General features: G+C 41.7%; 6 protein-coding genes across 21 annotated transcripts; 4 read left to right on the plus strand and 2 right to left on the minus strand.

The window, feature by feature from the left end:
• Positions 1-30,998: 30,998 nt before the first annotated feature.
• Positions 30,999-77,012, plus strand: palm2akap2 (PALM2 and AKAP2 fusion). Of its 5 annotated transcripts, none has more exons than XM_023808300.2 (11): positions 31,004-31,214; positions 34,291-34,371; positions 35,349-35,476; positions 43,253-43,367; positions 44,102-44,123; positions 44,975-45,079; positions 45,697-46,410; positions 52,274-52,350; positions 68,102-70,151; positions 71,919-72,109; positions 72,800-77,012. In XM_023808300.2, the coding sequence occupies exons 1-11, from the start codon at positions 31,170-31,172 to the stop codon at positions 72,902-72,904; spliced, it is 3,633 nt and encodes a 1,210-aa protein (XP_023664068.2). In that variant the 5' UTR covers positions 31,004-31,169; the 3' UTR covers positions 72,905-77,012. The 5 variants fall into 5 exon arrangements, with proteins under 5 accessions (XP_023664071.1, XP_023664068.2, XP_023664069.2 ...); XM_023808301.2 differs by having other exon boundaries at positions 44,978-45,079; XM_072714250.1 differs by lacking the exons at positions 31,004-31,214; positions 34,291-34,371; positions 35,349-35,476 and adding an exon at positions 37,306-37,575 and having other exon boundaries at positions 44,978-45,079.
• A 777-nt stretch (positions 77,013-77,789) lies between these two features.
• inip (ints3 and nabp interacting protein) lies at positions 77,790-84,914 on the plus strand. 3 transcript variants are annotated; one of them, XM_023808524.2, is made up of 5 exons: positions 77,790-78,002; positions 79,855-79,904; positions 81,119-81,215; positions 82,335-82,425; positions 84,331-84,914. In XM_023808524.2, exons 2-5 carry the CDS (start codon positions 79,880-79,882, stop codon positions 84,424-84,426), a joined length of 309 nt encoding a protein of 102 aa, XP_023664292.1. In that variant the 5' UTR covers positions 77,790-78,002; positions 79,855-79,879; the 3' UTR covers positions 84,427-84,914. The 3 variants fall into 3 exon arrangements, with proteins under 3 accessions (XP_023664292.1, XP_072570352.1, XP_072570353.1); XM_072714251.1 differs by lacking the exon at positions 77,790-78,002 and adding an exon at positions 79,350-79,456; XM_072714252.1 differs by lacking the exon at positions 77,790-78,002 and adding an exon at positions 79,364-79,382.
• Positions 84,915-85,404: 490 nt separating this feature from the next.
• snx30 (sorting nexin family member 30) lies at positions 85,405-93,062 on the minus strand. Of its 2 annotated transcripts, none has more exons than XM_023808522.2 (9): positions 92,748-93,062; positions 90,874-91,062; positions 90,142-90,252; positions 89,869-90,027; positions 89,361-89,556; positions 88,691-88,890; positions 88,475-88,561; positions 87,372-87,524; positions 85,405-87,291 (listed from the first exon to the last, which is right to left on the minus strand). In XM_023808522.2, the coding sequence occupies exons 1-9, from the start codon at positions 92,886-92,888 to the stop codon at positions 87,220-87,222; spliced, it is 1,308 nt and encodes a 435-aa protein (XP_023664290.1). In that variant the 5' UTR covers positions 92,889-93,062; the 3' UTR covers positions 85,405-87,219. The 2 variants fall into 2 exon arrangements, with proteins under 2 accessions (XP_023664290.1, XP_023664289.2); XM_023808521.2 differs by lacking the exon at positions 92,748-93,062 and adding an exon at positions 92,373-92,631.
• A 1,354-nt stretch (positions 93,063-94,416) lies between these two features.
• ythdc1 (YTH N6-methyladenosine RNA binding protein C1) lies at positions 94,417-106,679 on the plus strand. Of its 6 annotated transcripts, none has more exons than XM_023808363.2 (17): positions 94,417-94,683; positions 95,539-95,640; positions 95,983-96,293; positions 96,512-96,902; positions 97,506-97,586; positions 98,296-98,349; positions 98,497-98,591; positions 98,779-98,887; positions 98,965-99,082; positions 99,336-99,420; positions 99,551-99,717; positions 101,909-101,988; positions 102,586-102,622; positions 102,709-102,748; positions 102,920-102,985; positions 103,458-103,616; positions 105,848-106,679. In XM_023808363.2, exons 1-17 carry the CDS (start codon positions 94,656-94,658, stop codon positions 106,067-106,069), a joined length of 2,145 nt encoding a protein of 714 aa, XP_023664131.1. In that variant the 5' UTR covers positions 94,417-94,655; the 3' UTR covers positions 106,070-106,679. The 6 variants fall into 6 exon arrangements, with proteins under 6 accessions (XP_023664131.1, XP_023664132.1, XP_023664133.1 ...); XM_023808364.2 differs by having other exon boundaries at positions 103,458-103,592; XM_023808365.2 differs by lacking the exon at positions 98,296-98,349.
• Positions 106,680-107,449: 770 nt separating this feature from the next.
• LOC111842253 (uncharacterized) lies at positions 107,450-115,404 on the minus strand. Of its 4 annotated transcripts, none has more exons than XM_023808671.2 (6): positions 115,034-115,138; positions 112,497-112,556; positions 111,452-112,191; positions 110,533-110,718; positions 109,607-109,810; positions 107,450-108,423 (listed from the first exon to the last, which is right to left on the minus strand). In XM_023808671.2, exons 1-6 carry the CDS (start codon positions 115,135-115,137, stop codon positions 108,116-108,118), a joined length of 1,602 nt encoding a protein of 533 aa, XP_023664439.2. In that variant the 5' UTR covers position 115,138; the 3' UTR covers positions 107,450-108,115. The 4 variants fall into 4 exon arrangements, with proteins under 4 accessions (XP_023664439.2, XP_023664438.1, XP_023664436.1 ...); XM_023808670.2 differs by lacking the exon at positions 115,034-115,138 and adding an exon at positions 113,570-113,766; XM_023808668.2 differs by having other exon boundaries at positions 111,452-112,556; positions 115,034-115,404.
• Positions 115,405-115,692: 288 nt separating this feature from the next.
• Positions 115,693-120,673, plus strand: hsdl2 (hydroxysteroid dehydrogenase like 2). Its single transcript, XM_023808667.2, has 11 exons — positions 115,693-115,897; positions 116,283-116,446; positions 116,726-116,824; positions 116,943-117,057; positions 117,583-117,686; positions 117,851-117,949; positions 118,132-118,326; positions 118,883-118,954; positions 119,530-119,664; positions 119,759-119,890; positions 120,438-120,673. Exons 1-11 carry the CDS (start codon positions 115,881-115,883, stop codon positions 120,548-120,550), a joined length of 1,245 nt encoding a protein of 414 aa, XP_023664435.2. The 5' UTR covers positions 115,693-115,880; the 3' UTR covers positions 120,551-120,673.
• Positions 120,674-121,896: the final 1,223 nt, after the last annotated feature.

Consider the following 121,896-nt stretch of genomic DNA (forward strand, 5'->3'; position numbering starts at 1 on the left):
ATGATGAGTTAAGTTAGTTATATCTCTTAACTGGCAGGGCAAGGAGCAGGGGTATGATGATTACTTGTTTTGGGTATGATGGTTATGTTTTTGATCATCCACAACTGTGACCAGTTAGGCTAAATATTAAATGTTTAGTAAATCAAACTCTCCCGCTATTATTAATGATATCACCAAATTGGTGTTTCTGTCAAATGAGAGATGGGATATGAAAGTCATCTGTTACATTTTAGGTGTCAGTGTAATACCAGAAAGGGAAATGAGGGTTACTGCAGTCAGACAGAACTGAATAGGCACCATCAGAGAGGTAAAATCTGTAGTATTAGAATAATAAATTAAAGGATTTAGAAATAAATTACTGTGCAAAAGTTAGCAAGAAAATATGGTGGAATAATATCAGATCAGCAGTATTTCCATTATTTACAACCATTTGTGATGAATTTGAGATCTACTGAAGAAATCTACTGATCACCTTGGCCTTTGTGATGGTCTCGGGCAAGAGTCTGACAACAATCCAGTGAAGAATAGAAACTTTCCCTAGACAATTTGGAAGTCAGATATTCCTGTTCCTGGTGGTATGATTGTATGATGTTAATGGTGGAGATTTGCTAGTTTTGGTTCGCTAGTAAGTCGGTACGTTTACATGCACAGCTAAGTCGAGCTGAAGTTATAGCTTTACTACAGCATTTAATCTGACTACTGTCTTTGTCCCAGTATACATGCATGGGCATGGACAAATGAAGTGACACAAGCTTTAATTGAGATCTGATCTGAAGAACAGATAAAAGATCAGGATAGCATAACATAACACACTTAGATCAGAAGCAATGAAACATAGTAGTCACAAAATATTATAAGCGGTGATAATTACTCCCAAGAATCAATGAAAGGCATAAGCAGTTGCAAAGCTATTCACACTCGGACATGCCATCCTCACCCACCTTCATACACGGACTGGGGAGCCCTTTTCACTCCTGGGAGGAGACCAACACATGAGTCCCAAGAAATGCTGGGCGATATGTGCTCCAAATCCCACTTCCATCCTGGGATCCTTCCCGACCCTGCTAAACATCATAAGTGTCCTCCGTTTCCTTAAGACACGTGTCCCGCATACCGATTGATCTTCCACTTTCCCTTGAGGACGACATATGGAAGCACTTATTTTCTTCCTCAGAATGAACCCCTTGGAAAAACAAAGCAAGCATCTTTTTAACAGAGTAAGCATCCTGTAATTCAGAAATAACAGGATAAATGTTTTTAAACAGAATAAGTTTCCCAGGACAAGAATTTTTACGACTATCGGAGCATCCTGGCCCCTTTTATAAGAAACAAGTTATTCATGAAAGATAAGTTATACAAATAATCAGTTATAAACACACACACACACACACACACTCATACACAGGGCGGCCGGTGGCATAGGCAATATAGGCAAATGCTAAGGGCGCCATCCATCCAGGGGGGGGCACAAACGGAGGAAAGTTTAACATTCCACTATTCTTACAGTTTTTCTCAACTGCTAAAACACAATTTCTGAAACCTTGCTCCATTTTCTGAAACCATTAAATGCAAAACCTCATCTTCAAGCACTATTTACAAAACCTCTGACTCCTCTTGCAAAATGAAACTTTCGCCTAAAAACAGTTTTACCTGTGTTCAAAATCAAGCACTGCTCTCAAACCAAAAACAAAGTGATCAAAATGATATACACTATCAAGCACTCAGTAAACAATACAACAGAAAACACATTGTTCAAAACATATAGTTCTCAGGGAGAAGCAAATTTTTAATCTCAATGTTTTGGCCCATACAGTTTGTTCATTGTACAGTAAACAGCATACAATGCACTGTACTACAGTATACAATACTAAAAGGGAAAAAAAATCAAAGGAGTAAACGTGATCAATTTGCTTCTTCTCGTCTTTGGGCTGGGTCAGGCCAGAGCTCTTCGTCAACATCATAAGCAATATTGTCCCTCCTCAGGCAACGGGGGAAGAAGCCTCTTGTGTGCCGTATCCAGCCCTGACATGATTCCTCACCTATATCACCACAAGCTAAATCCATGGCTTGCAGAAGATTTACTCTGGTGTAGGGTTGTCTATTATACACTTTCCATCTCCAAGAGGAGAAAAACTCCCCAATCGGATTCAGGAAAGGCGAGTATGGAGGGAGGTACAAGTTCACAAACTGCTCATTGATGTTAAACCATTCCCTTACCGGAGCAGCTCGGTGGAAACTGACATTGTCCCACACTATCACATAGGTGGGAATGGGATTCGCATTTAGCTCTTGGCCCTGATGGTCTTGAACCTGCAGCTCAAATAAAATATCTCTTAGATTGGCAATAAATCTTAGAAGGTGCTGGGTGTTATATGGCCCGAGTGTAACATGGTGATGTAGAACACCATGGTTGCTAATAGCAGCACAGATGGTGACATTGCCACCTCGTTGACCAGGGACTTCAACAATGACCCGCTGTCCAATGAGGTTTCGGCCTCTCCGTCTCCTCTTTGTTAGATTGAAGCCTGCTTCATCGACAAAGATGAAGTCATGGGGTCTGTCCAAGGATTCAAAGTCAAATATTGTCTGTGTAGAAATACAATATACTGCATTTAGAATTTTGTAAGTCATACAGAGACAGTGCTATACTGTAGAGTACAATTAAGCCTACTGTATGCACTTCTGATTCACATACATTGTATGTACTGAAGAGTAATGTCATTCACATAGTATGTGTTAGTACTGTAGAAAATCTGGATTACAGTAAATGTTTCTGAATGTACACTTACTTGCACATACTGAGCTCGCAGTTCTTTCACCCTCGGTGAGTTGCGCTCAAAGGGTACTTTGTATACTTGTTTCAATCGCATCCTGTTACGATGGAGGACACGGTCAATTGTGGAAATGCTCACACTGTTGATTCCCTGGAAGTGTGTGTTGTCTTGTATCACTCGTTCCTGGATTTCTCTGAGTCGTATTACATTATCTTGAAGGACCATGTCCACTATAATGGCCTCTTGCTCTTGAGTGAATAAAGCCGTCCTTCCACCTGCATGTGGCAGCCTCGCAATTCTACAAAAAGTAGATGTGCAGTTACAACAAATATTCATGCAGTACTATACATACAGTGATGAACTTTACAAATGTCTATTGAAACAGTTGCATAGAGTGTAGTACAGTAAATTTGCAATTACAAAAATAGAGTAGTATACTGTACCTGTTCTCTTCTCTGAATATATATATACACATATATATACACATACATACATACATACATACATACACACACATATATATATATATATATATACACACACATATATACACACACACACACACACACACACACACATATATATATATATATATATATATATATATATATATATATACACTCACCTAAAGGATTATTAGGAACACCTGTTCAATTTCTCATTAATGCAATTATCTAATCAACCAATCACATGGCAGTTGCTTCAATGCATTTAGGGGTGTGATCCTGGTCAAGACAATCTCCTGAACTCCAAACTGAATGTCAGAATGGGAAAGAAAGGTGATTTAAGCAATTTTGAGCGTGGCATGGTTGTTGGTGCCAGACGGGCCAGTCTGAGTATTTCACAATATGCTCAGTTACTGGGATTTTCACGCACAACCATTTCTAGGGTTTACAAAGAATGGTGTGCAAAGGGAAAAACATCCAGTATGCGGCAGCCCTGGGGGCGAAAATGCCTTGTTGATGCTAGAGGTCAGAGGAGAATGGGCCGACTGATTCAAGCTGATAGAAGAGCAACTTTGACTGAAATAACCACTCGTTACAACCGAGGTATGCAGCAAAGCATTTGTGAAGCCACAACACGCACAACCTTGAGGCGGATGGGCTACAACAGCAGAAGACCCCACCGGGTACCACTCATCTCCACTACAAATAGGAAAAAGAGGCTACAATTTGCACGAGCTCACCAAAATTGGACAGTTGAAGACTGGAAAAATGTTGCCTGGTCTGATGAGTCTCGATTTCTGTTGAGACATTCAAATGGTAGAGTCAGAATTTGGCGTAAACAGAATGAGAACATGGATCCATCATGCCTTGTTACCACTGTGCAGGCTGGTGGTGGTGGTGTAATGGTGTGGGGGATGTTTTCTCTAACACTTTAGGCCCCTTAGTGCCAATTGGGCATCGTTTAAATGCCACAGCCTACCTGAGCATTGTTTCTGACCATGTCCATCCCTTTATGACCACCATGTACCCATCCTCTGATGGCTACTTCCAGCAGGATAATGCACCATGTCACAAAGCTCGAATCATTTCAAATTGGTTTCTTGAACATGACAATGAGTTCACTGTACTAAAATGGCCCCCACAGTCACCAGATCTCAACCCAATAGAGCATCTTTGGGATGTGGTGGAACGGGAGCTTCGTGCCCTGGATGTGCATCCCACAAATCTCCATCAACTGCAAGATGCTATCCTATCAATATGGGCCAACATTTCTAAAGAATGCTTTCAGCACCTTGTTGAATCAATGCCACGTAGAATTAAGGCAGTTCTGAAGGCGAAAGGGGGTCAAACACCATATTAGTATGGTGTTCCTAATAATCCTTTAGGTGAGTGTATATATACACATACATATACACACACACACACTCACCTAAAGGATTATTAGGAACACCATACTAATACGGTGTTTGACCCCCTTTCACAAATGCTTTGCTGCATACCTCGGTTGTAACGAGTGGTTATTTCAGTCAAAGTTGCTCTTCTATCAGCTTTAATCAGCCGGCCCATTCTCCTCTGACCTCTAGCATCAACAAGGCATTTTCGCCCACAGGACTGCCGCATACTGGATGTTTTTCCCTTTGCACACCATTCTTTGTAAACCCTAGAAATGGTTGCGCGTGAAAATCCCAGTAACTGAGCAGATTGTGAAATACTCAGACCGGCCCGTCTGGCACCAACAACCATGCCACGCTCAAAATTGCTTAAATCACCTTTCTTTCTCATTCTGACATTCAGTTTGGAGTTCAGGAGATTGTCTTGACCAGGACCACACCCCTAAATGCATTGAAGCAACTGCCATGTGATTGGTTGATTAGATAATTGCATTAATGAGAAATTGAACAGGTGTTCCTAATAATCCTTTAGGTGAGTGTATATATATTGTTGTATAGTGTCATTTATTGTTGTTTAGCTTGTAATGTGTAATGTCTCTATGTACGAGAGAGTCTCAAGCTGCCGGAACGAATTCCTTGTGTGCCCCAGCACACTTGGCGAATAAAGGCTGATTCTGATTCTGATTCTGATTCTGATATGGGCTACACATTATGAAAAACAATGGCACTGTTGTATAAGAACTGATTTTAAAAGATTTTTGAAAACATTTAAAGGGGGTAGGGTGTCTAAATTTAGAATGTTTGGTAAGGAATTCCACTCATGTGGTGCATATGAGCAAAAAGCGGATTTGCCTAGCTCTGTCCGAGTTATTGAAGAACAAAGAAGGAGTTTTACTGATGAATGCGTACTGTAAGTATTAGTGCGAAGTGTCAGTAGATTACATATGTACTGAGGTAGTTTACCTCTGCGAAGGACTACTTTATTTGTATTTATTTATTTATTTTATTATTTATTTATTTTATATTTTTATTTACTTCCTCAAAAGAAGGAGGGGGGGGAAACAAAGGAGAAGAAGGGGGGAAGAGAGAGAGAGGGAGAGAGAGGAGAAGAGAAAAAAAAAGGGAGAAAAGAAAAAAACAAAACAGATAATCTGCTTCCATGTCTGCTGAAAAGAGAAAGACAACATACAACATCTGTACTAATCACAACAACCATCAAACGTTAAATGTTGTTGAACAGCACACACAACCAGCATTACAACACATGCCCAGAAACAACAGCCGATCAAGACAGTGTGTGTCCGTGAGCACGTGTCTGTGAGCACCTGTGTGCACACCTGTGTGTGTCAGCGCGCTGGTGTTCCTAAGGTTTCTCCATGTAACTGTCTAGTAGTGTGTGTGGGGAGCCACAGCCCCGCCCACCCAGGACATGAAGCCGACACGGAGGAGACCCGGGCCCCAGACATCCAGAGGTCCCTCAGGGCACGGGAACCCCAGGAGGACCACCGCAGGGACAATTGCAGCCCCCACCCAGAAAAGGGCAGAGGAGCGCTCCGGAGGGGGGCCATCCGGCAGCCACATCGCAGGAGCCCCAGGGGGCCGTGGCGGCGAGCACGCAGGCTCCGTCGGCGGCCGGCCACACCAGGGCAGACCGGACCCCGGGCCCAGAGGTCCAAGGGCCCCCCCACCCCCCAGCCGGGACCCGACAGAGCCGGAAGGACCAGGCCCCGGCAGGCAACCGCCGAGAGTGAGCCAGCACACACCAATCAATCAATCAATCAACGTTTATTTATATAGCACTTTACAGCAACCTAAGTTGAACCAAAGTGCTTCACAGCAATAAAATAACAATGAAATAACCTTAATAATAAAAACAAAGAAACATATTATTGCAACCAAATAAATGCACAATATACATGAAAATTATAAAAACAACATAAAATTATGAATTATTAAAAGCCATTTTAAAGAGGTAGGTTTTTAGTTGTGCTTTAAACAAACGAAGGTCCGTAAGTTTGCGTAACTCTGGTGGAATAGTGTTCCAGAGTTTAGGACCAGCGACTGCAAAGGAGCGATCACCCCATTGTTTGGATCTTGACCGAGGGACCACTAGCAGGTTTTGGTTTGCAGAACGTAAGGCTCTACCCTGGTGATATAAACTTACTGTCTCACACAAATAAGAAGGTGCCAAACCATTAATCGCATTAAAAACAAACATCAGAAGTTTAAACTGAATCCGGAACTGTACCGGAAGCCAGTGAAGTGAGCGCAGGATCGGTGTGATGTGATCATGTTTACGGTTATTGGTCAGCATACGAGCCGCAGCATTCTGCACAAGTTGCAGACGGTGTAAACGAGCTTGGGTGATTCCCACATAAAGTGCGTTGCAGTAATCGAGGCGCGAGCTAATAAATGCATGAATGGCTTTCTCCAGATCACTCTGATTCAGAAAGGGTTTAACCTTCGCAAGTAGGCGAAGATGAAAAAATCCCATCTTGACAACAGATTCAATTTGAGTCTGAAAATTTAAACTGCTGTCTAAACTCACCCCCAAATTTTTGACTGCCCGGTTCAAAATAGGAACTGGAAAATCGAGACCAGCAGTGTTAAAACTAAAAGGATTCTGGGTCCCAAACATAATACACTCTGTTTTACCCTCATTCACACAGAGACAGTTTTGAGCATCCAGAGCATCCAGCCCCGGACATCGAGAACCACCAACGCATCGGCAGCCGGGGGCCTCATCCACCAGCAGGGAGTGTGGCGGGGGGGAATAGAGCCTGAGATGTTATTTCAGGTGGAGTCTAAGACCCAACCTGACACATGCGTGTAGACAAACCAGAGGGGCAATCCGCCACCAGACCTCGGAGATGGATCCCTTTTTTCCTCTGGCATGGGGACAAGAAGACCACCCCGGACCCCACAGCAGCCGAGAAGCCCACCAGCCCAGACCCCGACCGGACGGCCAGCTCCCCCCAGCCCCCGGCTCCAGATGGTGAACAGAGAACGGGGGTGTGAAAAGACCCCATGCTTCCCTCCGCCCGCTCATATGTGGGGTTGGTGCGTGTTGTTCTAAAGTGCTTTAAAACAGGGGAAGGGCATGGTGCTAACCACCCTCTGCCAATCAGCAGCTGGTGTCAGCTCGGCCCCTCCCCTGTTATTATTTCTAAGTCCTGTCACCTATCCAGTGTTCTTACATTTCTAAGAATGCTTTGAGACGTAACTGTGACACGATTATAGTCCAAATGGACCAGTGTGAGGTTTTTTTCCAGTGGCTGGAGTGCCAATCCTGTCACTAACCTCCAAGTTGCTCCCTGTAAGTTGGAGGACCTCCTTATAGGGCTGGATGTAGATTAATATCATACCCAGGATGATGCAATTGCAGGTTAAGGGCCTTGCTCAAGGGCCCAACGGAGTAGAATCACTCTGGGCATTTGAACCAGCAACCTTCCAGTTACTGGCACAGATCCTTAGCCTCAGAGCCACCACTCCACCCACATAAAAGACCCCAGTGAAATCAAGCTGGTGGTATTTTCCAGTGTTTGGCTACATGCTTGACCTCGTTGTGTCAAATTCCTGGCTTCTTTACAGGAGGGAAAGTCAGCTGCTAAATGAGAAGTCAGTGCCTCTGAAGAGTTTTCGTTTGAGTTTTGGTGGAAGTCTGAAGCTCACCAACAAGCCCCGAACTGGCAGGCCACCATGTTCCTCGCCTCCTGCTGAGGAACCAAAGAGCTGCAGCGCAAAATCATCCCAACCAACAGCAGATGTGCAATTTGACAACGTTGCACATTGACCCCTCCAGTCTGACAGTCGAGGAAGATGCAGCACCTGTCGCAATGGAGTCTCCAGGTGGAAGTGCCACAGATGTCTTCCTGAACTTGAACGTGAACCAGAATCGCTTCCTCATATACCACCAGAAAAAAAAAAAAAAAGAAGTGCCATTCAGAAAGATGAGTTATGGAAACACTAAAAGTACATTACATAAAACAATTAAAATTTTTCAGTTTCATTTCTCAAAACACAAACTCTCTCTTCCCCCCACACAGGCTGAAGCACCATGTTCTGCAGCATGCTCTGAAAGGCGGCTCTGTTTTATCGTTTGAAAGACCTGTGTTTCAAGGTGATATTATTAATTTTGATAAAAAATTTGTTTAATATATATGTTTAACAATAAAACAAGTGCCTCTAGCCCCCCCATCAGGGCAGCCTGCCAGTCTGCTGGAATAAACAGGAAACAAAATTTAACCTAAAACAACCAAAACGAAATAAACAATGTTTTGTGGAGTCTCTGCTCAGTGATGCAAACAAACCTTGATCGCTGGCCTAGTGAAAAGCAATGGGAAGTCAATAAAAAGTCTGACAAAAAAGTGCATATAAATACCTTTTCTATCTCCATTATCAGACTGATAAAGATGACTAACGGATTGAAGAATGGTTGTGTCATGGATCTGGACGGCTCGGGCACGGGGACGTGGCATTGGGCAGAAGAAAGGGCAGACGACCCACTGGCGACTCCAGGAGCAGAAGGGGTTTGTTAAATAAAACAGAAAACACTACAAACACAATGAAACCAAAAGGACCACGAGGGTCAAAAACTAAAGGGGATAAACAAAGACTAAATAACAAAAAACTAGGCAGGTGAGCAAAATACACACACCTCACAAACTCCTCTATACAAATTAACCACAATCAATACAAACCAACAACAACACAATGAACCACTGGGGAACTGAACAGAAGCAGGAACTAAAATAGGCTAATTAACAAAGACCAGGGAAACAGGGCACAGGTGAAACTAATAAACTCAAAGGAACTAAAAACAGGGAAACTAAGAACTAACCAAGGAAACATAAACCAACACTAGGGAATTAAACAGGTAAAGACACAAGCAGGGGCACAAGGAACAAAACCAAAACCAACTACAAAATCAGACACAAGAACTAAAGAAACTCAAATGAAACACTAGGGAGCAAAATACAAAAACAGAGGAGGCGGGATTCAAACACACGACAGAAGGGTATACAGACAACCACATGCTCAACACATTGAGCCACATGACCAGACAGGCAACAGAGGAGAACAAAGACTAACATGAAGGACGGGATGACCAGCAATGCCGGCTGTCCAAACGGGGAAGGGACAGGGTAGGACCACAGCAGGGGCTGACCCTGACAGGTTGACTGTGAAAGTCCAGAAATACTGACATTCATAAGATTCCTCGCTGCAGGATTATAAAGGCTCCCAGAAGGCTACAAACTAAAATAAAATACGTTTCTACTGCATCGCCATAAACTCATGTATGTTTCGCCAGTGTTATTACTGTTTTGATTTTTAATTTCCGTTTTCATATTTTTTAATTTTCATTTGAAATCTAGTTTAGTTTTAGGTGTGGTTTTATTCGTTTTTATTTTATAGATGTAAATGTATTTGGTTGTTAAATATTTGACTTTAGGTTTAACTAATTGTATGTATAGAGATAAAAGAAAACTTGTAGGACTTTGCTGGCTACTACAAAACGTCACATTGTTGGTATGATTGCTGTTTCCATGGTTCATGTGCATTGCATGAGAGGCCCAAAGATAAGTAAATTACTACTTTAGCTAAATAGTATTTAAAAACAGTAAAGGGAGGTACAGTATTTGACATTTATTTTTATTTCAGTTTTATCTCAGTTGGTTTCAGAACCAATATTTTTAGATGTCATTTAGCCGTAGTTTTTAATTTTGTTTTTATTTAATATCAGTTAACTTTCGGTGCAAAATGCACTAAAACCACCAAAACACTTCACACTTCACCCAAAAGTGACACATGCTGCCAAACCTATAGCACACGCACTCTCTCACAAGACGACTTTGTCACACAAAGTACAATGCATGAAAACACACAAACTCAAAATGCATATATACAGTATGATGTGTTGTATCCTATATTTTCACACAATGTTTATTGCAAAATAAAAGAAAAACATATGACATTTCTTACAGTACAGTTTTTTCCAATTGCTAACACACTAAAATCTAATGTAAAGCTCAACTGCAAAAACTGATAGTCAGAGAGCAAAATCTCTCCTCACATTTGTAATACTGTAAACACATTTGGCATTAGAGTGCGCAGACTTTCCTACAGAAAACACAGGAATCTGACACCAAGACACTTTTAGCCATTTCCAAACACACCTATTCAGAAAGCCACACCCATGTACCCATTAGGCTAACACAAACGTCACCTGGTCAAGCACCTGACTGTTCATTAGTTAACTCAGCAATCAGAATGTGAGAACTATAAAACTCCACAGATTTACCAACACTAAAGAACAACGGAAGCCGGAGGGAGAGGAAGAGACGTTAGAGGTAGAGGACGTGTAAAAGGAAGAGGAAGAGATAGGGCTAGGGGTGCACAGAGAGGTGAAAGAGGACAAAGACAAAGGAGACAAGCACTCCAATGAAATTCGGGCAACATTAGTCGACCATGTTATAAATCATGGATTGACAATGAGAGGCTGGACAGAGGGTCCAACCCAACCTGAGTCGATTTACTGTTGCCCCTGTCATCCGGACATTTAGGCTTGAGAACAGGTATGTAACCAAAATACTATAACACCCACTCTGTACAGGAGGTAGATATCATAAACATGGTTCTGGCGAATAATGCCATACTGTAAGACTTAGGGAAATTCAAAGCCACATCCTGAGGAACGACAGTTTTTGGCAACATTAGGCAAGTTGCTTTGTCTACACTTGCTTGTGTTCTCCAGCAACACCAAGTACGAATGAAACGGATATACCGGGTGCCTTTTGAGAGGAACTCCGAAAGAGTCAAAGAACTGAGGCACAATTACGTGCAGGTAACTATTAGACTGCAGGACGCTACATATAATGCTGCATTTCTCCAGTACTAAACATAAACCTAAACCACTGCTTATGTAATCTTTTTTGTTTTTATACAGTGCTGTAATTGGATTCAAATGTGATCCCACATGAGTTTATTTTTAGTGATGAGGCTGGCTTCAACCTTCCCAGAACCAGAAGAAGGGAAAGAAACATAATAGGTCACAGAGCTATTGTGAATGTTCCTGGCGTAAGTGGGGGAAACATCACAATGCGTGCTGCCATCACAGGGCATGGAGTTCTACACCACCATGCCATTCTTGGTCCATACAACACAGAGTTGATCCTGACATTTCTGGACAGACTGCAAGACATTGTACAACAGGCGAACCACACAGATGATGAAGGGCAGCAGCACAGATATGTTGTAGTGTGGGACAATGTGGCTTTTCATCGTGCAGCCATGGTGCAAAATTGGTTTGCCAACAACCCACATCTTTCAGTGGTTTACCTTCCCCCTTATCCTCCCTTTCTGAACCACATAGAAGAGCTCTTTTCAGATCCACTGAGACGACGTGACGCTGCATAATCTTGCTTCGTTGTTCATTTGTTTTTTCACTTGCACGTTTCTCATTCTGTTTTCCAAAGGTTTGGAACTTGTTGAATTGCACAACTTCATGTGCTCTGTATCAGAGAGGTGGGTTTCTTGCAACAATGCAATTTGACATTTCTCAGAGATGAGAAAAAGACACAGACACTTTTCTCTTCTGAAAAAGAGAAAGAAGTTTTTGCCTTTTAATAACATGGTTAATACCTTTTACATTAAGGCTAATACATTTAAGATCACTCATAATCAAACTGCACCACTATATTGAAATAGTCTTAATAATATAGAAATCCAAGCATTAAAGGTTTTTGTGTTGTTAGAACAGCAAAGAATGGTCAAAATAAGGAACAACGAAACACCCAAAACAGAACCATAACCACCCCACCCCTTTACCAAAAACGAAGTTTGATAAACACCTCCCACCCCCACAATCAAACTCGAATACGAATGTGTGGAGAATGTGAAAAAAAGTAGCCACACCACACCGAAAGACGGAGTAAAACTCTATCTATCCCCCCTGCTCCCATCACGCTAAGTCTCGCATGACAGTAACTAAGCGGCTATAACATATAAGCTCTAGCTGGGCACAATCACTCAGCACCAAATCAGCACATAGCAGGTACAGAATCAGGAACCAAGTCTATGAATGTACCGTGAAATGTCTTTAAAGTACCTGTCTGTCCACATATTTACCTATTGTGTAAAAAGGGACGCTGCGCTCCCCATTCGTGCAAGTAGAACAATATTAGACCAACCCGCTCAAAAACGGCTGTGCATCTTGTGCACAGTGGAAGGAGTAATCCGACCCGTTGAAGTTGAAACAAGTGGTTGGCAGGGAATCGCATCACGAAACGGACTCTTCTTTGAATGAGCTGCCATCTCGCCTCTCTGACCTTGACAGACGGATCCTGTTTCCTGAGAAAAATGTCACTGCCCTCATATGTGAGATGGCCCTTCTTCTTAGCAGCTGCCAGTATTTTAGACTTTAATGCTGAGAATTACAGTGAGATAGCCACACAATTCAGCATAAAAAGGTCAAAACAGCGCGATGTTCGCGGGAGCTCAGCGAGACCGTGCCACTTAGGTCAAAGGCATCACGTGACTCGAATCCCATTCTATGAAGTTCTCTATGCACTGTTCTTGAGTTAATCTGAAGGCCACATGAAGGGTTGGAGGTCTATACTGTAGCTATTGACTCTGCAGACAGTTGGTGACTTCTGCACACTGTGCACCTCAGCATGCGTTGTTCCCGCTCTGTGATTTTACGTGGCCTACCACTTAGTGACTGAGTTGCTGCTGTTCCCAATTGCTTCCACATTGTTATAATACCATTAACAGTTGACCGTGAAATATTTAGTAGCGAGGAAATTTCACGAATGGACTTATTGCACAGGTGGCATCCTATCACGGTACCACACTTAAATTCACAGTCTGCATGCCAAGGTGCTTGCTTTTATACATCTGTAGCTATGGAATTAATTGGAACACCTGAATTCAATGGTTTGGAGGAGTGTCCAAATACTTTTGGCAATATAGTGTACAACCCCAATTCCAAAGAAGTTTGGATGTTGTGCAAATTGTAAATAAAAACAGAGTTTTTATTTACGGAGTGTAACAGCCTACAGTTGGGTAAAATCATTAACACATAGCCTAATTAATTTTTTTAAGTGTTTAATACCTCATGTAATGTTTAATATCTCATACAGATGCTCCCCAGATTATGATGGCCCGTGTTACAATATTTCGACTTTACAATGGGTAAATGTTCTTCTCTTTCAGCACATTATTGTGTGTGTGTGTGTGTGGCGGGGGGTGTATAATCCGTTCCAGATCCTTGACCAAACAGGAAATGCCAAACGAATTTGATTTTTTCCATAAGAAATAAAGGGAAATTATTCATCCGTACCCATGAAAAGAAACCCTATTTTTATTAGCATATTACAGTATATACTGATGGGGTTGTATAAAATAATTTAAACCCTGTGTTCACCCGGTCTCTTTGGATCCTGCGCTGCTTCCCCGCTCCGTGTGCCGTGTGCTCCGTGGGTTATAGGACACATACTGTACAAGTGGTGTTATGCTGATTGGCATTGCACTTTCAAGACGGTCCCTAAATTTCCGGCAGTTTTGTGTGAGCAGAAGGATATTCCCGTCTTGCTTTGTAGTTTTAGTTCATATTGCTGGAGAATGTGGAGCTAACTTAAAGTGTGAAATATTTTCCTCGTTTAACTTCACATGTGGAGCCTAATCTGAAAAGAATTGCCGTCATGATCCCGAAGATATTGCAGTTTAGATGTTAATTTGTTATTTGAGAAATGCTCTTGTAGTCTTAAGAATGTTTAGTATGTTTCATTAAAGCAATCGAGAAAAGCCGTCATCAAAATTCAACAGGTTGCCATTTGTGCTCTAATACTGCCATCTAATGGGCACTTAGGTGAACACAAGACCTTCAATGAGTGTTAAGTATTATATTATACACAAGCTACACTTTTTCTCAAAAAGTAATCAGTAGGCAACAAAAATTCCTATATATATTTCCAAGTATGTGCAATATATGTGCTATATATGTAAATGTCTTCCCATATGGAAAACAAATATATGTACATACTGTACATGTGTCCCATATAAAAATGTATGTCTGTCCATCCATTCATCCATCTATCCATCCATTTTCTATATTCACTTGTCCGATGTAGGATCTAAGAGCCTATTCCAAAGACTACAGGTGCAAGGCAGGTAACAACCTAGGATGGGGTGCCAACCCATCGCAGGGCACACTCACTCACCATTCTCTCACACCATTCTCTCACACACCATTCACTCACTCACCATCACTCACTCACCATTCTCTCACACACCATTCACTCACTCACCATCACTCACTCACCATTCACTCACTCACCATTCTCTCACACCATTCTCTCACACACCATTCACTCACTCACCATTCTCTCACACCATTCTCTCACACACCATTCACTCACTCACCATCACTCACTCACCATTCTCTCTCACACCATTCTCTCACACACCATTCACTCACTCACCATTCACTCACTCACCATTCTCTCACACCATTCTCTCACACACCATTCACTCACTCACCATCACTCACTCACCATTCTCTCACACACCATTCACTCACTCACCATCACTCACTCACCATTCACTCACACACCATTCACTCACTCACCATTCACTCACACACCATTCACTCACACACCATTCAGTCACTCACCATTCACTCACTCACCATCACTCACTCACCATTCACTCACACACCATTCACTCACACACCATTCACTCACACACCATTCACTCACTCACCATTCAGTCACTCACCATTCACTCACTCACCATCACTCACTCACCATTCACTCACACACCATTCACTCACTCACCATTCACTCACACACCATTCACTCACTCACCATTCAGTCACTCACCATTCACTCACTCACCAATCACTCACTCATCATTCACTCACACACCAATCACTCACTCATCATTCACTCACTCACCATTCAGTCACTCACCATTCACTCACTCACCATACAGTCACTCACCACACTCACTCACCAATCACTCACTCATCATTCACTCACACACCAATCACTCACTCATCATTCACTCACACACCATTCACTCACTCACCATTCACTCACACACCATTCACTCACTCACCATTCACTCACTCACCATTCACTCATAGATGCACTAAAAATATATGTAATGTAGCCAATTTTTTATATTTAAATATGTGTGCAAAATGCTGTAAATACCAAGTATATGTCAAATACATGTTTAGATATATTTGTTATGCATATGGGTGGGGGATCATTTTCTCTCTTATAATAATTATATGTATGGTTTTCCCTCAGAAATTCTCCTATAAACTCTCATTCTAATCCTGAAAGTCTTTGGATGGCTGTAAATTCCATCGATATCCGTAATATCACTTATGTACCTAATTATTCCTGTGTGATGAATCTGAAAAAAAAAATGTTCTTAGAAGCGCCATTATTAGGGATAATGTGCCCCCTGCTGGTTATACCCCTAAATTAAAATGCCAACAAAAAAGATCTTATTACTTCCCAAAGCCAGATGTTCATTACAATGGTTTGTATCCTAAACCAGTGCTTCCCAAAGCAGTCCTCAGACATCTTTTGTTTTATCCCAGTTCCCAGCACATCTGTAAGGTATTTAGAGCTCCTGATTGCTTGGGTCAGGTGTTCTGGGAACTGGGATAAAACAAAAATGTGGATCCGTCCAATGTGCCCCAAGGACTGGTTTGGAAACACTTTCCTAAACCAGCACTAAACGAGTACAACTCCTGTAGCTCCCCCCCACACACACACATACTATTGTTAATGTTTTTAATGACGTTTTGTTAACATGTTTATGTGTTTTCTACGTGTGGAAAAATTAATCCGTATTCTACTCGTTGCAATGGACAGCATTGGACACGTTGCAATGCACAGCATTTAATTATCAGATTATGTATTTTTATACATATTTATGAATAATTTCACTATGTCAGTGTACCAAAAAGTACAAATTTGTTTTCGCAAACCACCAGTGTTCCATATTAGGACTGGGCAATGCAATAGTTATTTATGGGGGCAGGTGGGACACATCCAACCCAATATTTAAGACAGTGGTGTTTGTCCTACCCAATATATTCCAAGATATTGCTTTCAAAAATATGAATAAACTTGTTGGGAGAATTTGGTTTTTATCTAGCCTACTGACATAGGGGAAAAAAACTTTTAGCGGATAATTTCAGTTGCATACAAATAAACAAATATTGAAATGGTTGTGTAGCCACATAGGTATAAGTATGAGGTCAAACAGGATAATGTAAGAGGATGGATTTGACTCACTCACTTAATGGATCTGTCTGTGTAACCCCCCCCCCCCCCCCACAATATTAAAAAAAAACTGTAAGTAGCACGCAAAGCTAACAGGTACGTATGCAAATGTATGATTATTTAAATTTTTTGCACAGGTCCCTTCAGGGGCTATGTAGATCTCAGAACAATGTGGAAAGCGTCATTGAATTCGCTGGGCAGAAAAGTATAGAAGTATGGATATTCTGGAAATCAATTGGAACTTCCCCTTTTCTAACCTTTTTGGTGAGCATACGAAAGTAAGTGGTCTGCACAAGAGTCAGGTGTGCACGCGGAAGTGTGAGCATTTTAATTTTTTGTACAAGTACCTTCAGGGCCTCTGTAGAATGTAATAATATATAGGCATATTATAATTTAGGTGGGCATCCATCAATCTCAGGAGACTATGGAGTTGCGCTCTGGCTGGAGGTTCTGGTCCTAGTTCAGTTGCAGCTTCAAAGGTGGCTGGTCAGGCTAATAGGAGGGTGACAATCTTGCCCACAATGAGCACAATATTTGGACGCTGGTCTATCAAACTGTTGTTGGGTCTTTCTCTTAAACCTCTTTGCTTCTGAATGCTGGGCAAGTGTCTCTTCAAACTCGATAAAACCTTTCAGGACTGTTTCTCTCCAAGCTTATCATACTGCTACAGCTTCCCAGGTATTCAGATCAACGCCCAGGGCATCTTTGTACCATAGATGAGGTCTGCCCATGGGATTTCCCCTTGCCAGCTTTCTATAGAGGAGATCCTTGGGAATCTGGCCATCGTCCATTCTCACTACGTGACTGAGCCAGCACATGTGTCTCCGTTTCAGCAGGGTTTAGATGCTAGGCATTCCCACTCTCTTCATGATGGCGTTCTTTGTCCTGCCACATGATCTTCAATATGCATTGGAGACATTGCATCTGGAAAGTGCTGAACTTTCGTTCTTGTCAGGCATGCAGCGTCCAGGTCTCACTGCCATTCAGGAGGGTACTCGCAAAGCAAGTTCTGTAAACCTGGATCTTGGCGTACTCTGTCGACTTGCCGCTGGAATAGTGAATTTGATGTAGACAAAGTCATGCACAACATCTAGTTTATAGTCAGATATTCTAATAATGGGTGGAATATCCATGTCCTGTATCATTACCTGGGTTTTCTTCAGAGTGATGGTGAGTCCGAAGTTTCGGCAAGCATTGCTGAAGCGACTCATAAGCTGCTGAAGGTCATCAGCTGAGTGAGTGGCAACTGCTGCATCATCAGCAAAGAAGAAGTCCCATGGGCATTTCAAGTGAACTTAGATTAAAGAGCTTTCCATTAACCCTAGTCTGGAGGTATATGGCTTCTATGGCAGATCCAAAGGCATGTATAAGCAGAGTGGCAAAGAGAGTGCTGAAAAGATCAAAAGCCTTTGTGAGATCTATGAAGGCTATGAAGAGTGGCTGCATTTGTTCTCTGTATTTCTCCTGCAGCTGTCTGAGGGAGAAGACCACGTCAATGGTAGATCTGTTGGTTCGGAATCAGCACCGTGATTCTGGGTAGACTTTCTCTGCTAGTACTTGGAGCATCTTCAGGGCAACCTGAGTGAAGAGCTTCCTGACAGTACTAAGGAGTGAGATGCTAGGATAGTTATTATATACAGTTTGACTGCTGGTGTCTCTCATATCTGGTGGCACTAGGGCTGCACGATTTGGGGAAAATATCGAATTGCGATTTTTCTGACAGAAATTGCGATTACGATTTGATTTGCGATTTAATTTTTTAATGTCAAGCTTCCGTTCAATATTCAGTGTATAGTAATTTTAAAACATATGATGCAGCATGAGATACCATCAGATTTACTGGTCTATATTCTAATGCAAGGATGAGAATTTAAAGATGTTATGTGTCAAGTTAAATAAAGTAATAATGAAAACAATTGCAGCAAAAAATTAAATAGCGATCTTGCAGGTAACGCTTATTACCCTCCTAATAACACTAGAACCGCCTTTTCCCACGCCAAAGAATTCACAAGCAAGAACTACTTGGGTGTATGCAGCCCTTTTGTTTGCGCTATTGTGTTGTTAGCTGCTGTTATTAACACTAATAACACTCAAAAAACCATAATGTTCATAACAGAGTGGCTGTTCTGTCCTGAAACCGTAAAGCTGGAAATTTTTAAACGTGATATGCATTTTATAAAACGTTGAATGAATAGAAGTCGTTTATTGGTGATTTCATGTTGGTCGAAGTTTCCGCTTTTTGACAATTGTACACGGTTATTTTCTATACAAATCAATTCAGGTGAAACAAAAAATGTACGAAGGCCTATTCGTGGTTGCAAACTCAGACTCAAATCAGCAGGGATGCCATCTTCCCCAGGTACTTTGCCAGGGACTAGAAAATCCAGGGCCTTGCTGAGTTAATCAAAGTTCAGTTCTCTCTCGAGCTCCTCTAGCACAGGCAGACACTTCATGACATTCAGAATGTCTTGAGTGACAGTATTCTTTCTTAAATACAGTTCATGTTCAACCCAGTGCGCCATCTGTTGTGTCCAATCCCAGATCTCACCTGTGGCAAATTTCAGAGGGGAGGTTTTCCTCTGTGTTAGTCCCAGAGCCTGGCTGGCTCCTGCATATATCATCCTGATGTTGCCTGCATCAGCAGCAACCTGTAAGTGAGAACAGAGTTGGAGCCAATCGTTTTTGGGGCATCGACCTAATGCTCCACTGAACATTTCTGCAAGTGGCATGGAGGATGTGCAGGTTTTGTTTACTGGAGCAGGCCTTATATGCAACAAGTGCATGTCTCTTCTGCTTGACATAACGTAATATTGCTTCAGAATGGGCCTCAAACCACTCTGCTGACTTAAGAACATACATAAGAACTATACAAACGAGAGGAGGCCATTCGGCCCATCCAGCTCGCTTGGGGAGAACTTCACTAATAGCTCAGAGTTGTTAACATCTTATCTAGCCCTGATTTAAAGGAACCCAAGGATTCAGCTTGCACTACGTTATCAGGAAGACTATTCCATACTCTGACTACACGCTGTGTAAAGAAGTGCTTCCTTAAATCCAGTTTGAAATGTTCTCCCGCTAATTTCCACCTATTGGCCACGAGTTCTTGCGTTTGAACTAATGCTAAAGTAACTATTCGGTTGAACAGCATCCAAACCTGTTAGAATCTTATAGACCTGGATCATGTCCCCCCTCAGTCTCCTTTGCTTGAGGCTGAACAGATTTAGCTCAACTAACCTTTCCTCGTATGACATTCCTCTAAGACCAGGAATCATTCTTGTGGCCCTACGCTGCACCTTTTCTAAGGCCGCAATGTCCTTTTTAAGATATGGTGACCAAACCTGCACACAATATTCTAGGTGAGGTCTCACCAAGGAATTGTATAATCTTAGCATTACCTCCCTTGGCTTAAACTCCACACACCTGGAGATGTAACCCAACATCCTATTGGCCTTTTTTATTGCTTCCCCGCACTGGTGACTTGTTGGTCTTCTTGCCAAAGGTGGACATGGCAGCATTGTAGACAACATCCCTGAAGTCCCTGATGACATCCCACCTTCTGCTGGCTTTTGCATTGGACAGACTGGGGAGATCTTCTCCCAGGACCCACAAAATCCTCCACTTTTCCCTGTTTGTGGGTCATGCTGGCATCGATGCAGGGCCTGCCCTTATATTTTATGTGGAACGTTGTCTTTGTTTGCAGTTTCATCTTACTGCGCACCAGGGAGTGATCAGCGTCACAGTCAGCACTCTGATAGCTGTGTGTCAGCATAACATTGGGCAAAAAAAGTCAAGTTCGTGCCAGTACTTGGATGGAGGATGTCTCCAGGAGACACGATGCTGGAACTTTGTGTTGAAGAATGTGTTGGTGACACAGAGACCATGATGGCAGCAGAGTTCCAGTCGGTGTTGCCCGTTCTCATTGATTCCAAAATGACGCAAGCAAGAAGGCCAAGAGTTGTAATCAGCATCGACTCTGGCATTAAAGTCATCTAGGATGAACAGAGGTTCGTTTTCAGGGATTCCTCTGATGGCAGAGCTGATGTCATCATAGAACTTGTCCTTCGTCTCTGATGAGGAAGTCAGGGTTGGTGCATAAGGGAAGGGAAGAAAGCGGGGAGGGAAGAAAGCGAGGCATCCGCTGCTGACTCTGTTGACAAAGGATAGTAAGATTCACCAACTCACATCGGTGCACCGGCATAAGAATTCAGGATGTAACTGCCCTGATCACTGGATAGAATTTGGGATGAATTGTTTGTAACATCTTTGCATTGATAAAATCTGATTTATTAATATATAACTAGTAGCAGAGGTCTTGTGCCTTTATTATTTAGAAATGTGACCAATTATTTTATATTTGGATTGATTAAACTCAGGTTCTGTGCGGCTCAATCTGCCCCTGAGTGTTAGATGACTTCTCCAGCCGGCCCCAGACGGTGAGAACTGGGATCAGATGCTCATCCGCCAGATACTCAAAATTGGTGTGCTATAATGCTGCTGCCTTAGCCCCCTGCTCTATAGCGGATTCACTGTACCGCGCAACTAAGAGACAACAGCATAATAAAATTAGCTGACGATTCCACACTCATTGGCCTTATCAGCGGCGACGACAAGAGGGCTTGCAGGAGTGAAGTATAGGACCTGACTGTATGGGGCAACAAGAACAACCTCACCCTGAATGTCGACAAGAGCATGGAGATCGTCATCAATTACAGGAGAAACAAGGCCACCCTTTCCCCACTACTCCCTTGTTAACATCCCTTGTCAAGATGGTCAACAGCGCAAGATTCCTGGGTGTCCAGCTCTTGGACTCCCTCACGTCGACTCTGAACACCACCAGCATCCTCAAGAAAGTACAGCAAAGGTTATACTTCCTAAGGAGGGGAAAGAGCTTTAGAGTAGGAGTCAGGATCATCATGAATTTCAACCGCTGCACAATTGAGAGCATCCTAACAGGCTGCATCACGGTGTGGTTTGGTATCTTGACCAGACTGCAAAGAATTACCAGGACTACACTGAAGGTCATTTGGAACCAAGCTCGAGGAACGCCATGGAATTTACTCCACACTGCCAGAAGAGGGCAGTGTGTATCCTGCATCAAACACTCACAGCCTCTTTGAATTACTGCCTTCAGGGAGATGCTATAAGATGAGACTTTTCAAAGCTGGACCTCGATTCCGAATCCAGGCCATGTTTTCAGTTGTCCCACGTAGTTAGTTTAATAATTACTGATTCTGATTGGCCAGAGGCTTTACATCTGGTTCACAGGTAAAAGAAGGCTGGAAAATCAGCAGTTCTTGGACCTTGAGGACCGTGATTTGAAGAGCCCTGCTATAGGAGCATCTGTACCTGCACCACTTACACACACACACACACACACACACACAGTGTGCACATTGTGCATGTCAAACATAATTGGTTAAATATCGGTTGCCTCACTGTAGGTCTACTGTTTGTATGTTGTATATTGTTGTATATTGTATTGTGCATTGTTTGATGGTATGTGGTTTCATGTTCACACGAATGTTGGGCTTGCTCTCATGAACTTTATGTTGTATTGCACCGTCTACTGTAACGGATGACCTCTCTGGCACAAGAATTTCATTGTAATCACAAATGCGCATGACAATAAAAACTTGAAACTTGACTCCCCCTCCTTAAACTGTCTCTCAGGTGCGCTCTGTGATCTCCAGTTCTCCACTGCTGTCAGTGGCCAGTTCTTTTCAAGTTTCTTGGTCAAGTCTCACACAGTCGTGTCCGGTAATGTATTGCATTCTATCACATCGAGTCGCATTGTATTGAATCAAATTGTGTCAAATCGCCATACATCACAATAGGGGTATCTGCCTTTAATGTATGGGATTGGTGGCAATGCATCGAGATGTGTGTCACATTGGCTTCAGTGATGCCAATACACATCCCTACCATTGATTCAATGGAAGAAGACACTTTTGTACACAGAGCGTATGTTTCCAGTTATTGCATATTATTCTTTTCTCCTTTGTTTTTTTTATTTTTTTATAATTCTGTATTCCATGATTTAATAATGAGCATACCCATATGTCATATGCTGTATTATATAGTATTTTATAGTATATCAACCCGGTCTCACGAATTTTCGTGCAGCCATCACGACATAAAATCTATTTAAACGTGCTGTGATCACGTTTTTGGCTTTTTTTACGTGCTGGGGCAACGTTTCCCCTCCCTATGTGTTTTAATGGGCAGTGCCTAACACCGCCACTATGAGCGCTAACTGGTGACTAAGGGACGGGAAAGTCATGCATCCCCAGAATCCTATTGTGTTTTTCATGATCTGATAACGCTTTTGCATGAATGAGTGAGTGTATGGAGGGAAATCCCAGACATTTTTCAAAAGGAATTGCAAATTGCATTCGCAATTCCTTTTGAAAAATGTCCGGGATTTCCCTTGTAAGACATGGGAAATGCAATTGCAAATGGACTTTGCCTTTTCATTTGAAATGTGGAAGTCAGTGTTCGTTCGCGAAAGCGAAAAAGCAAACGGTAATGCAAAATTTGCAATTCATGCAACAGAAGTAAAATCCAAGCGCTGTTTTACAAGGTCGTGTCACACGTTATCGAAAGCGTTATCAGATCATGAAAAACACAATAGGATTCGTGAGACCGGGTTGAGTATATTGTATTGAAACACTTCTGTATTCTGCATTAAAGATAAAGAATTTTGGAAAGGTTTTGAATAGGTTTGGCACACATTGTGAAAAAAATTTTGTTAGCCATAAGTAGTAATGTATTTAGAAAAACAGAAATATTGCTAGCCACATTTTAGCCATTTTGAACAGGCATAGTACACAGAGCTGCCAAGATGCATCATTTACCTTCTTTGTGAAAACGTGTTAGATTCCATCAAATTATGTCAAATTCCTGTAAGAAAGACATGTGGGAACCACATAATTAAAATTTGACTTAATCGTTTAGTTTAGTAGTTTTTTAAATATTCACAAGACACCAAAACACGAAGGTGCAAAACCAGAAAAGAACACAAGGACAAGAAGACTAAGATGAAAAACTTAACAAAACACAGGGGACAGAAAACCAAATCGATATAAATAAACAGATGAGGTTGGTTTTCAGTCAAACCCATAACAGGAGAGTAACACACAGTCAAACCACCAACCTATGCTATAGTCTGGGGAACGGGGAGCAGGACAGGATGGCCAGCAACACCTGCTGCCCAAACAGGGAGGAGACACAAAGGTCTGGCTGGACCGGCGCGGACCCTGGCAGCGTGTGGCGCTTCCACCCGAGGCTCCGGAGAAGGAAGAGGATTTCCCTGGCCTGACATCAGTCCCACACTTAGACTTGAAACAGATATTTAGTAAATCCCGAGCTTTGTCCCGTCTGCCACAAAGTCATACAGTGACTGTGCTATATACCTGCTACTAGGAACAACTCCTCCACAGAGGCACCTCCACTCTATCTCATCCCCAGAGAAGAAGACTATGGAGGAGTACGTAATTGGGGCCCTTTCATCAAGACTTATTTTATTATCTTCTTCTCCTGTGGGGGCAGGGTTCTTCTTTGTTGAGAAGAAGGATAGATCCCTCTGGCCATGCACTGATTACAGGGGTCTGAACAAAATCACGGTAAAAAACCATTACCCCCCTGGTCCTTTTATCCACCATCCTAGACCTGTTTCAGAGAGTCAGAGTCTGTACCAAACTGGATCTCTGCAACATTTGCCATCTAGTTTGGATCAGAGAGGAGATAGGTGGAAGTCTGCCTTCAACACGCCCACTGGTCACTAAGAATACTTGCTAATGCCCTTTGGGTTAACTTGTGCTTTGGCTGTATTCCAGAGTCCAATCAATGATATCCCCCAGGACATACTAGATAAGTTTGTTTTTGTTTATCTAGATGACATGTTGATTTTTTTTTTGTTGGAGTGAGGAGGAACACATGCTTCACATCTAGAAGGTTCTTCAGCATCTCCTATCAAATAAACTCTATGTCAAACCAGAAAAATATTAGTTCCATAAGCTAACAGTCTCTTTCCTGTGCTTTAAAATTACAGAAGGGTCTGTCCAGATGGATTCAGAGAAGGTGTTGGCTGCTGCTGAATGGCCACAGCCACAGACATGGAAGGAGCTACAACAGTTTATCTGGTTCACCAACTTCTACAAGTGTTTATTCAAGGATACAGCTCATTAGCAACCCCTCTTACTGCTCTCACCTCCACTAAGGTCCATTTCCAATGGACAGAAGCAGGTCATAAAGCCTTTCTCCTCCTCCGTGAGTGTTTCACTTTGACCCCCACCCTCTAGATACCTGTCATCTCTAAGCAATTTGTGGTAGAGGTAGATATATCAGGGACTGGCACAGGGGCCGTCCTAATCCCAATGTTTCTCGGCCGACGGCAAATTATACCCCTGTGCTAATTTCTCCCATAAGTTCACTCCTGTGGAAAGAAATTATGACACAGGAAATCAGGAACTATTAGCGGTGCAGCTAGCTTTGGAAGAGTGGAGGCATTGACTTGAGGGCACCTAGGAGCCCGTTTTGATCCTAACTGACTACAAGAATCTGAAGTATCTTCGTTACATGTGTCGGCTCAATGCTGATCAAGCAAGATGGTCCTTGTTTATTTACACAAATTCATTGTCAACCCTCCTACAGACTTGGCTGCAAGATCCTGAAGCCCGATGCCCTGTCACATCAGTTCAGGGACGAGAAAGGTCCAGAGGATTCCAGACCTATATTGCTGACCAGTTGTTTTGTGGGAGTGGTCTCTTGGGGGATAGAGGAGGCTGTTTGGGCAGTCCAGCATTTTGTGCAGGTCCCAGATGGTTGCCCACCTAATACAGTAGATTATTCGCTCCTGTTTTTTTTCCTGATTCGTTCCTGACTCTCCAGTGGGGGCACTCACCCCTTTAGCCTGTCTCCCGGGATTACAATACACTTGAGCTCTGGTGGCCCTCAAAGCTCCGTGACATTTGCAGCTTTGTGGCTGATTATGCTATCTGTGCCCAGAACAACACCCTATCTCAAGCACCGGCAGGTCTCCTACAACCCCTGCCCATTCTGAGTCGCCCTTGATCTCATATGGCATTGGATTTCGTAACAGGTCTTCCCCCCTCTCGTGGGTTCTTGTGGGTCCTCTGCATTGCAGACCTATTTTCTAAAGCTGCCCATTCTGTCCCTACTTCCAAATTGCCCTCTGCTAAAGAGACTGCACAGCTGTTACTCAAGCATGTGTTCGACATGGACTGCCTGTTGATATTGTCTCCAATAGGGGACCACAGTTTATCTCCCAATTCTGGCAGGAGATCTGCAAGGTAATCAATACCGCGGCCAGCCTCTCGTCAGGGTTCCATCCCCAGTCCAGTGGACAGACTGAGAAGGTAAAGCAGGATCTGGAGAGAATGCTGCAGTTGCTGGCCTCCCAATCACCATCTATATTCAAGATTCTTTATTTGTCACCTACACAGTTACAACTGCATAACATGTTGTGAAATGTACCCTGATTTTGTCTTGAGACTATGCAATAAAGTTTAACAAACTGAATTAAAGATAAATATAAAAGGGCTATGTAAGGCAGTGACTTGGAATATCTACCGTCTTTGGGCTAAATACGCCCTCTACTTGCTACCAGTGTCATCCACAGGACTTCCAGTGTTGTTCGTGGTACCAGACGCCATTGTTCCTGTCCCTGGAGGAGGCGGTGGCCGTCCCGTCTGTCCAATGTTTCCTATATTGTTGCTTCCGGACCTAGAGGTTGCCCTGAGAGGCCTTGTTACACTCACGGGCTAGAATGGAGAAGTATGTAAATCAGTGTCGCTACCGGGCACCTCCTCTATGGGTGGGCCAGAAGGTCTGGCTGAACACAAGAGACCTCCCCTTACGCATTCAGTCACGTAAGTTGGCTCCTCGCTTTGTAGGGCCACTCTCTAAATCTAAAATTGTCTGTCTTTCTGCAATACGCCTTAAGTTCCCGGCCACCATGCACTGGATTCAACCTGTATTTCATGTTTCCCTTCTAAAACCTCATGCGGATAGTCTGCTGGCCTCTCCTGCTCTGCCTCCCTTGCCACCTAGACTCATCAACGAGGTCCATCATTTGTTGGATGTTCGTTGCAGGGGCCAGGGGATGCAATACCTGGTGGACTGGGAGGGGTACAATCCCGAAGAATGTTCGTGGGTACCGGTTAGGCACATCTTGGACCCCTCTCTCATCTTGGCTTTTCGCCGCGATCAGCCCGGGAATCTGGATCGCCTGCAGTCTTCGGGAGCAGGGATACTATCTGGATTCAGTCCCAGGGATCCCTGTGTGACATCACAGGTAATCCCCATCACAATGGCCACACCTCTGAGGGAATCCCGGTCTGTCTAAGCCTTCTGATTACAGAGTCCCATCCTCATCCTGTCTGTGGTTTCCCTTGCCGGTGTTACTTGTTTAAGGACTATGCCTCCTCCCAGCTGAAATCTGTCTTTTCATGTTGTTTTATCTATTTCTGTCCGTCTGATACTCCGGCCAGACGCAAGATGTTCCAGGTTTATCTGAATTCGAGTGCTTCCTGTTTCTCTATTCTGTCTGCCAGTCTTCTGACCCGTCCAGCCCTACTTACCTGACTACGAACATCACCCAACCTCCGCCTGCTTACCAATCACTGGTTCCGTCTTGCTCTCCTGCTGACCAATGCTTGTTGGCTGACCTTCGTTCACCCCTCGACTACAGCTTGGATTATGATTCGGATCCTGTTTTGGGTTTTTCTGGCTTGGAATTGGGCTGTTGACTATGAGTCTGGTTTATCCCTGAATAGAACCTGCCCACCTTACCCGAATCTGCCCTTCGTGTACAGTTATTTTTTGTGAAGTAAATTAAGGGGGGGTAGGTGTTACTGAACTTAAAAAAAATCAGTGGAACTACACACTAGTTTTACTCACCTTTAATATGATTCTTTCATAAAAATTAGAAATGCACAGATACCATTTTCTTCAGGCCGAGTATGAGTACAGTTGCTTGCTTTTTGGCACTCAATGATGCCACTATTTTATTTGTACTATTCACAAATTTAAAAACACTGATGAAGGAACTATATAAAGCGATATACTGTGATGGTAATAACGCAAATGCATATTTCTTTTCTGTGCATTTTAGCTGTTATGACAAAAAATTACTGCACATTTTAACCTTCATTCCACAAAAGAAGTACACATTTGTTGTATAATATTAGTCACTGGTGTCACAGATATGATGCAACATCAGTGACATTCTGATTAAAATGGAAGATTTTTTTTAATGACTGTCTGATGGTGGGTATGGTGACCACCTATTTGTAGACACAGTGGAACACGTATGCAGCAGGACTTGATGTACTGTGTGTAGTGACATGTTACTCCCATGACCATCAGTAAGATTATCTGCCATTTGTGCCACAGTAGCCCTTCTGTTGGTTTGTACCTCACAGGATTGTTCACATCTCATATCGATGAGCTTTGGCTGCCCAGCATCCTGTCTGCGGTTTGTGGTTATTCCCTCCTCAGACCTCTCTCAGAAGGTACTCACCATTGCTGACTGAGAGTACAAGGTACTCACCATGGCTGACTGAGAGTACAAGGTACTCACCATGGCTGACTGAGAGTACAAAGTACTCACCATGGCTGACTGAGAGTACAAAGTACTCACCATGGCTGACTGAGAGTACAAGGTACTCACCATGGCTGACTGAGAGTACAAGGTACTCACCATGGCTGACTGAGAGTACAAAGTACTCACCATGGCTGACTGAGAGTACAAAGTACTCACCATGGCTGACTGAGAGTACAAGGTACTCACCATGGCTGACTGAGAGTACAAGGTACTCACCATGGCTGACTGAGAGTACCCCACAAGCCGTGCTGCTTCTGAACTGCTCCAACCCAGTCGTCTGGCCATAATGATTTGACTACTATCAAAATCACTGAGATCGGTGCCCCTGCCCATTTCTTCAGCATTCAGCAGGACAACTATGAGTATCGAGTACTAATATAGTCTAACATAGAGTACTAATAGTCTAATATTCCCCAGACCATGATATGTGCAGTTTCCTCTTGAACCACTAATCTACAAAATAGATAAATATTTCAAACTCACACCGTGAAACACACAAATTATGTCAGTGAAGAATGAAGATGGATCAGCTCTAGGGGGTGTTATGTGATTCAGTGAGCTAAACCTCTGTGTCTCTGATTGGGGGGCCACTGGTTCGAGCCCCGACAAAATACTCAAATGCCTATGGGCCTTTTGAACTAGACCCTTATGCGCTGCACTGTGACCCCCCCCCCCCCCCCCCCTCAGGGATTAATAAAGTATAACTATTCTATAGTGACAATGTGTGTTGATGCCTCAGCTGTAGGTAGTAAATAGGGCAGTTACTTTTACTGGAACAATACATTAGATTCAAGATGTTTTATTTCTATGCACAAGTACGTTAGGATGCTTACTCATTCATCCATACCCAGCAAAGCTTACAGCATACAAATAATTAATAATAAATAAGTAATAGATATGCAGTAAGCCAGTGAGAACATGTAATACATTTGAGGTTACAAGTCACATCTAGCGCAGGTACAAGAAATATTGCAGTAATTCAGACGTACAATGAGGACAGTTTGAAGAAAAGGACTCTTCGTGAATCTAGCAGTCAGCATTCTGCGTGGGGAAAAAACAGGTCCCATGAGAAATGTACGTCAGACAAGTTTCCAAAGATGCTGGGTCCATTCATGCATAACAAAGTGTTCCCAGGACAGTGCTCTACATATAGCAGGGTAGAATAGAATACTGTGTGAGATAGCAGGTAATTTCATCTGTGTTAAGCAATGGAATAACAAAAGCAATACTTTGTACGTCTTTCAGGTAAACAGAAAAGTTAACTTATTTTGTGTCCCACAAAAAGGCAGGGCTGAAGCCTATGAACTAAAGCACATTTGTTCCCAAACTAAGTTCAATTCGAAACATGGTGACTGTAGATTATTTTTAGTTTGATGTATCATATTTTTTGTTTACTTTCTGGCACTAAAGCAGTGCTATTAACTTGAGCGAGGAATTCTTAGGCATTCTCTTGAGATTTTCAGTGCAAAGCAGCATAGCTCTTCTGTCTGCTAGTGCAGCCTTTTCACCATGTAAGGAGTTTTTGTTTCGCTGCACAGAAGGGGTTTGGACACAAGGCCATGCACTGAAACGCATAAACTCCATTCCACTTTGCTGCTATTTCCCCGCACCAGAATCGGTTTCCTCAGTGCTTGGTTAGACATGCCTGGGGATACAAATTCCACGTCATGTTTTCCAAGGCAACCCCATTCAGTAAATAACTTGATGTTCCCTAGTAATTAAGCAATACTGTTAATAGGTGGTAATTCTATCCATTGATCCATCTGTCCATTTTCCCAGTGTTAAGTGTATAATAAATGTAATGCAGGGTTTGCTGCAAGCCTAGAGCTAATTTTAAATTAATCTGTATAATTCTCCTCCAGTTATTGCAGCCTTTATTACCGATATTCAAAAGGAAAAAAATTGTAGTATTCTAGTGCATGATAGATACAGAAGTTACATTGTGTTTTAACTGAATGTTTAACTGAAAGTTGCTGTTGTTAATATTATGGACATTTTTGTCATCAGGTGAAAATGTAGCACTTAACATGCGTGTCAAATTTAAATGTAATCATCTAGATGAATATTGTAACATATTGTTTCTCTGGCAGAGGAGCTGAAATAGTGGCCTTGCTTTAGCATTACAGTGGACAAGCAAAAGCTTTTTCGAGTGTTTTTCCTTATTCCCGTGTAGCTGCACATGTACTGGGTTCTTGTTGGTTTTCCAGGAGGAATTTCTACTTGACTTATCTGTCAGAGCCTAAAGGTGAAGAATGTCAGCATCACAGTCTACCCCTAGACACAGGCACTGTTCTCTGTACATACATGGCCAGCGACTGGACGAGGGAGGGAGGGAGAGAAGGAGAGAGAAGGAGGGAGAGAGAGAAAGAGAGCGAGAGAGAGAGAGGAATTCAAGCTGCAATATCGCGGGCGGTGCTGCTGGCAGACAGCCAGCGAATGAAAAATCCTTTTCCCAACACAGAGTGCCTCAGTGATTGGATTACCGCACATGACCAGCGTTCAGCTGTGTGACTCACTGCACTCTTTGCTTGCTCTATCACCTTCCTCTGTCCAAACACAGCAAGCCTGCAGCTCGTGCCTGAGTCCTATTTCACTGAGAGAAACCGTTCTGCTCTTTTGTTTTCAGGATGTCTGAGACTGATTTACAGAAGGAGAGGCTCCAAGCCCTTGCAGTAAGTTGTGGCTTTCCTGGCTTTTCCATTAGGCTTTTTGGCTCTCTAGGAGTAGCTCCGGTCAGTGGTTCTTGAGCATGACTCTGATGGATGTAATGGTTGATGTAGACAACACGGCACTCTATGTTCAGTAGGGGCTTTATGGCTGAAAGACAGTTTTGTGTAAAAATATTAACATGTTCCTTGTGGCAAAAACTATTTTCATATATTCTAAGAATTTACATGGAACAAACAGTTACGAACTAGGGAATGTGGCAATAAAATGAACTTTGGCACCAGTTAATCATGCATTATGCACAGTAGCGCGGGGTAGCAAATCAAGAACTATTTTGGCAACATTAGCCATAGAAAATAACTATAGAAAATGTACATATTTCAATTATACTACATATACATAAACTAGACAAGTAAATGTCTGTTCATGAAAAATAAAGATGTTTATTAAGGAAATGGTTTTTTTTTTTAGATGTTTTGCAAATTCATTCTGTAGTTTATTTTATATATTCCAGCCCCTAGGGCTGGCGTTGGGTGAATTCTGGGCAGCATGATAACTTTGATCATGAAATCCCTAAATGAATAGGTTGTGTACTAATGGGAATCTTGTTCTAGCTAAGAATAAGCAATTATTGATGGATGGAAAGCAGGATAGTCATCTACTATGTTTCTGTGTTTTTTCCACAGACCAGAGGTCATTAAAGGTCTAAGTTATGTTGACTTATAGTGAGCTTGAAACTTGAAGCTATTTTATGGAATGTAAAATCGAATAAATCACCTACTTTTCCTTCACTTTTAATAAAGTGTGCCTCCAGGAGTTGAATAGTTTCTCTGACTTTTGAGTTTTAATTATTTATCTTTCATCTATTTTATTTTTTTGTTTTAAATCATTGAAAGTGTAGTTTCGGAATTCAGATATCGGCAAAACTGTCTCAGTTTCCAGGGTTTATTAGTATTACAACTATACTGTAAACAGAAGCAAAAAAAGTATCATTCCGATAACTACATTTATGAGATGCCACCATTATATAACAAATATGCCACATAAACTATGAATTTAACGTTCCCAAATTAAATACGGTAAATGTACTTTCAAGTTTTAAGAGCCAGTTATTTTTAAATTAAATGCTTTGTTATTGTCATGGTAACGTCATAACATCATAAAAGCGCCACATTTAATATGTTAAATGTGTGAAGCACATGCAGAATGCACTTCTAAAATTGTTTAATCTGTCTAGGCCAATATTTATAACGTTACATCACAGGCATTTTATCACGCATGCTACTATGCTAATATGAGTGTGCTAGAATTTCTTGTTTGTTCCACTGCAAATTCATGCCGGCCTGCATTTACATTTCTCAGTTGAGTAAGCACTTCCAAGAACTGTCCACTTTAAAATTCTGACAACTGCACTGTTATTTTAATATGGCAATCTTTGCCAGTGAAACAACTGAAAAGCTCCATGGGTTGCTACTTGCAGAGGGCTGAGTGGCGGGCACCCATGCTCAGCTCTTAGATGCCTGCTTGAAGTAGTCTGAGATATTTACACAGATGTTTTCAATTCCTCAGTCCTCTTCTTCCATGCGGCTCCTCCCCTTCTCCTCTCAAGCCCCATATGTCTCGATCTAGGGAGGGAACTTTACTTGCAGCTAATTTTAGCATCAGCTGTCTTGGCTATCTCTACCCGTTTGGGGCGGTGGGGTTTTAGGAGAACGTCTGGTGGGTGAGAGGAAGCTTGCATTTAAACTTATTTTAATATATTAAACACACGCAGAACTCACATCCTTACAATGCACTGTGTTTGTGATGCTAATACAACCGGCTAATGAACAATAGCACCTCTCCCCTTTTGGCTCTTCCCTCTGCAGTTCTCCTATCGAAATTCTGTACAGTTTTTGTCAGTCTTGCTGCGGCGAACTTTAGGTGGCTTCTCATGATGAAAGAAGCAGGAAACACCTCATTTTAATAAAAAGAGATCTGAACTGAAGGTACCATAACTGTATTTTTAAATGTTCCATTGATTTTTTTTTCCCCTCCCAAAATTACAGGTTTCTATGTAGCCATGTTAGAGGAACTGGCAAGCGAAGCTGAGGCTTCCAAGTCCAACAGCATCTAATTCTTAAAGCAGATTTCACCTCCTTTCTAAATATGTACTAAACATGCAATACCTGTATGATGGTTCTGGATGTTTACTGGTGTTGTTTGATCTGGGAACTCTCCTTTACATGTTTCATCACCTTCTTCAACATCTGAACTTGAGTTTTTTGAATTCCTATTTTTTATTTTAACTCTAAGTCAGTTATTTCCCCCAAATTCCCCACGGAAGCAGCCTTTGTCTTGCAGACTGTCTTCAAATATATATGTTTCTTTGTTGGAGTTACTTCTGCCGCCACCAAAGTCCTGTTACCTAAAAGCGTGTCGGTTTTGTCTATGTGCTGATATTGAGAATCAGAGCGAATGAGTCAATATTCCACCAGATTATTTCAGGCCATTATGAAATTCTACTGCTGTAATGTGTCTGCAAGCTCTCTCTATTCTCAACATCAGCATAACAAAGATATTCTTCATACTTTTCAGAGATCCACATACATTCTATAATTCTGATGTCAGCTATGCACTGATAATATATGATTGTAGTTTTATGTTATTAAATGGTTATGATATTAAATTAGTCAATGAGATTTTCATTTCTCTAACACTATCCATTTTTGAAGAATGCACTGACTGTGTACCTGCCAGTTACTTATAGTCTAAAGCAGGGGTGCCCAACTCCAGTCCTGGGGGGCCGGTGCCCTGTGTAGCTTAGTTCTTTCCCTGTTCCACCATAAATGATTCAGCTCTACAGCTATGTGGTAATTAGCACAAGGAGTTGAATCAGGTGTGTTTAATGAGGGGAAACCCAAAAATGTGCAGGGCTCCGGCCCCCCAGGACTGGAGTTGGGCACCCCTGGTGTACAGGAAATTCAATTCTGACTGGAGTACATTTGGCTGTGCCATTTTATAAAGATGCATTTATGTTCACAACTGAAGACTACTTCAGACAAACATGAGAGATAACAATTTCTCTTTCAATATTTGCAGTTAAAACGAAAAAGACAAGCAGAAATCGAAGAGAAAAGACGAAAATTAGAGGATTTAATATTACGACAACAGCACCTCAAGGTAATATGTAAACGACACTTACCAGTATACTTTACAGTCCTGTCACCATTGAGAATATTAATTTTGAGTTCATGATACTTTTCACTCTGAGCCACCTTCAGGACCACAAAAGTTTTAATTCATTTCAACATTTTTCTCCATTCTCTTATACTATAGTCTTGTTGGGATGTAATTAATTTCTCTTTGGGCAAGTGGAATTCAGGCAGACAGAAGAAAACATTGGTTGGTTGGTACAATAAATTATTTGCAACAGTAAACAGTTGCTTGACTATTTAAACTAATAGGAAAACAGAACTATAATACATTCAGATGATGTTCTATGTTGTGGATTTTATTCATATATAATGAGGAAGAATGTTCAGAAAGTGGCAGTTTTAGGCACAAAAAGCAAGACAAATAGCAGGATATGTGATGTTTGCTTTACTGTTAGTATTAACTGCGCAAAGGCCTTATTCTCATCGGAAACCTCATTTGTAACAGTGATCGCTTGACCCCAGAGCAATCCTTGGCTCTCATCCTAAATAAAGCAAAAAAAAAGTTCTTTGAAAATGTGACGCAAAAGGAAACTTCAAGAGTGTTACTGAAGCACATAAAAATTTAATTCTGTGCCTTAACGTTTAGTCATCCGAAGAAGCAGGATTTCATTTGCGATGTTTTCTTTATGCTTCTTTTACAGTATGTTTTTTTTGTTTGTGCTTAGGTAAAGTAGATAGGAGACTGCCAGATTTCAGATATATAATATAATTCCACTATCACCAAATCACTTGTTTTCTTGTACTCTATGATATTTGCAAAGAAAACACTGTACATGCAGTAACTTAATTGCAAAAACAAATAGTTATATGAGAAAACGAAAGCAATAAAGCTTTGTCTGTGTCCCCCAAGTCAAAGAGCGTAACACAGTTCAGAAACAGCCATCGAGGCACCACAGACACGACGAGGGCTCTGATTCAGATTGTTTTTATACTCTCCCCAAGTCCAAAGCAAAACGAGAACGATGGCTTCTTCAGGGGACATCAGCAGCAACAGAAGAGGAAGAAGAGCGGCGAAGACAGATAGAAAAGGATGAGGAAGAAGTGAAGGAACTAGAGGAGGGCATTCACAGGTTAGTATACATATGTGTGTGTGTGTGTGTGTGTGTGTGTCCATTACTTGTTAGATATTGTGTAATATGGCTCATATTTGTTATAATGTTTGTCAATATATAACGCACACTGTAGACCATAAGTAAAGAACACATTTCAGTGATGTTGGATTATACCACTTCAGTTTTTCTAAATTTAAAGTTTTCAGCAAATGCTACAATCAAGGTCTTCTTTCCATTTTATAAAGGTCACACCACACTGCATTGTTCTGTTAAGTGAAGAGAGGTTTTTTTTTAACACCCCCTTTTGTGTAAAAATGTTTTGGATTCAATCGACTTAATTCATAGTTGTGAGAAAACGATTTTTACTCTTTACTGCTGGTACTTGCATCTCAGTTTTAGTGTAATAAATCGAGTGCATAATGGTTTATTGGGGGCGGGATGTTGTGGCAGAAACAATTCAGTGCTCATCCCCTCGGTTCCTGAGCACATAACCTGAACATAACAACATTATGTGTGTTGCACAAGAGGCTGACAGCGGTTAACTTTATAGTTTATTATTACAGTGTCATTTTAGTTTTACATTACAGTATTACAATAAGTGACTACTTGAAATATCATATATAACACATTTGTTCATGAGAAAGGTTTGCTTAGGGGTCTGATCTATCCAGAGAAGGTTTTACATGCATAATGCTCTGGTAGTTTCAGCAGTCTAACCGGCCTGCAGTGATGAATTTGTAGCCCAGTGCATAGACAACATTATTCTGACCTGTCAGTAAGTAATATTCTGCAAAAGAAAGAAGAAATGCTTTAAGTATGCCTATAATGTGAAGCTCGAGTCTTTAATTAAGTCCCCTGTGATGGAACATCAACGTCTTTTTGAGTTTAATGTCTTCATTGATCTGGAAGACATCCTGACATGGCATGAAGTCTGAACACATATGTCACCTATGGATGTACGGCACCTGCTTGCGGTGGTGCAGACATTCTAACTTCTTCTGTAATGTCAGTGCTATGGAATGAGACAGCCTTGCAGTCCAAGCAGTGTGTGTTGCCATCAGTCACTCACTCTGCACATCCTATCTGCACATTCTGCATGAGCAATAGAGTCATAACTTGTGAAAGATGCTAACTCAATGCCTGTAAAACAACATATACTGTACTTTATTTAAACTAGCACAGAATCGCTATACCAGCTACAGGATTCCTACTACTGTAGTAGTAAAAGTGAAACGGTAGTAACAGCAATAGCGAATAGCAGTGTGCGTTTTATGGCTGCTTGTTATCAAATTATACTAATATTTGAATGCCATCATAAATTAGCCTATATTTAGGATAGCTGTTGTACAAAGATAGACAGCTCTCTGTTTAGCCTTCCCACATTGGCTGCGATAACTGCACTAACTGTGGAGCGTTAAGTAGTGTTATCTTAAATAACGGGTGTCTGTATTGCAAAGAGGCTCAGAGACGCTTCCAAAAAAGGCGCAGTGACATCATTTTGGACCATTCACCCAGATTCCTGGGTAGTGAAATCTTTCCCACGGCCTACTTATAAACTAAGTAGTGGTAAACTATTCCTAAATTATAGTCATTGAGAAGGGGGAACAGACTGAATAAAGGGTAACAAAAATAAAACGTACTACACGCATACTGTATAATGCTGTTGCGATTAATTAAGCATTATACATACCTAATACTGTATTACAAGATCAACTCACACATAACGGATTTAGTCGATGAATTGAATTATTTAAATCTTGAAATAGAGAAGAAATAATTTGCAACGCTATGGAGAGCAGGCATGGGATAACGTACGTGGCAGTCCTTACTATGCAATCATTTGCCCATAATAGCCCTATAGTCTAGAAAATTTTGGTCAGTGGAGTGACTAGAATAAAAGATCGTGACTACAAATTTCTCGCTTTCAGAAAGAAAAATGCAGCGGATTTAAATTCGCCTTTAGTCCGGTGTTGTCTTCGTTGTATCTTTAAAACTGGGATCTGATGGTTGCACCCTAAAAGCTTCCAGGAAAACGGGGGACGATAAAATGATGCATGTTTTCCGGGAAACGCTGCTGGCTCTACAGTCTCGGATCCTGCCTAAAACCGACCGAATCTGTAAGTCTGTTTTATATGCTATGTACTGTATGCCGTGGGGATTTTTTTTTTCCATTACATGAAGCCGTGGGCATTAAAAGGGGGCTTCCCGGTGAATTGGGGATATATGGAAAGTGCTGATGAAATAAAACTACAATCATTTTGTGCACCTGAATCTATTAATAAGCAATATTCCCGTCTGTAGACTTCTTTTGTTTTATGTTACAAAGCCGCACCACAAGATCACAGTATGCACAGTAGTATTTACACGTGCATTTAATTTTGCAGCTGGAATGGTGAATTGAATTTATCACCTAGTCTGCTGTATCTGATATGCTGAGGCAGCAGCTGTATTCGCGTATTAGGTTGATTTTATACGTCCGCTTAATTTGCGTTTTTATGTTGCTTCGTGTTCATTTAAATGAAATTGTGTTATTCCTTGTTCACAAAAAAAAATGCGATTATTTGAAACCGGTAGTTTTTAAATGGCCGTCTACCAACGATAAAGTGCCGTGAGTAGTCTGCTCCTTTCTGTGTAATAATCGCCTACATTGTCACAAAAATGCAGTATTAATACCAGCTAAGTACTATCCATGAGCATATTAAAGCACGGATTTAATTATAGAAGGGAAATTAGAAAAACGTGTGTCCTGTGCAGGCAAAATGAAAAAGGGAAAAGGATCCCAGTTTGCAACGCAGGTACAGAAATAAGAAACTGAAAAAAATATATTATATAACCTTACGATAGAAGTTAAAGGATGCAATAAAAATGAAGCTCCTTTACTGTGAAGGATATTGGTAGAACGCCACGGATTGCTGTAGATGTGAAGAAGTACTTCTGAAAATGATTGAAAGGGTTTACTAAGCTTGTCACGAATGCGTCGTTGGGACATGAGGAAGGAATTTTCTTCAGCAATTTTAAAGATAGTCTGATATCCCTAACCTAGCAGCTGTTTTAAAATAAATCAAGTAGATAAGTGAATAAATACTAGCCTCAATTTGGGAAATTGCTAACAATGCAGAAGCGCATGAAAACGTTCCAAAACCAATGATAATATTTACAGCTTCCGTTATCTATATTACCCCATATTACCCTTAAATTATTAGTAACTTCTGTCTGTTATGTGTCAAACAGCTGCAGGAAATTTGACTGTGAAAAGCCAGAAGCTATTTATATTACTGTCTTAGGGTGTATTTATTTTATTTAGATTTCCAGAGAAGCGGGTATCGAAGATGGATGGATGTTGTATACAAAGTATACAACATTTATATATGTCACACAAACATGACCTCTATACATGCCCAAATATGTAATCATTTGTGGAATGAACTCTTGTTGCTTTGGCAACTGGGGTTGTTCCGTGAAGCAGGATTTCTTGCTTTGCGGGATAACTAAGCGGATTTTCATCTGGGCTAAATGTTAGTGAATAAAGATAATGCCCATTTAGCTCAGATTACTTTAAATCCGACTAGTTATACGGCTAAGCAAAAAATCTTGCTGTGTGGAACACCCCCCTCTTCAATATTCTCAAGATGGCATAACCTGAAGTACACACCTAAAAAAAATATTAACTGACACAACCTCCATATGAGGCATGGCTTACAGGTCTGGGAACAGTAAAGAGAAGTGAGATGCGTATAATGCAAGTGACTTAAAATGATATGCTTTGGTTACATTTTTTTTTATAGAATAAGCAATCCAAAATTTCACCCATTTAAAGGACTTGGAGATGGACTTCAAACATAACACTAATGAGACAATCCATATCCATTTCAGAACCTTAAGAAAAAAAATTTAAAAAAACCTGCTAAATATAATTAGAAAATCATTGAATGTAGTTTTATAACTATACATTTAAAATTCTCAGAATTGTTAGATTACTGAAATTAAGGTTTAGGATATGGCTTGTAACTACATGAAACCTATAATAAATAACCTTACACAAACCCTGTCTTGGACTGGGGGCAAAATCACACTCATATATTCCAGTTCACCTGTCTGTTATTTAATTGCATAGTTATTGATTAGTGTCTGTACCTTTATCTGGTTAAGTGTGCAGTTAAGTGTCACCTTGCAAAATGACTGAAAATGTCTTGGGGTTGTCTGCTTACTTACCTACCTAAGCTAAACTAACCTCACCTAACCTAGCCTGTGAGGTTTGTGGTCATGGCCCTTTTCTTGATGTTTACACTCCTGAAGACTCTGGGATTTGGTTTGTTTTCTGCTTCTTGTGAGTTTTGTCTTTGGTCTTGATGGTATGGCATTGATCTCTGTGTGGGCTTTGTAAGTCGAGGACCTACTTTGACCCCAACTTCTTTGTTTTTGCTTGGGTGTGGCATACTCTTTACTGCTGGGTTCCCAGCTAACATGCTAGAAAGTAGACAATCCGTGGGTCATGTGACACCATGAAACTTAACATGACAGCTATGGCTGTTATATATTGCCAGCTTGTTAGAAATTTTTTCCAATTAAAAAAAAAATAAAATCATTGAATACATTGTTGCTTCTAAACAGCTTTGTGTATGTGCACCCTGTGGGAATCAGGTATCCTGGCCAGATTGTACCATGAACTTCCGGAGATAGCATCTAGACTTGCTACCACCCAATGTTGGATAACTCGCTTGAGGAAAATAGATGTAATATTAGTATGGTGCCCCCTGCTGACTGAGGATGTCAACCAATTTTGAGAATTAAATGATTTTAAATATTTTTGTATTTAAAAAATCCACATGCATAATTTGTGCAGTCTTTAATCACAGATGAAGATTCTCAACGCTGGTTTGTAATTCACTCTCTAGCTTGTTTGTTTGAGTGTTTTGTATTTTAAAGCATTCTTTGCTATTTGTTTATGTTGACTGCAGTACCAAGCTTCAGTCAATAGATTGATTGATTGATTGATTACAGTGCATTGCCGCACTCACCACATGACAAACCACCTCAGGGATGAGAACCTGAGTGCAGGCATGTGGCGGGTGATACCTCAGCGCCACAATAGTCCGAATGGACCAGTGTGAGTTTTTTTCCAGTGGCTGGAGTGCCAATTCTGCCACCAACCCCCCAATTATTCCCTGTAAGTTGGAGGACCTCCTTATAGGGCTGGATGTAGATTAACATCATACCCAGGATGATGCAATTGCAGGTTAAGGGTCTTTCTCAAGGGCCCAACGGAGTAGAATCACCCTGGGCATTCACTGGGTTTGAACCAACAGCCTTCCAGTTACTGGCATAGATCCCTAGCCTCAGAGCCACCACTCTGCCCATATAATAATAAACAGGGACTAAATGATTTGATTGTTACAGTGATGTCACCTAACAACAAAACCAAGTCTGCATGTGGTAGATATTCTGTATGCTTAAGGGTTATACCACTAGATGGCAGTATGGAAATGTTTCTGCTCACTTCGCTTCCAAAATTCCATTTTAGCAGTGCTGTGTACTTAGAGCATGTGAAGAATAATGTTGAATTTGATATATTTAAGATATGAAAATACTAAATTTCTCATGCACTCCTGTTATTTCTTTATCTCAAATTTTAACCCAATAGACTAGAATCTTCCTGGTCTACAATTTGCCAGTATTTTTGATACCATAATATTTTTTTCATATTGTTATAAAAATATACAAAATAAGTTTCGTAATACTTCCCAGTACCTGTGTGTGTGTTTGTTTGTGTATGTGTGTGAGATTAGGTTTATATTACATCATTGTTTTGACATTGTGGGGACCATTTTTCAGATCCCCACAAAGATCTGTGAATGCAATCAAAAAAGTAAAAATGCCAAAAGTCTCATATTTTGCTTGGTTACTTATGGTTAAGGTTAGGGATGGGTTTCCCCCATTTTCCACATAGGAATGGAATGGAGAGTCCCCACAAAGATATAATTACAAACCTGTGTGTGTGTGTGTGTGTGTGTGTGTGTGTGCCCTGTGATGAGCTGGTGCCCTGGACCTCTGTGACCCTGCATAGGTTAAATAGCTATAGAAGATGGATGGATGGATGGATGGATAAATTAGTGTTACTGCATTCATCTGTGCAATATGGGCTTGTAAGGGGTCTATCCCAGGCGTCATATAGGAAAGGACAATGGACAGAAGGACAGTGCATGAGATCTCATGTACAGCACCTGCACACAATGTGGGCATCGTAAGGATGCCAGCTGCACGTCTTTGTGCTGTGACAGGAAGCTGAAGCCTCCAAAGGAAACTCATTGGCAGGACATGCAAACTGACACCGATCGCTACTCACTGAGACACCATGCAGCCCTATTGTCATTAAATTCTCAGTGAAATCAGCAGATACTCAATACAATGTCATTTTTCAAACTGTGAAGATGGTTTTGTAAGATCTGTACAGTGGTTAAATAATTTCATCTTTTCTTTCAAAAATAAATTGATTGATGATATAACTTTTTAAAATCACTTAATACTATTCAATGTCAGTGTTTGTTTAGTCCTATACAATATGTAACATGGATGAATCATAATCGTAGTTGTATAGGCAAATTTTATTCAGCCCATTGTTATTTGTGGAATGTTAATAATCAAAACAATGTCAGGAAATGAGGAAGGGAAGAGACCTTCTGGTTCCCCAGTGATGAGTTTCCTGATTCGACATAGTGTTTAGGAATAATACAAACAGATTTTTGGGCAACTTTTTGCTACATGAGAAGTATAGGGGGGGGGGGGGTTTGATATTATATAAATGTGTTTCACTCGTGGAAGGCACAAAGACAAACAAACCATTTCATTTCCGTTGCTCGCATGCCTTTGGGTAAAACGGCTATGGGAAGCAGTAATGTAGTTTGCAAGCTGTGTGTGTTGGGAATTGTTGTGTCCAGTTATTAATTTGTCCAGTATTTCTTGATTACAGCATTTCTAATATGGGGGTTAGTTTGCTTCATGTCATACACATGAAGAACACATATTTCTATTATGTGACTACTATATATAAACTCATCACAGCTGTGTTGAGAAAGCTACTCACACCCGATTAACCATAATGTTAAAACCACAGGCAGGTGAATTGAATAAAGTTATCTCATCAAATGTGTGCCAGTATATATTAGACAAGTGACCAGTCAGTTCCTGAAGTTGATGTGCTGGAAGCAGGAAAAATGATCAAGCTTTAGCTCTGAGTGACTTTGAGAAGTCTGGTGCAATCCCACAGGAAAGTGTAGTGCAAATTGCTGAAAAAGTTAATGCGGGCTGTCATAGAAAGGTGTCAGAACATACAGTGCATCGCAGCCTGCTGTGTATGGGGCTGCATAGCCATAGACCGGTCAGAGTCCCCACGCTGACCCTGCCTACGGTGAAAAAGGCCTACAATGGGCGAGTGAGCGTCAGAACTGGACCATGGAGCAATGGAAGTAGGTGGCCTGGTCTGATGAGTTGTGTTCTCTGTTACATGATGTGGACAGTCGGGTGTGTGTCAGAGCTGTTTTGGCAGCACGAGGGGGACCTACACAATATTAGGCAGGTGGTTTTCATGTTGTGGCTGATCGGTGTATGCGACAGGTTTATGGACATGACGCCTGTTGTTTTGAAGAGTCAGAGAGTGTTAGGTGGTTCAGCAGATGCTCAGAGTGTCATAACATACATGCATACATCAGCTGGACTCAACAACACATCACTCCATATATGGCTTCAATTCTAATGATGTATTTGCACATTAGGAGTAACCTTCTTGTATTTCTGCAGACTAGAGAACGAGATTGATCAGTTGAAGAATGAAGAATCTGAGATTTCTGCCAAAGAACTAGCACTCAGAGAAAGGCTGAGAAAAATTCAGGGGTCTGGTGTGGATTGGCAAAACGTGAGTAATCTGATCATTTAAGTGAACTAAATGAAAATGCTTCATGGAATTAATCATTTAATGTCGTCCCATTGAATATCTGCCAACCACTTACCCAGGGTTGTGTGTGTGTGTGTGTCTGTGTGTGGTGGTGGTTGGGGGGGGGGGGTTCTACGGCCTATTCCAGGCAGCATAGGCCATAAGGAAAGGGAAAACCCTGGACAGGATGCCAGTCCATCACAGGGCACACAAACGCACACACACATAGGGCACATTGAGAGATGCCAGTTCAGCGAAATGCATGTCATGGATTGCGGGAGAAACCTGTGCAACTCCAAACATACAGGGTGGATGTAGGATTCAAACCACCGACCCTGAAGGTGCAGAGGTGACTGCATGTATGAGCTGCAGAGCCACCTTGTCTCCGCATGTTGTCATAGGGTTTCCCCCCGCAGTCTAAAAACATGCTAAGGTGACCTTGACTTACCAAATTACCTGTAGGTGTGAATGGTGTGTGAGTGTGCCCTGTGATGGGTTGGTGCCCCATCCTGGGTTGTTCCCTGCCTTGCTCCCGTAGGCTCCGGGATAGGCTCCAGACCCCCCACAACCTTAAATAGGGCAAATAGTTATAGAAAATGGATGGATGGATGGATGGATTGATGGATGGATGGGTGGATGGTTATATGATATATGCTTCGGTGAAAAGGTGTATTTCTAGATTAATGAACTCTGGATTATTTTTTTTCTATTTATAGAGTCCTCAAGAACAAGACAGAGGTATGGGCAACACCTTTCTGCAGAACATTATATTTAAGATCATCAAGGAATTTGCAATTACAATGTCTGTGATTACTATCTTATCTTTTTTATTCAGACAGGCTAGCTTGAACCATTCTAAGAGTGTAAATAATGAAATCAAGCTGGCTAACATTGCAAAAATGTTTCAATTTTATCTTAGTATAAATCAATTTGCATTGATGCGTATACTTAATAATACATCGTATTTTGATAAGCCTCTGTAAGACCTCCTTCACTGTGAAAGCTAAAGTTCTGTTTAGGAAAAGGCATGAATTGGAGAGATTTGTTCTAATGCAATGTTAACTAGTAACAGATACTCTAGTCTAGAACATCCTTTTGCTTAGAATGTACTGATTGATTAAAAATAAATAAATAAATTAGTTTTCCTACTTAAAAAGCATTGATTTTCCTGTTTCCTCTTTGCAGTGTCTCTTGATTCTGTCAGTTCATTTATCTGGCAGTTCGATCCTTTTTTTCTGACACAGATTTGCTCGAACCCTTAACCCTTAATGTTTGTAAACTAGTGGACTCCTTTTTGCTGCATACCGCTCTCTTGGATCGTTTTCCTCCTGCCTCAGCTAGATGACTGAACTCCAATAAGAAGCCAATGACTCTGCATTTTGTCCACAATGATCTATTCAGGGTGGATCCCACGAACTGAAGCGCTTATTGTTTTCTCTAATACTCAGTCACCGGTTTTGCTTTGCTAAGCATCGAGTTGCCTGAGGAAAAAAGAAACAGAGAAATGGCAGGTGTTTGTGTGTGGGGGGGGGGGGGGGATTGCAGTGTTTCAGTACAGAGTGTCATTTCCTCTTATGTTTTCTACCCAGCAGAGGCGGAGAATCACATCCCTTCCCAAATTCCTGACCTCCTGGAATCGCCCCCGCAAACACAACCTCCTGCTCTTGAGTATAAGAAGCTTTCAAAGAGACCCGGTAGGTGTGGAAGGTTGAGGGAGTTGGGGTCAGGGTTATCTTATCAGTATTCCAGAGGATTACTGCTGAAGATAAATTAAAAATATTGTTAGGTATGTGGTTTCATTTTAGATGCTGAAATTACTTTGTAATACATTTTGCTTTTATAAATTATGGCATTTGTACTTAGTTTACATTTCACTATCAATCGTCAATTGTAATTTAAAATGTGCTAATTTCAATAAATATTTGTATTTCTGTGCCCTATAGCACCTTAATGCACTACTATTGATGGTTTGTAGTTAGACTGGACACTGGGAACACGATACGCACTGTAGTTGTGGATTACATTGGGTACTGATCATGTTTTTGTGTCTGTGATGCACGTTAAATAAACAAATACCAGAGAGTTTGTGGGTGACAACAGTTGAGTAAAAAGTTTTGGGCTTAAATTTAGTGTCTTCAAATGCAGGTTCAGGATAAAAACTGAAATGTCACTAAAAGAGACATCCCTAATGTCATTGTTGTAGCTGCCAACAACGAGGAATAAACTTACTAGGGAATAAATATTTATCACAGTTGTAATAACAGAATAAAATCTTGTCATCCCCCCCCCCCCCCCCCCCCAATTTACCCAGTTTGCGCCATGGAAATCTACGTACAAAAAGACAGGAAAACTGGAGACACCGTGATACTCTCGGCCTCGGCTGTGAGTCCGCAAGGAGCCCAACACAGGGGTGTTAAGGTCTTTGACGACGGCTGCAAGGTGGTGTATGAGGTGCAATCAGGGCAACCTCCCGCCGTGGAGAACGGCCTCCACACACTGACCTCTTCAGAGGTAGATCAAATATTGCAGCTTGTTAACCAGCCTCACGGTCATGAGGCCGCAAGCAGGCTGATGATCACTTCTCCTGACCCAGATACTGATGCAAGCAATGGGGGTCTGGGGAAGAAAGAGGCACAGGTGCACAAAGAAGCCAAGCTGCAGATGATGCCTGGCTCACAAGGCAAGCAGGCAGCCAATCAGAGCAGATACGAATATAAAGACGAAGTGACGGAGATGCCCGTGGCCTCGTCAGAGAAGCCCGTCACTATGTTATTCATGGGCTACCATAACGTGGAGGATGAGGAGGAGACAAAGAAGCTGCTTGGCTTCAATGGCACAATTAAGGCAGAAATCGTGCTGATCGATGACGACGATGAGAAGTCCCTTCGAGAGAAGACGGTCACCGACATCTCCACCATGGACGGCAACGCGGCAGACCTGGTTTCCGGTCAGCCGCTGTCGGACACGACCGAACCGTCATCTGAAGGCAAGGACGAAAGTTCGGACAAGGAACTCCCAACCCCAGGTATTCACAAGAAACCCCGGTGCCACTGCTGCACTACTATGTGACCTCTGTCCCTTTTCACACCTGGAGCACATCCATCGCGGCTTTTCTTATCCCCGACTCCCACCCCGTTACTAACTGTATGCACATCAATTCTGTGACCTCGACGCCTCTCTCCCTCTCTCAGCTGACACTGTCTTCAGAAAGATGAATGGCTGCATTATTTCTCCAACCATAACTGCATGGTAAGGGGTCAGGGAGAGCAGTGAGCTGAAGCTAATATACGTAAGAAACTGAACCTAAATAAAAATAGCAACAAAATATACATTTTCGCAGGAAAGACTTTTATAAAGTCGTAGACATAACGATGCAGAACGAAGAATGATATATCCTGATTAGATGCAAATGAAGAAGACTAAAGTTTGGATATTTAGAAAATCAACATGTCATATATGATTTTACGGCATAAATTCCAACTCGCATGTGCAGTGGTCCCTGGTGGTTAACCTTCAGACTTGAAGTCCTGCATGCATTGCCTTTCATATTCACACTCACCATTTGTCCAGTGGCCTTATTGCAGTGTGGACCTGCCAAGCAATCTAGCGAGCTTGGTGACGGTCATTTTCTGATTTTCAAAAGTGAACTTAGAAAACAAAATATTCCAGAAAAAAAAAAAGATTTCTTTTCCACCAAAATGATGTTTTACAATAGAAAGCTTTTAATGTACATAGGATATATAAAGCACAGGATATTCTGTTGTCCATCTGTGCCTTTTTAACAGTGTATTAGTAGAAGATGTTTATTTCAATTTTGTAAGTTGTTCTTTATTAGCAGCATTTTCAATTATAAGGGCATTATATTCATGACAAATTTCTAGTACATTAATTTTTGATAAATCTTCAGTTGCATGTCCAGTATTTTAATTTTTCTAATCTCATTCGTGAAGAAGTTTAGGGTATAAGTATAATTAATCTCAGACTTCTTCGCCGGAATGTTAAAATATATGATATCCAGACTTATATTTAAAATGTACGAGTGCATAAATGAAATACATAAAAATGGTATCCTTCAAACATGTAAAACAGTCACTGCCGTTTCTCTGTAACTGAAGTGAGCCACTTGGTTCTGGTTTACATGGCAACTTATCACGGTGCTACTATTGGGGGACCTTGCGCTTTGCTGCTCTTTGAAACAGGTGTCGCAGGAAAACTCTATATATATTAAAGCACATTCAATGCGGATGACATGACATGAAAGGGGTTTTACTCTGTTTACAGCATCTCTTCAGTTCTGTTTTCAGAATGAACTTTTTCATAGTAAATCTGGTGAAATCTGCAGGGAACTTTTTATGTGTAACGGCTTAAACTTTCAAAGGTGAGCAGACCTTTGTTTGATGTGACATTTATATTTATATACACTCATATTAAATATATAATACGTGTAAATCAGCAATATTAGCACACTCGACATGAAAATGATCTAGGAAAACAGATGAAAGAAATAAAAGTTAAAAGTAAGTTTATTGAAACAAAGCCATTTTAAAGAGGAACATATACAGGGATGAGTAACCCAAGGCTTTATCCTGCACTTTGTCTTGTTAGCTGCTGTCAGTCGTTCTCCTTAAATCTGAGTGTTGATAAAAAATACTGCCAGTCCAGCATGATCGGTTTTGCAGAATCAGTGATAATTATTCAGGATAGAAATCTGAACTGGCACAGCAGACGTTTCTGTGAATCACAGGCGAAGGATTTATCAAAATGCAGGCAGAGTCACTTAGCTTCTGCAGTATTAATGTCCCCACCGATCTTTCTGAAAACTGAACTGAAAACACTTAAATGCAGCAGATAATTCTGCTAACATCCGTATCTGCTACAAAGCCAAGAGAAACTCCACAACGAGAAATTTGGTGCCAATTCATAAAATATACATTAGGGCAAAAATATAAGTTAGACTTTAGCTGAGACCCTGGTAGGTATATAAGACGTTCATCTCAGCTCTTTATCTATGTAGCATAGAGCTGTTTGCGTCAAATTCTGTTTTAATCAAGACCTGCTGTTCCAAAAATACAAATATGACGTTTTGAAACATAAGTGATAATATTTGCTTTTAAATGGAGATAAAAGACTATCTCTGTTGCTATTACATTATCCCTGTGTAGTAGGTGTAGTAATGTGCAAAAGCAGTTGACTTATATTTTTGATGCATTTTAAACATGCATTTCAAGCAGAGAGACTGTTTGGGGAAGTACATTTTTGCTTACACCTTGAATGAGACTATTTCTTAGAGAATGTTGAACTCCCTGGTATGTGATGTTAATGAAGAATGAATTAATATATTGGGTCAGTGACACTTTTTCTCTGAAGATAAAGTCACTAGCTTGTTGATTTCAATGGACTGACATGTGACCTTTGGTTTGCCATAATTTTCGAGGTTTTTTAGGTATGTTTTCAGTCAGTGTTATGGCTGTCAGCGTTTTACTTGAGAAACTCATGCTTACCCTGCACGTAAGGCAGGAGTAGGGTTACTGAATGATGTTCTGGAAGATATTGCTAGGATGCCTACCAAGAACTGCACACATCCATTATTGATATTTTGGATAATTACTGCAATTATTAAAAATATATATTAGAATTAAAAAATTTAATAACTTAGTATATACAGTATTAATTTATAAGTTGTCTATATTCCAGTGCCAAAAATAGTCAGTCTTTCAGTGCCATCATTTCTCAAATTGCTATTGAGTTTACGGGGGGGATATTTATATATTGCATCATTTTGATGTGCTGAAATTTAGCATTTTCGCATAAGCATAGCAGGCCCACAGATCTGTTGTCTCTGTACTGATAATCGGATTATTTTTATACAGTTTTCATAATCGCAGACTGGCCATAATTTTGCTTTGGTTTGAGACGTGGGGTTGAAGCTTCAGTAATATTTTTTTTGTGTGTGTTAAAGAGAAATTAAATCCTGCTCTGACTTTAATTGAGATCTGTATTTTTGTAACCTGCAATGTATTTTAATGTTTCCACCCTCTCTTGCTATTATAATCTCTTTGAGTATCTCTTCCTCTCATCACCAGTTGCCATGACATGCTTGTATGTGGCTGCTCTTTTGTATGGTGTGGTCAAATAAACTGCGTTTCTACTGTGCCCACTCTGTGTGTCTGTGCTGTAATTCTTTCCCTAACATCCTCTGCCGGTGCCAAGACACTGTAGCTGCATCCCTGCCACCTTTTCAGTAGAACTAACCTCACTTTTCTCTACTTTGTCTGCCTGTCACCTCCAAGACTGCCTTGCTTACATTATTCACACCCCAGAGATATCAGTCCAAATTTACACCGGCACACATTCTATACTTTTTTCAATGAAAAAAAAAATCTGCTTAAAACCTAGAAAATATACTTCATGCCACTATGAAGTAACTTTATTCATAAAATAGAGCCTAATGAATGATCTTGTTTGCTGATTTTGTACTAGGATGACTGGTTTTTTATATTATAACTGACCCGCATTTCTGTTTATTTTGTTTATTTTCTCCATTTGTTTGAGGTTTAAATGTGAGCAATGTGTGTGTTATGTTGCATTTCTTTCTGGGGATTTGCTAGATTGCCATCCAATTACACATGGTTACAAAATTTAGCTAATTCTGACCACAATAAGAACTGGGCAGGGGGCTCCCACTCTGCGATGCTCAGTCAGATGGTCAGTTTTCATATAGCAGGATAATGATAATAGTAATTATACGTTTTATTTGTAACATGCATTTCTCACACCCAGTATGCTACAGTAAAAAAAAAGGAGAAATTGCTGGTAAAAGTAAATTAATGATAAGATTAAGCAGGCAGTAAAACAACACAGAAACCAGTGAAGGAATAAAATAGAGGCTAGAGGCAATAGTAATAATAATATTAACTAGATAAATAAAAACATAATAGTATATTATTTGTGCGCCTCTAAAGTCAATACGATCTAAATAAGTGGGTCTTGAGTCTCTTTGGTAACAATTTTCTTAAAGCACTCTTGTATAATGCAATATAGATACATTCATAATGCGTTATAATACATTTATAAAGCATTATAAACACGGCTATAACTATTTTTAAAAAGGCGTAATACATTACAGCCATGTGTATTATGCATCATGAAGCTCTCATCTATAATGCACTATAAATAACTTAATGCATTATAATGGCTTATACTGACCATTTAATGCCTTATGAAGGTATGTATAATGCATCATGATGACTGCTTTAATTAAAGGGCTACCGTCTTAAAAACCTTGAGACAGTTTTTACATCATCGGGCAGGGTGTCCCGCAGCACAGGAGCTTGGCAGCGAAGGCCACAGTCTCCCATGTGTGAAAGTGTCCAGTGTGAAGTGAAAAACGAAGCCCCCTCCTTATTCAGCCTTTATAATGTACGTCCCTTACAGTGAAAAGCTGATTTATATTTAGAATATTGAGAGATGCACCCAGCAATGTTTGAGCATGGCTAGTCATTATGCCAGGCTATGACATTTGCCTAAGATCTGTCAGATGAACAAATCTGCCAATTGTTGGAGGGACTGAGGAAATGCAGGAAGGGGTGGAGCCCGAGCCTCTTCAGTGGGTGGTGGACGAAAGGGAGGGTCAGAGTTAGAGGGGAAAGGGAAGTGGGTATTATTCACTGTATAGTATATCAATAGCCTAGGTCTACTGTGTTGTTTAGGTTGCTGTCGCCGTAGCAACAGATTGAACATAAAACAATAACATTCATATCTGCGTCCATTTCATTACATTCCACACATGATGATGCGTGACTCAGCAGGTTCAGTCGGCAGAGTCACTTCCCCATTGAAGCCATGAGCACAGCCCTTAACCCCGAATTAAACCATACACTGGCTGATCCTGATTTCGCAACTGCATGTCGCCTTGGGGAGGAAAGCCTCTGCTTAGTAAATATAAATGTTAAGTTACTTAGAACTGCATCCCAAAGAAGGAAACTGGAAGAGATGGAATGAGCATCCTCTAACGCACATAAGTCATCATTACACATGTATACAAATATTCGCATCCATTCCCGTATTTTAGGGTAATTTTCCTCTTCTCTCTCTGTTTTTGTTTTGAGATGCCAGAAAAGTCACATACATAATTCAGAATTCAAAGCTCTGCTGTCTGGGGCTTATGTGTGGAGTGAATGAGCAGTAAATAAGTAAAAATAAAAGTTGCAAAGTAAAATAACACATCTCATTACAAGCAATTGTTTCAACATTACTATATTAATGTGAATATGCATTCTTTTCACGTCAGCTTCACATTAAAATTAATCGGTTTTATGTTTCCAATAACCTCTCTCAGATAAGCGTGCTCTCTGTTAAACAATGATCCTCTTGACTGGCTAAATAAAGGATAAAGTGAAATTCAAATTTAGGAGATTTCCTCTCCCACACACCCTCATCTCTAAATCAGTCCTCAGAGGAGAATAACGCTCTACATTATATGAATAATATAGCTTTGTGGTCATTTTCTGGTCTTAGGTGCTTTGCTTCCATGAAAGTAGCTACGAAATACACATGGATGTACAATATCCTGTATAGTATGTAATTAATCAGTTTAATCAGTTATACTTGTTTAGTTTTCTGCCATAAATTAAATCAAAGGCACAATTGTTTTTTTGTTTTAAAAATGGTGAAAAAGAAAGGGTTATGTATCGTTAATGCAGTGAAAGGGAAAGGGTTATGTATCGTTAATGCAGTGAAAGGGAAAGGGTTATGTATCGTTAATGCAGTGAAAGGGAAAGGGTTATGTATCGTTAATGCAGTGAAAGGGAAAGGGTTATGTATCGTTAATGCAGTTAAAGTGTGTTTGCTTTTGCGAAGCCAGTGCTGAGTGATGGTTTGCTTGACAGGCCCAGTGCTGATGTCCGAGCTGATGAAAGCAGACTGCCATGTACTGGCTGGTGCACAGAATATCAGCACTGCAACGGTGAGTTATTTGGTTTTACTTATTTCTCCAATCTTTTTCCAAAATGGAAAATAAGTCATATCATGGCTAGTATTACATTCTGTATTTTGGCAGAGAATTCAAGAATCCCTGCTCCTTGTTTTATTTTGGTATTGTCACGTCCTACCCTCCACATCCAAATGACCCTCCTGTCTCCCCCCTAGCGTGACCCTAAGAAGCCACGCCTGTTACTCGTTTGTCTTACCTCTCATTCCTGACCCTTGTGGTAATCACTCCCAGATGCCTCTCATTAGCTCCCATATATAAATGCTTCCCAGTCCTGTGTTCCCCAGTCCTGTGTTCCCCAAGCAGGTCATTGACATCGTACCTTTGTGTTGCCTGTGCCCTTCGTCCCGTCGGTTGTGACTCATATCAGTAACTGAATTCTTTTCATAGATTTCTTTAATGCATGCCTCATACCTATTATGCAGTGTGATCCAAAAACACCATTAACCCCCCCCCCCAAAACATACTGTTTCTACATCAAAAAGCTTTGAAAATCTGTTTTTTGTTGTTGTTTTTTTTTTGTTTTATTTTTGAAGAAACAACTTCAGCACAACTTGCTCATTTACTCATTGCTCACAATTATCCTCAATGTCTGTTGGCTGGTAAAATTTTAATTTGAATGAATGATTTGTGCCCAGAAATTTACATACACCTGAGTGTAATATGCTCAACATATAATTTCCTGCTTAATATTCATCATTCAGTGCATTCCTACAATAATTTCAACCAATCTTCTTTATTTCCATGAATGATTACAACTCTTTCACTTTCAATGGTTTTATTTACAATGCAATTACTGAAGTTACAAAATTAGTGGGTCTAAAGTTTACATTCACCCCAACCTCGTATCATCTAATACTTTGTTGTATTGCCATTAGCATTTACAGCTGCAGTCAGTCTTGCAGGATAACCATCAGTTAGCTTTTACAATACTCAGACAGGATTCTCACCCATTCCTCCTGTCAGAAGTTGTACAGTTCATTCAAATTGGTGGGTTTCCTTTTGTGGACTTTTTTCTTAAGTTCATTCCACAAATTCTCTATAGGATTTAAATCCAGGGTTTGAGCTGGCTATTCCAAAACATCGATTTTGTTCTGCCAAAGCCATCCTGTGACCAACTTGGGGGAATGCTTTGGGTCGTTGTTTTGTTTAAAGGTCCAACGATGTCCAAGGCCCAACTTTCGAGCAGACTGTTTCAGGTTCCCCTGAAGTATGTTCAGGTAATCCTCCTTCTCCGTGGCCATCTATCTTACACAGTGCTCCTGGACCACTAGCAGCAAAACAGCCCCACAGCATGATGCTGCCACCATTATGCTTCACAGTGTTCTTTGGGATCCATGTTCTATGTCCTTTGGGTTGAGGGCCTCTCCTTTTTGTCGCCAAACATACTGTTGGTCATTAAAGCCAAAATGTTCCATCCTCATTTCATCAGACCAGAGAACACACACTCAGAAGCCTTTATCTTTATCCTTGTGCTTTTTTGCACATTCCAGCCTCGCCTTAAGGTGGCGTTCTTGAAGAAGGGCCTTTCTTCATGCTCTGCAGTCCCTTAGCCCATTACGATGTAGGACCCTCTGGACTGTGGACAGTGAGACATTCCTGAAGCCTTCAATTCTTGGCATACTTGTTTCTTTGTCATCATGGGATTGAAGCAGATCTTCTGAACCAATGCCCTCTCATTGGTTGGCGTCAATTTAGACTTCCGGCTCGATCTTCTAAGGGTCTTTGCTGTCCCACACTTTTGATATCTCTGGACGGATGACCTCGGTTCTCCTAGTTCCCTGCCTATGGCACCTAGGGAGTTTCCCGACTTCTGCATTATTGTTGTTCTTAGGTCTTAGGTTCTTTTCCTTTTCCCATGTTGGATCAAGTAGAAATGAGCAGGTAACTCTGGCCCTTTATACAGCCCTGATTGCACCACCTGAACTATTACAAATTAATTGCAATCATGAATCATTAGGATACACATGAAAACCATTTGGGGATGATCCACACTGTTGCAAACACGAAAAAGCACCTGGTGTATGTAAACTTTTGGCCTACTAATTTTGTAACTTCATGAACTGAACTGTGAATAAAACCATTGAAAATGAAAGAGCTGTTGAAATCAGTCATGGAAATAAAAGAGATTGATTGACATTATTATAGGAATGCATTGAATGTTGAATATTAAACAGTAAATGATATATGAATGGAAGTTGAATGTATTTCACTAAGGTGAATGTAAACTTTTGGTCACGACTGTATGTACTGCTCCACTGTATTACGATTCCAGTTGTAAATCCACTCACGTTTGCTAATTGTTAAAGAAGTATATTGTGTCTAATCAATCTCTAGCTACAGATAAAATGAAGAAGGAAGAATTACAGGGAGACATTTTTAACATCTTATTTCACTAGGATTCTGTTTATACACCTAACCTTTCATCACAACATTTTGGGTAGCCTTCCTTCTCAAATAAAGTGTACTGCAGGCTGTGGCCTGACACCATTTACCAAAACTGGTGAATCTTCTCAGGGAAAGGGTTTCCAAGGGGCTCGCAGCCGCAAGTGACACTAAGAAGCACAACCTCCGCGGACCTAGTAAATAGCAGAACAAACTAAAAATGGAAACAGCCCATAAGCAGCACAAAGGCATATAACTCTTAGAACATTCACACGTCACCAGCAATGCAGCCACACATACTGAAAAGCCTTGGAAGTCACTCCTTCTGTCTTTGGGGTCCCAGTCACTCAGGTTCAGGATCCTGAAATCTGTGCCCGGCATGTTTTTTTGAAATTTCAGGCAGAAAAAAAAAAAAAAAAAAAACTTCTAACAAATGGCTAACTTAAGAAGTTTTCTCGATGGCCAGGTTTGGATAAGGTTGGAGCAGATGGTAACACTTTACTTGAGAGGGCACAAGTTACTACTCAAGTAAAAATCATGAACTAATATAGTAACATGAAATACATGAACCGTTATGATTGATTCATGATGAACGAACATCAGATCATTATGTAACTAAGACATGGTTTCTGGTTAATTAATATATTACATAAGAGTGTACTACTACATTATTTGTGCCCCCTTAAGTAAAGTGTAACTGAGTACATTATTACTCTCGTTCGCTTTTACATGGAGAGAGGCAGAGAAGATTTCTGGTGGTCTGTTTCCTCCGGATCCTTTCTCTGGTCACATTTTCTTTGTGCAATACAGGAAGCCAACTAAACAGCCACTCTTACAGTTGAGATCTTTACTGGACACTTGAAAGCAGGGACTGCCAAAAGAAGGGGAGCGTGACCCCTTCCAAATTCCTTGGAAGTTTAGTTAGATTCATTAAAATTTCCAAGCTCATGGGCCATTTTTTGGAGTGTTAGAAATTTTATGTCTCTTGCTTCATATATCATTTTCCCAGTGCGTGATGGCAGCCCGCAGATGGTGTATTGCTGAATATGTTACTGCACGCAGTCTTTATCAGAAACCTTACGCTGACAGTCACGGGACTCTACAGCAGTTTGAGCAGCAGACAGATTTGTCCTGTGCATCATAATAACTTGGAAAATGAAGTCACCAACAAATTTTTTATACTGGATGGATTGTGACTGAAACCCTGTGATGATCACATTATTCAATTTTATGCTCAAGAGTCTGAAAAATGGCCCTCCTGAGAAATATTTTTTGTAGGTTTGTAAATAGTGCTCATTTCAGATTTGTTGCATCTGTTAATTGCTTAATTATTTGATTACGGTTTGGGAAATATTCTGTAGTAAACAGTGACATGTTTTTAGCTAGTATTTTTACTTAAATGCAAATGTTTGCTGGGAATCAGAAGCAAGACTTATACCATCTAGGAGTGGAATGGTTGCAATTTCCACTCTTCTCTGAAATATTTAGCTGGCTTTTTCTTTGAGAACATGATGCATATGTACATCTGGTTCTTTGGGATGGCGATAAACCACAGGGTGTGCACAGACAGTATGAGCAATTCATAGACACATTCGCTTAAATACATGTGTCAGGACTGCGGGAGGAAACTCGAGTACCTGGAGGAAATCCGGGTAACCCAGGGAGAACATTCCAGAGCATACCCACCCCCACCCCACCCCCGACTGCCACTGCTTTATATTATTCTTATTTATTTATTATTCAATCCTGTATATTTTTCCACTCCTTCATGTTGCTGTGTTTATTGTCTTGTACCCTGTTTCACACTTTAAGTCCTATGAAAACCCCTCCCTTTGTCACTTGCTGTTGTATGTTGCACTGCGGCCCCATGGGACACCGTTTCCTCCCACTGCATGCCTGTATATGAATGGTATGACTATAAAGTCCACTTGACTTGACCCAACATTCAAACTGGAGGTGAACCACGCTGGACAACACAATTTAACACAATTTTGCAATTCATAGATCATTGCTGGTGCAACTGAGCTCAGTAATTCAGGTGAAACAGATCTTGTTCTCTACCTATGGTCAGTTATTTCTGTGTTGTCTTGGCAACACTTGAAGATGTCACTCACCCTTCCTGGCAGATGAATGGTTTAGCCCAGAGGTCCCCATCTATTCTTCCCTAAGCGTCAAATTCCACCAGCAACACAAAATGAAGTTCCACTGCAGTGGGATCAATTTCTTGCACCAGATTAAATTGTATTTTGGTCTGGAAGGGGACTGGAGTCTACCAGTTGGTGACCAGTGGTTTAACCAGTAACGCCCTCGAGACCTGCTAAGGGTGTACCAGTTTGCTGGAGGCCTGGGTCAGTTTTGCTGGAAAATCTGCTTTTTATGGGGGATGGTCATACTGGAGCTTCTGAATTTTCCAAATATTTCCTATTTCTGAAGATTTTTCCAAACTGGTTGATTTCCCCAGCTAATGACTGAAGACAAAAACAAGACATAAATGGAGTTATTTAACTACATGGCAGCAAAACATTTAACAGTTGCATGTAATAAGTGCATCCTACTGTTGTTTTCAAACTTACTCTTGATTAAAAGAGTGACTTTCAGAATTTGGTGTTCATGAAACTATTTAGGCAAGATTTGGTTCTTTGAACAAGAAAATAATAATATAATACAGTTTTTCTCCATTGGTTTGGCTCATTTCTTGAAACAGAAATTACATTCTCAAAACTCTAAGATCATTTGGCAAAACACTCTTACAGTTTAGCACAACACTATAGCTCACCTGCAAAAGCTCATATCTCTTCCAAAACTGTTCACTCAGGCTTCAATCTAAATCCCTTTCTCATTTAAACAGTCAGTGTCTCCAAAATGGCAAAGATCCTTCTCAATAGCTTTGGCTCATTTCTCGACACAGATCGGACATTCTCATCATTCTTGGTGCTTTTGTCAAAATAAACCTGGATGGTTGATTACAACAACATGGTTCACCTGCAAAAGCTCATAGCTCTCCTAAAACAGTTCACTCATGTGTCAAAACTACATTTCTTTCTAATCTGCTTAGTCAGTGCCCCCAAAATGCATCGTCCCTTTGGCATTGTGTGAGTACTGCCATACAAAATGTTTAGATGTTTTGTCACTATGGCAGAGGACCAACAATATACAACAGAAAAGAGTAGCCTCCAAGGTTTGACATCACAGATTGCACTCACACTACCAAGGAAATTATAACCATTTTTTATTCACATGCAAAGAAAGTTTCATACATATGTAAAAAGAAAATGTACATTACAGTAATAAATTGTATAAACACAAAATCAAAAAACAAGGACTTATTCAGTGGTCGCTGTACTCATTCTCCCGCTCTTGTCCACTGTCTTCACCCTCCTGATTATTTACACGCTGTTGTCCGTCTGGCCACAGATTCTCGTCCACATCACAGCGGATACTTTCTCTTGCAATGCAACGAGGGAAGAAACGGTGTGCATGCCGCAACCATCCCCTGCATTGATCTCCTGTAATGTCGTCACATGCTGCGTCCATAGCATGGAGCAGGGACGGCTGATCCTGAGCATGATGCTCATACACTCTCCACCTCCAAGCAGAGAAAAACTGTCTATCGGATTGAGGAAAGGAGAGTAAGGTGGTAGGAACTCCATGACCATCCTTGGATGCGTTGCAAACCAGCCCCTAATGAGTGGGCTATGGTGGAAATTGACATTGTCCCACACAATTACATAAATGGGTAGGTGAGGCCCTATGAGACCTCTCTCATTTTCTGGGATAACATCGGTATAAAGGCGATCCAAGAAGATGAGGAGCTTGTGTGTGTTGTATGGGCCAAGACTGGGGATGTGAGTGGCCACACCATTCTCAGATATGGCAGCACACATTGTTAAATTGCCCCCTCGCTGGCCTGGGACATCCACCGTGGCCCGCTGACCAATGATGTTACGGCCACGTCTGCGGCCCTTGGCCAGGTTGAAATCAAATTTTCCAAGAAATTCATATATGATGTTCATGGTATTATGTTCTTGACTAATTTTGACATTTGAACAGACTATTGTGCATGTGATGACTTACACGATGAAATCATGCTGACATGTTTTGGAGAGAACAACCATTAGACTGAAAATCAGCTAATCAGTTTAGATCAGCAAGATCTATTTATTTGGAAAATGTGCTAAATGTGGGCTCATTGTGCTAACTGTAGCTACTTGTACATAATCATTTGAAAAAAAGCACAGAGTCACTTGAGACATGTACTAAAGCATTTGCAATTTGATGAAACCAATGAGAAATGACATTCTGTTGTGAACAATTGCAAGGTGGTTTGGAGATTTGTCCATGTTATTTTGAGAATGTCATCTCGGTTTCAAGAAATGAGCCAAACCAATGGAGAAAAACTGTAATATAATAATAATAATCACTGCACAAAGACTAAAAGGAAGATTATCAATTAATCAAACACACATGGTCTTATATTCAACAGCAAAATTGCCATGATTGGCCAGAAAGAATTAGGCGGGATAAATGTTTTAAAGTACAACCAGTAGATGACTCTACTTAAATTAAATGAATCTTTTTAGGGCGAAACTTAAACATGGATGCATGAGGAGACAAAAGGCTCCCGGGAGTGGGGGAGAATCATTCCAAATGTGTGAGACTCTCGCGAAATGCGTGAGACTTGGCAAGTCTGGCCCTTCTGTATGAGGTGTGGGGACTGTCTCAAAACCATCTGCTTACAATTCCTGTGGACAACTACACATATTCAAATAGTAAATAATAATAATAAGACTATCAAGTGAATTGAAATGTATGACAAACAAAACCCTGTGGACCTCCTGTCAGATTCAGATGTCAACTGCAATTACATTCTTTAACTGATGCTGGCATTTCTGACCTCATTCATTTAGTCACTTTTTGTAACAGTATAGTGTTAATGATTAATTCATTACATTATGAAGAAACGCTAGAAGTCAGGGACCTACCTCATCACTGAACAATATATATCTGTTTTTAGATATGGTAATTTAATAAGTTTTGGTTATTAATAAGCTTTTTGGCATTCATAATTACTAATGATAATTCTTCACAAAATGTATAAAGCTTTCAGCGTCTAATTTTGACCCCCAGGCCAGTGTTCCGTTTATTTTTCACAGTCAAATAGGAAACAAAGGCAGGATAAGGGCCAGATTGTTTCAGTGGAATGGGGGTGGGGGGGGGGCAGTAACCCGAGCTAATACACGGGAACTCGTTTTGTTGCGTCGTAGTCATCAGAGTCCCATTGCGCTGGAACGAAACAGAAACCTCCAGAACTACACTATCCATTCATTATTCAGGGTCGTGCTTCAGAGGAGAGAAGCAGGACACGGGATCGCGCTTAAATCCTCAGTGTTATGCAAGTCAGTCCCCCCACAGACAGCAGCACAGCGCTCTCACATTCCGCACGGATTCGCCGAGCGTGCGCATCTCCGCTCCGGCTCAGGACGGTTTGTACGGTAATACTGTACACGCGCTCCGTTATTACCGCACTCGACCGGAACGGAAACTAATATCACTCTGGAGTACAGAAGATTATTTCTCCGAAATCAAGTCCTGTGATGAGGTAAATTATTAAATTCATAGAAACTGTGTGCGTGCGTGTGTACATACAACAGATTTTCTAATGAAAGTTTTGCTATTTTTAATCTATCCATTCGAGTATGAGCTGTAAGCATACTAAATATATATAAATATATAATTTTAACGAAAGATCCATTACTGTTATTCCTAATAATCTGTACTAGAAAAGACAGAGGGGAAGAAGCACGAATGGTATAGATTCATAATGCCATTTTTAACACTAGTAGAGTTTATGAGAATTACAGGCTTCTCATTAAACCCACGAAGGACATGGTGTCGTGTACACATTACATTTTAAAGCGTCAGGGAGCTGCACTACTGAAGGGTGTCCTACTTTAGTGTAAAGATATCTGTGGTTCAGCTCGAGTCTCTGCCCTGGACAAGCAACAAACCAAAACAGTGACACATTTTGCAGTCACACCCATGTCCTGCACCCAGCGGCTGTCCCATAACTATTGTTATAAAACTGTACATTATAAACTGCAAGTATATATTCAAAGTCTAAACAAATCCTGAAGACTTAAAGGTTTGGGAAAAATATTCAGTAGGATATTACATTCTCTACTGCAATAGTTAGAAGATTATATTTAAATAATATATACATTTCACTATGAAAGCTTAGTAATAGCAAACACTGGAAGAGGAATACCATCAGGCCTACATACCTGAGGCTTTTGACACTTGAAAACTCCTGGTCCACTGGAGACTCTGACTTTTTATGAGGTTCTGTAGATGAGATGTGAAATGAGGTTCTGTAGATGAGATGTGAAATGAGGTTCTGTAGATGAGATGTGGAATGAGGGTCTGTAGATGAGATGTGGAATGAGGTTCTGTAGATGACATGTGGAATGACTCTGGAACTTTGCTGGGTGCTTTAGAGAAGCTCATGGGAATTATGTCTGCATTCTAGCAACTCAATTAGGAATTCTTTTTTGTAAGCATATTGTTTTATAGGTGCTGGCCCATCTTATCTTGGCCTCCTGCCGTTTTATCCATAGTCTCATGAAGCCAGGAATCTCGATAAAGGCATTGGCTCTGGAAGTGGAAAATGGGAGTGATTTTCACTCGAGTGACATACCACGGTGTAGATCTCCATATCAGCATACTTCCACCAAACTGTTCCACCAGCATTTATTTGGTCCTTCCAAACCAAAACCATGTCAATCGGCTGCCAGGGTCATTTACAGTAACATAACTCTGAATATTTTGATCTTCAGTGATTGTAAAGTGCTGACTGATCCTTATGATCATATCGAGAACAGGCTACGTAAGAAAACTGTATTTTTTCATGCTCTGTCCTAAATTAGACAAATATGAATTATAAAGCATAGCAAAGTATAAATAATAGACACCAGATTTTGTGTCATCTGTGCAGTTTAGTTGTCCTGCAGTGGTGCAAAGGGAGTGAAAGTATTCTGAAAGCACATTCTCTCACTTTGATGCTTATTTTAAGATTTATGATACTGGATCTGCACTGTAAAAGCACAATGCCTTGGTTTATTGCTTATCTTAAGATCTTTGTGCTGGATCTGGACTCTAAAAGTACACCATCGTGGTTTGTAACCTACTTTAAGATTTGCGATACTGGATCTTGACTCCATAAAAGCGCACTGCCTCGGTTTATCACTTATCTGTCCCCTTTGATGTATAGTTTGGCTGGTAGAGCAGAGAACTGTGGAAGTGCAAAGATGGAGATGCATGGGCTGCTGGTGCATTTATGACTTGAAGGAGTGTGGATTTTGGGGGCAGTGTTTGACTCAGTGGGTCTGGACACTCTACCTGTGATTAGAAGCTCACTGGATTGAATTCGGTGGTCAGCAGAGTGATTCCATTGCTGGGCCCATGAGCACAACCCTTAACCCCAATTTCTGCATGAGCTGTGTGACCCAGCTTTCTCAACTGTTTGCTGCTTTGGAGAAATACATGTGATAGATAGATAGATAGATAGATAGATAGATAGATAGATAGATAGATAGATAGATAGATAGATAGATAGATAGATAGATAGATGTAAATCTAAAGATTTGTATGAAATATTGTGTTGGTTATGTTCTCTTTTTGCTCTGCATCTAATATGATATTTATAAGCAATCCAATGTGGTCTGCTGTTTGGTTAATTACTGTGTCTTTAACTGTAAACTGTATAACAGTCATCCTCTTAACGTTGTGTGCTTTACAGTATATTGTCCCTTTAAGCAGTATGATAGTCATCCATTAATGTGGATTGGTGTACAGTTTATTACTGCCCCTTTAAGCAGTCTGACAGTCATCCTCTAATGTGGACTGGTGTACAGTTTATTACCGCCCCTTTAAGCAGTCTGACAGTCATCCTCTAATGTGGACTGGTGTACAGTTTATTACAGCCCCTTTAAGCAGTCTGACAGTCATCCTCTAATGTGGACTGGTGTACAGTGTATTACCGTCCCTTTAAGCAGTCTGACAGTCATCCTCTAATGTGGACTGGTGTACAGTTTATTACAGCCCCTTTAAGCAGTCTGACAGTCATCCTCTAATGTGGACTAGTGTACAGTTTATTACCGTCCCCTTAAGCAGTCTGACAGTCATCCTCTAATGTGGACTGGTGTACAGTTTATTACCGCCCCTTTAAGCAGTCTGACAGTCATCCTCTAATGTGGACTGGTGTACAGTTTATTACCGTCCCTTTAAGCAGTCTGACAGTCATCCTCTAATGTGGACTGGTGTACAGTTTATTACCGCCCCTTTAAGCAGTCTGACAGTCATCCTCTAATGTGGACTGGTGTACAGTTTATTACAGCCCCTTTAAGCAGTCTGACAGTCATCCTCTAATGTGGACTGGTGTACAGTGTATTACCGTCCCTTTAAGCAGTCTGACAGTCATCCTCTAATGTGGACTGGTGTACAGTTTATTACAGCCCCTTTAAGCAGTCTGACAGTCATCCTCTAATGTGGACTAGTGTACAGTTTATTACCGTCCCTTTAAGCAGTCTGACAGTCATCCTCTAATGTGGACTGGTGTACAGTTTATTACCGCCCCTTTAAGCAGTCTGACAGTCATCCTCTAATGTGGACTGGTGTACAGTTTATTACAGCCCCTTTAAGCAGTCTGACAGTCATCCTCTAATGTGGACTAGTGTACAGTTTATTACCGTCCCTTTAAGCAGTCTGACAGTCATCCTCTAATGTGGACTGGTGTACAGTTTATTACCGCCCCTTTAAGCAGTCTGACAGTCATCCTCTAATGTGGACTGGTGTACAGTTTATTACCGTCCCTTTAAGCAATCTGACAGTCATCCTCTAATGTGGACTGGTGTACAGTTTATTACCGCCCCTTTAAGCAGTCTGACAGTCATCCTCAGACATGGTGTGATAGTGAGTGGTTCTCACACTAAGGACCTTTAGGCTACTGCTCTGCTCCCTCCCTTTGGTGATATTGAGAGTTGCTGACAGAAACCAGATGACTTTTCCCCTCCCATCCTCTTTCCCTTTCCTTCCCTTCTCCTGGATAAGCTTCTCTCCATATTTGGGTTTGTACCCGTCGTGGAGTTTGAGGGAGTGGGGGGAGGTGTGAACACCGCCGATGACAGACGCTAGGGGGGCGCCTGCACTTTTCGCTCACTATTAATGTTAATCCAAAGTTCCAAACATTCTAGATTCTTTGAAAAGACAAAAATATTTAATATTTTTGTGTTGTATCACTTATTTAATAAAGCACCAGCAGAAACTTAAGAATTTAGAGATGCAAAATATGTCGATATTTATTAATAATAAAGCCCCAGTGAGGAATCAGGGGAGGCTGAAACGACAGGTTTTGTGTATTTAAACTGTTATATTTAGTAAAGGGCATATTCCGTACAATAAACATATAGAGTGTCACATTGTCAACAAACACCATTAGAGAAGCTACACCAGCTCGTCCCCTTACATTCTCACCAAGAGGCCTAAGATTAGTAGTTTGAATATACATTCCAATGTATTAAAACATATTTTAACTGTGTCGTATGTACTGTATGCTATTTCTTAGACACAATACTAAGAACAATACCTTCAGACTTATTTATCTGGCAGGCCGCCATAGTAAATACTGTAATAACTTGTTCTTAAAAATGAATATAAAAAATTCACTGAATATTCTGTTATCATAAAATAAGGCGATTGCTTGTAGAATATGAACCAGTCCTTGCGGATTCAAGGACATAACATTCCACCAAACTCTTACTATATTTATGTTTTTGGGACACCACCCCCTGCTGGTTGGCTCCATTCATGATAATATTACATAAATTCTTGTACCATGCAATATACCTTGTGTTTTTTCTTTAAATAGGATGTCACTATAATCCATGTACCATACAATATACATTATGCTTTTTTTTTCTTTTAATAGGGGATATATATTGATTTTTCCGGTATTTTAATGTATGTACATTTTCCCTATCAGCCAAATCAAATGCTTTTCCGAAATAATTGACTCCTAAAATCTAGCGACTCTTATGGGAGATTATTATTTAATCCAGGTTAGTTTTATTATCGTGATGGAGAAGAAGTCTTCAGGTCTCGCTTGAGGTCAATCAGACAGTCAGCGTTGTCATAGCCAAATGGTCAGTGTTGTTGCAGCCAAGTGGTCAGTAATGTTGTAGCCAAATCACTGGATCGCACTAGGTTTGAACTGCTAATTTTTAATATCTTATTTCATGAATTCTGACAAACATGCGCTTGCTGAATGCCTCTTTCTGCCTGTATAGGAAATGTGTTTCACCGTGCGGCTGCTGTTTGCGCGCTATAAGCCATATGGGCCGGACCGGGCCGGCAGGAATGAGGGAAATGAACTTGGCTGCCACAGAGGCTCATTGTGTTGAATAGGTTCTTAAAAACAAACGAAACACTCTTCCTCTTTAACCGACCCCTCAACGTATGACATCATCGTCTGCTAGAGATGCAGGGGAAAGAATTTGGCTTTAGTGAGCAGAATAGAAGAGAGGCGTTGTGCAGAAGAGGAAAAAAAAAAAACAACAGAGAAGCAGGACAGAGCAATGCTGGATCAATTCAGCTCAGTAATGTTTTGGAAGGCATAAGGAGAGAAGCCCAGTGTTGTGGTAAGAATTATCTGAGAATCGTGTTAACTTAATCCAGTGCAAAGGATGGAGGAAGCATTGGGGTTGTACGTTATGCTTTCTGTTCTAACATGACTGAATAGTCCATGCATAAAAGACTTTCAGATAGGCCTACACATTCAGTACAATTAAGATTCCGCCATTTGGAACTTTTACTTACTGAATCAATTGTTTGCCTTGTTCTTTTGCATATTGCATTCTTATGATACATTTCCCTTTTCATTAGAAAAGAATAGTGTAAGTAGAATAGTGTGATAGAGGCAATGTTTACACACAATGTTTTATAATACAGATGTTTTTGAGTACATGGCGTTTTCCCACTGTAATAGTTATTGTAATCTGTTAGTTAAACTTCACGTTTTATAGATGTATCTCTTTCTTCTTTTTTGTAAGGCGCGTATGCACGACCCAGGCTTCGAGCACATTTTGTCATGGGAATCGAGTGAGAATGCAGACTGTCGGCCTGTGAGCTAGCAGGACGTACTTTGTAGTTTGCTGTTAGGCTTCGCTGGCAGACACGGTCCAAATGCAAGCTGCAAACCTGAAGTAGTTAACCTTTTATGGCCTCGTAATTACTTCCAGATGTTGGGAGCTGAGCACATTGCACATGCTGAGCGCATTGCACAATGCTGAATTTCAGTCAAAAGAGAGAACAACAGAATAAGTTTAATTCGAAAATAGGCAAAGGAGCTGAAGATGCTGTTCATGCACTTTTCATGTCTGCTTGGCTTTTGACTGTTTTTTGACCAGTAAAAGAAACCATGTCATTCTGGTATGTTTCAGTTAAACTAAATAAGATAAACTTATTATATATGAAATACCATAAAAAACAAATTATTATGTGACACATCTGTATACTGTATGTAAATGCATACCTTTAAGCTTAGACTACTTTGGATACGCTTGAGTCATGTGTAATGTAGCTGTTTTATGGGAAATAAAGTACTGCTAAGATATTGCATGCATGCTTCATTGATTTGTCACGTACGGGTTATTTGGTACATTTCCGTATTTGTCAGTTTCAGAACATAATTGAGGCCATTCAGTCCTACACTTTCAAACCAAACGACATTATTTGTTATTTGTTAACCATCCTGCATTTGTGGTTTCACATTCTTTAACCAGTATATTTGGTAATTAAGCTGCCAGTTCACATGAGATCACCAATCACCTGACTGTAAACCATCAATGTCCTGATTGGAGTTGGTTGACCGAAGATGTAAAACAGGGCCGGCTCTGTCTTTTCGGGGAACCCCAGGCAAAACTTTAATTGGGAGGCCCCACTAACAAGAAAAGTGACGATCATTTCGCTTCCTCCACAAAGCCGGTAATTTGGGGCCCTAGTCAGCCTACCACTACAGACGGCCCTGAGGTACAAACCTATTCCCGGCTAGGCTATATTGGTGATGTGTGTAGTCTCTGTATATTGTGGAAGTTAATTATATGCACGTACAAATAAATTCTTGTGTCATATTTGCATTTTTGCCTTACATTTGTTGACTGTTTGCTTACACCCTGGTTTGTCCTATTGATTTTTGGGCATTCTGTGTCTACTGCATGAATTAGCAAACTGTCATATTTACATATGTTACATATGTCTGAGCCTGTGCCCTGTAGCCTAATTTATTTCCTTGGAATGCAATATAAACGTGTAAGAACAAAACCAATATTTTCTGTTTGAATTTTGTTCAAAACATGGTAGGACAAAAGATCAATAATTTTTGACGCCATAATCTGGAGTGTAAATTATGATGTTTATTTTTGCAGATTCGTTTTTTTTTGCCATTCACACTGAATGATGAAAATATGATGAGATGGCAGAATTGGAAAAAGAGCCTGTGGTCTCTTCTAAGATATCTCTCAATTTCTTGTCCTAATATTGCCTTTCACAGTTTGTTATGTAGGATTTTTCTGTGTACTTCTCTCCTGGCTGTCATTCTGTTGTGGCCTAGGTACGTCACTGCTTGTGTCTATGCCAGGGAACACTAACTGTTGACTCAAGATGCTCTTGAACGCTTTCGAGTTTTCAACAAATCATTCTTCATTTAACAGGGGCAGCATGTGGCTCAGTTGGCTAAGCCTGTATGCCTGTAATCAGTAGGTCACTAGTTCAAACCCCAGCCTCAGTCCATTTGCAGGTCCTTGAGCAAAGCCCTTAACCCCCAGCTCCCTGGGTACCACTACAGGTGGCTGCCCTTGGCAGACAGCTTACTCTGCAAAGAGCAAGTTGAGGGAGGCATAAAGAGAATTTCCTCACAGGGATCAATAAAGTATCAATTATTATTATTAATTGGAAGAGAAGTATGTTGAGACAAGCATAGACAAGCAGCAATTAGGCCAAAAGCAAATGCAGCGTCAAAATGTAAACATAGCCAACCAAAGGAAAGACAGACTTTAATCCCCACAGCAATTTTGTACATATTACAACTTTCTGATGTGGAAAATTTGTAGTAATTTGCAGAATTCACTAACCAGTGCAGTCAGTCCGCCACATCAGTTTAATGTTTGACAACTTTTAGGCAAAGCTATCATTATTTTTAATATTGTAAACAATAAACAGGAAATAATTTTATATTAATATTATGACGCAACTCCTCATTTTTCATACTTCCTGATTTTGTCTTTTTTTTTAGACATCCTGCAAAGATGCCAGTCAGTTGAAGAGAGAGATTCCCTCAAAGAGTGTCACTTTCCTTGACTCGGTCAACGTGATATTCGGAGGTTTAAGCATCATGGAGGCCCCACCAGAAAGCCTAGATGATTATCACCATTCAGGTGGCCCTGATACCATGGAGGACGTACAGGAAACACTGGACAGGGATGCTGCTGAGGAAGGACTTCACTCTGACAAGGAAGCAAACTGCTGGGATCCTGATACCACATCAGAGGAAACTTCTGCTGAATTAAAGACAATCAATATCCCTGAGACAGGTGCATCTTTTCTACAAAACAGCTGTCAAGATGCTGACATGCAGTCACCATACAACAGTGAAGCAGCGACAGAAGGAATGAAGCAGGCCCCTTTGAACAGTGAAGGTTCAGAAAATTACAACGGTCACTCAGGGTTAGTCGACACGGATTACAAAAAGCTTCTCGGGGATACAACTGTGACAGCAATTAAGAAGGAGCCCCGCTTCGAGCTTCGGGCTTTCCAGGAAGAGAAGAAACCTTCTAAGCTCTTTGACACGCCAGTAAAAGAGCAAATTCACGTGAAGAAGGTTAGACCCTCTGAAGAGATGGCAGAATTGGAAAAGGAACGACTGGAGCTGATCAGAGGCCAGGCAGTCAAGAAGAATCCTGGAATAGCTGCAAAATGGTGGAATCCGCCTCAAGAAAAAACTTTAGAGGAAGAACTGGACCCGGACCAGCTTGCGTCACATAGGAGGTATGAGGAAAGGAAGCAGAAAAGGCCAGAAATGTCAAATATGCCACCAGCATCATCAAAACCAACTGCAGTCCCTGCTGTACCAGCAGAAATCAGCAAGGAGGATGTTGTCATGGAGCAGATCGGTTTCTCTGCGGCACGAAGCCAGTTCCTTCAGATGGAGAATAACAGACCAGTACAAAAAAGAGACGTTACTCCTAAAATCTATTCTGCCAAACCCTTCAGAATTTCAAATATTACAAATGTAGAAAAGCCAAACACTGTAACCGCTGAGATTTATGTTCCTCAAGATATCAGCCAAGTCACCACATTGAAATCCCACAACAACTGCTATACTGTAGGGGAATCTCCCACTAATCGCTCAATCGAGAGCGTACCAGAAAATGAGATTAAAGACAATGACGAAACATGGGTAGATGATGAAGACTTCACACCTGTCCGGGCTGTGATGACTTTCCTTAGGGACGAAGAGCCTGATACCTTCACAGACTCTTCCTTTAAGCCAGAGGAAGCTGATTATGGATTCGATGACCTTTCCCTCAAATCTCAGGGCGATAAGAAACACTTCGGACTGGAAAATGTGAGTGACAGTGCTGCTCCGAGTGAGACTGTCACCATCTCTCTGACAGATCAGTCCTCTTCCATGTCATATATCGTCCAGACGGTTAACATTGGGCCAGACCTGTCAGTTAACAAGCCTCTTATGTTGAAAGCTAATGATACAGATATTCTGACAGAGGAACAGCTGGAATACCATGCAGGCATTTTAGTCCAGAATGCCATCCAGCATGCAATTGCCCAGCAGACTGTGACACAGGGCCCAGAGGAGCCTCCAGACTATGAACAAAATACTGATCTCATACTGCAGCCTTTGGAAGAGATCAATAAATGGGAAGATGAGTTGGTACCTCCCCTGGAATGCAGGAGTCCTGATAAGATAACTGAAATGACTGCACTTCCAACAGACGTGGACTCCAGCAGTTACAGCGAGCCTCCGGATCGCTCTCCAAAATCCAGCGGACAGCCAGAAGAGTTCAGCTATTTTAGTAAATATTCCCAGGCAGCCGAGCTCAGGAGCACTGCCTCAGTAACAAGAAACCAAGACAAGGAGGTCAGCTCAGGGCCCTTCAGGCTGCGATCTCACAAGCAAAGGACCCTCTCCATGATCGAGGAAGAAATCCGAGCAACTCAGGAACGAGAGGAGGAGCTAAAGAGGCAGAGGAAGACACAGAGTAGTCTGAAGCAAAATCCCAAGATGCTGCCGTCCAGGCTGAGTCCCACAGGAAGGACAGCACCTGGTAGGGATCACACTTTATCATACTTCATACTTTCATTAAGAGTCACAAGTGTTTGTTTATCCAACTCTTCATGATTGAGTATTTTACTTTACTCCTTTTCTGGATACAGTCATTCACACTTAATCCACTTATCCACTATACATGTTTCCACGTTAAAAGATGCAATCTGTTTTAGTTACATAAAACTAGTGAATATTAGCAACTTAAATACTTTCATTTAAGTGGCAGAGAAAAGACTTAAGGTGGTATGGGTTACTTAAGACACTCTACAGTGGACTGATTTTAGCAAAGACATGGATTGGCAATGCTTTACTTGAGGCACAAATAATGCAGTATTATGCTCTTACTTATGTATCAATTAACCACAAACTAAGTCTTAGTTACATTCTGATCTCATGTTCGTTCATCATTAATGAATTGTGAAGCATCGTATATCTTACGTAGCTGCTATATTTGTTCATGATTTGTTAGTTTTTTTGTTTTATTTGTTTATTTAAACAATGACAGTGCAAAATAAAACATTAACCTTGTATAACAAGGAAAGATGCATCGAACCAGGTTTTAGCAAATATTGCTGATTTCTACCTGTAGTCCCTAAGCAGGTAAACGAAGCAATAAATTAGAAACAGAATAAAGTGTAAATGATGTAAACAATACAGGTCATGAAGTCATACAGACAGTATTTCAACCCCCTAATATCCCATCCCTAATAACATAAAATACAGGTCACATTAGTAAAACACATATGATCTGACAATATCCATCTCTTTGTTAAATTACTAAAAGATACTAAATTTGTACATAAAATACGCTCAGTTGGTAATTTGTTCCATTGATTTATAGCTGAAAAGAAAAAAGATGACTTAACAAAAGAGGTTTTACATCGTGGAATACTGCATTCTCCTCTTAAAGTAGATCTAGTTGCTTGTGTTTTTTTCAGAGTATAGTGAATGATTTTAAAACATAAACAGACATTTGAGTACATTATTACATTTTTTAAATGTAAAATACCATATTTAGCCAATATGCGAAAATGATGATTTTGACGTGTTTTTGTCATGAATTTGAAGGGCATCTTTATATAGTGATTCAAGTGGTCCTAAGGTTGCTTTACATGCCTGAGACCAACTTTTGTAATGCAATATAAAAAATGTGGAATAATCATGGCATTTAAATAGAGATACTGTACTCTCAACAGTAAGAGAGCATCTAACATGTCTAAAATTTGCCAAATTAAATTTCAATGTGTTTCCCAACTTTTTAACATGATTTTTAAAACTACGCATTGGATCAAGGGTACCACCAAAATATTTCAATTGTTCCATTTTTTAATTTACTGTAATATTGATACAATCTCTGAGTTTGCATCTGTTGTTTTTTCAACATTTATGTAACTCAGTAACTAAGCACTAAGTATTTGTGGCCCCATAAGTGAAGTGTTACCCCGAATTTTACACCGTTAATCAGTAGTCCTGCTCAGAAGAGCAAAAATGAGTGACTCACTACTCTTATATGAAGTGCAGCTGTAATGCTAGAGAACTCTGTAGACTTTAATTATCCCTGCAGTAATTCTGTGACAACATAAAAGGATGACTATATGTGTTATCTGGAACAGATTTAATACATTTGTTCCAGTTGTTAATGCCATCAGAACAATGTTTTCTTATTGCATTTGTAGTTGTGAAAGTTGCATGAAAGTGCTGAGGGGGTGTGCTTCTGATAATACCTACCGGAAAATAAGTGAATTAACACATTTCTTCCATGTAGGCAAGATCGAGAAGATTCGCCCCCCACCACCTGTCTCACCCTCGTCGGAGGGCTCCCCAACACCGTCCATTTCTGATGTCAGCAGTGACGACTCCGCAGGCCCCCAGAGGGCCAAAAATTTCATGCAGACTCTGATGGAAGATTACGAGACTCACAAAGTGAAGCGTCGAGAGAAAGTGGAAGATGCCAGTGTAAGCATCCATGTGCTGCTGTCTGTCAGGACAGCTGCCTTGTGGGAGGACAGAAGTGGCTGCAAATCCGCCTGCTTCCTGTTCCGCCACATTCTTAGCTCCACCATTATGAAACCATCTGTAACTGGGGCCACTTCTGTTATATCGTTAATATTAACTATTTCCCCCCAAAATCACTAAAGTACGTCTGTCTGTCAGGTTTGACAACATATCAGTAAAGCATTCATCAGAGGCTATCAAAAATGTTAGAAGCAACAATTGTATAGAACCCATGGATTACCTGTATAACTGTTTTAAAATCATAAATTCAAGAAAATATTTATTCATAAGAATTAACTACAATGATAAAATAGGCAAAAACAAATAGGAACTCATTTCAGTGCAGTGATGGACTGAATTCATGAAGGAAAATTTGTTCATTTGTTTTCTATTGACATCAGGTCACTCTAGGACAGGGGTGTCAAACTCCAGTCCTGGGGGGCCGGAGCCCTGTGTAGCTTAGTTCTTTCCTATTCTACAACAAATGATTCAGCTCAAGAGCTATGTGGTAATTAGCACAAGGAGTTGAATCAGGTGTGTTAAATGAGGGTGAACCAAAAGCTGTGTAGGGCTCCGGCCCCCCAGGACTGCAGTTTGAGACCCCTGCTCTAGGATAAAGATTGCTCTCCTCTTTTGTTTCTATTTGGATAGGTTCTAGAGGCTACAAGAGTCACGCGTCGAAAAAGCAACATGGCAATACGATGGGAAGCAGGAATGTATGCCAACCAAGACGAAGCGGACGAGGAAGAGGGTTAGGCCAGTGTCACGAGCGTCGGGGCACACAGCCTTCCCCATTATTTATTTGCGAAAGACTTAACCTGAAGTATTAAAGGTTGATTTTAATTGGCAGTCAAGGCAAGTACAGACTAAAAGCTGCAATATCAAAGCTCATGGGTCATTTCCTTACATTTCAGGTTTTAATTTTTTATTTTCTGCTTATTACTGGTTGTGTTTTCATTTTTGCCATCTTTTGAAATATGCAGGTGTACTTATAATAGAAATGAAACTCATGGGTATGGTTTATTTCAACCTTCATCCTAGGAATTATTATCTATAGTTTTGTATGCTGTAGTTGCTTTTATAAATAGATATTATTTCCCTATATAGGAAAAATTAAAGAGGGTCACCAGTGACAGTGGGTGTTTTTTTTCTTCAGGTTTCCTTGATATCAGTTGAAATATTTGAAACATTTAAGTGACACTCATTTATTGTGATTTCTGGGTGTCGCTATACAGCTTTTCTGAAAGTGTGTTTAATACTCTTACTGCGCTTGGGACAGTGTTAATACTCATCTATTCTGTAGCATATAAAACTGGCCAGGGCAGAGAATCTACAGTATATGGAAGATCAGTAGGAGATAGGATACAGACTGTAATAAGACTGAAGAAACTGAGAGACCCCCAGATGCAAGATGTACATCGAATGAACTTTCCTGTACCACAATGTTGTTGTACAGACCTTCCTATGGTCCTGTTCTTCTGTAATCAAGAAGTAAATGGGTCAGGGACCAGAGCTGCTGTTAATGACAAATTAATCATTCATAAATTCAAATGCACATGAACATGGCAGAACACTAGGGGGATTATTATATTAGGGTTAACCTATTACATGATATTTTATCATATGCCTTTTTCAACTTTAAATACATATCAGAATCTTTAACACTTCTTAGCAGCCCTCAAAGAAACAGAATCATTTGCTAAGATATTTAGGGAAGGTTAACCTTTTGCTGAATCAACAATAACATTACAGCTCAGTTATGCCTCCTTAACTTTGTTTAGAACCGAAGTATGCAAAACAGTAATATATGTATAGTTGGGTTAGGGTAAGGGTAAGGGTCTGGATTAGAGTTAGGGTCATGGTTATGTTTATGGTTAGGTTTAAGGTTAGGTTTAGGGTTAGTTCCATTCCTCATTTTGCAAATCGCCAGTACATCCATTTTCTGATTGTGGGTATTTCAATTATTCCAATAATAAGACAGGCTGGAGCCTCTGAAAGATACTTATTTTTTAAGACAGCTGGGAAAATAACAGCTCAGTATTTAAGGTTAGCTAAATGTTTTACTACATTGTGGATATATACCAGTTAGATGATTATAGAGTAATCATCATGAAATCTGTTGTGCTTTTTAGTAATTTAATTTAATACTTTTGACCATTTGTGTCGTATTCAAGAATCCCGCTTGCTTTTTGTTTGCAGCTTAGAAACTGCTACTGACTTAAACTAAAACTTATTGTTTTAGTGTAACTTGGACAGCTACTGGTTTGCTGTTTGTCTGCTCATTTTCTGTTGTGCATATTTTGATTAACCATTGAACGTGATGTATACTTTCATTTTGGACACAGAGCAACGACAGTGAAAACCCAGACCAGCAAATACACCTTCAGTAGGAAATGTTGAACGCTGTACAGGAAACAATCATTCCTTTCATATCTTTCTGGTTTTTACATTTACATTGACATATCAAGCTGATGCCTTTGCCCAAAGCGATGTGCATGTGAAGGTAAATAGCACATCACAGACATATTGTCAAGGAGTCAACTAGACGTAAGTGCAGCTAGGCTGAGCTTCTAAAGAATGCCCAGGTACACGTGTAAGAAAAACATCTTTCTTTCAGAAAATTCCATATATTAACCATTGATATACTCACCTCTCTTCTCTCCTTTAGTTCCTGTCCACATCTCAGTTATTCCTATGGCAACATATCTGTTCTCTGCACTATTGTCTCAGTATCTTGTGTTATGTCACGTCTCCTGAAATCAAGCTGCTTCCCAGGTTCTTTGCTACAAAGTTAGTCGCTCTGCACACACTATATGCACTTACTGCACTGCTGCTTCTCAGTTTTTACTAGCCAAAGATTCCTGCTTTGTCACGTGCAAAGAAACGCCGTGAAAACTGTCTGGTGTCATGCACGTAAGCACAAGTGTTAATACTTGAAGCGTGAATGACCATCCAAGTCGCCTGAGTAATAAGTAACCGAATTGAAAACCCAAAGTACTGCAGCCATAACTATGGAGAAATTAACAAATAACCCTTAAGTGTATTTTTCATGTAAACATAGGATAAATAAATATTGCCTGCTATGCAGTGAATGACATACAGAAAAGGGAATAGAAATTATATTAGCAACTAATGACTCATCCAAATTCCAAAGAAATTGAGAATGAATGTGATTTGATGAAAATGCGTGTGGGTGACCTTTGCTCAGTGAGTACCATGGTAAAATTTAGTAATTGTTTAAAAGCTTGTGCCTGTGTTTAGGTGGAAATTGTATAGATGTAGAATGGGGTTAGAAAGTAATGTATACAGGATCTAGCGATGGAGAAGTAAAAAAGATTTCATTTACGTTTCTTCTTTATGTGTATGAAAAACTAACATTGGGTTTTTTTTCTTTTTGTTGCCTTTTCTATAGTTTTATTAGTTGTATTGTTTAATTTGATATATTGGCTTCATATATCTCCTATATGCAGCAATATATAGTGATCCTTCAACATTGACTACCTTCAAAAATTTCCAGCGGATGTTTTTCTCTAGCATACCAAATTACAATGTCAGTAGATTTGGTAGTAAGGAGTTCTGCTGTGAGTGTAATTAATGCTGTAGTATGTACTTTAATCATTTTTGCATATTACACAGCACAAATTATGTCGTTTCATAAAAGACTGAGATGGTATGCTAAGGGATATATTGACTATATTGAAACTTTAATTAAAAAATAAATAAATCATGCCTATTATTAACTATTCCTTATAGAAACACCATTTCTATACACTGTATAGTACTACAGGCTCACTGCAACCCTGTAGTATACAAGCACAATGGAAGACGGATGCAGCCTACCATTTCCACACTTCAATATAAGCTTTCATTCCTAGTTACTATAAAAAGAGCAACTAACTTGTTTTACCTTGTTGTTGCTTTGACTCCATTGATTGACAAATTACTGTTTTCAGATCTGCTATAGTTAAAAATTAGCAGCGGAAAAATCTGCAGCAGCTGTCAAACTGCAGGAGGATAGATGTGCAGGTCAGATGAAGCTCAGCGGGGTTTAGTCTGTGTGTCCTGGAAAGTTGAGATTTCATTTTCTGCCGGTGTTGATGTCACAGTGACATCCAAATCATCAGATCTATGTTAGCTATTTAGCCCTGTATAAATACAGCTCCTTAATGCTTGCTGTTCCTGATTTAGAATGGCATTAATTTCTAAATATTTTGTTGTGACCTTTCTTGTGAAAATATTGTACTTAATCAAAGCAATAAGATCCATTTAAAGCACCAGTATTATTACTGTCACATTGTGTATCTGAATATGAGATTGTGAGATTTGCAGATGAGACTGTGGAGGTAATTATTTTTTTCTAATGAGGATAGTCTGTACAATTTTCTGCATATTCATACATAATAAGGCATTTAAATTCATTTATCTGACCTAACAAATGGTAACTGTTAAACATTTAAACAGTTATATGGATTTGTTTGTTATAGAAGGAAATGTAATTCAATAATTCAATGTAATTACTGAGAATAGGAAGCCAGTATTTTGATGAATCAATGACTTTTACAGTTTGTATTTGTTAATTAATTAATATGTTAAGTTGCACTATATATAATATTTACATTATAACTACATTTACAAAGTATATCAATATTTTCTAAACATTCTGAACTTCAATGCCATGAATTTCCTGATTGCAAGTTATAAAATATTTTGTGTTCCTACTAGAATGAAGGTATTGGAAAATATTATGCATGTTCATTGTATTTAACCAACATTCTATTGCTTTCTATTTTTACAGTAATATTTTGGCACAATGGAACTGATACAATGTTTTTTTTTACCTATTAAAAGCCATATTTCTTTCAAAGAGTGAAGATCTCTTTTTACAAAGTTGCAAATACCACATTGAAGCAATATGCAATATTTCTTACTATTATAAATTGTTGGAGAATCTGAAATTTGTGTGGTCCTGTCAAAACTGTTAAAAGTGATGGTACTTAAAGCAGTAAAAAAACTTTTCTTAAATAGAGCTTGTAACATATATTATGTATCTGTGCCTACTAAACACACTTTTTCCTGGGTGCTGCAGAAGAAAACACAAATGGGACAAAATTAATCATTTCTATGTGTGGTGTAAACAAAAATTCAATCATGATTCCTGTTAAATTTATTTTAATTATGGCTAGTGTTGCAGAATATCATAAAAGCAATTAAAACTGTATTGTTATACAAGACAACATGAGAAAGACAGTGAAGGAGAGGAAACAACAGAGGTGGAAAGTTCAGGACCAGAAAGTAAAAATTCAGACCAAGATTTTGTTTCAACCAACTGGTGGAATATAAAGTGTCAAAGTCACAGAGTACTCAACTGGTTGGTTGAAGCAAAATCTTGGTCTGGATTTTTACTTTCTGGTCCTGAACTATCCACCACTGGGAAACAATGAGTCCAAAGGTAAGTACAGGATAAAAAGACATAAAAGTCACGACGTCTAAAAGCAACTGACTGTCTGTCCTTCCTGGTAGGGGGCTGCTTGTTCTAAATACCCTGCAAACATGTTACACACTCCAGTCTGCCAAAACGTCTGTAAATTTCCATAATGGCTCAGAACAGCTGCTCTGCAGGGGTGCTGAGGGCACTTCATCAAAGAAAAGCATAGTGTCTGATGTCTGTCTTATGATTAGTGTCTGTCTTGTGATTATTGCTACAAAAAGACTGCAGTTGTTAGCTGTTGATAGCTAAAAATGATACAAATGAACTTCAATAAGGTCCATTGCTTGTTCAGACTTTCAGCACCCTGAGCTCAAAACGTCTTCTGGCGCCTGTGGGAGCACAGCTGGATCTGGGTTCAAGTATGAGGTGGGTCCCTTGTGCTCTTTGACAAGGTTACTTAACCAGAATTTGTCATGTAAAATATTTTCACAATATGACGACTGCTTTGGATAAATGCACCAGCTTTTATGTAATAACAAAAAGAATGTACTTAGGAAAAACAAGACAGTGCTGTTTATCTAAATAATAGGCTAGTAGGTGCCAAATCTGTCAGTATTCAGTAGTTAAACAGCAATAGTTGCAGTGATTGTTCCATTTATTATCTTTGTAATATGGTATAACACACTGGAAATCACTTGATACTGAATCACTCGAAGTGAAGGTCAAACATAAGGGGAGATGACGTGCAAAATGACAGAGCTGGAAACTAAAACAGTGTAAGAAGAACATTATAGTCCTTTTGGTTCAAAAAGCAGAGTTAACATTACTTGTCCCTCTCAAGATGTTAGGAACTACTGCAAAATTTGTTTTAACATCCTGCTAGTGGTCTTGTTTTAATACAAAAAAAAACCCAATAATAATAATAATAATAATTTAGATCCTGCATAAATTCCTAAGGTGTGTCCCAGATGAAGCTGATTAATTGTCATTGTTGACACACCACAGCACACAACAACAAAATGTGTCCCCTGCAGTTAATCGGTATGTGGTGTAGCAGCAGGCAGTGAATTCAGGACCTGGGGAGCAGTGCTAGGGGGCAGTACCTTGCTGGTCAGGGATTTAAACCACCCACCTTTGCGATCACAAGTGTGCTTCCCCATCATGGGGTATGCCCCTACAGTTCTGTGTATGTGTGTGTGTGGGGGGGGGGGGGGTAGGTGGGTTTGCTCAAATCACATCTGGGAACCAAAATGTGTGATAAAACCTGAAACATCCCTACTTACTTTAGATGACATTTTTCAGGTCCCCATTTGGATAACCTCTATTTTATAAAAATCTGTGCATGCAGTCGAAAACCAAAGATTCCAAAAGTTTTCTAATTTGTTTGGTTACTAATGGTAAATGTTAGCGTTGGGTAGGGGTTAAGGTTGTCATGAGTCTCCAGACCACTGGTTTAGAAAATACATGGATGGATGGATGGATGGATGGATGGATGGATGGATGGATGGATGGATGGACGATGATGGATAGTTTCTGGCATAACAGAAGCCAGCCATGGATTTTGAAATAACCAAAGTATAGCGGTTGGGGTTTGGTTTACAATATGCTTCTCATACTCCAGCCAGGTAGATGGCGGTATGAATGTTTTATATGTTTATGGTCCTCTGTAAGTTTCAGCGAAGTGCTGTTTACACTCCAGTCCACTAGATGGCAGTGTGCATTTTCTGAATATTCATCTTTCTCTGTACGTTTCCACCCGGCTGCTATTTCACACTCCAGCCCAGTAGATGGCGATATGTACTTTATGTATGTTAATTATGTGTGTGTAGCCGTTGTATTATTTAACAGGACCTTTACGTATTTTTTAAGGGTAGATTCGTGTAAGTAATAAAGTGTGTTAATCGTAATAAGCTGACTGCTGTTTATTTTTTTCCGTAATCAGAAGAATTAATTATAGTTCATAAACAGCACCAATACAATCTGTAGACAGAACTTTTGCTAGTGTTTGATATAACTCGTAATGTTCGTGGTTATCACATATACCGTAGATTTTGTTTATTTAGCCGACGCTCTTATCCAATACGACGTACATTTTTTGAGACAGCCTGGCTAGACGGTCTGCTCGTATATTCAGAATAATATGATTAGCACCCTCGTTTGTAATGTTTGTGTTCGATGTAAACAGATGGTTATATGTTTTGGTTTGCTGGCAATTTCACGCAGAAAATGTGATGGTTTGTTGTGTACCTTTTTATTTTACACATTTATACATTTCCAGGTGCTGATGTTGCTAATCTGAAGAGATGACCTCAAATCCTCCTGGCCAGGGTGAGTGACACTTCATAGGTTGTTAGTTTATTTAAAGATGAATCGATTAACTGGCTTTTCTCTTTTGGTATAACCTGAGACCGACTTCTGAAAGTGTGTCTTCGTTCTTGTTAGTAGCATATGCTTACTAGTGACATGCTTGCATTTGGTCAAAGATGCTGAAGGGACACTTCAGAAATAGTCATGTTTTAAGGCTTTTTCTGGATGACATACGTGCTGTCATACGCGGATCTGGGGAGGCAGTGAAACCTGGCAACCCCTGTCGTATTCGCATTTTGGTTAAATAAGATTTTGATTAAAAAAAAACTCATTTTATTACGGAACTGTTTCTGTTTCTTTATACTAATAAAGAATGAGCTCATAGTGCTGCTGAGCTAAACATGTGCTCTCAGAACAGCACTAATGCGGAATCTTATACTTAGTGTTAGTTTGTTACCTTAACTGCAAGAAATCGATACATTAAATGTGTATTTGATAATTCCACCACTGCCCGCATTATGATCAATGTAGAGTTATACCGTTTAGGGACCTTAAATATTCCCTTGTTTTCTAGATGCTTTACATTCATATTTAGATGTATGTGCCCCCCCAAATGACTTCTGCTCCCACCTTGGCTACCCCACTGAAAATGTTCCATCTTCGCCACTGCATGCTGTAAAGTGCAAGTCTGTGTTAAGATGTGTTAAGTGTGGCATGAAAAAAACCCATACTCAGGAAAAAAAAAAGAGATTACCCTTGTGGGAAACTAGTATTTCTCAGTGGTTTAGATGCTGTTTTTTGGTAAATAATTTAATCTGAAAAAAATTGCAGTATAAAACGTACCAGAAAAATGAAAATTGTGTCTAAATTAAGTACTAAAGTAAATATACATCTGACTATTTTCCTTGCTTACATCTTTAGACAGACTGGGTTGTTGGTTAACATATCCATCATGGAAGCTTTTCTTCAGCAGTGCCCAGATTCATGTTGCTTGTGGATTTCTTTGGCTCCTTTGTCCATTTTTTCTATACAGGTTCTATAGGATTGAACTTTTTACTGGAAGTAAATATACAAGCACCGGTGTGTGTTTAAAACGCTGGCACACAGACGTGCAATTCCTTTGTCATTCTCTGTGGGACACTTCTGTTTCAGTCACTCATATTTTGTCGGTGTTTTGTGTGACCTCATGGTTTTTTGCAGTCTTTGTCATTAATCAGAATGTAACCCATTGACAGGTTTTCAGAACAAAAACCGAGTGGCTATTCTAGCTGAGCTGGATAAGGAGAAAAGACGACTGATCCAGAATCAGACCATGAACAGTCCGGGGGCCAGGTGACGAACATGCCTTTACACCTTGCTTCCAGTCCACATATTTGTGCAGCAGAATAATAAAATTCAGTCCTTACTTATTGACATTGTGCTAAGCCTGTCCTTATTTACAGTTTTCAGATTGGGGGTGTTAATAATTCACCGTTTAACCGATATCCGAAAAGAATAATTTCAACCGATTGATAGTAATAACTGACAGTATTAATGTTAAACATTTGCAGTGTGGTAAATGCATAGAACATAGAGGATTAAATTAAAATACGCTTGAATACATAGCCTATCAGTTCATGAGGGTGAAACTAATCAGACTTGTTTCCCGAGGCTGGCCACTCTGGCTAGGCGTTATCTTTGCATACTGGGGACATCAGTGCCTTCTGAGCGGGTATTTCTCTCTCACTGGTCTCAGTCAATAGACTGCGCACAAGCCAATCCCCTCAACATGTCGACATGCTGCTTTTTCTGTGTAAACAAGCTGTCCATTATAGGTAAATGGTTCATTTTGAAAAATCTTTTGCACATTGCAAAGTCTGACAACTTGTTGATAATTATTTCCATAAGTCATGAAGTGTTTGCACTTGGAAAAAAATAAAGCACTTCTAATTACTAAAGCATTTTTTGTGTTCGTATTTTGGTATTGGGTGACGGATGCATTCATTCTAAATAGTATGTTTTTTCTTATCGGTTAACGGTTAATAGTCAATTAACAATTGTTGACTATCGGTGATAAAAAAGAAAAAAAATCAGAAATGGACATCCCTATTTCAAATCTATGTGTCAGATTTCCAGATCAAATACTGCTTTTGGGGATCTACAAAGCTTTCACATTCATCATAGATCACTTGCTGAAGGATATACGAATGCTTGGATTTTAATATCAGTGATTTTTCTATGCATCTCACTTCAGTGTAATTACCTGTCTAGTACAACACAGCCATACTAAACTGCTACACAAATTTTTATTTGATCTTATTGTTCTGATTGTCTCAGTGGGATAAAAGCTGTTAGTGCCTAATAAGGTTGGAGCAATGAAACGGTTGATATGTGACTCTTGAACGGCCAACAGCCTCGGAGAAGATGCTGGGACAGTTTTTCAAATTCTGGTTTTGTTTCTCTTGGACACAGCATTCCTCTCTCAAGACCTGCTGTGAATAAGGATTTCCGAGATCACGCAGAGCAGCAACACATCGCAGCTCAACAAAAAGCTGCTTTACAGGTGAGAGAGAATTCCTGAGTTATTGGGGCACAGAGAGCACAGGTCTGTGGGGTGAGAGAGCCTTCCTGCTCTGTCAGGGTACAGAGAGAACAGGTCTGTGGGGTGAGAGAGCCTTCCTGCTCTGTCAGGGTACAGAGAGCACAGGTCTGTGGGGTGAGAGAGCCTTCCTGCTCTGTCAGGGTACAGAGAGCACAGGTCTGTGGGGTGAGAGAGCCTTCCTGCTCTGTCAGGGTACAGAGAGCACAGGTCTGTGGGGTGAGAGAGCCTTCCTGCTCTGTCAGGGTACAGAGAGCACAGGTCTGTGGGGTGAGAGAGCCTTCCTGCTCTGTCAGGGTACAGAGAGCACAGGTCTGTGGGGTGAGAGAGCCTTCCTGCTCTGTCAGGGTACAGAGAGAACAGGTCTGTGGGGTGAGAGAGCCTTCCTGCTCTGTCAGGGTACAGAGAGCACAGGTCTGTGGGGTGAGAGAGCCTTCCTGCTCTGTCAGGGTACAGAGAGCACAGGTCTGTGGGGTGAGAGAGCCTTCCTGCTCTGTCAGGGTACAGAGAGAACAGGTCTGTGGGGTGAGAGAGCCTTCCTGCTCTGTCAGGGTACAGAGAGCACAGGTCTGTGGGGTGAGAGAGCCTTCCTGCTCTGTCAGGGTACAGAGAGCACAGGTCTGTGGGGTGAGAGAGCCTTCCTGCTCTGTCAGGGTACAGAGAGAACAGGTCTGTGGGGTGAGAGAGCCTTCCTGCTCTGTCAGGGTACAGAGAGCACAGGTCTGTGGGGTGAGAGAGCCTTCCTGCTCTGTCAGGGTACAGAGAGCACAGGTCTGTGGGGTGAGAGAGCCTTCCTGCTCTGTCAGGGTACAGAGAGCACAGGTCTGTGGGGTGAGAGAGCCTTCCTGCTCTGTCAGGGTACAGAGAGCACAGGTCTGTGGGGTGAGAGAGCCTTCCTGCTCTGTCAGGGTACAGAGAGCACAGGTCTGTGGGGTGAGAGAGCCTTCCTGCTCTGTCAGGGTACAGAGAGCACAGGTTTGTGGGGTGAGAGCCTTCCTGCTCTGTCAGGGTACAGAGAGCACAGGTTTGTGGGGTGAGAGAGCCTTCCTGCTCTGTCAGGGTACAGAGAGTACAGGTCTGTGGGGTGAGAGAGCTTTCCTGCTCTGTCAGGGTACAGAGAGCACAGGTCTGAGGGCTGAGAGAGCCTTCCTGCTCTGTCAGGGTACAGAGAGCACAGGTCTGTGGGGTGAGAGAGCCTTCCTGCTCTGTCAGGGTACAGAGAGCACAGGTCTGTGGGGTGAGAGAGCCTTCCTGCTCTGTCAGGGTACAGAGAGCACAGGTCTGTGGGGTGAGAGAGCCTTCCTGCTCTGTCAGGGTACAGAGAGCACAGGTCTGTGGGGTGAGAGAGCCTTCCTGCTCTGTCAGGGTACAGAGAGCACAGGTCTGTGGGGTGAGAGAGCCTTCCTGCTCTGTCAGGGTACAGAGAGCACAGGTCTGTGGGGTGAGAGAGCCTTCCTGCTCTGTCAGGGTACAGAGAGCACAGGTCTGTGGGGTGAGAGAGCCTTCCTGCTCTGTCAGGGTACAGAGAGCACAGGTTTGTGGGGTGAGAGCCTTCCTGCTCTGTCAGGGTACAGAGAGCACAGGTCTGTGGGGTGAGAGCCTTCCTGCTCTGTCAGGGTACAGAGAGCACAGGTTTGTGGGGTGAGAGAGCCTTCCTGCTCTGTCAGGGTACAGAGAGAACACGTTTGTGGGGTGAGACCTTGTGATGGGTTAAGGTGTTTCCTTAAATGCCATCAGTGACTCTTTTGTTGGATGTAGGCTGAGGATCAAAGCTGCTATAAAACAGTAGATTTTTACTACCCTCGTGTTTGGGGGCTACTTCACAGCCCCAACTCTGTAAAGTCTCGACACAGTGATGTCTCTCCGCAGCACGCACACGCACATTCCTCCGGCTTCTTCATCACTCAAGATTCTTCGTTCGGAAACCTCATACTTCCGGTGTTGCCACGTCAAGAACCAGAATAACGGAGACCAAGATAAGAAAACTAAATGTTTCAGGAGATTGTGTCCTGTTGCCATCTGTTTGTGTTGTGTAGAAACTGACGTATTAGTGAAGGTGTTTTCTGCCAAGCAGAGAGGATAGTTCAGTGTGTATTCAGGTCACTTGCAGTCTCAGGTTGTCATTTTGATGGCAGTTTTCTCTTAAGATTTAAAAAAAAGGGTTGATTGATTCCCAAACATACTTGTATTGTGTATCAAGGTTCATTTAGTGGTTCAGTACATCTACCACGTTACAGATGGTGTCAAATCATGAGGCAAATAAATGCCCAGAATCCCCCGACCCCCCCCCCCCCCCCCCGCCAGGTGCCTGTCTGTAGCTGTGAGACCCTAAACGGCCTTGCTCCTCACATAACCTGAGTGCCTAAAACATCTCTGCTCTGGCCTGGAGATACTGGGTTCAGAGATTTTATTTTCATGCTTTGATGTGGATGTCAATAAAACGATCAAGAAAATGTCAGATTTTTGATTGTGTTGGGAAAATACAGTATGGCGAGACTACTGGTCACGTCATGCATGTATTTTTCTGTTCTGTAGTTCTTACTAAGCTTGTGCACATTCAAAATGAGCTTTTCCTAGAGACCAATCTAGAGAAAAAAATGCCAGTGATTCACATCTGGGTGAGATCGAGCAGTCTTGCAAATGTATCAAAATGGTGAATATGAAATATCAGATATAACGGTGCTGCTCCCATTGTTTATGGAAAAAAGCAAAAAAAAGTCATTGTTCAGCCATTATTCCAGAATTTAGAAAAAAATTATATGTTAGAATATGTTAAAGGGAAAATACAATATCAAAAAAGTCAGTGTGTCAGGTTTTTTCTGACAGTTTTAAATGAGGCTTTTGTGTACTTCGTATTCCATCCATCCCTGCACCAGTCAGCATGTCTTCCAACAGCTTATCCTGGTCATGTTTATGAGGATGCATAAATCAAATATTGTAAAATTTGCTCAAGGAGTTTTATGACAAATGTTTAATTTACCATTGGAAACAAAATTCGGAAGCATTTACATCACAACCAACAATACAGCCTTTACAATCAGTCTATAAACGCTGACCTTGGCTGGAGATCTTAGCACAGAGAAACTGAGCCGTGTGCAGATCTCCAGCGTTAAGCTGCCACGTTTCGGAGGTGCACAGACAGACACTTGGCATTTCATAGGACATGCTGGGGTTCCTTTGTAAGATCACGTAAGATACTACATGGTCTGTTTACAATAGTGTAGATATCAATTGTGAGACTGGGTATATTTGGACTGTAAGCATAGCATTCTGAAAATGTGTCCATTCAATATTATACGTGGTCCCCCCTCCACCCCCCGCCGAAATACATCTGATCTTCAAAAAATTGTCTGTGGCCAGGTTTATCAAATGAACATTTAAGTATTTTGTGACAAGTAGTGTATGTATTGCATGAGGTCAGTTTATTTAGAAAAACAAATCTATAATTAGTACAGAAACAACTATATTATCATTACAAGAGTAATTTCCATAGTACTCAAATTTCCTTCAGTTACCAGACCACTTACGTTAATTTCTGTTATCTAATCACAGAAGAGGCATACTCAGTAACCAAATGTTCACAGGTCAAGATATCAGTTAGGAAGAATCTATCAATACTTAAAAAATGTAGAGCTTCAAATTTGCTGACTATTAGTGAACCTTCAGCACAACATTTGATACTTGTTTTCCACAAATTAAAAGAGTAGTGTGTCATGGGGTTAGTACTAATTGGTAAATTACATCACAAACCTTACCACAGCAATCATAACCTTAGAGTATTAATGTTACTCGCACATCTCAGGAAGCGTGGCCAGGGCGTCCCTATTAAGCTCACATATCGATGAGAAATATGCATAATGAGTGTAATGGTAGGGAATCCTGTCAGGGAACGATGGCTGTAGTCTATCACATTTATGCAAAGATCTGATTAATGTGACACTGTTTCAGGGAAGATGCCAATATGCTCGGTTTTACTATATAAAATTGACCTCTAAATTAGGTCTACAGGTCTTAAAAAAAAAATACCATCAAAGTTCAAATAATTAGTCCATTGATTATTTTAGGTACAATCAGCAAACATCCCTTTTTTTAGCACCAAAAAAATGAGCATCTTGAGCACTTTCACCGAAAGGACCTTTTATGCAAAACCACATTCTTCATCATGTGTCCCCCTGGTCTTGGCCGATCAGACTTTAAGCCGATTTAACGACGTAGCGCTGAACACCGGGCCTTATGAAAATATCATCTCCATTATAAAAACCAGAGACGATTCATGTCTCTTGTGCCAAATATATCCCTTTTGTCTGGTCATGTAACAGATATGAATACGTTCCAAAAATGAAGCCCAACACCCGTGACGATGTTTTTCCTATGAAAACACTGCGTACAGCGTTGAGACGTTCCGTGTGCCGAGAGCAATGAAGCGTCTAAAGGTCTGATTCTCCCTCAAAAAACTATTTACAAAATGGTCATTTAATGCTTGTTAAAAGAAAACCGCTTATTCGCTCCTTTGGGTTCGGTAAGGTTATAGGTTCGAGTCACCTGGGTAGCCAGTGTAGTCCGATCAGCAGGAGGCTATGCTGTCAGATTCAGCCTAACATCCGCGTCAAGCCACGCCACCGGATGGAACTCAGACTGGGTTCACAAGTATAAACACAAAAAAAGATGAAATACTCGCAGTCCGTAATCAGTCCGTGTGTCCGTGTTCTGCGAAAATCCCTTCAGAATGAACGTCCTTCATAGCCAATGTTCCTGGACTCAGTCTGTCTCACTTTTGATGTCTGGTTTCTCCTGTAATAATGGAATAATGGACTCCCAGGCTGCAAGGCACTGCAACGCAGAGGCAGAGACACAGTGAGCGGGACAGTGACGGACAGGTCAGCACCTACTTAAAGCTTGCAGTAGCCAACCTTCTCGTAGTACTGGATGTTTCTGTCGGCCATTCCGGTGAGGAGCTGTCGGAAATCCTGCCTCTTGTTGTTCTGCCAGCGGTCCCAGTCAGCTTTCAGGTCGGCGTTGAAGCACTCCACTCGATCCTGGCACTTCTCCACATCTGCGGGCACCTGCGTGAAAAAGTATCGGTGAACTTTGCAGACAGCACTGGAGGAGCCCAGTGAGACACTTCACCACTTACTGAACACTTAAGAGAGTGAGTATGACACGTACTGTAGTGATACGAAGTGCTGATTCAGTTTTTGGAGCTGGGGTTTAAGAGCATCCTTATTAACGCTTTGTGCCATGTTCCTTTTGTGAATGTTAAAGTGTTACTGCCAGCTGTGTGATTTGCCGGGGCAGCAGCCTCAGTCTGACCGGCCGTGTGATTGGCCGGGGCAGCAGCCTCAGTCTGACCGGCCGTGTGATTGGCCGGGGCAGCAGCCTCAGTCTGACCGGCCGTGTGATTGGCCGGGGCAGCAGCCTCAGTCTGACCCAGAAGGATGCCGGCAATCCCCCTGTTCCCCAGTTACAGGCAGCCATTCAAAACTGCAGATACACAGGCTTATTGCTAGTCTCTCATATTCAGCAGACAGCCCAGAAACAGGCCAGACCTCTGGATTCAGAACCAAAATAATCCTGATGAATTTTCCTGCTGAAAGCAAACAAGCTTCTACTCGCCCTGCAGGTACTTTCATTGCTGAATGTTCGCTTCTCTTCCCATGCAGCTCAACTCCTGTGGTATGCATGGTGTATTTAATTACAGGCTCCCTGTCAGATGGGAACTAAGGAGGTCTTGCCATTTGTTATGAATATAAAAAACTGCCTACCCAGATTCAAAAATAAAACGTCTAATCAGCAGCTTGGCGATTTGGTAGTTTCTGCCCCAAAGTTACTCCATAACTCCATGTAAAAAATGGCTTAGAGTCTATCAGTTAGCCTGGCGCTCAGCAGAGGACACTGCACCCAGAAAATACTGCTCTACTGCAAACAAAATCCGGTGCCCAAAAACAAGTGAGATATGAACCACGACATCATCATCCAGGATCCTCTCCCCAGTAGTGGTGACAAGGTGACTCACCCCTGACTTTTCATCCTTCCGCAAAACGACAGCTTCCAATTTTGCCTCATATTCAGCCTGGACCTGATCTCTCTTCTTCAGGACATTCTAAACAGAAAGGAAAAAAAAAAAAAAAAAACAGTTTCACTGATTGTGCCTGGAGATTAATAAGGTACAACCACAGCAGATCACAGTAACATTTCACCAAGTCAGCTCATCTGTGTGTAAACCTCCTACCTTCATGGACTCGATATAGAGAACGTATTCCCTGAGCACTGGGAGGAAGTCCTCGCTCATATCCTCTGTGAGTTCCTCTAGGGCAGAGGAGGAGCTGCTGACACAACTCGATACTCCCTCCAAAGGCTTTTGCAGCTCTCCTTCACAGCCTGCCCAGCTGCTGTACACAGGACTGTACTCACGCAGTTCTACCAGATACTCTGTGGGACAGAGAGACCAGGACATCATCTGACCTGATGGGGTCCAGATCGGCTGGCTACGTTTCCCATGTCACACGTCTTTCAGATGTCTTGTGAAAGCTGGCTTGTTGCTCAAAACAGCTCACAGAGATGCTGATAATCTCATATTTACAGAAAAAGGATGGCAGAATTGAGATATCCCCTATCTTTTATTCTCAACACCTGTGTCCTGTCTGTCTTGTCAATGAATGTCTTTACCTTTTTAAAATAATAATTACAAAGGATCACAATGAGCGATTGAATGTTACATTTATATAGCGCTTTTCAGAATAAGCCTGGCACAGGACCCTTGTCCTTGAGTTCTTGGTGTTATTAAAAGCTGAGGAGTTTTCCGCAAACCCTGAAGAAACCTCCAATCGCGACCAGTGCATGAGACATGAGGTGAGGTGGATTTGCAGCAGAGCACCCAGCGCCATGTAGGACAGCCTTACCTGACTCTTCCTTGATGATCCTCTGTGCTATCCTATCGATGGTGCCTAGCTTCTGCGTGAAGATGTCCAGGTAGTCACCCATAGCGGCAAACTCCAGAGGCCGAGCCCTCAGCTTATATCCGCCTGTGACGTACTTCACAGACTCCCCCATTTTTGTCAGCAACGTCAAGCCTTGCTTCTTATAGGAATTCAGGTCCTGAAGTGACATGAAGACATTGATCAGCCGTCATCTGAGGCCCAGGGGGCAGAGCAAGTGCTACCAGATTTCAACTGTATATTTCAACTGAAGCCTTCAGAAAGAATGCTTGGTCAGCCAGTGGCTGTGTGTGTTCGATTTCCCTGTCTTCAAACACACATTAATCTATTCATCCTTGACTTTCAATCACTTTAAGCCGCAGGCAGCACAGGGCACAAAACAGGGAAACAGCAGCTCATCACACACACACCCATCCATATCACATGCAAGCTAGCTGGAGTCAAACAGAGAGTTAATGAAAATCCTGATTACCTTGGCCGTGAGAAAAACATTGAAATTTTCATTGAATGACAGGACCGGGTGGTCTGCTACCCTCTTCAGGAATTTGTCAAGTGCTTTCCGTCTCGTTTCTACAAATTCCTCAGAAAATCTGTCCACGACACCTTTCATCACAAACTTCTCCGGGAGAGGCTGCAAAGGGACAAAGAGATCAGCTGAAAATCGTAACACTTCTCTTAGGCAAAACGCACATAAGGCAAGAGGGGCAGAGCTGGAAGGTCAGGCGAGCAGACAGCCGCTACCTACGGGAATGAGATGCGTTGGCTGGCTCTCCTCTAGTTTGTTTCGAAGCCAATCAAAATCTTGGTATCTGCGCCGTAGTGAGTACTCCGGCAGGTCGAACTCTGTCCTGCTAGTCTGAAAGTATGAGAGCGGAGCTCCACATTACAAGCTCTTTCTAATGCTTTCTATCACGCTGACAAGGAACAGTATTAGCAAACATACATAATCCATGAGCTTTCTGCTGATGTGTATTTGGTCACAAGGGCAACAAGATGGCACCAACCTCTTCTCAGTGACAGACCATCTCTGCTTGACAGCTTTCATACTGCACTGGCTTGGCTAATGTTTTCGGTGTGTACAGTATGTAGAAGCCATGAAAAGGTAGCATAATAGTAGCTTGGAAAACCCTGGAACTTATTCAAGTCAATTTCACCACCAACAGGTGCTACATTAATACTGTATGTACCACCCTGTCACTGTGCCAACTGGGTGCAACTTGGAATCGGTTTAGCAAACTATGCATCAAAAGATGGCCATCTGGTCGTAGTGTCTGGATATAACACACCATCTGACTAAGACCACCCATCGACACCAAAACTGAAGGCACTGGTAGGGTAATCCAATTTGTTTGTCAGCTTTAGTGGAAATAGAAAGCATTTTGAGTGACCAAATTTGAGCATCCTTCTGCATGATAGAGATGGTTAAAAGACTCATATTTCATTTTCATAATGTGAAGAATTATACTAAACCTCTGACCTTGGTGGTGACTCTGTAGGTGATATACGTTTCCATGGTGGACACGTGTTTCTTGGGGTCGTCGACAGAGACAAATAAGTCGTGGGTCTCGCCATCGAGGTCGTCGTCCAGCTGCAGGCGGTTTAAGAGGGAGGACGAAGAACCCGGGCTGGACGTGCCCGCGGGAGTGCCGTTAGGAAGGCTCAAGTCCTGCGAAAAGCCCACAGGGTCAGTCGGATTCCAAAACAGCACTATATCCGTTTCTCCTGAACAGCAGAAAAAAAGTTTTGATGATGTAAATCCAAAATGTTTAACAGATTTAATAAAAATGCTGTAGAGAACTGTACTGGGACACTATGAAAGGCAAAGGAACAGACACCTACACATTTATACGTAAGTATTCATGCCAGGTTCCTTGGGCATTCAGAACAAACTGCTTCTCTCTGCCTTCAAAGCTCCTTACTGTCTATGCCCCCCCCTGTCTGAGCTCGTTCACCCCCCACACCCCAGGCTGTAAACTCATCTCATCCGGACCTAAAACTGTCATTTACTACAATATCTTTATTGTCAGTTGTCTTGGGAATTAATAAGAAATGATTCTTAAAAATAGAAATGCGTAGAACTTGCATCCCATCCCAGGTGAACCTCAGCCTTGTTTTTTATCCTGCCAGGGGTGGCCAGAAGGCCCCTGTGTTCCTGACCAAGATAAGTTTTGGATGGATGGATGGATGGATGGATTGAAATTTATTTTGGAATGTGAAATGTTAGTGTAGCATATTTTTCAAAAGTTAATTCAACTGCAAATTATAAAGATTTAAGCAAGTTTAACGCGCGCACACACACACACAAAAAAATATATATTTTATATATATAAAGCACATGTATGTATATTTAACTTTACCTTCCACAGTTTCATTCATTACACAATAACTCCTACATGGCAGAGGGCAGAGAATTTAAGTGAAACACAACTAAAAGGAACAATTATAACCCTTTTAATTGTACTTTCATTTCATTTTTACTGACGATTTACAAGGGGTGTATTGTTGCAGGAATATCTTATTCATCCAGAGACAACAGGTGAATGTTAGAATTAAAAACTTTATAGCGCAAGAATGAACAAGAAAATGATTTTAAAAAAAAACAAGACACTTGTTTCAAGAAAAACCACAACATCAAAATACAACATGTTACCCCCTGGTCTAAGAATCATCCGCGACCAATTCAAGATAATAAATATATATCTACGCATTTATTGCACGTGTATCCATTACATCACTAGTGATGCCCCCCTCATTTGCTGTAACAAGTCAACAAAAAGCAACCCTCCCTTAAGCCAAAATAAACTGCAGATTTCTTTCCAGTGAAGAGACACATCATAAAGAACCAAAACAAAAAACTATCAAGTCACGGCGAAATTAATTATACCGCTAAATTACCATACATACGTGAATGAAACAACACAAAAGCTGCGGCTTAAGGTTAGTGTGTTTAGCCTTCAATTAATAAGCATTACAAACCTGGTAGGAATGGATGAATGCCATGCACGCAGGGGCTTGTAGTGAAGTGGTTAGAGGAAATGAGTATTGCTGGAATGTGCGATGCAGGAGACAGCGAAAGCCGAGGCTATGCGGAAGGAACTGGCCCGCAGTTATCCACGCATCATCAAAACACATTGAAAAGTAAGGGGAATTGGCGACGTACTTTGCTAACAAAACAGACGAAGCGCAGGTGCACTGATTAGCTGCACTAACGAATGAGTGACACTCGTCGAAACCATACATCACCGTATCAACCGGTATTTTCATTTACTGAACTGCAAGCTTTCCACGTTGGACGTATATCTTAATCACCAGTACTAAACATGCTTGATCGACAGGGTAATAACGGCATACCTTTTCACCGAGGCTGCTGGTGGTGTTTCCCACATCTGGGCTGGGTGTCAGGACAGACTCTTCGGCAGAAAGGGGGTGGCTGATGTCCTGAATGGATTTCTGTCCCGAAGACGGCAGCGATTTTGGGGTGCCAGCACTCATCGTGCAAGCGGCAGACACAGATCTGATCAAATGCGCTCTTTCGGTCTGTTTTACTGGGTGTTTTGCGAGATGTTTTGCGCGGTGTTTGTGTAACGCCGCACCAAGTCTCGCTGCACAGGCCGGTCATGTGACCCGCAGCGCGCAGCTCCGGAAGCGCAGCGCGGAGGAAGCGGAGTCCACGGCGTGACGGACGTTGGAGCGGAACTCCCGAGAAAAACCACCACAAGTAGCAGGACCTAGCCATCACTTCTCAGGGAAAATGATCAGCCTTCATCCACCAGGGTACTGTGCGATCAGATATCTGGGAAAACCAGAAGTGTGGATTAGCTATCACACGTCCCAAAAAAGAAAACCTATCGATCTACCTGGGTCGTAGTTTCTTGTGTGTTTGGGTTCCCTAGGTATGGATCATACACTTGCATCAATGCATGGCCATAATCAATGCTAAAATGACGAGCAGTTTAATTTCAAGTATTAACTAAAGCGACAACTGTGTTAAATGTTTCCCAAATTAATATAGATCTTTTTAACAAGCCGTTTCATCCCACGCTGTATGTATAATGTTAGTCTTTTTTTTTGCTCTTCATGTTATTCTCCGAAGAGAGGGATAAAAATCCTCCAACCATATGGTGCACTGTATGGAACTTCTTTTTTTTTTCTTTCCGCCACATAACATGCAAGGTGGATGAGACAATGCATTTTTAGGTTAATGTAAGTTCTTGTGAGAGGATCTTTCTCATTATGACATTTTATGACATTAACTAAATCTGTTCCTACAGTATTGTCTGTCTCCCACTGTATCTCATATAGCCCAACTGTTGGGCTTTGATTTGATAAATAACAACACAAATGGTCATTTAGGATCTGACGTTATTATGAACATATATTAATAGCCATCTAAAAGATGATTTACTGTCGGGGTAAATTTAAGGAACTACAATGAATACCAATACCATAAATTTGTGTCCTTAAGATTTATTAAATATTCAGTTGGGTTCAATTTTAAATCTGTGGAAGGCATGTCGGCATGGCAAAATAACACAATCGTCAGAGACAAATAATAATTTTCTATTTGGTGGTGCTATGCGGAGTGAGCTCTACTAAACTCTAATACAGCACATACATTTCTTTGCAGGACAATAACTTGTAAGACTGTTGTTAAATCTATTGTTGAAAAAATAATGCATATAAAGTGCTACACAAAAATTATTTAATAAATTGATTTTCATACAATAGTATTCTCAAACGAACCAATACAACACAAAAGATCTCCCTTACATGACATTCAGTGACACTTATGATAATACATTTTGAGTTGGGTACCCTGTTTTACATTTGCTTACTAATAACAAAATGAATACGGCCCCGGAACTTTTTATACACTGTGCCAAAATTCAATGTTTACACCAATATTTCATTTTTTGAAATTGTATTGGCATATGGATTATGTGTTGGGTGAACAATATTTTGGGACAGAAAGCGCTATTGGGTTCCTCAACGCAGGCGCACATCGTAGTCCGTGGGGAACAATGCATCATGGGAAATAGCTCCTGAGTGGAAACGGACAGAGCCTGACCGCCATTTTAACTGCAGCGGTACAGTCCCGGATCAGGGAACGTAGTTTGTTGGTTTCTATTCGTATTTATACTGACATTAATGTACAAGCGTACATATATTGAAACGGCGAAGTAGGCAGAGGTGGCGACGTTGGTGGAGGAGGCGAAAGGCACTCCCTGAAAAGAGAAGTCGAGTGAAGAAAGGGGGAAGATGGCGGCCGACAGGCGCGACGAGAAGGGTATAAACATCGCTTGGGCGTTGGGTTTTATATGGACCGGGACAAGGACTAGAACTTGGAGCGAACGAGTTACCATGTAATCATAGTCAGGGTTATGTTTAATATAGAAGCGTTAATGTTCTTATGACGGTCGAGTAATCCATTCGCTTAAAGGCTGCACGGTGTGCATTCCTGCTTTCTTAAAAGTGTATTCGGGTATGTGTCCGTACAGTTGGGCGTAACATGGTGAGCCGTGGTATGTGGCCCTCCTAATGTCCGCAATTCACTGAGGTTGGACCCGAACCGTAACCCCCCGCGGTCTTTTTTTCTTGAACGAGAGCAGCGTTCTGATTCTCCATAGAGTGGGGGCGGGGGGCCATCATGCATTGCGGCGGCAGTATGTTGTGACGCTGTGACATTCGGTCACGTGGGACACTCGACCGCTTGTTGGTAAACAGTCCTTCCGGCCTCGTAGTAATTTGGCCATGAAATGCGGTTCTGTAGATAACTACTTTCTGAATTGCAACCGTAAACCTACCTGCCCCTCGTAAGCATTTTTTTCTGCTACGTTTATTTTTTTTAAGGAGGTACACAACCCCAATTGACCTGTATTATGATAATTGTCTTTTTCTCTAGTTTGAATGCGCATTCACCCTACCCCCCCCACAGGTTGCCACAGTATAAGAGGAAAGTAGGGCATTAGACAGCGACCAATCTCGAGTTTACTGATCGCTCACAAGAATGAATTATTAAATTATGTAGTTGATCCATCCGTAATTCTGGTGCAGCAGAATTTTAAGGGAGTGCATCGCCATGTGTTTCTGGACGTGCTACTTTTGTGTCAGTTCTTTATTTCAAATGTAATCAATGATTTAGATGGAGAGCTTAACGTCCTGGATGACATCCTGACAGAAGCACCAGACCAGGATGATGAACTCTATAACCCTGAGAGCGAGCATGGTGTCAGCGAAATGAAAGGTATTGCTATTTAATTCTTATAAGGGGAATATTAAGAGGAGAGCAAATGACTTCTGTTCACAACAATCAGAACATTGGTTGTGTGTTCAAAATTCAGATGTATTTCATTGGTTATCTTAATGAGTTTCTTGCTCCTGCCTTGCATTCTGTGGTGCCTTTTTTCCTTAAGTTTTCTGGCTATAAATATTTTTCCTGGTCTATGACAAGGAATGTACCCCCCCCCCTCCCCCACTTAACGAAGTGAGCGCTTCAACTGTTTGACTTACCCAAGAGAGCTCAACCTGTGTTTAGTGCTGAGAGCAGAGGGTTTGATCTCCATTTTTCTTGTGAAATCCTCCACAGGTTCCAAGAGGAAGAACGATAGAGGAGAATGCCTGGAAAGCAAGAGGCCGCGGTCTTCAGGGCATGCAGTACGACAGACGATGAGGAGGCCCATGCCCCCGGTGGGGGCTAACAGTAAAAAGCTGGTCAGCCTCAGAAACAGACATGCCACAGACTACAAGGGTGTTGACTACCACTATGACAGAAAAGGCCAGACTGGAAGAGGGGGCATCTCCAGGGATGATCCCTCCAAAGTACAGAGCGACAAGACCCTGAACCACAGAAAGGATCTGGATCGGCGGCTGAAGCCCTTGATGCCTGAAATCTCTGAGGTAGGAGACCTAAGAATTGGCACATTTGTCTGTCATGCTTTCTCTCACCCCTTGTGCTCCTACATTAGAAGAAATTTGGTAATTTGCCTTATATGGTCCTCACTTCAGTTTTTGCTATCTGTCCATTACTGTCACAGCTCTTTGGAACTTAAACCTTCATTAAAACCATTTAGCATTGGATACGTAGACCTTACTTTTGATCTGTTATTTTCTTTAAGCTGCGGCACGCCAGTGAGGAGAGTATTAGCAGAGTGAGCCACTCATCCAAGGAAGAAGCAAACTCAGAGTTTGCCTCTGACCAAGAAACTGGCAGTTCTGTTGAGTCCTCTGAAGATAACCGCTCTGATGAGGAAGAAGTGGTTATGGAAGATGAGGACGAGGAGAGAGAAAAGGGTGCTGGTGAGGAGGAGGAAGAGGAGGAGGAAGAGGAGGAGGAGGAAGATGGAGAGGAGGAGGAGGAGGAATATGAACTAGAGGAAGGAGACCAGCGAGAGGGAAATGAGCAGAATGACTATGACACTCGCAGTGAGGCCAGTGACTCCCGCTCTGACTCTGTGTCCTTCTCTGATGGCGAGTCTGTGCATTCAGCTACTGGCTCTGATACTTCAGGTAGGATTTGCATGTTTTATTTAATTTATTTTTGCTTAAAGTTTTGTGTGAGCTTCTAATGGGGAGACAGTAGAATTTGCTTGGATTTAGAGTTTTGTGCATCACGCATTGTTTAGTTGTTGTGGGTCCTTATAGCTTTGTGTCTGTTACTGAGTTTACATGTGCACTGCAGAGTTCATGGACATATTTGTGCTTAATATGTTCCTTTTAAAGCTGATTTTTTCAGGTTTAATTTTAGTAATGTAGTTCAAAGATGGAGTTGTTTCTCCTAGTGAAATGCGATCAGATGACCGTGCAGAATGTCTGCCTCAGTTAAGTTTCTTTAACAAAGTAGAATAGAAATTCATAATCCAGCTGAAGCAGTTGGCAATGAATGCAACAATATGGTGCAAAACCCCAAGACATTCTCTGGATGCCTGCTTTCTGAATAACAGAAGTTCAGTGGAATGTGTGGCCTCACTGTAACTGTAAACACTGGGTAGATCTCTGGAAGAATATGTAGGAAAGCAGGGTTTTTGCCGATTGTCGATGATTTGCAGATTTGAAATGAAAAGTAACACAGGGAACATGTTTTCCAATCCTCTGTTTGTCTTCTTGACAAAGAGCGGAAGAAGACGCATGCTAGAGGGATATCGCCCATCGTTTTTGATAGAAGTGGCAGCTCAGCTTCAGAGTCGTGTGCAGGTATTGGAGACCAAACTGCTTTAAGCTAATAGTGTGTTTTATTGCTTATTTTTTTACAAACCTGTTCCTGGAAAATAGTACTTTTCTTACATTGCTTGGCAGTTGACGGCTAACATGTCTTTGTCATTGCTGATGACCTCTGTTGGTGTGGGGAGGAACACACTGGGAAGGTGTATTCAGCTAGCTACTGGATACCTGTTGCTTGAAATATTAAGCTTGGTTTCCATTGAGAAACTTGCTGTACATTTTGTATTTTCTAATATTTGATACGTTAATGTGGAGGCCAGCTTATTGTCCCTATGATGATTGTCCCAAAGCATGTTTAAAAGATGTAAGATAAAATTACATGAATACTGAGAAAGTGGGAAGAGTTCACTAATAAAACATGATTGACTGGGGCATTAAGGATGTGATTCTGCCTACAGCAGGCGCCTTAAAAACAGGGTGACAGGCTGAATTATCTTGTGGTCAGTGGCAAAGCAGATAATCTTTCTACCTTTAAGACATTGTAATTGGTCTCATAATCCCACAATGCACTGTTCTTTTAAAAAAATCTCTGCTTTGAACAATATGTAATTAAAATCATAGAATATAATTTGTGACCCCCTGTTGGCAGGCTTTATTGGTTGTCTGAATGAAAGCAGCATATTTGCTTGGTAGCCCCCTCCCATGCTTCGTGGACCTATGACATGGTATTGCGTCGCTTTAGGTTCTGAGAAGAAACTGGAGAAGCTGCCGTCCTCCGTCCGAGCGGTTCGCAAAGGTGAGGGTGAGCAGTGAGACGCAGGACAAAAAAGTGGCGACACGACTCTTGTCTGCTTTCACTAACTGCTTATCCTCAGCCCTTAAAATGATCTCCTGGCCTTCTGTGACCTTCTTTGTTTAAAGAATAAAAATGTTTGTTTTGTAGATCAGACAAGCAAGCTGAAGTATGTTCTGCGTGATGCCAGATTCTTTCTGATTAAGAGTAACAACCATGAGAACGTTTCTCTGGCCAAAGCAAAGGTTGGTGTGGTTTTCATTTCATGAACGTGTCTATAATGTGTGTATTTTGCAGTTCTCTTAGTGGTTTCTGAATAATATGTAGCGTAGAAAACGCTGCGTTCTGGAGTTGGCTGCTCTTCGGCCCCTAGTTATTTTGGGAGGGTGTTTGACTCTCAGCCTGTGCTCACTCTGTCATTGTCCTCCTCAGGGCGTCTGGTCCACGCTGCCCGTCAATGAGAAGAAGCTGAACGCCGCCTTCCGCTCAGCTCGCAGTGTCATCCTGCTCTTTTCCGTCAGGGAGAGTGGGAAGTTTCAAGGTAAGCAGTCCGGGCCGTTCCCAGAGGATCTCACTGAGCTCCATGCCCCTCATGCCCCTGCTGTTCATTTCCCGCAGGTTTTGCACGGCTTTCCTCTGAATCGCACCATGGAGGGTCCCCCATCCACTGGGTCCTGCCTGCTGGAATGAATGCCAAAATGCTGGGCGGGGTGTTCAAAATTGATTGGATTTGCAGGTAAGTCCTGAAATGGCGCGGCAGCCAGGGTTCAGACGGGAACAGCTGCACGAATAGTGGTGAGGAAAAGCCCCTAGGGCACCAGTTCGCAGCGTTTGCGACGCGCACACACGCACACGCCGCTCACTTTGGTGTGGTCGTCTGGCAGCTGGTCTTTATGTTCGATCATCTCAAGTCACGGTCTTTCGGAAGCGTGGTCTGTGTTGAGGATGTTGTGGCACCTACTGAAAGCATGTTGATGTTCTGTGTTCAGACGGGAGTTACCTTTCACCAAGACCGCTCACCTCTCCAATCCATGGAACGAGCATAAGCCTGTGAAGATCGGGCGGGACGGGCAGGTACCCTCAGCCTTTGACAAAATCGTCACACTGGATTTTTAATTCTGTGAAGTGTTTGGACTTTGTTTCTTAACGGCGTACGGCTGGCGTTATATCAGTCACTGATGTTGTTCTTTTTCCTCCCCCAAAGGAGATCGAACCTGAATGCGGGACTCAGCTCTGCTTGCTCTTTCCCCCTGACGAAAGCATTGACTTGTATCAGGTTATTCATAAAATGCGCCACAAGAGGAGGATGCCCTCGGAGCAGCGGTCTCGCGGGCGTGCGCCGCACCGCGAGCCGGCCCGCGACCTGGGAAGGTTAGGCATCTTCTTTGGACTGCTCGTAAGCACGTGTCTCGGCGTGACGTGACGGAGCTCGCGTGCGTCTGCCCCCTTGCCCTTCTAAACGTTGCTCTCTAAAGAAGAGGAGATCTGAGATCCTTAAATCAAGCTGCACGGACATCATGCGGCTTTATTGAGGATTAACGGCCGTTGTCGATGGTGATGCTGCTCTTCGGCAAATCCACTGTGGAGGAAGTCTTTTACGTAGAAATCCTCATGTCCCTGAGTAATGAATGCATGTTAGTGTGCATCTAAGCGAAACCTTAGTGGTAGTAACATTTGCTTTGTTTTTGGTTGTTTGATTTAAATGTGTTTCTAGAAGAGCTGTTTTTAAATCTGTTCCCAAAGCCTTTTTCTTTCAGGATTATCCCTTGGGATAAACATTATCGTATGTGGGACTTACAAGGAGACACGTATTAATTAAGAGAAGATGATGCATCGGTTGAGGGGGGAGAATGCTCACTTAAAAATGCTTTCAAGAAGAGCATTTTTTGCGGGACTTTACTGAATGAATGGTCTTCCCCACTCTAGCATACATTTGTAGATCCTTACATGTGCTGGTGTGTGTAAATAGCCACACAGAAAAAGAGCAAGCACCATTCTGCCAAGCTACGGGGAAGCGGTAGGACAGTTTGGAAAAGGCCAAATGTCGTTGGCCTTTGGGAGACCTGGCAACAAATCAAAGAGGGGCTGTTGCCGTGTGTTCATGCTCTCCTACTTCCTGTCGTGGTGCCTTTGGACTGAAGTGTGACAGGGATCGTCCTGTGTGAGCCCTGCATTGTACGAACTTTGTTCCCCAGTTGGCTATAAACATTTTTCAAGCAGATGTTTTAATTTACATATATGTGGCCTTACAGATGGAGATCTATTGCCAATGAACTGAAATACACCCATTGCTCCCCAAAGCATTTTTGCCCCCTCACAAGCAAGCGTAACAGGAAATGTGTTGGTTTGCATTCACTGGCCGCAACCCAAAAGACTGTGGAAGTTAATGTTGTGGTGGCGCTAATACTTGGGGTAAAGCTTTGCCATCCGGAATATCATCCGGCAGTAGGTAGGAGAAGCCCAAGGATTGTTTCCGTTTCTTTGCCTGAAAGGACTGCAGACATAAGGTAGGAGGAGACCTGGCAGAGCCCCTCATTTTAACCCTTCACTGGACTGAAAAGCCAACAGAAGCTTAAGTCAAGAGGTGTCAGCTCTGGGTTATGAAAGGCTGCCACTGCTCTTGCCTTGGTTTGATTGCAATGGACTGCAAGTACCCCTCGTTTGCCTTGCCAGGCCCTCGCTGTTATGTGTGTGTGGCTTTAGACCCTAAATAATCATAATCTGGACTGTATGAACACTTACTATCGGTAATATTACCAGCGGTTATGGTCACAAACCTACGAGAAAGCGGTATGTTGCAATTTTAACCAGCTTCTTTGAATTTCCTGTTGACATTTTATGTTTTTGGGTTTCAGTCATAACTGATCTACTCAGCACTAGGGAAGCTTTTTAGAAGCCACAGCATTGTCAAAGCATTTGTAGCAAATTCTCACACTTTAGGTCACTTTTGTGTATCTGAATGCAGGTGCTGTGTTAATGATTAATTTGTGAGATCAGATCAGCCGCACGTTTGCCTGTAGCGGCTCCGGTGCGTTGATGGAAGGCCGTAGTGCCGCCTGACCATCTTTGACATCCAGTGAACTGTGTAGTTCCTTAATGTATAGTGAGGAATTGGAATGATGTGCACCATGTGCTAATGCTAGTCCAGCACAACTCAGCAGTGGGCTGTCGGCCTGCGCAGACCCTTTACAGGATGTATTCATTAATGGGAGGTAATTCTGTGTGACTCATTTATCATACTCTCAGTTTAGGAGCCTGTACATGCAGGCTCTGAATTGAATTGAATCTACTGATATGTTATCTGCAGTAGCAACCTGTCCAGATCCCTCAGGACAACAGGTTTGCCCATATATACAGACAGTGTTTACCAGGCCATTGTACAAGCTTTTTCATATGTATGTATGTGCAGAAATGTTATGTCTATATTGCCTAACCTTTGTGCTGGTGAGTAAACCTGCCCACATTGTCCTTTTTAATCATATGTACATGGTCAAGTTGATGAAGAGAAGCCTAATTGTTATGTGGCTGCCATTTTTCTAAATTGTTTACCTAATTTACATAGGCGTCGACAAGAAGAGTATGACTTGCACAACAGGAAACGGCCAAGGATTGACTATCCAGCAGAGTTCTCTCAAAGAACAGGTCAATATTGCAAACTTAGCTGTTGGCACCCGTTTTTGTTTACTGTTCTGTTTTGTGATAGTGACTGTTTGGCTGCAAGCTGTGATGCCACAGAAATATTCGTACACATTGTAATTGATAGGGATATTTAAATTCTGTAACATCAGTAAGAGCAGACATTAAAAAAGGCAGCTCCATCAGTAGCAGATGGATGGGAAGGTATGGAAGTAACCTTACACTCGCCTTTAGGAGTCTGAAGTGTTTAGGACGCTGACTCCCTAGATGGGAGTCAGCTGGTCTTTAACTGGGGGAATGAAAGTTTTGAGTGCAATATGTAATCTAGGAAATACAAACAATAGACTCAAAAGTGTTCACTGTTTCCTGTTGGAACTTTTGCCTTATAACTGTCTTCTGATGTTTGGAGCACCAAAGTGTTTCTGTTTTGCCACATCAGTTTTGCAGCAAGGATTTATAGTTTTATTCTCATCTTTGTTAGCAGTATAACCTGCTGTGTACTTGGGGGTGTCTTTTTTTTCCCCAAGTGCCATTTTTTTACATTTATGATGTCATGGGCTTCTTCTGTCCTCCACATGAGCTCATTCTCTGGTGTCTGAACAGGTTTTATGCAAGACCCTCGTAATCAGCCTGTAGACAGGTAGGTTATGTTCACTTCAGCTAATCAAATTTAGTATCATTTTTACTGAAGTGCTTGCTTATAATAAACATGATTATTTCCAACAGACGATTCTCTGGAGTTCGAAGGGATGTGTTTCTCAACGGAGTGAGTATCTTCCGTTTTCATTTTGTAAATGTGACGTATTCTCTCCATTTCCCAGTGGTCATTCGCAACCGAGCTACAAAACACACATTGCATGCATGAAAAATGTATGCAATTCCTATGAATACGGTGGGAAGTATTAAGATTTAATCTTCCGTCATCTTCTCCCCTTAGTCCTACAATGATTATATGAGAGAGTTTCACCATAACATTGGTCCACCGCCTCCTTGGCAGGGAATGGTAAGTTTGCTTGTAAACGTGTTTAGCCTTTGGCTTCGCTGCTCAAGATGGCATTTATCTCAATACCGAATAAATCGGAATTAATTTAGAAAGCTCGCCCTAGCTTCCGTGATGGTCTGGGTTTGTGTCATGACCTAGCCTGGATTCCTCATTTTGAGGGTATTTGCTGTGGTCATAGATGGTGAGATGATGGACAGGATGGGTGTTGGTCCACAGGGGAGCTTTGCGACATACTAGCTGCTGTTTTTCGTGTCATTGAGACACTTCTGGTGGTGTAAACGTCGGTCACCTCTCCAAGGCTACGGCCATGTTACAGGCCAGTTCAGTTCAGCAGATCCGGCCTACTGTTGATGATCAGCAAATTATCCCCTTACCCAATAACCTGTGGTGCTCGTGATGGTTCCTGTTAATTCTGATGTCCTGCTCTTGCCAGCTGTGTGAGTGACCGGCACGGCTGTGACCTTCTCTGCAGGCACCATACCCTGCCATGGAGCAGCCCGCTCACCATCCCTACTACCAGCACCATCCTCCCGCACCCCAGGCCCACCCTCCCTATTCTGGACACCACCCAGTGCCCCATGACGCCAGGTTCAGAGAGAAGCGGGTTGTACGTTCCTTTTCGTCCAGTCTGGTAACGCATTTACCCCCGTTTCCCTTTGATTTACATCACCCAGTTGTCCTGTAGAGTATCAGGGTTCTACGCAGTACAGGAAACTCCGCAGGTTGGTTTTTGGTATTTTCCAAGTCTGGATAAGAAGAAGAAAATGAAGTATGGCAATATTTCCAGAGTATCGCAAAGAATTGGCTATGTGTTCTAAAAAAAATCTGAATTCACTTATTAATGTTTTTGATGAAATCGGCAATGCGAACTGGTTGTCAGTGCCGGAACGTTCATTGACGAGTAAAGTTCCAAATGAGGAACTGTGGGTGTATGTTTGCGGTGGGAATCGGCAGTGACCGTCCAAATCAATGATATATCGATACATGTTTGCCGATGCGATATGGATCACAATTTTTAAACAGACGCTGCTAAAAGCATTGCAGGTCTAAACTTAAAGTAATGACAAGGGTTGTACGGTACATGTATCCGTCGTGTGCCATTCAGTTACAACATCTTCAGTTTGAAACGTGCAATGAAACATGCTGATCCATTTCTTGAGATGGAAACCTAAATGCACAAGTAGATGTTCAACATGGAAAACTATGCTAACTGTAGCTTTGAGTTGGTTACAGTTAGTGCTAGTAATTTGTGGTTTGGGAACCTTTTCCCTTCCCAATAAATGACACCAACACCAAAGTGAGTTGCCGATAAGACTAAGAATGGTGTAACTAACTCGGATATTTTTCTGGAAAAACATCCAACATGCCAACTCATTTTAAGCATCATGTGAGTCTGTGTTTTTGCCAGGAAATTCGCACTGGCCTAAAAGGAATGCAGCAGAAAAAAAGTTCACACTACACTGTATTAGACCTGATTTTCCGCTCACTCGCAGCTTTTGGCTCTCGCAAAGAAAAGCCTCCGATCAGAGGCAAATCGATGCTCGATCGCTTATCGTTCAAAGAGGCAAGTGGACAAAGTCGCTGAAGCGCCGTAAAGCGCCCGTCAGATATCCACCCGGCAAAATATCCGCAACTGTCGGCGACACCAAGTCCTGCAGTGTTGCAGCTGGCAGTGAATGTAGTGACAAGCTGTGGCCAGTTAAAGCACAAGACACGGGGTTTGGTGAAACCAGAGGGAGGAGTTAAAAAAAGGTGTAAATGATTGTTTGTTTAGAAACTGTTCTTAGTGTTCAGGGAAGAGGTATAGAGATATTCAGCGAGAGTTTACATATCACACACTTGCGGTTAGTTGTGGCTTTAAATGCTGCAGGAAAAGTCTCTGCGTAGGCTTGCTTACTCATTCATGATCGCACTTCCTTAGCAAAACCAGGCTACGCGCAACTGGCCACATATATTAGCAGCACCAAATGTGATTTCAGTAACCCATGTTTAAACTGGTGTTTAGAACTGATGTTTTTTAAAACTGTCATAGTGATATAAAAATCACCAGTTTGAAGAATCACGATTTGTAAAAGAATCGATCTCTCCCCCCCCCCCCCCCCAAACACGCGTGATTAATCTCCAGAAAGAAACTGATATGACAAAATGCAAGATTTCACCATCTTGACGTCCCAGTCCCAAATTTTCTAACTTTGCTAAGGATCCCCAATGTGGATTCCCCCCCCCCCCCGGAGAGCGTCATGCACCCCCCTGAGTGGGATTTTAAAACGGGAACTGTGTAGAGGCTCCAGGCAGCTGGTCTCTTATTCCAGACTAAGGGAATCACTCTCTCTCCCCTGTGTGTGTGTGTTTTAATTATAAATGCCTTAATGGCGCAGTGCTGCATGGCGAATGCAAGCAGCTTAGGGATGTGCATCTCCATAACCGCTCGATGCACTGCCAACAATCCCATACATTAAAGATGCACATGAAGCGCCTACTATTGTGATATATAATTCACCCCTATTGCGATGCAGTGCGATTTGACATGATACGCTGCACTGTTGGGCACCCCTGCACCTCGAGATAAACGTGGTGACAGACTTGCGGTGAACTGGCCACTTGCAGCAGTGGAGAACTAGAGATGAGAGAGCGTACCTGAGAAATGGTTTAGAGAGAGAATGAATCTAAATATAAAATTATTGGTCAAATTATTGGGCACATTTCTAAATAATGAAGGCCTAAGAGTTCTGCTCATGAATATTTTATTTACTCCCTTTTATTCTCCTGAATAAAATGATGATCCCTAGAGCAGCTGCTTGAGGCTGAGGGATGAGGGCTGGCTTCTATCAGCGTGGGTAGCAGCCCTATGATGTTTTGCAGCATGACTACGACATGCGGGTCGACGACTTCCTGAGACGCACCCAAGCAGTGGTTAGCGGCAGGCGCAGCCGCCCTCGAGAGCGGGACCGGCAGCGGGAGAGGGACCGGCCAAGGGACGCACGGCGTGACCGGGAGCGGGAGCGAGGACGGGAGCGCGAGCGGGAGCGGGACAGGATGAGGGAGCGCGAGCGGGAGAAAGAGCGAGGCCGCTACCGCAGATAGGCGGCACGCTTGTCCTCGCTGCCCTGTATCTTCTCTACAGATTGTGCTGTTTTTATTTCTTATCGCTTGTTGTCCTTTGGGAACCTGAAGACTGTGTATCATGCATGCAGTGTAACAAAATGATTAAAGCCAACCAAAAAAGTGAAATAATGCTGGTTAGTTTCCGGGAGACACATTTGAAGAGACTTTTCATTTTGTAATCCTGTTACTTGCTTTTTGGGACCCAGTTTTGTAATTGTCCCCAAAAGGCCTGGTCATCCCCCAGTGTCTGTGTTTGTACCTGCACATGGTTCAGTGAAGACGTCACTACCAAAGTTGGTCTGACTGCACTGAAGGTTACTGTCTTGTACCCAGTATGTTTTTATTAACACTTTTAAGTTTCAAGCCATGTATTTTTCTAGCATTTGAGTGACAAGCAATATTGACAAGTCCCTCAGTCCACCCCGTGAACCCAAACTAAGGCTCGATCAGTGCTGTATAGCTTCATGTTTTGAATATCTGTAAAATGACTTTGAATTGTAAACAGGATGTTTGTGGTTCAGAAAAAGCTAGTATCTTTTAGTGATACCTTTTTGTACAAAATGGAAACCATTAAACAAAAATCAATATATATGTGTCGTGATCCTTTCTGTATTCCCAGAGAACTCATCTGTAGCTGTACTATGTGTACAAATGTGTTGGGTGGTAGACTAACATGGAATGCATCCTTTCTGTTGGACCCTGTGAAGCAGGGGTTCACTACCACTGGTATTGGTGCATGGTCACTATTCCATTGAGTCACAGAAGCTGGGTTTTGTGGAGGGTTTGGTTGACTTTGGCAGACGAACGATATTTCAATTTTTCACAATCCCTCACATTCACACATTCTGCATGCATCTAAAAGAAAAATGGAGACTGTTACACCCCTGACTGTTTTACCGACGTGAACTGGCCTGCGGATATCAGAAGCTCAGGAACCCCTACTGTAAAGAAAACAAAACGAGCTCTGCTGGCAGTCGAGGTGTCAGTGAATGCATTCTTTAAAGCACCAATAATTCCCAACATGAAGTATAGATAGGCAGTGTATTACTGCAGACAGGACAGAACCAAAATAAGAGAAGTCAGCATCCTGTTACATGATACGGTAATATGCCATCTGGCTAGCTTAGTTCAGCTGTCAATTAAATATAAATGGAAGAGTTCATTTTCTATGGCTGAGCATGAGGAAACTGGACAGCAGTAGTTTCGATATGAAATCAGATCCTGGAGCAGGATAGGCTGCACATTGTGTCTGACTTTATCCAAGAGGATCGCATCTGGAAACAAAACCTGCCGGTTTCCATGTTGCTTTTACAATCACTGGCATGGTTACACATCACTTTAATATGCACACACACCTAATGGTTGGAATACGTTTTAATGTTTTGCGCTTTACAAAAGGACATAGATGCAAATAACTACAAAACAAATCTATGACACTCCTTTCTTTAGTGGTGGTAGTCTGAGGAAAAACAGCTTTTAGAATGACTTGGTCAGAGGAGTGAAAGCATTTCATACTGTGAGTAACGTGCCAGGCAGGGGTGGACTGGGGAGGGGGGGGTTCCCGTGGTATATTTTGCCAATCGTGATCAACCAGGGGCCACCAATGAAATAAAGTATTATTCATGAATCATCTCCTGCCATTGACCCGCAAACACACATTGATCAGCCGACGGGTTGGGCTCCCGTGCTAGGCTATAGAGAGAATATAATGCTGGGCCCTCAAGACCAGCCCACTGGGAAAATTCCCCACCTTCCAAACAGCCAGTCCACCCCAGATGCCAGGTAACTGACCATTTGACAAAATGCACTAAACATTTTCCGGTCACAGTCCATCCAATTTTGGGGCAAAAAACAGCATTACAATTTAAATAAAGTAATGACATTATGAGAAACCAATCTAAAAGCACTAATTTTATTGCTATAAAATTCACATTACTGTTTTAAAAATTACAATATAGCAATAAAAATAGGCACTAGAAATTTTATAGCATGCGTTAAAACAAAAATGGAGGGTACAGAATGCATTCATTTACTGACAATAGGCAGAAGGTCTCCATTAGCCTTCATAGCTTTAATCTTAGCTTTTATGTTGTCGTCCATGGCCTGTCGACACCGTATGGCGTAATGAGCCAGTGTCTCCTCCTTTTCGTCCCAGGGGGCCAGAGAGTGGAAGACCTCTGGCGCGGCCAAGCTGAGCTCGGCAATGGCGGCAGTTCTGGAGATGGTATTACGATCCACGCCGACCCTGTCGAAGGCTACCCTCATGGAAACGCTGCGTCGGAACTCCTGAAGAGCGGTCATGTACCTCGCGATGACACCCACTACGTTCTTCACTGCAGAAAGAGCAGTAGTATAGCTGAATGCCACCTTTGATTAGGTAGTTAGCTCACCAAATGCATCATTTCCAGGGCAAGTCGTGCTTCACTTCCCTGTTAATTCACAGTTAATCCAACATTTTAAATAAAATGCACACACAGTCAACAATTGTGGAACTGGAAAAAATATTTTGAACCTTAACAAGGATCATTTTCCCTGTGGTGTACCAAAACCCTGAGAAAGATTTTTGTTAATGAGTTTCTTGTGGTAATTCATTCCACAAATGAATATTAAGAATAACTTTACAGCTAAAACGCTTTCAGGATGCAGTTTGCACATCTACTTGGAAGACACTCCTCCAGCAACAATCACTTATGACTACGTGGTCTATGTCCTAAATAGGGCTGTCACTCTTTAACCATATTCGAACATTCGTTTGAACGTGATGGGAATGATTCATATTCAAGCTATAACCAACCCATTCCAATTTGAAAGTGTCACTGTAGCCTATTAGAGAGTTTGCTGTAATTTTGTCGTTTGCCGTCTACAGAGGCCCTAAAATGTCAGAGCGGGAATATGTTTTTTGAAATACTTTTGCATTCCCTCGCAGTATTTCTGCAATCCCACTACATTTTCCCACTTGCTATCTGCTGCAACCTGACGGCATGGATAAACCAAAATAATAGACGTCATGTACACCATGAAACTTTAATATTAATATATTTTTATATGTATTTACTAATAATTGCAGTGTCCATTCACTGCTAGTGACTTTAAGCTAGGCTACTGAGGCTATTGAACGTGAAGTGCACACACAAACTTTGAAATATATTACAAATAATGAAAGATATCAAAGCTGGAAAACTGCACATACAGTACATTTAGCTTTATATACTTATAAGTCTATTAATTGTTTGTTTTGTACTTTAAACAGACACAGTACAGTTATTATTAGCAACGCAAAAATATTTTAAAAAATATCTTCCCCACCCTCACCTTTTAGGGGCTCCATACTAATGTGATGTTGTATGGGTTATTAATACAGAAAAGATGATTCTGTGTTGTTTTTTATGGGGGGGTGTCACAGGGTTTCAAATATACTCGAACGAATTGCATGACACTTGAAATTTGTTCGATATCGATTTTTGTAAAAAAAGTGTCAGCCTTAGTCCTTACCCACTACAGTATTCAGGGACTTACTTCGAACACGAGTATTTTCCCCTTCCCTACTTCTCTTTGAGCTCTTGATGGTCTTCTGTCGTTCGCCGGCACGTATGTCCATCTCATCGAAGGAATCGAAAAGCACGGGCGACTCGAACGACACGGCCTCGTCGGGGAAGACGCCGCTGTGCTGGCTGGAGCCGCTGGGCTCCGGCTGGCTCGGAACGTGAGGCCTCCGCTTTTCTGACGAGCACAACAAACGGCACCTTCAAGCGGCTCGTTGGATGCAATATACCAGCTTTCAGCAGCAAAGCCCAACGAACCATGGTGGGGTTGGCCAGGTTAAAAAAAAAAATCCCTTTTGGAGACATTCTTTAGCTAAAAAATATTTGGCTAAACACAGAAAGCCAGTGTAACTGGGGAACCATGCCATTCCATCAGCATTAATAATACAGTAATCAATGATTCAGTAATCAACAGCCCAATGGCGGCCCCTGTGCCCCTTGGATGTGCAGTCCTGAGTTCCCCGAGTGGATTCTCACTTCCAGGGACATTAGGACAGGTGCTCTGTCATCAAACGTTTCGCCCCTGCAGCACTCTGGTCAGACAATGTACTGCATTCTTATACCTGTGGGCCAACAACAAACTGACAGCTGTACAAAACAAATACGTCAGTCTGCAGGGCATCCCTGTCAGTACCACTGCGGTGCTGTGGCATGCTTAGGGGACATATGGCTGTGGACAGTCACTTCAAGGTACGGCCCCAGCACCGATCATTCCTTTCTGGGTTAGGGTGCTGCTGAGTTTCAAACAGGAATCCACTACCCACCTCCTTATTCATGTGAGATAGCTATACCTTTGTTTTGTTTTTTTTAGCTATTTTATAAGTGCCATTACTGCACACAGGCAGATACACAGTCCTTAGGACAGTAGTGTTAAATGTGATAAGGCTGCGTCTGACCTACCTGGACGGTGACTCAGCTGGTCTTGGAGGAAGTCACAGATTAACTCTGCCTTTTTGGTCAATTCCTGCTGGAGCAGCGTTTTGTCCTGTTTAAGACCTTTTATGGTCTCTTCCATCAGTTCACTTTTCTTTTTTTCTGCCTGTAACATAACTTTGAGTTTCTCTATTTCAAACAGAGTAGGAGAACCTGTTGGAGCAAATATATTTTTACATCATGAAAGTCTGCTATTCTAAACAAACACGTTGACAGCAGTACCATTTACTTTTAACACAAAAGTTAAATTTCCCTAAACTGGCATTTCCAAGCCTGGCGCTCAGGGACCTCCAGATAGCCACGTTTTTGCTCCCTCCCAGTCACTCAAATACACCCATCGTGGTTTCACATCACAATCTTATGTATTTTTTCAGATTTATTTTACTCAAATACTTGATTTGCATATAAAAAGCAGGTTCCAAATATTTAATAAATTAGGGGAAACCTATTTTATGAGCAAAAAATACATATTTTCTTTAAAAAAAAATCTTCAGTATAATAACCTTGTATGAAAGGTTTGTGAAACTTGTACCTAATTAATAAAAATTAAGATGAATTAATACCCTGATAAGCCAATCAATCAAAGCTATTTTTTTTCCAATGGTTAGTTACTGCATTAGTCAACTACGCTAAACACTGAACCTGTGGGAAAAAGAACTTGTGACTGTCCACCTGAATGTGTAGTATGTTGGTAAACGATGAACCAAGCAGTTAAATGATCGTATTTTCTACAAAACTGAATATAGCTGAGCCAAGACATTTTGCTATGAGATAAAAAATAAAAAACCTGATTTCAGTCATAGATCAGTTTTAATAAAACATGAAGTTGGGCGTTTTGCTTTTGCACAGCAGAACAGTGCAGTTACACCACAAGAGCGGTGTTTACCGGAAGTTTCTGCGCTGGGCTCCACGCTCACGTCCAGCTCCGGGTTGGAAATGGCCGAGGAGGGCTCAGCATCTCCATATGACAGGGATGCCCCATCGCACTTCATCAGATCCTCACTGGACACAGTCTCCATCAGCTCTCCGTGACCGTCCAGCTGCATGGCCGGGAGGGGACTGCGTGCCGCCTCACTGCATCCCGAACTGGGGCCTGGGTCCAGCCTCTGGAGAGCATCCACCGGGCTAGGAGGTGCCACGTTCCCCAGCAACCTACTTTGTCCGCACGGGGCCAGCCCGCAAAGGGCTTTGGCTGCAGCCGTAGGGAGTGGCGAATGTGAAGGGGACTCTGCGTTCAGATCGGTGACAGGGGGTTTGTGACCGCCCATGTGCAGAAGGGACGTCCTGCCTGGTGGATGGGGCAGGGCAACCTGTCGACCCAACCGGGACACAGAAAGCGACGAAGGGCCGCTGTCACAAGACCCAGTCAGCTGGGCACCCAGCACAGTGTAATAGTCCTCAGGCATCTCTTGCTTAATTTTTTTCACCCCCGAATCCCAGAGTCCCTCCTCTGACCTCTGGAAGCCTGCCTGCCCCTGTGATAGCTTACAGCTTCCCCTCTTTCTGGCCATATAGTGCAGCTGACGCTCGTAATCGCCATCTTCATCCGTCGCCGAGGACTCGCAGGCCGCGTCCAGGAGCGTGCTGCTGTACTCCTCCGCGTTGTCGTCCATCTCCGACGGGTCGCTGCAGTTCGAAATGTCACAGGATTCGCTCACTTGCACACAGTGAGTTTCCACTTTGGAGGCCCTACCCAAAATCCTGTCACCGGAGCCAGGCGGCATACCAGATACACCCCCGTGGTGGCCGTCCTGCTCGGAAACCAACTCCTTTGGCCTGGAGCCACAAGCAGCCGTCAAAGCCCAGTGGTAGGCGTGCCCTGCGCTGCACCCCCACATGGCTGTAAGGTGGCCATGGGACCCCCCACTCAGCAAGTGCTTTAGCCCAGGAATGACAGTGCAGATGGTACCGTGACTGTGCGCCCAGCTCACCAGTTTGGATAAATCTTCAGCAGAAGTTTGCAAGTAGTCATCCATGGTGGTCTCAGCTCCCTGAAACAGGAGTTTATCACTGAACACTTTTAAGTTCATGCACATCAGTTCTCCACAGCATGTCACTATTGTATCATCGAAATGCATGCTGCAATATCCTAATGATTCGATGCTTAACACTAGATGGCGCTGCTTAATATCATAATCACCATGTCTGTAACCTATAAGGCAATGTAGACAGTATAGTCCAGGGCTATTCAAATCAATGTCCTCAAGGGTCCAGCAGTGCTGATTTTCCAGACTTCCTTTACCTGTGAGCCAGGTGTGATGCTTCTGTGGCCAATCAGAATCAGTAATTCTTAAACCAGATACCTGGGTGAATTGAAATCATGGCCTGGATTGGGAATCGAGATCCAGATCTGAAGAGCCCCGGTATAGTCTGTACAGCCTCATGCACGATGGAGAAACAGGACGTTGGTCGATTGTGGCGCCGTTTACACTAATGTAAAGACACCAATTCACCTATGTCGTTCTTTTTATGTTTTGACTGTATGGAAAAATATAAAACCATGCGAACTCTTACACACCTAGCGGCGGGAATGGAGCCGCAGCCCCGGAGACGTGAGGCTGAAGTACTAATCAATGAGTCACCAATCAAAGGAAAACTTGTGATGTCCTTTAACCGTTAAATAAAACGGTACCACTAGTCAAATCATTCAGGAGATCTCCGTCCTTTGGAAATGCACAATAAAAACTATATGCATACATTCAATTTAAATGAAGTAAAATTACGCGACGCATAATTCCCATAAATAAACCTATATTGAGGTCCCAGGATCAATAATGAAACTTATTGTTAAATCCGGCAGTGTTAATGCACGACGCAGAGCGACTAGCTGGTTACTATAACACGGCTGCAGACTGACAGGAAAAAGGGACGCTTCATTGATATCCGAAAAAATATATACCAAGGGGATAGTTATCAGCCCTCGGGGACCCTGCTAACCAAGCACCCTTTTGATTACAAACAGGAAGCTCTCATTTTGACCGCATCCAGACGATTTACCCTTTACCTGCTTGGCTGTCTGCCTTTTCGCCATTCTTCAAATAAATAATTCCTCTTGTGCCCGCGACCACTTCCGCACAAACCGGAAATACGGGTATTCAAGGTACACAGAACCCCCCTCCCAGATTGATTTTTAATGGGTCTGTGCTAAGGATTAGGGATACAGCCTTCATCCGAGCAGCAGCCCTGGTGTTATCAGAACAAAGGTGTAGGGCTTTTATTTTGACAGTGACTATTGCGTCGCCTGAATATGACGCTGAACGGGAACGCCATAGGCATATTTATATCGGTGTGCAATGGAAAAATAACAGTATCTTGTACGAAATATATCATTACATCACATAGGTCAATGTTTACCAAAATCCCAGATGTTTTGCTGAAATAAAAAAACTATACATCAAGAAAAAAAAAACATTTGGAAAAAAGAGATGGATTTTAGCATATTTTTGTAATCTACATAATTTGCAGGTATCAACGTCGCTGCGTCTGCTCGGTGAAGCTGACCCCCTTCCCCACACAATCAGCACAAATAAAAGTCCATTGTGTTTGTTCACTGCTACGTGTGTTCGGTTTTGTGGGATTTGTGCTGCTTTCAATTTTTAATAGCAATTATTTTTCTCCGGGCGAAAACGTCACCCCCCCCCCCCCCCCCGCAACAATTTATGGACTTTGCATACGTAAAAACATGAAAAGTATCCCCTAGGATCGCTAAAGGTTTGTTAAACAAAAGCCCCACCCACGATTTGTAAAACGCTAAACAGCAATTGTTACAAGGTGATAAATTAAGGACGTTTGTCTAACGTCTTTTTCCACAATGAATAATCTTATTTCGCGTTCTTTATATCTGCCGTAAATGTGTAATGTGTACCCGACTGGAACACCTTTGCACTCTTGAAAACCCACGTATATGGATATTTTTTGGGTACTCGATGGCTTCATTGATCATACGAGTCCAAGCACCACACCTGCTGTTTTTTTACTAAGTTACAGGTTCTAGTACAGTGATTTTCAACTAGTGTGCCGTGGGAAATTATTCAATTTCAAAAAAACTTTTTTGAAAATTAATTATTTGCAAATAATATGCCATTGTCGAGTGTCTGTGCCCTAATAGTGATGTATTCTGAACAAAGCTATTTCAACATTACTCCCATTTTTCAAGACATATCTGTGTGAGCTGAGCTTTTCTAGCCTGACTCATATAAAAACTTAAAACAGAGACTGAGAGCTGTTAAGGAAGAGTTTCGTGTGTCTGTCTTCAATTCCTGCCAGAATACCAGCTTTGTGTTCACCCAAACAGGCTCAGGTTTCACGCTGAGTGAGTATAAATAAATTGAGAGACTATTTTCTCATTACTAGGCTACAGAGTGTCATTTTGTAACATTTTTGGTTGGTGGTGTGCCGTGGGATTTTTTCAGTGTAAAAAATGTGCCGTGGCTCAAAAAAGGTTGAAATAGTCAGGCGAGAGGAGTACCTCAAAATATTCTTGCTCGCTGCTGTCATCTGTTTCATCCGATTCTTCCTGGTCAGGCTCTTGTTTTGTCTGCACATATTCCACACCAAGGTCCTGGCAGACATTATACCCATTTCTTTTCACTAATGTGTAAAGAGCCTTGGAGGATATAACACCATTCAGGTTTTGACTAAGTTCACTCCACACTTTGTCTGATGGCACAGTGATTCTGCCATCTTTCACTATTTCTGATCTTTTCTCTAAAATGATTTGAACAATCTTTTCCTTGGGAACTTTTGGTAGCCTCGGCATTTGTATAACGAGATAGAAAGTAGCGTCACAAACGGGTAGAAACGCGGCACTAAATAACCAGCCCAGTTTGTGTCCGTTCGCTGTTATGTGTGCATGTGTGTGGGTGGGGTTGCGTGACGTCATCGCCCAGAGAAAAATAATTGGTATTATCTTGAAAATGGAAGCAGCACAAATCTTATTTTTTGCGGCACAAAACAGCACAAACGTAGCACTAGCTTTACGATGGATTATTTATTTGTGCTGAAGGGCGGCACCTTCACGGAACATAGCTCACAGTCAGCTCTGTGTTTCAGTGAAGGACCCATTCCAGACGCTAGATGGCGCCATCAGATTTCCCAACAGCTAGGTTATAGTCGTTTCCCATCAGGCGCTGTTGGTCAAACTTCCGGAAAGCCGAGCGCAGGGAAAGTGGACGGGAGCGCGCCCGCGTCCTCGTAGCGCAGGTCATGTCTTGTTATTGAGGTGAAGGGTCAGTCTGTGAGCTGTAGCACTGTAGACTTGCATTTGGACTTTTCTGCTGCATGACAACTGACGCCACTTTTAATAAGATCTAAATATGTTGCCGAATACGGGGTAAGTCGGTGTTGTGTCATCTTCCTTCGTCTTAAAAAAAGTGGACAAAAAGTTATTTAGCTAATTATGTACACTTTTATCCGAGTAACGTGCACTGTAACATCTTCATCAACCTCTTTGTATAGTAAACCAGCGTCAAAAACTGTAGTGCCACTGTGTATTTTTATTTTACGCTAATCAGTACCTTTTCATTGGTTAACTTCTTACGGTTTTGCACTGTGTTTGTTTTCATGTGTGTTTCTATATGTGGAATAAATGCAGGTGATCTCAGCTGCATAGACAAACACAGCAGGGTCCCATTAGCTCGCACACAGAGTCTAACATTTAATGAATATAACTAAATTACGGGCTGAAGTGACTTCTCGTTTTGGTGCCTGCATTTCAGAAAGCTCGCAGGTCGCACCCTGTTCATTACCGGGGCCAGCCGTGGTATCGGGAAGGCCATCGCCTTGAAAGCTGCCCGAGATGGTGCCAACGTGGTGATCGCTGCCAAAACTGCCCAGCCGCATCCCAAACTTCCTGGGACCATCTACACTGCTGCAGAAGAAAGTCAGTCCTTTCATTCCTGGCTGCATGTGTTAGGCTGTTCAGGGGAGCGAGAGTACCATGTTTGACTCAAAAACATACCATTTTACAAAATCCCGTTTTCATTTACACAGACATGACATAAGTTTGAGAAGAAAGACGTAGTCATACTATGGCATATTTAATGAGAAACATATTGAATATTTTTGCAAATAGATTTGAAATGATTCAGGCTTAATCTGTGGTTGTGTTAATCAGAGTAACTCGCATTACAGTGGCTCCTGTACTCTCTCCTCTTTGCAGTTCAGGCAGCTGGTGGTAAAGCCTTACCCTGTGTTGTGGATATCCGGGATGAAAATCAGATCAGCAATGCAGTGGAGCAAGCAGTAAAGAAATTTGGAGGTGCACCGTGTTTGCGTTCAGAGTAGCCTAATTTACTCATGAGAAGTTAGAGCTTATTAAATTGGCAGCATTGTTCATAACATTTTTTTCCTCTGCTTTTTGTGTTTGTTTTTCCAAGGTATTGACATCTTGATAAACAATGCAAGCGCCATAAATTTAACTGGCACTGTGGAGACACCAATGAAGAAAGTGGACCTGATGCTGGGCATCAACCTGAGAGGAACTTACCTGACGTGGGTGAAACACCTACTGAACATAGATCCTCTCAACTCACTGTTCATTTTAATCTCTTAAATGAACATCTTGGCATTGAGGTGGGAAGTTCAGGTCCAGAAGCTACGGGTGCAAAGCAGGGAATAACCCAGGATAGGGCACAAACTAGAAACAAACTATTTTGAAACATGAAAGCATAAAGTACAAAGAAGAGTTTAAATGTTGGCCTATGTATGGTGTGACATCATTATCCTAAACTTGTTGGGAGGGGTCACTTACCGTTTGACTAATAGTATGGCTGACTGGAATGCAACAACCAGGGGTAGGCAACCCTGATCCTGGAGTGCTGGTATCCAGCAGGTTTTCAAACCTACCTGATGAGTTACTATCTGCCTGACATCAAGTGTGGTTCATCAGAGACCAGGTACAATGGAAAACCTGCTTGATACTGGGATGTTAGGATCGGGATTGCCTGTCCCCGAGCCAGACAGTGTTCCGCTCATATCACTGTCCTTCTAACACAAATGGGGTTGTGTCTTTCTCAGGTCGAAGCTGTGTATCCCATACCTCCTGAAGAGTAAAAACCCTCACATCCTCAACTTAAGTCCTCCACTCAATCTGAATCCCGTCTGGTTTAAAAATCATACAGGTAAGCTTCATTGCGTAGCAGTGAGATTAATCACTTTTCAGGGGATTCTGGAACAGGGTGACATTTAATAAAAGACAACTTCCCTCAGGGTCCTGAGGCGAGTGGCTCCGAGTATCATGTAAGCCATTTGCTTGACAGCTCCTCCCCGTGTCTGTCTTCTGCAGCATACACCATGGCCAAATACGGCATGTCCATGTGCGTTCTGGGAATGGCTGAGGAATTCAGAGGGTCTATCGCAGTCAATGCCTTGTGGCCCAAGACAGGTAAATGGGTTATTGTTCAGGAGACTGAATTTGGTTGCTGTAACCTTACAGCACATAGAGATGTCGTCAGTGTAAAAAAAAAAAAAAAAAAAAAAAGGCTGACCATTTAGCAGCCCCTGTGCGTTTCCATTTAACGTTTCTGCTTGCATTCCCATTGGCTGATGGCCGTCTTTCTCTCCCAGCCATTCAGACGGCAGCCATGGACATGCTGGGAGGCTCTGGCATCAGTAAGCAGTGCAGGAAGGTGGACATCATAGCAGACGCGGCCTACTCTATCCTGAACAAGCCCACCACCTACACGGGCAATTTCACCATCGACGAGGACATACTGAGAGCGGAAGGAATCTCTGACTTTGACACATATGCCGTTGTTCCAGGTGTGTGATCGCTTACGCGGAGTGGTGGTGTGTGCGTTTCTGTGAACATTTGTTTATCTGGGCACTGGGTTCGTTCAGTTTTTAGCCTCCCAAAAGCTGCCAGACTGGCTATGCAATGCTGGTGACTGCTGGACACACTCCGGTACACCAACAATGAACTTCCTCCAGGGGGCAGTGTCTGCCTCTGCCTGTGATCAGAAGGTCACTGGTATGAATGCTGTCCACAGCAGAATAGTCACATCTTCCTTAGACTCTTGAGCTAGGTCCTTAACCCTACTTTGTAGTTTTGGATTCTGGGTAAATGGCCTAGTCCTGAAACGTAGACATAATATGTACGTCTATGTCTCAAAGAAGAGCATGATGGGATAAGCAAAAAGATGCATTCCAATGTATCTGTACTTGTGCAAATGGCAAATAAGGCATTTAGTCTCATTGGTCGGCATTTGTGCCTGACTGCAGTGTGCAGACTGCAAACGTGCTTAACCGTAAGGTTAGTTAATCGGTCACGTGGATGGATGGATGGATGAATGAATGAACTGATTTTGTGTTTGAACAGGACATCCTCTGCTCCCTGACTTTTTCCTGGACAGCGACCCAGAAGAAGTTAAGAAGCAAATGGTGGACGAGGGTGAGAACAGAGGCAAACTGTCACTCATAGTTACTGTGAATAATCAGGATAAATCTGATAGTGACCTTGAAAGGATTCCTTTGAGGAGAATGGTTTCTTTAAATAGTATGAATGGTGCACAGGCTGTAGGCACTGTCTGATCACAAGAATGGTGGACAGAGTGGGAAATGGGAGGGGAAGCAGAAGATAATGTAGGGCCAGTCCTTGAAACTCTACCATTCCAGGGGGGAGTGTGTGGCTCAGTGGGCAAAGCCTACGTGCCTGTAATCAGAAGGTCGCCAGTTCAAACCCAGCTTCAGCGCGTCTGCGGGTCCTTGAGCAAGGCCCTTAACCCCCAGGTCCCTGGTACAGCTTACTTACAAAGAGCAAGTTGAGGGAGGCATAAAAAAGACAATTTCCCTACGGGGATCAATAAAAGTATCAATTATAATTTTTATCAATTGTTGTTGTTATTATTATTATTATTATAATTATTATTATTATTATTATTATTATTATTATTATTATAATTATTATTATAATAATTCATGACTGAAGAAGATCCATACTGTAATCATTCACTGTGGTTCCCACAGGAACTATGGCTGAACAGGCAAATGCAGGAGGCATGGCAGGCGGACCCATTGCTGCCACCTTCAAAGCCATTCAAGGAATCCTGAGCCCCGATGTCATTAAAACGACGCAGGGAGTTTACAAGTTTAACATCACTGGTGAGTGGCTGCTTGAGTCGCGCACTCGGCCCGGCAGGCGGCAGCCGTAGCCACATACTGCTGGCTCACCGGAGGCGGGGCTTGATGTCCTCAGGGGACGACGCCGGCGTGTGGTACATCGACCTCAAGAACGCTCCGGGAAGCGCAGGCTTTGGGGAGCCACCGAACGGGGAGGCGGATGTCATCATGACCTTGGACGGCGTGGACTTCATCAAGATGTTCAAAGGTGGGCTGTGATAGAGCAAGGAAGATGGAGGCCATCAGAGACGCCCTGTAACATGTCTGAGCACACGGTCAGAAAAAGGATACAGCCTTGGCTTCCCATGGAACGAACAACATTAATGTACCCCCAGTGATACAAAAATGTTCCTCAGAGTCTATTTCTGTACCTTAAAAGGTGCATTTACCTACAGCTAGGGGACAATTGGCAGACCCTTGAAGGTTCATCCCTAGTGACAAGTAATTATATCATCAAAGGTACAAATTGGTACTTCCTTTTTCCCTGACAGTGTATGGGTGGGACATGGACAGGAGCGGGCATAGACGTATGGGTTGTTTTAGTCATTATTGTCCTTTGATACCCATTCCTGTTTTAACTGCACAATATCTGTCAAGCAAGTGCCATGTTATTGAGCAGATTATTTAAAATAGAAAACTAAAATCCCCAAGATGGATGGATGGATGGACTGCATATAAAAAACAATGCCTGTATGTTAGTTGTATGTGTCCTCAGATTTAATTATAAGGGCTTAGATTGTGCCTTTTCCTAACAGGTCAACTGAAGCCAACGATGGCATTTATGTCTGGAAAGCTGAAGATTAAGGGTGATATGACTCTTGCCATCAAGATGGAGAAGATGATGACAATGATGACATCTAAACTTTAAGAAAAACATGCTGCCATTTCTAATTTTCTAAGCTTTGTAATAATGCTGATTTAGCTGTTCTTCAGTCTCATACGTAAATACAAATATAACAGTTGTGTATAAATTTTGTGAAAACATACACGATCAGCTGTTGGTCTCCTGCAGGCTCTGTGCTCCTGTTAGGATGACTCTGGGTGTGAAAAGGTGGCATACACTCAAGGTTTTTCAGAGCGGTTCACAAATGATTCTGTTACCACCTGAACATGTACAGCAGATATAGAATGACTTTCAGATTTGACGGAGGTGCCGTCACAGTAGATGACCTCACCAATTCTGAAGATGCTGCCCTTACTATAATGACAGAATTACTGCACAGCTAAACTTTCAGCGAAGCTGACAATCTGACAGCAGTGTTTAGCAGAGTCACCAGTGTGTTTATGGTTAAGGATTAACTCCATCAGGCTTTACAATTAACAATGGTTTAAAAGAAACTGGAAGTGATTCATTCATATCTTCATGACCCAAAGGGGTTGTCAAATCCTAAACCACAGACATCAAAACCTCAGCAGTAGTACTAAGTGCCTGATAATTATTAGTGGTGGCAGGGGCTCAAAAAAAGATCAAAACTTATCTAGTGACACATTTCATCACTCGGGATCCGGTGTCCCCATCACATTTCAGGACTGGATTAACAAACTAAATTCACAACTTCCAAATGGTTTAAACCAAGCATGCTAACAAATAAAGAATGGAAGCTCAGCACGTGAAGCAGAAAGTCTGGGAAAAGTCATTGCCAACAAGCCTCTGACCCCCAAAATTGATAACCCCACCCTAAACAGGAGGTGTCCAAGTATGGACCAATTAGATCACATGCCCATTTTGGGATTATCCACCTCATTTGATATAACACCAACCTGTGAAACAACAAACATGCTTAGATTGAATTGTGTCAATAAAGGACAACAAATAGACTGAAAGGAAATACTGTTCTTTTTTTCCTTATGTTCAATCTGTTTTGACTTTAGGTCAAAGACCTGCGTGAAGTTGGCCCTCCACATGATTCAGATTTCAACCAAATTGGTCTCAATCGTTTGTGCCGGATTGTGCCCTTAAAATTTTTGTTTGTGCTATTTTAGTTTATGAGATATAAATGTTTGTTTACATGGATCCGTTATCAGCGTGAAGTTGGCGCCCCATTTGCGTCTGATTTCCACCAGACCGATCGCAATCATGTGTGCGGCGTTTGTGCCGTTAAAACTGTCCTTTGTGCTGCTTTAGTTTCTGAGATATTAATGTTTGTTTACACGGTGACGTGACACCAGCGTGAAGTTGGCCCCCCATTTGTGTCTGATTTCCACCAGACCGAT

The sequence above is a fragment of the Paramormyrops kingsleyae genome, chromosome 7 (genome assembly GCF_048594095.1).
Source record: "Paramormyrops kingsleyae isolate MSU_618 chromosome 7, PKINGS_0.4, whole genome shotgun sequence".
In the NCBI taxonomy this organism is placed as follows: domain Eukaryota; kingdom Metazoa; phylum Chordata; class Actinopteri; order Osteoglossiformes; family Mormyridae; genus Paramormyrops; species Paramormyrops kingsleyae.

Bases quoted from the DNA above. Each gene is read 5' to 3' on its own strand.
- palm2akap2 (XM_023808300.2), top strand. From the start codon at position 31,170: ATGTCTGAGACTGATTTACAGAAGGAGAGGCTCCAAGCCCTTGCA. The intron at 35,477-43,252 runs GTTAGTATACAT...GTATTTCTGCAG, and splicing joins CTAGAGGAGGGCATTCACAG to ACTAGAGAACGAGATTGATC. The intron at 46,411-52,273 runs GTATTCACAAGA...TTTGCTTGACAG, and splicing joins CAAGGAACTCCCAACCCCAG to GCCCAGTGCTGATGTCCGAG.
- inip (XM_023808524.2), top strand. From the start codon at position 79,880: ATGACCTCAAATCCTCCTGGCCAGG. The intron at 79,905-81,118 runs GTGAGTGACACT...ACCCATTGACAG, and splicing joins CTCAAATCCTCCTGGCCAGG to GTTTTCAGAACAAAAACCGA. The intron at 81,216-82,334 runs GTGACGAACATG...TCTTGGACACAG, and splicing joins ATGAACAGTCCGGGGGCCAG to CATTCCTCTCTCAAGACCTG.
- snx30 (XM_023808521.2), bottom strand. From the start codon at position 92,528: ATGTGTTTTGATGATGCGTGGATAACTGCGGGCCAGTTCCTTCCGCAT. The intron at 91,063-92,372 runs GTTTGTAATGCT...GGCTTTTCGCAG, and splicing joins CATTCATCCATTCCTACCAG to GACTTGAGCCTTCCTAACGG. The intron at 90,253-90,873 runs GTCAGAGGTTTA...TCATACTTTCAG, and splicing joins CCTACAGAGTCACCACCAAG to ACTAGCAGGACAGAGTTCGA.
- ythdc1 (XM_023808363.2), top strand. From the start codon at position 94,656: ATGGCGGCCGACAGGCGCGACGAGAAGG. The intron at 96,294-96,511 runs GTAGGAGACCTA...ATTTTCTTTAAG, and splicing joins TGATGCCTGAAATCTCTGAG to CTGCGGCACGCCAGTGAGGA. The intron at 97,587-98,295 runs GTATTGGAGACC...GCGTCGCTTTAG, and splicing joins AGCTTCAGAGTCGTGTGCAG to GTTCTGAGAAGAAACTGGAG.
- LOC111842253 (XM_023808668.2), bottom strand. From the start codon at position 115,324: ATGCCGAGGCTACCAAAAGTTCCCAAGGAAAAGATTGTTCAAATCATT. The intron at 110,719-111,451 runs GTAAACACCGCT...TTGCTCCAACAG, and splicing joins GCCCAGCGCAGAAACTTCCG to GTTCTCCTACTCTGTTTGAA. The intron at 109,811-110,532 runs GTAGGTCAGACG...TGTGCTCGTCAG, and splicing joins CCAGCTGAGTCACCGTCCAG to AAAAGCGGAGGCCTCACGTT.
- hsdl2 (XM_023808667.2), top strand. The intron at 117,950-118,131 runs GTAAATGGGTTA...TTTCTCTCCCAG, and splicing joins TGCCTTGTGGCCCAAGACAG to CCATTCAGACGGCAGCCATG. The intron at 118,955-119,529 runs GTGAGAACAGAG...TGGTTCCCACAG, and splicing joins GAAGCAAATGGTGGACGAGG to GAACTATGGCTGAACAGGCA.